At 32.5% G+C, this 144,179-nt stretch overlaps 10 protein-coding genes across 11 annotated transcripts; 4 read left to right on the top strand and 6 right to left on the bottom strand.

The window, feature by feature from the left end:
* Positions 1 to 42,499: 42,499 nt before the first annotated feature.
* On the bottom strand, positions 42,500 to 43,390 carry LOC123691937. The gene is made up of 2 exons (XM_045636531.1): positions 42,608 to 43,390; positions 42,500 to 42,509 (listed from the first exon to the last, which is right to left on the bottom strand). Exons 1-2 carry the CDS (start codon positions 43,306 to 43,308, stop codon positions 42,500 to 42,502), a joined length of 711 nt encoding a protein of 236 aa, XP_045492487.1. The 5' UTR covers positions 43,309 to 43,390.
* Positions 43,391 to 45,199: 1,809 nt separating this feature from the next.
* Positions 45,200 to 46,449, bottom strand: LOC123691991. Its single transcript, XM_045636591.1, has one exon. It carries the CDS (start codon positions 46,269 to 46,271, stop codon positions 45,348 to 45,350), a length of 924 nt encoding a protein of 307 aa, XP_045492547.1. The 5' UTR covers positions 46,272 to 46,449; the 3' UTR covers positions 45,200 to 45,347.
* A 732-nt stretch (positions 46,450 to 47,181) lies between these two features.
* Positions 47,182 to 52,118, bottom strand: LOC123691751 (bombyxin A-1 homolog). Of its 2 annotated transcripts, XM_045636295.1 has the most exons (3): positions 51,996 to 52,118; positions 50,403 to 50,598; positions 47,182 to 47,558 (listed from the first exon to the last, which is right to left on the bottom strand). In XM_045636295.1, exons 2-3 carry the CDS (start codon positions 50,596 to 50,598, stop codon positions 47,380 to 47,382), a joined length of 375 nt encoding a protein of 124 aa, XP_045492251.1. In that variant the 5' UTR covers positions 51,996 to 52,118; the 3' UTR covers positions 47,182 to 47,379. The 2 variants fall into 2 exon arrangements, with proteins under 2 accessions (XP_045492251.1, XP_045492250.1); XM_045636294.1 differs by lacking the exon at positions 51,996 to 52,118 and having other exon boundaries at positions 50,403 to 50,722.
* Positions 52,119 to 57,599: 5,481 nt separating this feature from the next.
* Positions 57,600 to 60,394, top strand: LOC123691777 (polyprenol reductase). Its single transcript, XM_045636332.1, has 4 exons — positions 57,600 to 58,067; positions 58,507 to 58,695; positions 59,004 to 59,308; positions 59,843 to 60,394. The coding sequence occupies exons 1-4, from the start codon at positions 57,740 to 57,742 to the stop codon at positions 59,933 to 59,935; spliced, it is 915 nt and encodes a 304-aa protein (XP_045492288.1). The 5' UTR covers positions 57,600 to 57,739; the 3' UTR covers positions 59,936 to 60,394.
* LOC123691776 (tumor suppressor candidate 3) lies at positions 60,386 to 63,144 on the bottom strand. The gene is made up of 6 exons (XM_045636331.1): positions 62,981 to 63,144; positions 62,632 to 62,913; positions 62,310 to 62,450; positions 61,422 to 61,710; positions 60,896 to 61,085; positions 60,386 to 60,513 (listed from the first exon to the last, which is right to left on the bottom strand). The coding sequence occupies exons 1-6, from the start codon at positions 63,053 to 63,055 to the stop codon at positions 60,498 to 60,500; spliced, it is 993 nt and encodes a 330-aa protein (XP_045492287.1). The 5' UTR covers positions 63,056 to 63,144; the 3' UTR covers positions 60,386 to 60,497.
* Positions 63,145 to 69,850: 6,706 nt separating this feature from the next.
* Positions 69,851 to 71,279, top strand: LOC123691936. Its single transcript, XM_045636530.1, has 2 exons — positions 69,851 to 69,866; positions 70,353 to 71,279. The coding sequence occupies exons 1-2, from the start codon at positions 69,851 to 69,853 to the stop codon at positions 71,141 to 71,143; spliced, it is 807 nt and encodes a 268-aa protein (XP_045492486.1). The 3' UTR covers positions 71,144 to 71,279.
* A 3,389-nt stretch (positions 71,280 to 74,668) lies between these two features.
* Positions 74,669 to 79,932, bottom strand: LOC123691779 (V-type proton ATPase 16 kDa proteolipid subunit). The gene is made up of 3 exons (XM_045636334.1): positions 79,700 to 79,932; positions 77,306 to 77,495; positions 74,669 to 76,016 (listed from the first exon to the last, which is right to left on the bottom strand). Exons 1-3 carry the CDS (start codon positions 79,770 to 79,772, stop codon positions 75,809 to 75,811), a joined length of 471 nt encoding a protein of 156 aa, XP_045492290.1. The 5' UTR covers positions 79,773 to 79,932; the 3' UTR covers positions 74,669 to 75,808.
* A 1,183-nt stretch (positions 79,933 to 81,115) lies between these two features.
* LOC123691774 (periodic tryptophan protein 2 homolog) lies at positions 81,116 to 96,578 on the top strand. The gene is made up of 17 exons (XM_045636328.1): positions 81,116 to 81,165; positions 81,235 to 81,347; positions 81,797 to 81,891; positions 82,409 to 82,537; positions 82,977 to 83,410; positions 83,790 to 83,961; positions 84,305 to 84,472; positions 84,878 to 85,130; positions 85,536 to 85,683; positions 86,303 to 86,494; positions 87,066 to 87,211; positions 87,726 to 87,873; positions 88,271 to 88,414; positions 89,015 to 89,124; positions 91,101 to 91,249; positions 91,607 to 91,811; positions 96,435 to 96,578. The coding sequence occupies exons 1-17, from the start codon at positions 81,148 to 81,150 to the stop codon at positions 96,562 to 96,564; spliced, it is 2,754 nt and encodes a 917-aa protein (XP_045492284.1). The 5' UTR covers positions 81,116 to 81,147; the 3' UTR covers positions 96,565 to 96,578.
* Positions 96,579 to 97,827: 1,249 nt separating this feature from the next.
* Positions 97,828 to 128,373, bottom strand: LOC123691775 (sensory neuron membrane protein 2-like). Its single transcript, XM_045636329.1, has 10 exons — positions 128,080 to 128,373; positions 115,689 to 115,846; positions 113,757 to 113,901; positions 109,262 to 109,430; positions 105,799 to 105,890; positions 104,428 to 104,645; positions 102,691 to 102,816; positions 100,363 to 100,549; positions 99,557 to 99,682; positions 97,828 to 98,040 (listed from the first exon to the last, which is right to left on the bottom strand). Exons 1-10 carry the CDS (start codon positions 128,191 to 128,193, stop codon positions 97,834 to 97,836), a joined length of 1,542 nt encoding a protein of 513 aa, XP_045492285.1. The 5' UTR covers positions 128,194 to 128,373; the 3' UTR covers positions 97,828 to 97,833.
* Positions 128,374 to 140,995: 12,622 nt separating this feature from the next.
* LOC123691778 (trypsin-2-like) lies at positions 140,996 to 143,234 on the top strand. The gene is made up of 5 exons (XM_045636333.1): positions 140,996 to 141,117; positions 141,341 to 141,542; positions 141,777 to 142,026; positions 142,288 to 142,437; positions 142,643 to 143,234. The coding sequence occupies exons 1-5, from the start codon at positions 141,066 to 141,068 to the stop codon at positions 142,793 to 142,795; spliced, it is 807 nt and encodes a 268-aa protein (XP_045492289.1). The 5' UTR covers positions 140,996 to 141,065; the 3' UTR covers positions 142,796 to 143,234.
* Positions 143,235 to 144,179: the final 945 nt, after the last annotated feature.

Here is a 144,179-nt window from a genome sequence, read left to right as displayed (position 1 = left end):
ATATTTTATTCAAAATGCTCTTACATTTGATTTTTGATGGCATTTTCTTGTTCCCCTTAAGCGGTGCTAGTTTTGCGGTATTATGTGTGTGTGTGTGTTGATGCTATTTATTATGTTGTGTTTGTTTTTGTTATATATTTCGAAATTTTATATTATACACAAACGATAAATATGTATAAACAAATTTAGGTATTATAAGGGAATAATTTTGATTTCAATTCAATATACAAGCAATAGGTATGTTTGTAAATAACTATTATCAAATATGACTGGTTTTCCATATTATAAATACATCAATAAAATTCCTTTCTTCTACGAAAACATTCTCTTAATTCGCGATTTCCTCCAGATTAAGTCTAAAGTATCAATAAACAATAATTAGCAAATCAAAATTAGGTAATGCGTTAAATTAATTAATGCCAACATCGCTCGTGTGTCACTAATTCATGGCTAGAATGCACTAAATAATTCAAATTAATCACACTCCAATATGTATTGTGTTCAGCCTGTGATCTTAAGTAGTAATAATCATGTGAACTATGTTTGCCCTAATTATATATATACTTAGTGTTTGAAATACATATAATGTATAAATGTGTCTGCTTGTGATGACAAAGCATATCTGCATTCGTACAATATATAAAACTTTTTGAGACAACATTTTATAAATTACCTACCTATAGAGTAAAATGTATTAAATATCTTAGGGCTGATTTTTCAATCCTTATTAAAGTACCATATAAAAAATATATTCTAATTGCCCGCAGTTTACTGTTGACATTTTAATATTATCGTGTAATACTTTACTTTATTGGAAGAGGTTTTAACTTTTAACCAAGAATTGAAGAATCAGCCCTTAAAAGGATAAAACATACTGAATTGTTATTTTATTATTTAATCTAAAACACCACACTTAAATAAAATTGGTCTTTCCAGGTCCATTTCATAATAAATAAGCCAATGTTCAGCACGTACCTACTAAAAATATACAAAATTACTTTGTACATAAAACGTACATTTCAAAAGGCATGAATCAACCTCCTTTCGTAACAAGTTAAAGACTGTTTCTGTAACAAGTTTAAAAGCAAAGCGCATAGAATGCACTCTAAAAACAATTTTCGAATTGTTAAAGAATCAAGAAATTCGAGTTGCCTTTTTGTTGTTTAAAAACACAGCGGTGTGCTTTTGATTCTGTAAAAATGACCAAGTCTGTTTGTAACAAATCCTATAAAATATTAGCGAGCTTCAAGGGTTTCTAATTATTAACCTTTTGTTTAATTGAAATTATCAATTAGCTTATATGAAGAAATGCATATGCATTATGTAATATTGTCTTTGTTGCCTCGATATTCATTCATAAATGTAATACAAAGACAAAGATTCGACAAATAAGTAATTGAAGCTTGATAGAAAATAATCTTTTACATACCTAGGTACTCAAGAAGATAAGCACTACATGAGCATAGTAAAAATCTTCTAAATTGTAAAGACAACTTAAGGAATCACGCAAATGAATGTCTTCTTAATATAATGTAGCATTTGAGGTGTTCAGAATTCCAACCTAGGTACAGTTTTGATCGGCTGACCGCCTACTAGCCCGTAAAAATCGATGAATATAACAGATGGGAAATGCTTCCGCCTTCACAGGAGACTATTCTTTAAGCGGGCTTTTATGTGGCTTTCTAAGTGTAACTATAAAACTATGTGATCAAATTTATGAAGCATTTCTTTCACACTCTTCTAATTCTTTTATTACTAACAAGCTGGTTTTACACGCATTGCTCCGCTCCTGTTGGTTTTAGCGTGATGATATATTATAGCCTTCCTCGATAAATGGGCTATCTAACACTGAAATATTTTTTTTAATCGGGCCAGTAGTTCCTGATATTAGCGCGTTCAAATAAACAAATTCTTGAATGAATGAATGAATGAAAGACATTCATCTTATATTCTTGTTTCCTACTACAATTCAGATAAACTGAAACTAATCAATAACCAATATTTAACATATTATGTGAAAATGTGAGGTCGCATGTACAGAGATCTCAATATTCAGGACTGAATTTGAAAATTATTTTGCCATTAGGCAGCCACATTATTATTATGAGTCTCTTAGACTATCTCTATTCACCAACAAAAGCTAGTAGTCTATTAGGTATAAGTATAGCATTGAATTACCTTTCAACCGATAATACCCACAATGCGCGTGCTTCCCGCTTCGTCACCGTCTATCATCGTCCGGTGTAATAGCTGTAAATATTTTAACGCAAATCGAGCCGATCGGTCAATAACTCAGCAACGCAACACCGGCAGCTCATTTGTCGTGCGTTTGCCAAATTGATACACTTATACTGTACTTGATTGCAGTCAATTTTGCTTCGGGTTATGGTTTGGTAGACTGGTTACGAAGTCATCAGTTTAATGTGATTTTCTTTGTAACTAGCTTAAAGAACGAAACAACTCCCTTGGTTATTCTATAATATTATAAACGCGAAAATTTGTAAGTATTTATGGATGGATGTTTGTTACTCTTTCACGCAAATACTACTGAACTAATCACAATTAAATTTGGTATATAGGTAGTAGGATAAGACAAAGGTTACTTTTTATCCCGGAAATCTAACGTAAAAAATGTAAAATAATACTTATTTTATATGACGAATCACACACCACATCACATTTGAAAGTACCTTCATGAGTAAAAATATGCAAATATACGAGCCGGATATCGATTCACAAGTATGGCGAAGCCGAACGCAAAGAGATATCTACTTTTCATAATTTAATAAATGAGGTATTGTTTATATTTATATACGTGTTACTGCACTGAGTTCAAAATGGCGGATTGAGAATATATTTTTCATTATATATTTGTACTTATTCTCGATTTCTAAATACTTGTACCGCAATTAATAATATTATATAACGCTGAACAACACGTAAAAACTAAGTATTCAACCCACTTACAGTTAAAATATATAAAGAGTGCATAATATAATGTACGTAGCGCTAAAATGGTCATACGCCTCCAAGCTTAAGTACAAAGCATTACTTCTAATTTTCTTTTAATAAGACTGAACTGCGAACACGAGTTTAAATTATGTTTTAGAGTTCCGCAGTTTAGATTGGAGTGATTAAGAAAGATCGTTTTGTTACTTGCGGGTTAGTTTAATTGATCAAATAGTTTCAGTTTCTGGTTGCATTGAATAATTTCGGTTTACGTTACTTCGGAGTTGGATTGCCTTTAATCAGTATTGTTTTATCTGGAATTCTCTAAAACAATTAACATAATATTGAAGCTGGGTTATTTGTCATTGGATTATAAAATATAATGATAATGCATAATATCAATATTTCAAACATGTGTTTGTATATTATGGATTTCATTCCTTTCCATTTACCGGACAGTAACAATAAAAAACATGATGTCAAAGACTTTTTTAATTTCCACTCTTATGATTTATGCCCATGCCCATGCCCATGCTCATGCCCATGCCCATGCCCATGCCCATGCCCATGCCCATGCCCATGCCCATGCCCATGCCCATGCCATTCTCATTTTCGCGAACTTACTAGATACACATATTTTGAATTTCAAATAATTCATTTGTACCAATTTATTCATTTATATTATTACAAGAACAATTAAACAGTTAAGTATTGTATATAACTACACTTGATCTAAAACTTAAAGTAGGTATACTGAACCCCGAAACCGCGCTACCTCTTCGCTCCTGCCCTTATTTTTTATCAAAACCTTTCTTTAAAGTTGTGGCAGGTAATGAGAACTTAATGTTGTTCCAGTGAGGAAATATTCCCAGCGGAAGCTTACCAACTTCTCTTATATTGAAAACTATTATGATATGCTCCGTAAGAAGTTTGCCTGGTCATGAAGTGTTTAGGGATCTTGAGGCGATCTTACCGTATCAGAGTGTGTTATATTAAAGTGGTTATACTTTGTGTTATTATAAGGGTAACATGAATCAGACAGTTTCTTGGTAAACTTTAAAGTGTATGGAAATCCATACTAATATTATAAATGCGAAAGTAACTCTGTCTGTCTGTCTGTTACTCAATCACGCCTAAACTACTGAACCAATTTTCATGAAATTTGGTATGGAGATATTTTGATACCCGAGAAAGGATAAAGGATAGGTTTTATCCCGGAAATCCCACGGGAACGGGAACTATGCTGGTTTTATTTTGACTGCGCGGGTGATGCCCCGGGTGGAAAGCTAGTAAGACATAATATGTAAAAGGAAAATCTACTACGCTCAGGAACTGTGTCTGATCGACCCAATTTTTATAACAATAAGTGAAGCATGTAGGATCTTTACGTATTTTTTCATAAAAATTAACACGTTACTAATAATTGTGATATATAGAGAGATGGATGGATTCAATTGGTATACTGATATTAATATAATTTCAAATTAATAAAGTAATCTAGAGTATTCTACGGAATTTTCCAAAGATCCGTAGATTTTTGTAACATTCAAATGACACTTGAATTTTCCAAAAATCTACGAAAAATATAAAACAATTAAATTTGATTTAAAAGAGAATTGCAGTATATCTTATATTATGTGATGAAGAAAGTGTTTTTGTTGTTATATGATAATAAACAGCAACATTTCTCGCCAGAATAATTTCAACTAAAACTACTAAAACGTATCATCGTCAGACGACGTGGTATCAACGGCAGATCGATAATGTAAACAGTTCCCACTGCAAATTAATAGCATCGATCTTTCTAGAATAATAACGTCGTAGGATGCAATACGTCATCGACATTTAATAAATCACGAAAATCGTCCGTCGGTCTGTCAGCATGCGTGACAAATTGTAGTCCACGGATTGATGAATAACCCCAATTATAATTGTATTGTTTTAGATTTTTAATTCGATTCGCATACATTTATCTTCGTCCGAAATAATGTCATCAATCAAACTTTATATCGTTTTATGTGCGGTGTGGCGGGGGGCGTTTGATTGGCGAATAAAAGTTGTATTTTCTTTTGTTTGAATGTATTGTAGTTTATATATTATAAATGAGTAGATTGTTGTTTGCAATGCTACAAATTTTGTAAAATTTGGGATGACGTACAAAATGGTGCTTATTTGACCATTGTTTTTTCTTGATTTTTTTGTGGCAGATATTTAATAGGAATGCTTATTTAACAGATTATGAATCGTTTGGTATGGTTCGATGCATCTTGCATTAATTTTTATAATTGAAATTTAGAATTTGTAAATACTACGGATAATCATGTATATATTATTTTAAATTTTGAAATTGGTAATCATTATGAATCATCATCATCATCATCAGCACATATGTGTATTTCCTCTGCTAGGACACGAGGCTCCTATGAGATGAGGTATGAGGATACAGGCCATAATCCACCACGATGGCCAAGTGCAGATTGGCAGATGTCACAATATGTCGTCGAACTCTTTTATTCTTCGACATTCGGTTTTCTCACGATGTTTTCCTTCACCGTTCGAGCAGTGTTAACAACGTGCGCAGATACATTTAAAAATTAATTTATTTGCTGCACGCTCGCCAGGTCTCGAACCTCCGACTTATCGATTTGAAATCAGAGGTCCTCACCACTGAGCCACCACTGCTTAATAAGTCATGTTTATTAATCGTCTTCATTTAAAATTACATTATGATAATTTAAATATATTATGATAAACAGCGCTAGGCTAAAAGCAGACGACCTAAGTAAAGTCTAGTCTAGGTTAATTAATTATAAAATTCGATTAGCGAAGTGCTTAGGAAAGTTAGAGGATGTTAGTGCGAAATATTAAGTGACAAACATAGTGCTTTTATGTCTGGAAAATAAACTTATCTTACTAAGATAAGTTTATTTTCTAAGGTTTATATTATAATATTATAGTAGTAATAGCTGATGAGTATGTTTGTTTGAACGCGCTAATCTCAGGAACTACTGGTCCGATTAGAAAAATTATTTCGGTGTTAGATAGCCCATTTATCGAGGAAGGCTAAAGGCTACCTATATATCATCACGCCAACAGGAGCGGAAAATGCGGGTAAAACCGCGGGGCACAGATAGTATAATACGTAGGTATACGTATAGTTACCGATATAGAGTGTTATTATTTACTTGCATATAATATGTTGCTTGAAAAAAAAGTTGAACTGTTGCACTGTATGTATGTTTGGGTGAAATCTTAAGAGAAAAATTTTAAAGCAGATGTTACTTATTACCTTATTAGTTAAGTCCTATGTGTTTAGAGATAGGTAATAATTGTATGTAATATTATTTGCTCTTAGATATAATTTTTCTCTACGTCCTTGTTTTTAAAACGGGATCGATTGCTAAAAATAAAAGCGAATAAAAATCTATCTAGACTTTCTTTCATTCTTAAAGCACGTCTAATTCTGCAGACAAGTTAATTTCATCACTTTTATTCGTCCTTACCATATTCGAAATTAATGGAAATTTTTACCCCCTACAAAAACAAGCATGCGGCTCACATCATAATGCTTATATAAACAAAATTCACTTTATTAAGTCTTCGGTAATGTCTCAGTAACCGAGATGTGGCCTTCATAAAATAACCGTCAACTTTATGGGTGCGAACATCGCTTAAAATTACATTAAGTGCTTTTTAACCGACTTCAAAAAAAAGGAGGAGGTTATCAATTCGGCCGGTATTTTTTTTTTTTTTTATGTATGTACACCGATTACTCCGAGGTTTCTGAACCGATTTACGTGATTCTTTTTGTTCGATGCGGGATGGTGTCGAATTGGTCCCATAAAAATTTTATTCGGATAGGCCCAGTAGTTTTTATTTTATGAGCATTTTTGTCTGTAGGTATTTGTAAATTTTGCAAGTGCAAGTTTGAAGTCGGTTGTTTTTAACGCAGTTATCACTTGTAGTATGATTATGTCGATATCGGGAATAGTTTGATTATAAAGATGTTTGCTGTTTTCTCCTTAGGTTGTTCTTCTTGTAATAAGGCATGATCTAGCGTTGTAATCATCCCAATATATTATGTGTGTGTATACCTATTCTAGCGTTAAATGTGGTAAAAATTTGTGGCGTCTGATAACATTTTAGAAGCAAAGTAGAATAGAATAGAATATAAATGAAAGAAAGTAAAGAATCACTATATACTCAGTAGGCATAAAAATATTTAATTAGGGCTTAGGCTGTTTGGTTAAATTCAGCAAGCGATAGGCATAGACTGACCAAATACATTTCAAATCGCTATCCTACTTGCTGTAAGCACATTTGACATTAACATTGAGAACAACCTTATTTTGTTTTGCTGCTTAATTATTGCCGATTCACATCTAGTCGATATATTTTCAGATATCGTTTCTTGTAAATATCAAAGGTACGTGTCTCCACCACTTACCGTAATGAGGCGATATGTAATAAAATAAATAAATCACACCGACTTGGCAACCCTGGCCAAACGTTTTTCATCAGCGGCTGACGTTTGCAAGTTATGCTGGCAACCCTGCGCCATTCGTCATGAAAATGGCCTGTTTTATTGCATCTTGCAATAATAACATTTACTCTTGTGATACAATTTTAATGTTTATTTTCTTGCATATGGGCAAATTTCAAAATTTATGGACGTACACTGAGAAGTTTAGGTATATGTTTTGATGTGCCTTCTACTTGTAGGTAGGTAATAGAGAACTTTGTGCACTTAAGAGAATCACACTATGTGAAAACTCAGAAGTTTAGAATAAGAACGAGTAAATAAGAAGTCTTTGAATGTGGTACACTAAGATATAGAAAAGTTACAGAATAGTTTACTTGTTGTATCTACACATAACTATTCATGTTTTACTATAAAAATAAAGCGAACTTAAACTAAGAAAAACGTATCTATCTAATCACTAATGAATGTTGATAGCCTTAAAATAAAACATTCATATGACATGTCCCAAAATTTTACATACTTTGCAATAAACTTAGTTACACAGTATTATTATTGTTTATTACAAAGTGCGTAAAATAAATTCTCTCTCTAGTTAGAATGTTACGGAACATCATGTCAAGATATCTTTAGAGGCTGTTTAAGACAAGAAGTTGACGGTTGACACAGCGTAAATATTTATTAAGCGTCTTCAAACCAGTGTTTCGTGTCAAACAATTTGATGGCGGGAAATGAAAGTCTCGCGTCAGCAGACAGCTCGCTGATTGCGAATCTTCGTCACTTTACATGAAAAAAAATGTAAATTTTCTATCGACGAATACTCTCTTCCGTCGTGATTTTGTGGCGTTTGATTGTGCGGTGAAATTATGTGATAGTTTGCGTACAATTTTTTATAGAAAGAAAGAGTCTGTTTGCCCGGCTTCAACCGTTGTACATATTTAGCCTTTAGTACTCAAGGATCACGTAACAAGCCAACGCAAAGGTAGAAGAGAACGGGAGAAGAACTTTTGAAATCGGTCCAGTAGTTCCTGAGATTTGCGCATTCAAAGCAAAAGCTTCAAAATCTTCAGCTTTATATTATTAGTATAGATCTAACCGATTAATTTCAGATTATGTATTAAAAGTGGACTCTAATTATGTTTCTAAAAGGCTCGTGTTTCTTTTAAATTTACATTTTGACATTGTTTGCGGATTTCCGATCTAATAGACTTTGATGGATTACAGTGTAGACTTAGGTTTGTGTAAACTAGAGCACTATATATCTTGTGAACACTAGATTAGTCACTGTTGACCGCATTGGCCAAAATTAGTTCCTGAGGACTATATATTATCATTTATCATTGTTATTAGCATACTACTTCTTTTATGTTTTTGTGTATAGAAAAACTTTATGTTAATTTAACATTTTAATTTAACGTAATGTGTACATATATCAGAATAATGATGCAAAAGAACTGTCTTAACATATCTTTATTTGAACAAATAAAAATAGGCAGACTTAAATTGCTAAGCTTAATTATATTCAACACAATAATAAACGAATAAAAATTGCAGTTCAAATATATCCATCATTTCAAATAAGTGAACACGAACTATAAATTCTAAACTACGTGATCCATTTCACGTCGAAATTTGATCGCATATTGACCTTCATAATGAGCTAGACCAGCTTTAAATGAGCCAATTAATACTCCCTTTAAACATCAACCAAATACCAATTACCCTATGACTGCACAGTGTACGGTACCAGGCAGACATAAGTATGCAATAGCACAAACGTTGTCTAATTGAATGCAAACACCAAGCAGGGAACAAAGGCCTGTAGGATCACCCGTGAATTGTTAAACTTGCTACTGTCGTATGATATCCTGGTACCTCGAGCTATCCGTCTCTGTTATTGTTGTATAACTTGCTCGCCCCGCGGCGTGCCTTGCATGCGATTTGAATGATGATGACACAATAACTAAAATGCAAATGTAACTTCGATTTCTTTCGAGTGACTTGTTGGATAAAAATCTAGTAAGATATTGTATTGATTGTATCAAGATAAATCACATCAATTAGAATCGTTCTATTAAGAATTCTTGTTCATAACTTCTAATATATTAAATAAAAAATAATAATATAGATTAATTTATACTCACTATATTAGAATGCGATGATATTTCATTGGTAAATTATTTGCTGTGCAGTTTACAAATATGAAAATGTAGTTCTGTACCCTTTGAAACGGAATATATTTTCGATTGTATATTTCAAAAACAGGTACGCTAGTTCAATATAAATTAATTACCTAACTAATTAATTTTAATCACGTTTTCGATACACTGTTTCCGAGAATTTTATATGTAATTAATTTAACCAAAATTTCAAATAGGCTTTATTCAAAGAATGATATATTAATAAATAGGGAGCCGACTATAAATTAATTAAACTGTTTATTTCATTAAACACACATTACCAATACAATTATAATAAAATTTCAATAACTTTGGTAGAAAATAGGGTTAAACACAACCGTAAAATGACACTATATGCGTTTTATATGGCATAAGCTTTTTCTTTCTTAGATATTCATAATGACTTACGTCATAATAATATATAGTAATTTATATGGAAAATATCACCAATAAATTAAAGTTCAAGAAATCGTGTTTGCATTCGTCTTATTTTAAAATTGTTGTTCCTACCAAAAAATAATATGAATCAAAATTGTTCATGGTGTCCACAAAAAATAGACTTGAACCACCCGAGAAAGTAAATACAACGTACAATAGATGTTTAATATCCAAACAAACCTCTAAGGGTTTGAGAGCTAACAAACAACGACCAAAGAAAAAATATCGCCTTCGACACACTTCATTAGGTAATCCAATTAACAGCCTCATGAGGTTAGGACAGGGAAACAACAATTTAAAACTTAACAATTGAAACAGTCGAAGATATACGGTTGGTCATTAAAGAATCGATCGGAACAAGGAAAGGCTCTAGAGATTAGACGTTTGCTGTAAAAACAGAATTAGCTGCGACGATAAAACGAAACAGTTCGTACATGTGCCAGGCTCTTAATGGAGAACCTTAGGTATTAACGGTCTGGTCTGTACATTTATTTGAGTTGCAAGATGCAGTTACGTATCTTTGGTGATTTTAGAAAGATAATTTATCAAATGATAGATATTTTATCTGGGCTCGCATCATTAACCTTATTATGTATTTATAGTCTTAATTTTTGATTCCAGGATAATAAGGTAGGTAGGACGTACCATTTTACGCAGTATACTATTTCGTATTTTCATATAACGCACATAATACTTTATATTATATAGATATAATTATCTATAATTTTTTAACATTTTAGTACAAAATCCGACATAGCTAGGAAGCATATAAAAACAGAAAAAGTCGTTAAAGTTCCACTCAGAAAAAACCAGACGCGCCGAGGTTTGAAACAAACTGGATGAAGAAGACAATCTTAACTTATTGGGTAGAAAAACTGTTTTCTACATTTATCGAACTCGAACCACCGAACTCCGGTCAGGCAGTTTTTGTATACATAATAATTATAAAAAAGCCAACCTTATTTCTTACTAGAGGTCCGCCCCGGCTTCGCCCGTGGTACAATCAAAGGTAGCCTATGTCCTTTCTCGGGTATCAAAATATCTCCATACCAAATTTCATGCAAATTGGTTCAGTAGTTTAGGCGTGATTGAGTAACAGACAGACAGACAGAGTTACTTTCAAAACTCAAACAAACTCAAACATTCATTTATTCAATTAGACTACTATTTAGTAGCACTTTCGAATCGTCATTACATAGGTAAGTATTTTTAACATTTACCACCGATTCGGAAAGCAGTATCTATGGAGAAGAATCGGCAAGAAACTCCATAGTTGCTCTTTTAAAATCATGTCAATATTACATAATATACAGTAACTTATATCTAACTACATATCTAATATATAAAAATCAATGCCACTTTTCGTTGTAATTCCATAACTCGAGAACGGCTGAACCGATTTCGATAATTCTTTTTTTATTATATTCCTTGAAGTACGAGGATGGTTCTTATGTAGAGAAAACGTTAATATGTACCACGGGCGAAGCCGGGGCGGACCGCTAGTTATATCATAATATGCCAAAGAACTGTCCTGTGGTTTTTACGCGACAACCCTCCATGGATTTTTATCGTCCATATATTCCTGAATACTGTAGTACGCTCTCTGAACTAGTACATTTTTTATATAAGTTTTAAATTTAGAACTACTAAACTCTTTAATATTATGAGGAATTCTATTGTCCCCAGCACTTTTTAACATATACGGAGAGTACGTTATAAGAAAAACAATCGAAAACTGGAAGAAAGGTTTTCCCATAGGTGGTAAGAGACTATCGAATCTCAGATATGCCGACGACACCATTCTTCTCGCAACATCCGCAGAAGATATGAGAGAACTGTTCCATAGACTAGAGATAGAAAGTCAAAATATAGGGCTTACAGTAAATCGAGCGAAAACCAAGGTGATGATAGTCGATCGAGCCGGAAAGCTATCAAATGTTACTCTCAACATTCCTGGCGTTGACACCGTCGATCGCTACATTTACCTGGGAGCCCAAATTTGCAATGACGGCAGCTGTGTCCCCGAAATAAAAAGGCGTATTGGGATGGCAAAAGATGCTATGACACGTCTGAACAACATTTGGAAGAAAAGAGGAATTGGTATCAGAACCAAGATAAGACTGGTACGAGCCCTAGTTTTCCCTATCTTCCTATATGGAGTTGAGACATGGACAATTCTGGCCCGAGAAAGACAAAGGATTGATGCATTCGAAATGTGGTGCTGGAGGCGAATGCTGAGAATACCTTGGACTGCGAGACGCACAAATGCATCAATCCTGACCCAGCTCCATATAAAAACCAGGTTATCCACCATATGCCAACAACGCATCTTGTCATACTTCGGCCACACGATACGCAGAGGCGATGAAAATCTAGAGAGATTGATAGTAGTTGGGAACACGGAGGGAAAAAGATCGCGTGGTCGTTCACCAACACGATGGACAGACCAAGTCAAGAACTCATCTGCCACTACTTTTTACACGGTCGTAAGAGACGCCATGGACAGAGACCGGTGGAGGCAAATCATCCGCTCCAGATGCAACCCTAATGCTGACCACGATCCTCAGACATGAGGGACCGACAAGAGAGAGAGATTGTAAAAGCGTATACCTTGACCCATAAATGAATTTTTAACTTTAGCTAATCGGAAAAATGGCATTTCAATTCTATTCCTGTTCCTTGTGCCATAATCGTGTCTATCTCCTACTCTTGTGTGTAAGTCGGAGCTTTTGTGTACATGCAAAATATTATTAAATATATACTGTGATGGTACAGTAAGGATACCAGTATTCTTAAAATGATCTCTTAGTGAGTCCCGAGCACGTAAATTATATATAGAGCAAATGGCTCTTTTCTGTAAGATAAATATAGTTTCTATATCTGCAGCCCTGCCCCACAGTAGAATTCCATAGGACATAATGCTATGAAAGTAGCTGAAATAAACCAATCTAGCCGTATCTTCATCGGTGAGATGCCTTATTTTTCGGACTGCATATGCAGCTGAACTGAGCTTTTTTCGCATTTATAATATTAGTATGGATTATTTAAATGTGTCACATTTTATAACGTCTTCAAAATTCGATTATTACAGGTTAGTGGAAAGTTTTAATTAAGTTAGGTATAGATTATTGGAACATGTTTCTTCTATAAGAAACTGTTATTGGAAAATATAATAAGTAACTGGCTGCCTCCTACTGAACTCTTGGCAATATAATTGCCATCATTATTTTCCAAACATGTTTACTTACCCAAAGGAGGTAATCAGGCATAAAATAATTCCACTGTGCAAACACATCTCGACTTTAAATTACTATCAAATGTAGCTGAGTAAATATTAAATAAGAGAAGATGACTAATCCTCGAAACATATCTTGAGGCAAGAGTGTATGGAAATCCGTGGAGTGTATAATCTCAAGACGTTTATATTGATGTAACATTGATAAGAGTAATGGGAAACAGGATTAACTTTAAATCTATATCCACAAGGAACTACCAATTTTATTTGAACTGATTTCTGATTTTAAAGTGAAACTTTTATTACATCGTCTCAAACTTTTTGGTCTGTGTAGCGCATGTCGCGTGACGATACGTACGATAATTATCGTACAAATACGATAATTTTTAGTTAAATGTCTATAGTGTGAAAAAACCACACATTTTTTTTCTATCTTTATACCGATCTAGATATCGATTTTCTACAAAATTAAGATTTGTCATATTAATTACTACCTGTTCCGCGCGGTTTCACCCGCATTGTTCTCCTGTTGGTCTTAGCGTGATGATATATAGCCTATAGCCTTCCTCGATAAATGGACTATCTAACACCGAAATAATTTTTCAAATCGGACCAGTTGTTCCTGAGATTAGCGCGTTCAAACAAACAAACAAACTCTTCAGCTTTATATAATTAGTATAGATTATTTGATAGACTGAAAAACTAATCATCTCCTTGCCACAAAGTTAAATCGATAAAGTGTAACAGGTATGAAATGCATCATACCCCTCGAGACTTGATTAAAGCATAGCATAATATTTCTATAAAAATAAAGTTATTTCAACTTTAAAACGCCTTTCATAATAAAACTAGCGGTCCGCCCCGGCTTCGCCCGTGGTACATATTAACGTTTTCTCTACATAAGAACCATCCTCGTACTTCAAGGAATATAATAAAAAAAGAATTATCGAAATCGGTTCAGCCGTTCTCGAGTTATGGAATTACAACGAAAAGTGGCATTGATTTTTATATATTAGAAGATTCCTGCTCACTGAATGAGCATCGAAGCCTTCGGAAAATTTTTCTTTAGTTAAATTTTTAAACTGGCATAAAATGAGTTTTTATCATATCTAGAGGTGTAATTGATTTGCAAATTGCAATTTTATAATAATTTTACCTTTTGATCTTCAATTTATATAAATGTTAAATATATATGCGAACCATTGAAAAAGAGAATACTTATTGCTTATGGTAATGGAACCAAAAATTAACTGTTGCTAGACTATCACGTCTAGTTTGTTTATAGAATACTAGAGGTCCGCCGCGGCTTCGCCCGTGGTACATATTTCGCAATAAAAAGTAGCCTATGTCCTTTCTCGGGTATCAAAATATCTCCATACCAAATTTCATGCAAATTGGTTCAGTAGTTTAGGCGTGATTGAGTAACAGACAGACAGACAGAGTTAATTTCGCATGTATAATATTAGTATGGATTACAAATAAAATCATTTAATTCGAAAACAGAATCAAGCAGACAAGGCATACATTTGTGCATTTATCCATCTACTATGTGAATCATTTTATTCGTTAAGCTACTTATCACATTGAGGCAAATGGTACCATCAGTTTCTGAGAAATCGCATTAATTCAAAACAACTCTTCGAATGATATTATAGATTTCCAAGATTATTCTGAATCTTCTCCTAAGAATATACTAATAGTTATCTTCCAGATCTCATATATATGTTCCGGAAATCGATTCATAGTAAATATAGACGCATTAGAAGATTAGTTCTAGCGCGGCGCGTGCACGAAGAAAATATCTGCAAGAGATTTAAAGTTACTGAATAAGACGCTGATGTTACGTAAGATTGGATGCATTGAAAAATACTGAAATAAAATTAGTTACAATGGAGATCTTGAAAAGATGAATGTGGAATTTGATTCGAATTTCACATGTGGACTGCTTTTAATATAATAACTATAAATTTAATAATTCTAGAAAAGTTTAGTAGAAATAGAGGATAAGTGGTTATTTTATACGTTCTTCTATAAAAATGTGTATCTTAGAAAATGTAGAGTAAACGGTACCAATTTTTTTTTCTACTAAACCTAAATAAAGCACTAATAGAATTTAAACAAAAAAAACACTACTTAACGATATAAATAATGTTTTTCCAATGTATATCGATGTTAGAATTCTTGTTTCAATACCCATGTTAGTTTATCAAAACAGTTTCTATATTTGTGTTATACCTACACTCCACCTACTTTTAGAAATCTTAGATGACTGATAAACATAAGAAATAAGACGTGTATAAGTATTCTGGAAGATATCGTTTTTTTATCATTTATTATTACTGAATAATACCGCGATTATTTTGTTAAAATAAGCTTGAGATTTAAAAATTTCTGTATGTAACTTTTTGCAAGAAATAAAAGGCTTTTTTATTTTTTATTTTATTTATTTTAATACCGCGATTCTCTACGTACTCTCTCTGCTGAGTCTCTGCTTCTCGCTGCTACGAGATTATGATTTTTGTACGTGTTTATTATGTATGCAATAAAATGTGCCGATTTTTATCACACATTGACAACTTAACTGAAATTTTCATAAATTAATCTTTTAATTATATTACAACACTCTATCCAGCAATTAATTAATCTATATAATACGCTATCTAGTAGATAAACATCAATGTAGCACTCTTGTTACTTACAAAGGGACATTGAGCAGCGCGGCGGGCGTATCATTTGCATTTTAGATTTAACGCTATTTAAACTGAGCGTATTGGTGCATTTTCCTCTGAATTGCATTTTTCCCTCATATAACCTACTGTACTCCGTAATTACAAGGAGTTAAACCCTGGGTAGAACAATTACGAGAGTTATGGCCGGATATATCTTCTGTGAAGAAATTGCTGTTCGTGTCTAATTTTAATGTATATTCTTATACATATTTAATCAATAGTAAACACTTTACATTTTGCTTTTATGCATATCTTGATGAAACAATATAACAAGTCCATACTCGCATTCGCTTCGTAGACTAGACAATTTAGATATGCCCAATTTTATCTTCACCATTAGGCAAGTTTGAAAAATGTTGTGTGGTTTTATGAAACCACGGTAAAAGTGAAACTTTTTTTCAGACTATAGACATTTAACTAAAAATTATCGTATTTGTACGATAATTATCGTACGTACCGTGCGTCACGCGACATGCGCTGTGCTGACCAAAAAGTTTGAGACGATGTAATAAAAGTTTCACTTTAAAAGTTTAACTTTAATAAAATTTTATTACCAAGATTGTTATGATCCTAGTAGTAGTATGTAATTTTACTTTTCCTAATAAAAGTATTCCAAAAAACCAATTCAATTATGCCTTTAGTGAACACTATCGACGCTTTATGAAATTAACAGGATGTGTTTTTTTCTTCTTACACAGCTGTTCAAACGTTTAATTATTAGCTTCCTATAAGAATTTTAACTCACGCAACACGGAGCCTTTTTAATTAAAACACTCTTACATGGAAACACAAGTGTTGCCAATTAAATTTTGTGAATCTCGCAGTTGGTAATAAGCTTCTGATACAAAAGATGATATAATAGAGCATAATTAAGGAACTGTTTGCCTCCTTAGTGCTATTAACTCGTAAGCATATAGCCGAAGAATCCTGGGTTCAATCCCTAGTGGGAACTAACAAAAAATTTCCCGATCTGGCGAGAGGGGACTTGTCTGTAAAGAAAATCGATCACTGATACAGGTAGAAAGAATTAAAAAATGGAATTGTAAAGAGCACAAACTCACAATAATGATAATATAAACATAAGTGGTAAATTATAAAGAGTATAATTTTTATGGCCTTATACACTATGATATATAAAAAAGCTAGATACGTTACCCGCTCTCAATTTTGGCAAGAAAAAACTCAGCTAAGTGCCCGAGTTTCACTCGTGGCTGGACGTTCTTTTTACATTTTAATCGGCAGTTGTTATTACGAAGTACATGAGTGAGACATGTATTATGTCTCGTGCGTGAGAGTGAAAGAGAGAACAACTGTATTGGTGATAATGCGTTAGTAAGTAGGTATGTATTAATTACGCTGTTTTTTAGTGCAATGATGTTGGCGTATGCCGCGTCTACTAGTATAATAGGTCATTGTTTATACATAACATGCAGATATATTGTATCTAACACAAAGAGACATATTTAAACCCATTTGGGACGAAAATGAGTAAGAATCTAAAAAATAATATTGTATAACGTCAAAACCTAATTGAGTTACGGCTCCCTAGATTCATCTTAAGCCCTAGGTGGTTTCCCTAAAAGCTTGTTTTTATGTGTTTTATTAATCCAATACATCAATTCTATAAATACTGTTGTAATTGAGACTGTATTCGAGTTTTGGGTTGTTGCTAATAAAGTATATAGGTATAAATATGACAATTTATATATTTTATATGTTAGTTAATAAGATTATGAAACAATAGTCAAGTCAGGAAAAACAATAGTTCCACAAATTATCCTACGAATATTATAAATGCGAAAGTTTGTGAGGATGTGTGTGTGCGTGTGTTTGTTACCATTTCACGCAAATACTACTGAACCGATTACAATGAAATTTAGCACACATATAGAGGTTAACTTGGATTAACACATAGGATAGGTTTCATCCCGGAAATCCCACGGGAACGGGAACTACGCGGGTTTTTCTTTCAAAACGCGGGCGAAGCCGCGGGCGGAAAGCTATTATAATATAATACAAGTTCAAATATTTTTGAGGATTGAAGTACCTGAGTGATAGTAGTAATAACAAAAAATACTTGTTACTATAAATACCGAATGAGTCTTAATGAAATTAGGGTTTTTAGTCTTCAAATCTATATGCAGATTTTAAGGACAATATCTCTTTATTGATATCTAAATGAAACATTGAAATATTTTCCAGATAAAATAGTGAACTAGGTGTGATTTAATAGTTGCTTGCAAAACTGCAATATTAATCGTACCATTTTCACATTCCTCATTCTCGTAGTATTAAATTTTTAGATATAAATTTTAAATTATTTTAATAACCCGGCCGTAACACTATTAAATTTTCGGCATACTGCAGGAAAATGTATTATTATGTGTTATGAACTTCTTCATCATTTTTGTATCTGATTGTTACAATATTATAAAAGAAGGCATATTTTTATATTGAATAAGAATAAGTATGTAATATGTATCTATGAATTAGTTTTTTAAACTCCAATCTTTAATCTGTCTACAAAATTCATTCCTAATTCCATTTCATATTGCTTTATTTCTTTCAAATCTTATTATAAGTCAGTTTCACTCATATATATTATTGGAACTACATTTATCAAAGAAAAAACAACCTCGATTCCATTGAGTTAATATGTACTACGTACTAGTACATATTAACTCATATAACATCAACGATTCTAAGAAAAAGCACACGTGTACGTCAGTTCAGAACCGTAGCAGTAAGAAGCTTTGAAAAGGTACAATAATTGTTATTTTAGTAAATAAATCGACTACTTTTCAATACTAACTCGCTTGCCTCTTCATGCTGATGTTTATGACAAAGATGGAAAAATAATTAAAGATGTGCTGAATCTATGCAGGGCTCTCGTAGTTTGTGTAGACTAGACAAAGCATCTTTAAAATATTTATTAATTAATTTCTGCATATTCCATTAAGTGCATTTCATCTTTAAACGCCAGTACCAATACATTTTCCATACCAGATTTTTTTACAAAAAGTATCTATCCTATATCCTTCCTTAAGTTCCAATCCTTTGAATATTACATACTTTGTGTCCATCGAGCAAACAATACTGTAATGAGGAATTCGTTTGTAAAATATTCATGGCATACTTTCTTATGTTGTTTTCTAATAAAGTTATTTTTTTACAGTGGTAGCTGAAAAGATTTCTTTTATTTCCACTAACTTACAGTAAACAAAACATTTAAATTAGTACTTTATTAATAACCACTCGTCATAAGCCGGTAATTAAAACGATATACATTACGTTTCCCTACGGAGGGTGATTAGGGAACAAATTTGATGCATCCATGAATGCGTCGAATTGAGCTGGATCTCAAGGGTGTAGTTAGTTACACACGCGATAAGCACGTCGACACTATAATATGGTAATGTGGTTAATAATTGTGTGAAAAGGATGTATTCGATTTCCTTGATGAAAAATAGAACAAAAAATTTTTTTTAAAGGAGGGTAGAGCACTATGTAGATGAAAGAGAAAATCCATGGGCAAACCTCTATTTCATATCTAGAGATTCGACCTCTAGCCCATTTTTAGGATTTCAATCATGGCACAGTTATGGCTGTGTATGTGACTGTGTCATTTGCCCGTTTTTTAAATCTCTTTTACATTAGGACTAATAATATGCCATAGAAATTTATTACAAAAAAAAAAAGATTTTTACAAACACTATTATAGATCGATTAACTATCTTAGTTGCTAACTTATACCTGTTAGGACGTTTCATTTAAGGCTAGTATATACCCTAAAATACGATATTCAATATACCTTATACCTACCTAGATATTATAAATTAATATGCATAATGTAATAGTATAGTAGGTATAGTATTACATTATAATATTTTTTTTTTATTTTTTTTTTTATTTATTTATTTCACCTTACCACCACCAATATAATATTACAATGTAACAATTTTAGTCTTTGAAATCACAGTATTATCAACATAGATTCGTAGATATAAAAGGCACGAGATAAACTTTGTGACATACAAAATATGCTTGTTCTTAGTGTATAAATACTGGAATTACATACAAAAATATTATGTGGATATAGTATATAGATACTCTAGTTCCAATTAAAAGATTATACACAAGACCTATTTCCCTTGAAACACACCAATATTAGTGATATATTTAATATTTATATTCCCAGACGGTGTCATTAGGGCAAGGGGCATAAATTGGAGGTCCAATTGCGCTGTCGTTCCTGATCCCAAAGGTATACTTAATTCACTAAGATATGTATCGAAGTTAGTGATATAATGTTGCTACTTGTAATATACATTGAAAGATTCTATATATAAAAACACATGCAAAGAGATTCGGTACTTTAAATATGCTTCAAAAGTTTAGTAGCAAAATAAGGTTTTCTTTATTTTATATTGTCGGTATTTCATTCAAGAAACAGAGCTTATTCTCGCCCAAATTTTGGACTAGAAACAGTTTAATATAAACGAATACAGAAAAATGTACAGTGAATGAAATGTTTTTATAAAATATTATAGAAAAGTTGTTATTTTAAATATCTAGATTGTAGGCTTAAATAAAATCGTTCTTGAAGAAGAAATAATTGTTCCACCGACGTTTAACTGAATTTTATTCCGGCATTTTTAAATGCAAAAATATTTGAATTCCGAAGTAGTACTTATCAGTCTTATTTTCCCTGAAACCATTTGTCGCAAAATTTTGATTATCTTCGTTTAATTCTCAATGAATTATGATGATTTTGTTATTGTTATCTTATTTTAAATTCAAATTCTGTTAAAATTCGAAGTTCAATTTGTAAATTGTTATCACATTTTATGCAAATTGGATGCAAATGGCGCGAAAGGTCCTTTATTGGTGGCGTCACAGGAATTTAATATTTTCCTTTCATTTTTGACATTACTTTTTTCGAGTTGTAAGCTTATTTATTTTTAATGAAAAGATTACCTTCTTCAGCTTAATCAAATTCAAAGGTATAGAACTAATTCATTTATACTAAATGTATATATTTTATAAAATTTTAAAAATACATTTATACAGACAATTTATTATAAATCTCCAACCTAGACTTATATGCAATATGCAAGTTTATTATCGCAATATACTCTCCCAAACTAATCATGGATAATAATCCTTCAAGATTTTATTCGCGGTAAAACGTAAATTCTTCAGGATGATATTCTTTAAGGCTAAATTCAATAGATTCAATTCTCTCTTTTTTATTTTTTTATTTAAGGCGTTAATAGGGGCTAGCGACCTTGGCGACGATTTACTAGGCGGAATCGGGGGACCGGCGCGAATCTATCGTAGTAAAAGTACGTATAAAAATTATTTAAAAAGATATTTGGATATTGAATCAAAATTTAAAACAACCATGCCCTGTGTTTCAATTTCATAAACACACTGTAAAAACACTACAATAATTGACATTATATTGACTTAGCGTTTTGGTTTAAAGTACAAAAATCGACCTCAGTTCATGATTTTTTTTCAAAAAACCTGATTGTAAAATAAACAAATTAAAACAACCATTCCCTTTATCATATTCGAAACTATAATATACATTTTTTTTAGATATGTACATAAAGAATCTAAGAAGAAAAACGGTTATAACTAGAGTTAATTTTCGGTATCAAAAGGGGATTCTACCCGATTCAGGCCTTAAAGGACAGCCTGAATATAAAAGATAAGTCTCAGTAAAGTCGAACAAAATTAAATAAATAACATAGTGTTAGGAGCAAAGGCATCAATTTAAACTATATTATCATGCCGATCGGATGGTCTGATATAGAGCCACATTTGTGTCCGTGCTATCCGTTAGACACGGTACATTGCCGCGTGATCGATGTCCCAGATACATCTATGTACGTGTGTAATATAATCGTATTGAAAACTGCCTTATTCATTTATACTTAATATATTATTTATTTTTAAAGTTCTCAAGATTACAGGCTGGCTAGTGACATTGAAAAAAAAATGCACACGTTCCAAATTCAAACTGAGCGAATGCGCTTATTTTTAACATCACCATTTTTACAAAAGAAAAAAAGCTACCTACTGGCCACGAAGAAAAAAATAGTTTAAAAATAGAATTTTCATGTTGTTCTTAGAGTATATATTACAATAGTATAGAGCGAGTGTATTGCACAAATTGCATAGTGCGCATCGTAGGCAGATGAGCTATAGATACTATATAGATGTGTGTGTGACAAATAGGGATGGGTAGATATCAATTGCGTGTTGAACTATCGATAAGTTATGTAAATAAATATGTATCATAAGTAAATTTTATGTTCAATAAGTTATTAAAGGAAAAATATATGAATAAAGTATAAATATGTAATTTTAAATTTGTTTACCAACTGAATAAAGTTTGTTTATTCCATTTGAATATTAAATATTATATAAGAAATTTTCTTGTATTAATTATAAGTACTTTAAAAAATATGTTTGATTGGAATATCAGAAAAACGTGAGTACTTGTTAAATAATAAAGTTAATAAAATAAAAGTTCGGGTTTAGTGCTATTTATTTAATAATAAATCAAACAATAATAATAATGTTTTAAAAATGGTAAAAAATATTAAGGAATAATTAATAATTTAAAATGATAATATAATAAATAATATTAATAATTTTTTTATTCAATTTTATCCATTCTACTATCAAAATCTTCAAAATCAATTTAGCGGTTCAGAAAATATATCGTAACATTACATATTTTACATTTACACTATAATACATTCGCATTCATAATTTAGAAAGTGTATCATACAAAACACACCACAAATTTATTTATAATACATTTTTAAAAGAGTTTTAATTTTAAAGTTAAATAAATAATTTGTTAAAATATAGTTCTTCTAGTAAACTTTATATCGAGTACAGCGTTGGTCAGGTCACATCACTACGATCACGTGGCGGCAGTGAGGCGCGCGAGCGAGCCTGCGCGTGTCCGCCTCCCACCTACTCTTCACCCCCGCGATGCTAGATTTATTTTCATCAAATTATGTAAAACAATCGACTTACTGATGAAATTTGATAGTGGATTTCAATTTTGTTTATTTTCTAGTATCGTTTTTGCAAGATAGAACTGCACATTTCACCACGTTTATTCGTAAATATGAAAAAAATCTAGAGCAATGCACTTCGTGAGCACTCAACCACGACTGCGAGCGCTCGCGGCGGGAGCGTCGTGTTGTTCCCACCTGTGCCTACTGTTCCCACTTGGTTGTTCGCACTCTATAGATAGTATATATACTCTAAGATGTTGTTAGTAATATAATTGGTTACCTGTGCTCAAATATATATAGATACTAGATTTCCGCCCGCGGCTTCGCCCGCGTTTGCAAAGGAAAACCCGCATAGTTCCCGTTCCCCTGGGATTTCCGGGATAAAAACTATCCTATGTGTTAATCCAAGTTACCCTCTATATGTGTGCTAAATTTCATTGTAATCGGTTCAGTAGTTTTTACGTGAAAGAGTAACAAACATCCATACATCCATACATCCATACTTACAAACTTTCGCCTTTATAATATATACATATTAAGATATTAAGATATCATAGACAACAAATGGTCATAAATAAAAACAGAAACACTTACCCACTAGATGCCCAGCAATACGAGTACTATTTCATTTAACGTGACTCGTTTAAAAATCATTTAATTCCAATTAAAAATCTCATTTTACACAAAAGGCACTTTACTTTAATGTTTCCGGCTGAATGACATCAAATGATGAAAAATAAACACATTCCATTGAGTTATGGACTCTGGACGGCTTTACTGTTGGTACATTTAAAATAATTAGGTAATTATTGTAGTAAATCGAGTCTTTATTATTTTCCCTTAAGGTTTATTCTTTGAATATATGAACTAGCTTTCCACCCGCGGCATCACTCACGCAGTCAAAGAAAAACCCGCATAGTTCCCGTTCCCGTGGGATTTCCGGGATAAAACCTATCCTATGTCCTTTCTCGGGTATCAAAATATCTCTATACCAAATTTCATGCAAATTGGTTCAGCAGTTAAGGCGTGATTGAGTAACAGACAGACAAACAGAGTTACTTTCGCATTTATAATATTAGTAGGGATTGAAGTATGGATTTTGAATTCGTATGTATTCTTTATATGCTGGTACATACAATTTTCAAATATTTTTTTTTTTTTATAATATAGCGCTGAAAACAATATACTTACCGAAAATTATAACTTGCTTTCTGTCACGTACACGATCCTATGTATTGGAGAGGTCTGTTTGTTTACACAATAGTATTTAATCCCAAGCTGACAAAAACAATTTCGACAAAGGAGAATGCCCATGAAAGTATGGACCACAGTATAGTGTTGCGTCAATGCCAGAGTGGTTTTGGAGGGTTCTTCGATATTCAACAGATTTTTACCAATTGATTTTTTTGTGATAAAAACAGGGATTTTCAAGATATTGAGAAAAATGTGAATTAACCTCAAAACTTAAATAAACCCCATTTAGTTAGGTTTATGTGTGATTTAGGTAGTATTTTATCGTCTGAAGGTTATTTTTCGTTTAACATATTTAATCTATGCGTAGAGCTTATGCTTTCAGACAAAGTCTATTTGTTCATCGGCTAGTGTAGGTAGGCACCAGAAATCTTCCGGGACGGATTTCAAGAAAACCTAAATATATGTTATTTAAAAAATGCCAATAGAGTTTTTATTCGGTTTACATATTGTTGTTGTTGTTTAAATCATTTTTTCACTACATATTCGATGAAAGAAACAAATAAAAAATAACTGGTTACCTACCAAGCTATGTCATAATAATATTTTTTTATATATATTTAATATTTTAATTATTTTACTTCACTATCTATGTTAAAACAACCTACAGTGTATAAACAATACCTTACAGAGTGATTTCATGTAAACTGATTTTTTTGTAATTCAATGAAAACAATAATCGATATAAATACATGTGGGGATGGTGTAAATGAAAAAGCCAAATTCGCCCAATCGATTTATTTCCCAGACACCGGTTACATATCAAAAATCATTTCAACAACCCTCTATTACATCGTACCAAAAATCACAAAATCAAGTCATAGACAACCAAAAATCTACAGTCTACAGATAACATGTCCACAGATTAAATAATAGAAAAACACAGACTAAAAATAAAACTAGTAATCATGAAATACATCTTAATATTTTATCCTATTCCCACATACATTTTGCTATTTACCCTTATTTACCATAGTAAATGTCATAATAGTTGCTCGGTTACCGTGGTAACCGGTAATGGATACTAAATCTATGGTAACGGATCTAAACAATTACATGTCTTATTAGATTTTAAAAAACATTCCCTGATCAAAATATAATATTTTCCGATAGTAAGAAGGCCTCTAAATTGCCGAGATTTTTTTAAATAGTATTGTTATCTTGATGCATGAGAAAAGCCTGTACCAAAAATGTAAACGGTAATGGACACTAAATCTATAATAACGGATCTAAACAATTACATGTCTTATTAGATTTTACAAAACATTCCCTGTTCAAAATATATTTTCCGATGGTAAGAAGTCCTCTAAATTGCCGAGATTTTTTTAATAGTATTGTTGTCTTGATGCATGAGAAAAACCAGTACCAAAAATGGGCATTCTCCTTTTATTTATACTTAAGTACATTCAAATGAATAATAAATGTATTTTCTGTCTTTCTTTCCTAAATTGTATGATGTTAAATAATAGCAGTTTTTATTTGTTAAAGCTTAAATCAGAAAGAAGAAGACAGGAAAGATTAAGTTGTTTACGGTTTAACTCAAAACTGCTCTATCCATTTTAAAAATACTTTTACCATCATAAAGCTACATCTTTACTGAGTACCATAAACTATATTTCTTTTATTCCCGTTAAATCCATATTAATGTTATAAATGCGAAAGTAACTCTGTCTGTCTGTTACTCAATCACGCCTAAACTACTGAACCAATTTTCATGAAATTTGGTATGGAGATATTTTGATATCCGAGAAAGGACATAGGATATTTTTTATCCCGGAAATCCTACGGGAACGGGTTTTTCTTTGAAAACGCGGGCGAAGCCGCGGGCGGTAAGCTAGTACTGTATAAAAATAACATACGTACACCTCTACCAAAGGTCCAATAACTTTTACTTCATGTTTTTAATTAATTCCACAAATTAAAAAAACACTTCCAGTGCACTACATCCATGGCGGGAAATATCAACGACAAGAGGCTTTGTTACAAAACGTACTTGAAAATGAAACGCATTTCATAATTGCTCTCGTTACAGACTTTATTTTGCTTCGTCAAATTTTAAACGGCTCACAATGACCCGTTTGTTTTGTTTGTTTCAACTAGCCCTCTGAGCTTTACACTATTTAGATAGTTTTTTATAAGTTTAAGTGTGAAATTTTGAATGTGTTTAAGCGTTTTTGGCAATCTTACGTGTTGATAAACATTTACCTATAGGTTATTGATGATAAAAACTGCGAAAATGTTTACTTGCTGTAAAAGATATAAAATTAAGCCGAATGTAGTTTTATTGAATTAACTAGCTTAAAATTAACTAAACCTACAAATGTATTGATCTATTATTTATATTCATAATGAAACTTCAATTTTTTTTCATTAGAAAATTATAGATACTTCTCAAAAATACTTATTTCTTCTATACGGTAAATCCGAAATCGCAATTCCCGATCAAAATTAAAACTCAATGACCTTAGTTTGCGACATTTTTTTTTTCTTTACGGCATGTATCAATCTAGTCTATGACGTCAAAATACAGATGCCATAGAAAAATATTCTCATCGTATTACTACATCATCGTCTGACAAGGAAGAGGCGTGGTAGGATGTGATGAATGTCCTACGTAACACAACTAAATGCTTCCATGGAAGTAACTAGAACATTGGTGAACTATTACCACGTGATTTGTGGATTTATGACGTGTCCACAAAAATGTCGTGATACCTTTTGATTCTCGTACGAGTATCCGATTGAAAAGGTAACGCGGAGACTAATCCTTAATCTAAGATGGAAGCATTAAAACAAACAGACTAGCTGTTTTTATTTATTTATTAATGCCTTATTTTTTTAAACAGAATATTTTATTGATTCTAGTATATAAATAAGGTTTAGAAATAAACCTTTTAAAAGCTCGACGCTAAATCCATTTCTATCAACCTTAACTGAACTAATAAGTTAATTTTTATTTTACTTTTAGACATTAAATAATAAGAGAAGGCATAAAATTTACGAGGAGGATAAAAACGATGGCGGAACAATAAACATGCAAATTGCAAGTGTCATTTTGACAACTCCGGGATAGAGTTTTCACAAAATCGTGCCAAAATGTCGCTTATTTCTTGAGGCAATTTTTAACTCGAATTACAATTTTAAATAATTATGGCAATGTGGTAGAAAATTTACATTTTATAATTAGGTATTTACTTCATAGACTTAGGTATTTATTTCTTACAATGCCTAACATGAAAATGAAAATTGATAAAAAAAACAATTGGGCTCATCTAATTAGATTAGGTACATAATTCAATTTAAGGCAAAGACTGCATGTGGATATTTTCAACTGTCCATTAGAAATTAAAACCAGCTTCAAGTTTCGTCCTTAATAAACACTGCACTGATCCAGATATTAATCAAATTAGATTCACCAAAGTGGGCTATTTAAATGAAACATCACAATAGCAATCACCAGAGAAAATGTCCGAAGGAGCCGCGCATCAATCAAGCTGCGTGATAACTCCGCTATTTGATTAATTCATGGCGGATAAGGGTGGGATACAGTGGGAGCTATAATATATCTATACTTAATATTATAAAGCTGAAGAGTTTGTTTGAACGCGTTAATCTCAGGAACTACTGGTCGAATTTGAAAAATTCTTTCGGTGTCAGATAGCCCATTTATCGAGGAAGGCTCATCTATCATTATGCTAAGACCATCCGCGAAGCGCAGCGCAGTCATAATGCTGTAATTAGGTTTCTGAAGTGGCAGAGTTTGCTTACAAGTGTTTGAAACATACAATCTTAGATGAATCTAGAGATGGTGTGCAGGAAAGTGTAGAAGTAGCAGTAGTAGTTATAGTGGTAGTATTAATTTGTAAATTGTAGGTATTTTTGTTTGGTTTGACTAATAAATTTGTGAGAGCAAATTTTCATTTCATTTCAAACCTACTTCTTATATACTTACCTTTTATTTTAAGTAACATAAATATTGTCCAAGTTTTAACTTTTACTCTACTTAACGATATGTTGCGATAAGACAGGGCATTTTCCTGTTAAGATAGTAATCTTTTATCTTTTATTCTTTTACTCCTTATTTTGATTCATCTTTTCTGTCTCGTAAAATCCGTATATAAAGATATTAGGCAATAATCCATAACCAAACAATACTTTTGACCGTTCATTAATAAACAATAAACAGATGAAACACGAATTATCTCCAAACTTGCACTGGCTCACAATCTCGCAGGGCAACTAAATTCGCCGTATTGTTTCCTCGAAGTTGATTTATCATTTGTTGTTGTTGACAAGCCGGGATCAGCTGATCCTGGTTAACTAGCCCGTGATAATCCAACTTCTACGCAGCCAATTTTGGGCGAACTGTTGCTCCAATTTATACACAATTTACATACAACCCTTTACATTGCAACCATTAATATGTAAATGGGCTGGAAGATATTGTTTTTTCTCTTTTGGTGCTTAAGATAGTTTGAGTGTTTCTTTATTGATTGGTATAAACAATGGAAATGGTTCGGTTAAATGTTCAGATGTATTAATGGATTGGTTAATTAATGAAGTGCTTAATTTAATAAATGAATGTCTGACTGGTCCAATTAATCAATTAATTATAATGATGGAGTATAACACTATCTGGTTATGCTTTATTTTGCAGTGAAACTTCTTGAGTGTAAAATTTAATAAAGGGCGCGTCATGGCTATACCGTCACGTCATAGAGTAAGAGTATCTTTGAAACTTGCCAAAGAAGTTTTACTTCGGACACGTGTGCTTGGAACATACGTTCTTTTTTTAGTTTCGATGGATCTTGTACCGTTTCTCCTACATGCTACATAATAAACCTATGTTGAATAAATTTAAACTGATCCAGGCATTTCTTTTTAGACACACTTTATAATACCTACCTACTCATTTTTAATCACAATTATGTACTAATTTAGAATAACAATACCTAGTACAAATACAATACAAAAGACTTTAGCATGTAATAAAATATGTTTAATATCAAATACATTTAATTGTAACAGACAACTAAATGAAATAAGTTAAAGTTATAAGTATATACCATTGATTTAATGAAGCTCTCTTGAGTAGACGATAGGTAACAAGTTTACACTAGGAAATTGCTTCTAAATTAACGTAGAATAATAAAACGGGACTGTTATTTGAAGTGTTTTAAACATGTATTTCTTTATTAACGTTATAAAGAGGAAATATTTGTTTTTTAGTGTCTAATAGGTTCTGAAACTACTTTACTTATTTGTGTGATGAATATAGATATTTGCTCAAAACACTATTAATACCCATTGTGATTTGTGTAAAGTTTTATATCTCAAAGGTAAACGATGATAAACTTAATAACTGAATACATTGCATCTGTTGCTAAATTTCTGCATTTCTCGTATTTAAGTTAACAATTACACAAATATACACAACTTGGAAATAAGGCGGTTCACATACAAGGCGTATAATTTGATTGATTTAAACCTATCCCTCATAAGTCATACCATAATATTTTTACTTATCAGTAATAACTAATTGATTTAAGTTTGCGTTTGTGTTTTGAATTTCAATAGCTTGGTCCAAACAGAACAAACATCCACGGAAAGAAATTACTGCGTGAAGCAACTCAGCAAAAACGCGTGTCTTCATTTTCGAATACGTATTTATCATTTATATTTCACAAAAAGAAAATAGATAATGGAATTATTTTAATGTATTCACCAATAATAAATGTAGGTACTATATATCGATAACATCTGTCAGAACTGTTATGTCATATAGCACACATTCATGTACCTATAATTCACATAAAAACACAATAACTTAGGAAAGTAAAACAAAAAAAAAGTAAAATTATTATAGCTTGTATTATGTGATTGTTATAGTGCACATAATGATTAAATTATTTGGAAATTCACTAAAATTAATAAAAAATGTCGCGATCAAAACGCCGCTCGTGTATAACTAGCCTTCATATAGGGTCCCGTAGGAATTGTTCACTTATTTAACTTTAACGCAAACCACAGCGGATGTGAAAGCATAGAACAGTGGAATTCCAGAATATTCCAAAGTTCCAATGGTCGACCGCAAGCTCGGCGGGAGTGGAAACTTTTCTTTTGGCAACTTCAAAAAACTATACCGAGTTAGAATTGTTTACGGGTCTATGAAATTATGTGAAAGCGGTAAGTAAATATTTAGTTTAGTTTATTGTATGAATGTTAAGGTATCTTCGATTCTGCGCCAGTGTGTATTTAGCCACAGAGCAAGTAATATTTAGCCTTATATTTTTAAATTCATTACATATAAAAGTACATAGTTTCTTTGATCTACACACATCACAGGCAACTGTATAGTATAAAACTTAAATAAGAGTATAAAATAGCATTTTCAAATACAACTTTTATTTTAATATTACTAGATAAATAATAATTATATTACCTTCTAGATAAATAACCACTGTTTTATAGTTCTTATCCCCATAATATATAATAAGCCCAAAAATAATACAAAAAATGAATTCCACTATCAGCCATCACACTAGGCTAGCGAAAAAGCTGACTCTTCGAGCTCACATGGACCGTAACTATAAGCTACTATTTATGTCAAACAAGGGTCCATTGTAAGGTTTCTAAATTGGAAATTTATACAGGCACAGCGAGGGTAGGATGGAAATCAGCCCGCAGGTGTTACGATATTGTTTTGGGAATATTGAATTTTGCCAAACTTATTTTACTGACAGAATTAGATACGTATTCGGATAACCGCTTACCGGTTGCATATATTTAAATAATGTTACGTTTTATGGGGAATTGATGCGATCTATAGATAAACGGAGATTCCGAGTTAATATGTTTTTAATGGTTCGATGCTTGTAGCATGTTTATAGGAAATATACTCTTTGCATGCAGAGCATATACCTAGTTAGATACATAATAATATTATGTTAAATATGTAAGCAGTTCAAAGACATTTACAAAAAGTGTACCATATAAACCTTAAATCTACTATCTTCGATACTAGCACGGAGGTAATTTACGTAACACGTAATTTTCTATACACTTATCCTATCTCATAATAATTTAATAAAAACTATTATCAAAAATCATTTATAGATATAGAATCCTCATCCAAACCGATAAGAATATAACGTTATTTTTATAATCATAAGTCCCTGCTAAAATCTCTAGGTAATATCAATTACGCTAGTCCTCCTCCTCCTCAGTTGTTAAAGAACAGAGCATCAAATTAAAACCACAAATACATTCAAAACGCCTCATTCACCGGTCATTCCATCCTCAATCTATTTATCCCAACATCCCTAAACACGGGGAAAAACCTCCTTTAAACTTATGCTCCAATTAATTTCTTCATTATCAGCACAAAGCAGGTTTAAACTAATTAAAACGTCCTCACGAGGTAAGATGAATTGCGTTAAATAGGTACGTGTTTTTGAAACGAATTAATTAAGTTGGGTCGAGAAAAAAGGGTTGACGGGCAGACGCTGCAACTGAGACTCTCGACAATGATTAATGACGGTCCGCACCGCTAACTATTATGATCTTTTTTTCATTTTTCCCTACGTGAGCGCACTGTGTGATGAACATTGAACATGTGTCAATCTGAGGCTATCGTTTAGTTGATTTTTTGGTCAGTAAATGTTTTTTTTGGCAGAATTAAGAGGTTAGGCTTTATATTTATGTATGTTTTTTGGTATATTCATAGGGTAAATTGTATATTTTTTTAATCTTGTCATCTAATATTAGGCTAGAATGGTATACCATATATGTATATTTTATAATACTTTAACTGTTTTTATTCGTTGAATCGTTTATCCCTTTTCGTTGTAATTGTGGCATGGACAAATTCTTTAAAATTAAGATTTTTCAGAACATTTATACGAAGATATTTTGTACGTTATAACTAGAGATTAAAATGTTTTGATTTTTGGTTCTAGAAAATAAAGAATGAGCGAAATTAGAGGTATTTTCTATATGTTTCATTTCATTTAAGCTAGACCCAAGTCAACTCATTTGTTTCTCTACCGTGAAATTGAAGGCAAAAAATGTAAAGGTTCCTATTTTTAACCGATATTCCTAAAAACCTTTGCTTTCTCAATTTGTAGCGTTTTATTTTTTATGCCCCCAGGCGTCTACAATACTTCCAATTCGACATTGTTTTTTACAAATCAAACAGCTCAAAATCTGTTACAAATAATAAATTTTCGAAATAAAATTTATTTTCATATGTTCATTTATTTATGACGTTTCCAATTTCCTGTCAATAACATGCTTTGTGATTGAAAAAGGCCAATTTGTATAATACCTGCGTTCAAATCTGATAATAAATTTTTATAGTGACACTTTTGATGCTTATCCAAAACATCATATTGTATCCTATTGAAGATGTCTAGTGCTCTTTCATTCAAAACATACTGAATAGATTTGCCTGAAATTTTATATGTTTTTAAAAAAGGAATATTTTATAACGGAATTTCAAATAATATAAAAAAGACGTGTGGCACTAGGGGACTGCCGCGGTAAAGCTATTGCATAGCCACACCTCCGAGCCCGTCGCGTCGGAGTGGAGAGCGTGAGGTTATTTCGTTACGGAATTTCTCGATTCGGTCCCCGCGCTCAAGGCCCGCGATAGAAGCTATGCAATAGCTTAAAAATTATCATGTTAAGGGAATGGACCCCCGTTTTGTTTTTAACATAGATATTTTTATATAATGAAAATAGTAACTCAGGCCCCGGAACCACAGACACAATAGAAAATCTATTGTGTCTGGGACCGATCGGGCCGCTTGGGGCTCAATGGGTTAAATTCATCAAAATTCATATAAAATTAAGAATAGAATATTCAGACAAATTTCTACAGACAAATTTCAGTTGACTTTAGTCAAAACCTATAAAATTTACATTTTAAGAAAAATGCAGATCCTTTTTTCCGAACCTTACATCTGTTAATTAAAATTCCCTTACAGAACAATAAGAATGTAGTGTTGTTTAACACGTTCGCGGACAGTGCAATCTTACAGGTTGAAGCTAATGAGACACTACTTTTTTTCATACATTGCCCAGGGGCGTAGTGTAACAACCACAGACATATTATATTAAGTAGACAACGCAAGTACCGCGATCTGTATGAAAACCAAGCGTGTCATATTTTTTGTACTGACCTTGACGCGTTATGACGTCACGAGCGCTTTTTAGTGATGGAAATTTCATTTTAAGCTAAATCGATTAGGGACGCCACTCGCGCGGCGATTCTAGTATAGGAGTACGATGATAGACTTTTCAATGAGAGGTTGTGTGCACGAGCGCAAAAACGAATTGGAGGAAATTTGGGTGCTGATCTTCGCGTGATCTTCATAAATTCTCTATATTTTCAAGTAAGTTTACCTACGCTATTATAATTCGTACACTAATATTAAAACACCTTACGTATTCCGTGGTTTTCCTTGTTAGTAGGTAGTTCACAAACCAGATCTATGTCTAAGAGGTAGTCAAATAAATGAATCGTAATCGATTACAAAATCGATTCAAGACTAGAATTTATTAAATATTATATTATAATTAGATAATATTTCCACAGACATCCAAATATAAGCAGACGAGACATATTTTTTGTATGTGTTAACTCAATATTTTATCTCTTTTACTCGTTCAATGTTCTCATATGCACTATCCTTGTTTTTCGCTTGTAACAACACTAACACACACAGTGACAGTTGTCAAGCGCGTGGCATTTTTTCGATCTGTCGCCATCTTGACATACACAAAACCAAAGTCTTGAAGTCGAGTGTTTTATTGAAAATATTTAAAAATATTTTATAAAAACGTTAAAAAGAAACAATATCAATATGGTAAAATGCTGTGCAAGTAATTGTGAAAGTTCCAGTCATAAGAAAATACAAGGAATATCATTTCACAGGTAATTTATCTAAGGTTCAATATAAACAGTATTTCTGTCGGGCTAATACTACCAAAATCAACTCTTTTTTTGAAAGTCTTTAAGGCACAATCGCTAATTACTATGCGTATTATCTGTTCCATCCAATATTGGCTTGTTCCAATGAACTGGGCTTAAATTTCTTGCAAATTTACAAATTTGTTTACATTTGTTATGACAGCTTCTGTACTTCAAAAGTAGGTTAGTATTGAACAGGGCCGAATTCAGTTAAGTATTGATATATATTTGCTGTATACATTTCTTTGTTCAATAGGCACATACTTTCATAAGGTAACTCCTCATAGTTTCACGTTGTTTTAGGTTTCCTAAGGATATCGCTCTGCGACAACTTTGGATAGTAAATATGAATCGTCAAACGTGGAAACCGAAACCCAATAGCTTGTTATGTTCGAAGCACTTTGTAAATTAATACTTAGATACTAGTAAATCTTGTACAAATCTACGACCTGGTGCATTGCCAACTATATTTGAACAAGTTTCTGAGGTAAGCTTAACATCTAACATCTTACTTCCTTATTATATTACATTTTCTTCATCCACCTCAATTTTCCACCAGTACCAGACCCAGCACTTTACTTTTTCCAACATGCTTTCCAATTACAAGTGCAGGATGCGCTATACATGTTAGTTATGAGTATTGTCATTTATGGTGTACAATGTACATTGTACAATAAGTTAGCAACAATATAGCATATTCATAACTGTCAATGTAGCCATTGTTGCAATTCTTATGTACATATTTTGATCAACAACTAAGTAATTAAAGCTTACAAAGTCCGCAGTATAAGAGGGTCATCAAATCATGGTCCACCTGTCTTAATAATAGATTAACTAGATTGAATGGGTTCCTACTAACACAGGAAGTAATGTGTTATTGTAATGTAACCCTGCTGAGATGTGAATGCTGAATTTGCCATGTTAATAAGCTGTTTCTTGATATCTTGCTTTATTTTTTAATTGTAATTAGTGTTAGATATTAGTTACACAATATGCAAGTTTTTTTTTTGCAGGAAGAAGAATTATGTTCACCTCCAATAAAAACAGGTTAAAACTTTGCTTCCAGTGCTTCGTGAGATTCAAAATGTAAGGAATTTATTATTTTATTTATATTAAGCATTCTGAATATTAAAATTATCCTGAAATACTCCTTGTGGTTAAGTTGTTGTTATTTTTTAAGATGCTTTATACATTCTATAAATTTATACCAAAACCACTATTTTATAGAAATGTGTTCTGTTTTTTTGCCACAAGGATTTTTAAAAATATATTAATTTTTAGGTTACAGAAAATTTGCCAGGACCTTCAAATGTTAATGTCTTGAAACCACAAACAGTCGAAAAGCTAGTGGAATCACTGAAGAAGAAGATTTTAACAAAAAATAAACAGATCAAAGCATTGCGTCAACAACGCATCCGTTTGAAACGTAAAGTTGCAAAGTTTTCTAATATTATTGCTGAACTGAAAGATAAATTAAATCAAGAAGATAATATACATATTTTAAACAATATACCGGGAAATAATAAAGATTTTCTGGTGAGGTATTTAAAAAAATCCCGTGGTAGTACTTTAGACAAATCATATTCAGCCGAACTACGGTCATTTGCCCTCCAATTAAATTTTAACTCCCCCAGGACATATAATTTTGTACGAAGTACATTCAATACTACGTTTAGGTTTATGACAGTAGCTTAAGCAAATATAAAGGCTTTCAAGAAAAGAGCGTATTTGTTTATTAAAGGCCGACAAAGCACCTGTAAGTGATTTTATATTAATTTACGATGTAAACACAAATGTAAAGACACTAATTTGTCCAATAGAAATTATTTAAAAAAGTTGTGTTGTTTCAAAATAAATAATTGTTAAAAATCTGGTTTTTATTGTTTTATTTACACATTGGTACATACATCGTAGAAGCCGTACGCTACGAGAATTTTTGGGAAGTAATTGATGCAACATGCGATGGTGCACATCATGTTCCCGCTCCGCCCTTGGTAATCTGCTGTCTGCAAAGTTATGACTACCTATACTGTGATAAAAAAAAATGACAATTCGCTATAAAATTACTACCAAAATTAAATCCAAATATGGTACGTATCTCTCAGATAAAAACTCTACTTCCACCCAAACTACTGATACCAATTGTGATAAAATTTGAATGAAACTAATTAGAAAGCTATTATTCTCTGAGTTATTGCGAAAATACATACAAAAATAAACATAATATTTAGAAACCGATGAATTGAAAACCTCCTTCATTTTTGAAGTCGTTTAATAAAGATAAAATTAATCGTTCTCGACATTACAGTATTATATTAGATTTGTAATTATTTTAGTATGTATATGGTATGGGAATAATCCATTCATATTCACAATAAAACAAAGCGATCGCAACAGGACAATGTACAAGTGTTGCAGGCGTCCATAGTGCTACAGTAACCGCTTCCCATCAGGTGGATATGGCCCACCTGCTTGTTTGCCACATATAATAATATAATATTAATAAGAAAAAACAATGTTAAACGTCACGAAGGTGATTATATTTTTTCTGACACAGGTACTGAATTCGGCCCTGTTTATGAATTTTGTATTGGTGTGCGTAATTGGCCACGCGTTTTGTAGGAAAAGTTACATCTGCTTCAAGTAATGTTTATATATCTGTGAATATTTCCCATATTATTTATTATAAGTAGGTACTTATCTTTTTTGTTGTAGAATATGGACGAGTCTAACTCAAACAAAAAGAACAATTTTTAGAAACTAAACGAAAAGTTCGATGTTCGTGTTCGATTACAAAATCGATTAGAATCGAGAACTGTTGCATCGAATGAACATCACTAAACACAAAATTGGACAGAAAAATGAGAACAGAAAAATGAGAAGACGCTATTCATTGCATATTATCATACGACGCCATCTTTACCGTGCCAAGTAAAAGCCGCAATGTATTCCGAATCATTCCGTATGATTTCGTATCCATGTTTGTCACGATCGTTTTCCACAAATATTCTTTAATTGATTTTAAAATAAATAGTGCATATTCTGATTAGAAAATTACTTACCGGTGGAAGGAAACATCTCCGACAACTCGGCCACTCATAACTGTGGAGTTTCTACAGTTTATTACTGCGCTATTCGGCATTTTACTCTATTCCGTTTCACGTCTTTCCTTGGCGAACTGCAAGCGCGGACTGAGTGTAGGTAAGCGTCAAGCAAGCGTTTTATGCTTAGTTTGGACACGGGAAGTACATACACTCGCGTAGTCTATCTTAATGTATGTCTGTGGTAACAACACATGGTTAAAAAACCATATGATATGACAGAACGGATATAGGCGTAAACGTCGTAAGCACTCAGCATCAGATTCATAGTCACCCAAATGGGTCTTGACTCGATTCAGGGGTAGACGCTGCATCAAACAGGTCTTGAGAAGTTTTTGTTATTTTTCGAACGAGTCTCGAGACGCCATCTGCAAAAATATTCGTTACAAATTTAGTTAAAGAAAATCGTGTTCACAACATAAATATGTTGTTTACAAAAGCAACTAGACTTGAATTAGTATATCCAGTATGAGTAAAACAATTAAATTACGTTGGAAACAAAATACTCACTTTCTAAATAACAATTGTGCGCGTAAACATGCAGCGACACGCGGGATCACCGCAGCGGCGCAGTACTCGACTAACCGTATGCAAACATGGCGCCCACGGGCGTAGTGTGCGCGGGAGAGGGGTATAAAAATATGAATGTGTGCGTGGAAGTACCTTCCTTTGACGAATTTTTGTAAATAATACAGTGACAGTACAAAAGTCGTAATTATACCTGTCAAGACAGTACAACATGCCGTTCTTTATGATAGTATGAAAAATCGCACGGCGTGTGGCGTACTGATTTTATGCAAGTAAAAACTGATACGTCGACAGACGTACTGTCGTAACACTTTTAGCTGTATAGACGCCTGTGTTCGTTACTGTCCGCGAACGTGTTAAAAAAGACACTCATGTACGAAATAAGAGAATTTGCATACAAATAGATTTTGATACAATCGCAATGCAATGAAGCGCTTTGAATTCAAATCTAGATTTTAGATTAGCTAGTCGAAATTTCTAGATATTAAGATTTAACTAGATGTCTGCTGATTTGCTTGTAATCAATGTTTCCATTTCAGTGATAATTACTTTGTATAAATTGTATTTGAATTCAAACACTTGAGGAAATTTGTTAAAAATATATTTTAATTCATTTGTTTTTTTGTGTAGGAAGTATTGATGCATTTTATATTACGATATACACAAATTACTTTTTCAAAATAGTCTTGAAATAAATCTGGACATGTTGAGGAGCACTACATACCTAATATGTGAGAAAGCGAATAAAAAACAAACAAAATTTATTTGTAAGTAATAAACTTTTTAATTACTCTAATGTTTCAAAATACTGAGTAAACCAAAAATAACAACTTAACATATAATTTAGAAACTGCTAAAAATCGCCCTAAAATAGCGCAAAAAATACCTTTATTTACAGTGTAATGGGGTTTCCATCGAATATACAAATAATTAATGATGCCCGTAGCGAGCAAATTGGTCGGCGAGTGACTGAAGCACCTTTGTCAGGGCATGCCTCTTGGTAGCATCTTCATAACATCCAAGAGAAGTCATAATATTATGTGGATGTGGTACTTTATATAAAAAAAGGTTTTGGTATTGATTACAAAAACGTTAATATACAGATCATGTGGAATTATATGTGATCGAAGGTTTTTATTAACATTTATTGTGCTTTTATTAACATCTAATAAATAATATAAAAATTATTATTACCAACAAATCTGACAATAGTCAAATGATGCTCATTATTTAATTACTTGAGAGTAGAGTATAATTAATAAATATTTCATTACCTAAAGTATCTTGAACATAATTGTAAACATTGTGTTTTTAATTACATACGTTAACAAAAAGTTATACATGCCTGTCAGTTTAGAGTTTATACCAAATGAGACCCTCATATTTCGTCTTAATTGAACCTATCGAATATGGGCTGAATAGCTTTAAAAAGTTTCCAGAAATTATTCAAAAATCCCTACTAAAATTGTGAAAGTAACTCTTGTCTGTCAGTCTATCTGTATACCTCTTGTTCATGCCTAAATCACTGAACAGATTTCGATGAAATTTGATACGAACATAGTTTGTAACCTGAGAAAGGATATAGAATAGGTTTTATCAATGACATTCCACGGCAACTACTACGCGGGCGAAGCCGCAAAACGAAAAGCTAATAAAAAATAATACCGTATCCTATCTTCGTAGTTCCGTAGCAGGTAAGTGCAGTGTTGTGCCGAACTCAAGTGCTTCGTGCCTTATCAGAGCCGGCTCTGAGTTGAAATTCGGCTTGTTTATTTAAATGTGTAATTATACCTTAAAGCTGTTTCACGCGTTGCGCTATTGCTGCTTTGTAAACAATTTTTGTTGCGTGTTTATGGTGAAATTATAATTGCTCGTGTGCTTTTATATTAATATGTTTGTTAACTCATTATCCACACTCATGTTATATAGAAGTTAATTTGTTGTACAGGGGAAAATAACTTGAGCTGTTTTTATATTTTTAACCGACTTCAAAAAAGGAGGAGGTTATCAATGCGGCCGGTATGTTCTTTTTTTATGTATGTACACCGATTACTTCGAGGTTTCTGAACCGATTTACGTTATTCTTTTTTTGTTCAATGCGGGATGGTGTCGAATTGGTCCCATAAAAATTTTATTCGGATAGGCCTAGAAGTTTTTATTTTATGAGCATTTTTGTCTGTATTTGTAAATATTGCAAGTGCAAGTTTGAAGTCGGTTGTTTTTAACGCAGTTATCACTTGTAATGGAAGAGTAACCATTGAGCCACATTATATTATACTGTATACTTTATACCCACACAAACATACTCTTCTTTTACCTTCTAAAGATATTAAATATACCTGAAAATATAATTTCTTTCATGTAAATTCTGTACGAAACATCATAAAGGAAACGTGATATTTAATTTTTAAGTAGCTAATTTGTTTGAAGATAAAATCTCGTGGTTATTGAGAGAATATAATAAAATTCAATAAAGAAAAGTTATGAAATATCGCAATGCTTCTGATGTTGTTACAATAGCTATGACGGTGTTATGAGGAAAGTTCGTAGCTAGGCGGAATTCACACTATTTCATAGTTACCAATACGATACTTCTAGAGGGTTCTAGAAACAAGTGAAACGAATAAAAACCACCTAAAAATAAAGTATAAAGTTAAAAGTAAGACCTTTTCTCGTATAGGAGCTACCAACGTTGACAAGAGAGAATTTTAGTATAGTTGGTTCTTTGATATAATGTTCCTCTTCCTATTTCGGTTAGAGTCCGGGCTGTCTGGCTGGCCGGAGTGGTTGCGTTTATTAGTGCGCATCTTATCTGCACAGGAAAATATCCGTAATTTAAAGTCATTTATTAACGCGTAATTTTTAATCTTTTGCCTTTAGATAGATCCATCAGACATAATTTTTTTATTGCAAGACGTTTTTTTCGTTGTTAAATAGGTGCCAGACGCAATTTTTATTTCAAAATAATTAAAATATCATCGAAATAAGTGAAATTCCATCAACATGAGTCCCCGTGAAGGATAAGTAATCACTGTGTTACTTATACTATATATAATATTCATTTTACTTTTGACAATTTTTTTGCAACAATCTACCATGGTGCCTCCTTTTCCCAACAAACCTCAAATAGGACGTTAAATGTAAACTTGATAAAAACCAAATACATATCATCAAATTCATATTAATACCCAAAAGTGTAATAAATATGAAAGCATCTATTAAAAATATTAGTTTACTAATTATTTAATATAAGTATTAAAAAAGAATAATATAATATAAGTAATAAAGTCATTAGTTACTTATCTTTTAAGCGGACTCATGTTGATGTAATTTCACTTATTTCGATGACATTTTAATTATTTTAAGTAAAAAATTGCGTATGGCACCCATTTAACAACGAATAAAACGTCTTGCAATAAAAAAATTATGTCTGATGGATCTATCTAAAGGCAAAAGATTAAAAATTACGCGTTAAAAAATGACTACAGTTAAGTATATCTTCCTGTGCAGATAAGATGCGCACTAATAAACGCAACCACTACCGCCAGCCAGACTGCCCGGACTCTACCCGAAATAGCAAGAGAAACAGCATATCAAAAACCCAACTATACTAAAATGACTTTTTTTAAAACGTTGGTAGCTCCCGTACAATTTAAAAGTTATTTTGTAACTACTACTTACTACGTTCGTAACAGATACTTATATTCATCTTATCAAATAATAGCTATCCGCCCGCGGTTTTGCCCACTTTGGGTAACTTGGATTAACACATAGGATAGGTGTTATCCCGGAAATAACACGGGAACGGGAATATGCGGGGTTTACTTTGAAAACGCGGGTGAAACCGCGGGCTAGTTCATTTATACCTAAATTAAAGATTTTATAAATAAATTCTAATTCTTGTTCAAAAAGCTGAAAATGATTACGAATCAGTGTCGTTAAACTTTTACACCCCAAATTTAAAATATTTTTTTTTCTCTTTTCATGTGATAGGTACCAAATATATTCGCGCGAGGCGCTACGACTACTCGTAGCAAGTTTTAGTAAAGACGAAGAGTAAGTAGTATAGTTAGTGTGTTTTAAATTGTTACGAGTTCACATCACTATTATTTATTATTTATTGAAATTATTATTACAAATTATTACTAACAATAACTTAAGTCTAAGTCCCACAAAACTGCACATGCAGTTTGTCTGTGGGATCAAGTAATATATTATATCTTATCTATAACTAAATATATTATATAAATATATTATTATCTGTTATAAAATATGGTATTATGTATATATTTTTATTTGAGTGAGTAGGTATATCTATTTAGGAGCTTGTGCTTTAGCATTCTAATGACTGAAGAAGGTGTTTTCTTAATAATCTTTTAAATTTGTGGATATTTGCTTCTGTTCGTATGTATTCTGGTAAACTATTGAGAAAATATGGTAAACGTTTATCTAAGGTTCGATCTCCAAAATAATTATTGACTCTAGGTACTTCATATTTTCCTGAGGTCACTGACCTTGTTGTATGATTGGTATTTAAAAGAATTAGAGAAGAAATAGAGCTATGGTTGTTTACAGCAAGAAGATATTTGTGCTTAAGGCTGACTGGAAGAATATTACAAAATTTAAATAGCATTCTATAGTTATGTTTATATTTATGTTTTATCTTTTTACTGACTAAGAGTTTTAAAAATCTAATTTGCATATTTTCTAATTTGTTTAAGTTAGTTTTAGTAGTAAGTCCATAACAATCCAGAGAATAACTAAGAATAGAATCAACAAGGGCCATGTACAGACATTTTAAAGTCTTTATAGGAACTTTGTAACTTAGGTGATAGAATTTACCTAACAATACTTTTAATTTATCATATATATAGTCTATATGTGTAGTCCAAGAAAAATGTTCATCCACCCTCATGCCCAGATATGTAACAGTTTTCACGCGTTCAATCGGTTTACAAATACAAGTTTTAAATTGATTATGGATGCATTCAAAAGTGTGGGTGAACATGGAATATGTTTGACTGAGAGGTAGGTATGGTGAGTGTACGATTAAAAGCTTAGTTTTATCAGTATTTAAGACTATTCCATTGTCATGTGACCATTTGACTACTGCATCTATATCAGTCTGTACGAGCCGGCAGGTCTCCGCGAGGTCCGTACCCGCGCGCATGGCACACAGGTCGTCTGCGAACATGTGTGCTGAGCAATGTTTCAGTACACCACATAGACTGTTTACGTGCATAAGATAGCACACAGGCCCGCAGCCAGAACCTTGAGGGACTCCGCACAGAACCGCTTTCCCATCACTGAAAGTGTCTTCTATTCGGACTTTAAAAGAGCGTGATGTAAGGTAGTCATGGGACCAATTGTTAAGGGGTTCTACGACCCCGCACTCCTCCATTGCGTTTAAAAGGGTGTTAGTTTCTAAAGTGTCAAACGCCTTTTTAAAATCGAATAACACTGTTACAACAAAGTTTTTATTATTAAGGTGTGAATTTATTTCGTTTGTAAAGTTAGATAATAATGTATTTGTACTTTTTCCTTTTTGAAATCCGTGTTGACATGAATTTAATATACTGTTTTTTTTAAGATAATTACTGAGTTGATTAATAATACATTTTTCTATAATTTTGTCTACACTAGATAAAATAGCAATGGGTCTGTAATTAGAATAATTATTACGGGTTCCTTTTTTGAAAACTGGTCTAACTATTGCTTCTTTTAACTTGTTTGGAAATATATGTTGTTTTACTGACATATTAATTAATCTCGCAATGACTGGGCTTATTTGGTTCACTACAATCTTAAGATCAGACATGCGCACTAAATCACTACCTGGTGCCTTATTGATGTTCATATTACTTATAACTTTTTTAACTTGCGTATCGCTAACAGGTTGCAATCTCATGCAAACGTCTGCTTTTTTTACATAGTCCTTCCTATCGAGCCAGACATCATTACATAAGTGTTTTATTTGCGAAATTTCGTCTGTAAAAGTATTTGAAAAGTTATTACATATTTCTTTGGTGCTACCCTGTTTACTCATATTATTAAGTATAATACTATCTAGACTAGATCTCTCTTTCCCCATTAACATATTTATTTTTTCCCATAGTTTTTTTATATTTCTATTACAGTCTAAAATACTCTGTCTGTCATATTCATTTCTACATCTATTTATAATTTTTGTACATTTATTTCTATATTTAGTGTATTCAAGTCTTTTTAACATATTTTTTGGTTCGTTACTCCATATTTTAAATAGTCTATCTCTTTCTAATAGCATTTTCTTCAAATTACAATTTATCCAAGTTTTATTATTTCTATTGCTAGGCCTAATTATTTTAGTCTTATAAGAGTCGTTATATATATTATTAAATAACTTAGAAAATTCGTTATACAATTTTAAAGGACACGAAATAGTCATTAAGTAACTAAAATCAGTAGACAAGAGTTTATCCCTTACTAGACGGTTGTCAAGAACGCGCCGGCGCACAGGTGCGAGGGGCCTCGGCGGGGTGGAGGCCTCGGATCGCGCGGCGGAGGCGCGTTTCCACTGTATCGATGCAGCTACATAATAATGATCCGATATTTTATGTTCAATAACAGCAGAGTTGATAGTACTCGTAATAGGTACTCGTGTGTAAATGTGATCTAAGCAGGATTCGACAATTTTTTCTGATACAATTTCTTTACGCGTTACTTTATCGATGCACTTAGTGAAACCAAACTCTGATATTATAGTCTCGTATTCAATGACATGATTATTTTCTTTGTTTAACAAATTAATATTTATATCCCCGCAGATTATTACGTTCTCTTTGCTCGGATAAGATTCAAATAATGTATGTAAGTCTTCAAGAAAATGAACAATTTTATCCTGTCTTTTAATTTTTGGCGGCCTATAAATACCTATTACGTGCAATATCTCGTCGTTAAAGTGCAGTACAATGGGAACGCACTCCGCCGCTCGCATGGTAACAGCGCGCGCTCGGTTGTCAACCTGTGCGCGGAGCCCCTCCCGCGAGTACACCAGCACGCCCCCCCCGCTACGTCCCTCACGAGTATAACTATTTATATTAAAACCTTTTATATTATAAAAACTTAACATGGAAAAATTTATATTTGGTTCGGTTACAATCAGTATATCGATATGGTTTATGTAACTATCCAGCGTTAGTAGAAGTTCACTAAAGTTTTTCTTCATTGAGCGAATATTAACATGCAACAAACATATTTTATCTTTGCTATTGTAGGTATTTTGTATGGTAGATATCCATGTATCAAAACTATTTACTTTAACGGCGTTTATTGAATCCTCAGATATGGATTCGATATTATTTAGAAGGGTCATTATAATGGTGATTTTATACAATATAAATCAGAATAATTAGTAATTTGTGATTAGGTAATTAGATGCCTACATAATAACGCGTTAACCTATTTATTTTTGAGTAAATCACGTATGTCAGATTCGGATCTCAACCATAAGGACTTGTCGCCTTCCGCCTTTTTTACGAGTACTTTCCCGTTGACCACCCATATGTATTTGTAGGACCCGATGAGCTGCTTCTTCGTATTCCATAGTAGAGATCGTGTGGCTTTAGTTAGATCTTCGTTTATGTAAACTTTATTCAGTTTTGTTCCTCCTGTTACCATGCTGCTGTTAACCTCGGAGAGTTTGCGGCGCTGAGCCAGCCAGTTGTCACGGGTGCCAGTTCCAGAGGTCCTGAAGCCCACGGTGATGGGGGCTGGTTTATCATCCTGCTGCTTTCGCTGCGGGCCTCGCCTCACCCATTCGATATCGTCACAACTCACGTCTAATAATTTACCTACTTTATTTACGACTTCCTTCACGTTCTCACCTGGCACCTGCTCAATACCTACAATTTCTATATTGTGTTTTCGCGTATTTTGTTCAAATTCGTGAACTTTTTGTTCTAAGGCAATGTTACACTTTTCTAGATATACGCATTTATTGGAAATTGAAGTTACTGTTTTTTCAAGTTTAGTAATTTTTTCATTTGACATTTCCTGCTCCGCTAATAAGGTATCATATTTCTCCGACAGCACACTCATGCTTTGTTTTATATCATCCAAATGCTTCTTCAATCCGGGTATAACACTAACTTTTTTCTGTATGTCCTTTAGAATTTGCTGAAAGCCCTGGTTTACATCTTCTCCCTCATCATCTTCGGATTCGTCTTCTTCGCAATTATTGCAAAATATGCGGTTTTTGCCGGCTTTTAGATCGGCTGCTAAACCCTTTACGCATCCTTTGTGAAAAGTACCTTGACATAGGCCTTGGCACACGAAATGAGCTCCTTTTTTTGATAGAGTTTTCTTACACTTTTGACACTCCATAGTTAATAATTTTAAACACGATAAACACTCACTCGTGACGATTTTTATACACTAGACTGAACGATCGTCGCAATAGTCCTTCACGAATTTTTATTTGAAAACTTTACATACTTTCGTAAAACAATTTCGAAGTTAATTGCGGTAACAGGCGCGACGTGCGACACGACCACCCAGCGCAACGAACGACGACGAATTGAAGACTGCATCATAATTATTTAATAAATTTTACAAAATCAACGCACAAACCAAACCAAGTGATATAGGACTTGAAATTGAATGGATTTCCATTAAAAATGGAAATTTATAGGTAATTGACAATCCCATAGTGTGTGTACCGCACGATAAGATCGGTATAAAGTTACAAATAAACAAGTGATCTATTATCTCAGTTGGAGCCTTTGTCCAACAAGTTTCTACGAAGCTGTTGCTATCGAACGAGATTAAACGTTATTGAAAATTTTCAAACTTTTATCCTCACTATGCTTGAGATAAAATATTTGTGAGATGAAGTTTTAAAATACGTCTTTAGCCAATAATGTGAAGCTGGACTTTTTGTTTGGTCGCCAAGAATGAAGACTGATCGCCGACATTATTTTCAACATAAGCCACTGTTTTAAAAGTTGGGATTTGCAGTCGATGCGCTATTGTTAACGAATTTCAAAAGGGTATACACAGCACATGTATTCAGTATTCCTGTAATTGTTATTTCGCTATTATATAAACTTTTGGAGGTATTATGCAAGTTGTACTACCTTTTATAGAACTGACGTATTTATTACGCTCTAATAAAAATATCAAAGGAACCACATAGCTCAATCAATTAAAAACTAGAGTCGATTGCTTAATAGGGTTGTTTTCTGAATGAAACTCAAATTCAGTGCAACATTAAAAGTTATATTTAACGCGTCATTCCAACAACAATAACATAGTAAATAATCTCAACCAATATAAATTAAATATCACAAATCAACCCGTATTATAAACATTACAATACAATAACATAAAACAAAAAGAAAACGAACGTCCTCTTAAAAAATACTGCAAAGTATATCGAAACTTAATCCTTTTTACTTGTATTCTGGTATGAAAACTCGATCGAAGGTTTATCTTAATTCTGGCAATAGGACATAAGTTCGTTAATACTGCAGGCTTTGTAGCAGCATTCGTTTACAATGTGTTCGCGCTTTCCTCTGGAGGGGAGGGTCATGCTACGGGCCCTCTGTGACGTCATCCATGGCCATCCGAGTTGGTTGTCCCTCTCTTTGTAGTATGGGGACAGGATCGAGTCTACGGAATGAAATTTTGTTAAAGTATGGTAATTAATGCTAATTATCGATTAAGGTAAAGGCTCCTAATACGGCGGTAGTCAAAATCGCTTCCTAATACGGTGGTATTTCTTTTTTCGAGTTTTATTCCTGTTTTATAAATTTTAAGTACACCAAAACGTAAGCTATTTATTCCAAATTTATTACTCCATGACTTAACTAACGTTTGCAAGTATAGCACATAGACAACACAACAAGATCAATCAATCTGTGTAACGGCATCGACATGAGAGGTGTTTCCATACAAACGCGAAACAACAAAAGTAAGTACACTAATATTTATAAACTAAGTTTTTCGTATTAAAAAGCCGTTCAAGTTTGTATATGTATTGTTTATTGCATTTTCCTACTATTACACTCACTATTTAAATAGCTTGTTTCATATTTGTAAGTCATTTTCTACCCAAAAAATAAGAAATAAAATACCGCCGTAATACGATACAAATTTTATAGATTAATCCTAATACGGTGGCATAACTCCGAAATAGGAAAAATACTGGGCATGTTTAATTGTTTATAACTTTAATTTTATTTACTTATTGAATTAATTCCAAGATTAGTTGGAATAATTGAAGCATTGGGTGCAACAAGGGCGTATGTTGTAAAATAGAGTTTCGAGAAAAATGATAATGAAAGTTGTAATGCCTTACATTATTTTAATACTTAAAATTTGACTTACATTTACTGTATAATTTCTTAGACCCATGATTTAGCAAAAAGATGAAGGTATTATGATTATTTTGAAAAAATCAGAAATATCATAAAATCAATTTTTTTTAACTTGTGTTATCCGCCCTTGTTGCACCCAACTGGTAAAACAGATAGGACGTTAATTTTGCTATTGATTTTGCGTTGAAAATAAAATAAGAAATGTAAGTTAATGTGTATTTATTACAACCACCGTTCAAATATTCAACTTAATCATTTTTTCTGACTTTCGTGGTTTTAATCAGATTCATCAAAATCGACTTTGGACTATTCTTAACCGTTTTTTCTAGATTTTTAGTAGCGACAGTAATTTACTTTCTGCCAATGTTTATCTTTAATCCGTCTACTGTTAAAAAGTATTTCCATTATCTCGTTTCAACTTATCAGGCCCAACATTTTCTCTCAACTTTAACACTTTTTCTAAACACGACATTATGAGGGTATCTTGCTGCGCATTGTCACCTATGTTTCAAAAGTTACAAAAAAATCTTCTCTGTGCATTTTTTTGGAACAACACGTGGTAATATGTTTACAAACTTTTCTAGGCTTCCTTCCTTGAGCTGATGTATATTCTTCACCAAAACTTCTCTAACTTTCGGCACGTTTTTTTTTCACATGTTTTCATTCTTCACCTTCTTTCTTCCCCTTTTTTTGAGGGGCTCATGTTCGCTCTGGTCAGCATCTGATCTTAAGTCACTTGAATCACTCGTTTCAATCATTTTTTACACAATAAGTTTTTACAAACTGCAGACAGGTCGTAAAGGATTCGAATTTAAACGCACTTTTGATATCTATGCAATAAGGGCGTAGTGCTACCTTTGACATTATTGATTCTCACGCCATCAAAAAGCGGCTGATCTAAACAAGTTTTCGGGATACGAAACTAGATGGCTCTGTGCATGTTTTGATGTAATAACATCAAAACGGACTTTGGGTACCGAACGCCCTTGTTGCTCCCAATGCTTCAATTATTAATCTGATAAATTAGAAACCATATTCTGCGGTATGTTTTCTTAATTAGAAATCCAGTTAAATATGAAAATGGTTGAGTACAAAATGTTTGTTTCTTAGAAGGGGTAAAAATAGGAAGGTGTATTTTAATGTATCACAAATCATTTATTTTGTATAACTGTTGATTTGAGTTTTACACATCTGAGCCAAAAAACTGTTATCATTTGATTAATCATTTACATTCTCTTGTTTATCGAATTTTTGATGGGTCAGAATTAGGATTATTAAAAACACGAGTAGTTTTCCTATTACGGTGGTAGATATTTCCAGGTAACTCTGTATTAGGTTATATATGATCTCCTATTACGGCCCTATTTCATAGAACTTAAAATTACCAGATTTAGGGTTGCGTAAATAAATAAGAAGTTTTGTGTCTTTTTTTGTGGATTCTTATTTGATATGCGTGTTTTTTTTCCGATAAAACTAAAAGCATAAATGAAACACATTAAAAGTGAATCAACGTAATCAAACCAATGGTTAATGAATAAAAAACTTACAATTTACTTTACTAACACATTCCTATTATTTAACAAATATTATTTGTACGGAACTTCAATGTATATAATATCTGACCCTCCGTATTAGGAGCCGCCTACCGCAGTATTAGGCTCTGACCAAAATCATACCTCCGTATTAGGGAAAATCGACATGACTATTTAAATATTTTTTTAAAATAAGAAATATTATGAAAATAAACATAGACTCAACAGCAATACAAAATTTAAGTTCCACTTTTAACGATAAAGTGGTTTGGCACCTTTAGAAATACTTACAAATGCTTATTTTTGATACTTACTTTCAAATGTTGCGAAATACCTCCGTATTAGGTGCTTTTACCTTATGTGTTAAGTTTATTCTTATTCGAAGAAATGATCGTTAAGAGAAGAATCACTAGAAATGTTATTATTGGAAACTATTTATCCATTTCTGGGTTAATTCCTGGTAATTATAAGCACTATAAGTTCTGAATTCCTCGCAAAGCCCACGTATTGAACTCTATAATCTAGTTCAATAATTCCTCTGGATCTCTACAATATTCTTTAAAATCCAATAAATTAATTCTGTAAATTACTTAGGTAATACTAACTATACACGCTGCCGGATTCCGAACGCTTGTAATCATCATTTCCATTATAACAGAACAGAGCAATAGCGTTAGCCAGCGACTTCCCGCAGTACACCTGAGGGCTGACGTCAGGCATCTGCAGGGATACTTCACCGCCGATGTGGCCAGTGCACACGGAGATCAGCATGGCGAAGAGGGAAAGGCTTTGGGAGAACATCTGTGGAGAAGATGTCATCTATACGACTCTATGGAAACACAATGGCTGGATTGGCTAACTGAAATTTCTATGTTTAAAAAGATTTTTCAATTTTAAATTAGATTATTTGAACTGTATTTACGTCTGTTTTGATAAAATAATAGCACTCAATATAGGGTTTTGCTATTTTTATCAATCTTATTAATATGAGTGACAATTTTCTTTTAATCAGATGTAAATAAAATATAAGATACCTACGAATATTGTCTATGATGTTTACAAGGAAATTGTATGATTCGATGAACAGTACTTTAAAATTATACATTTATGAAAATAAGGTTAGGAAGAAACCAAACTGTATTCATGTGAACTGTATCATTTTTTGGAGTTATCCATGAGTTATTATAAAGATAATAAACTTCAATATAAAAGTTTAATAACGTCAAGTGGGAGTCACATCTCTCGTCAAATAATTACATCCAGATTTCTCATTTAAGATTACAATTTACACAAGCTACTTATAAATAGACATGAAAACGCTGTAAAATAGATTTTGTCTGTCTATTAACGTAACAAATAACGGCACTTGTAACGAAGCTGAGATACGATTTCTGCCTTATTCATTAAAATACTTATCGACAGAAATAATCGCTTCTTAGAAAACTACCTGAAATTTATTTCAATATTGTATTAACGTAGAATGAATTATTTATAGGTATCTTACTATTTTCCGTGAACACATTTTCCTAACTGGCTCTAATTACTTAACTGTTAAGATCACTTGAAAGGTGAGAATCAGCTTCTAAGAAGTAAATTATTATAACACCTTTAAGGCTGTTCATTAACGTGACGTATAAACGCGGTAACAATTACCTAATAAATAAAAATTCAAATTGATCAAATATGTTTCTTTGTGTCCTTTACTTTTTCTCTTAAGTTTCTATCAGTCTCTACCTTAATAATTACACATTATAATACAAATAACTATTAAATTTAACAAAAATATTTAAATTATACAAATTATATAACTACTATATAATATGGCGCACACTACCGTATATTCCATACTATCGTGATCGGTGTTGCAACGTACCTACATTAAATTAGGATCAGAGACTACTACCACTTGTGTGCAATTTTTAAATACATATGAGTAAAAAATGCGTGCCTACGTAACAAGTTATTGGGGATCTAATACATTTCCCTTCATCAACTAAAGAACGTATTTTGCCGCAAGCTTCATCAGTAAGTATAAATGTAATTTGTACCAAAATGTTATATATAATATGTATCTTCGATGCAAACACATCGAACACTCATTAGACCCGTTTTGTCTCAAGGTGGACTAGAGCTTCACAACCCTCCACGTTTGTCGATAAACCTATCACAGCAAGATGATTTAAACCCTAAATACTCACATTGCCTTTGAAGTATCTTAGACGAGCGAGCGCTTTCAAATGTGAGGTAACGTGTGATATTATCCCGTTTTATACGCTTTGGCAAAGGGGCGATATTAATATTCACCTTCTCTGGATCACCGGGTAATTGCCTAATGAGAATGAAAATCGACCTTGATACCTTAATGTCAGAGGAACGTGTGATAATTGTTCAATTATTCACCACGGGGACTTTAATGAGAGGAATATTTTTACTGGGATACAGTAGGTGTTAAATAAATCGTTTTACATTAGGTGTATTTTTAAATTTTTGGTTCTGGAACTGAACAAATGTCACTTTGAGTAGTCCACCAATACCTTTTCTTTAGCTTTGTATGCGACACATTTTAACTTTGGCCAGACGTTGCAAAAATCGATAAGTAAAGTGAAGGTAGGCCTCTCCATTGTATCGTAAAAAGTAACGCATAAAATATAACCCGTTACAGAACCTAACCCTGAGTCTATTCAGGTACGCAATATATACAGGGTGTAATCGTTAAGTGTGCACAAGCAATTATTCCGTAACTATTGCAGATACTAAAATACTTTAAACTGATATCGAAAGTACTTAACCTAATGAGTAAAATGGCTATAATAATTTTTTAAAAATAAAACGAGAAATATCCAAAAATGTTACATTAAACGCTCCCATACATTTTATTTCCCATACATTTTGTATTCATAGCAGATTTTCGAAGTGATGTCCTCATTGTGCAATACAATGAGGAGCTCTATTTACAGTTTCTAAATGAACTTCCCTTCAAATTTGCGAAGTAATTAAAGCAGAAAACCAAAAAAAGAAAGAAAAAGCTAAAATCTTTCATATTAAATGTACTTAGTTGATCCAAAAGTAATGATAATTGGGTATTTCCTGTGCACATAAAAATATAAAATAAATGTTTTTTGCTTGCTCATGTATTCACTAAGTAATCACAAAAAAATCATATCAACAGGCCACGTTTCCAATTATTTACATTAATTTGAATGTGAACCGTGCGTGCCAGAATGTTTCCCGACGAAAAGAAGAAACAACGATTCGACATGTAGAGGGTAAATTTCTAAATTTTTAATGATATCAGGATAATTTTTTGTCACGTTTTGTAATCATGGACGTTACCCGAGTTCACCATGTTTATGCTGAACCAAAAAACAATCAATGTCCTGGATGCGAGCTTCCAAAGTGACGATGAAGAAATTCAAAGTGAAAATCAGTAGGTTAGATTAAAGCGGTAGTTTTTTGGGACGCTGAAGGAATAATTATGGTGGAATATTTTAAAAAGGTAGCCACTTTATTAGGCTCTTACTAAACAGACCAAATTAAAAGATTGCGGTAGGTTAGTAAGGAAAAGAGACATGGCAAACTGCGGACCTGAACGCTGTTTCACCAAGACAACGCACCAGATCACAAAGCGTCAGTTGCGATGGCTGCCATTCAAAAAACGGCATTCCAAATGCTTGAACACCTACCCTATTTTTTAGATCTAGCTCCTATTTACTTTTATCTCATTCCTCGGCACAAGAAACACTTTCTTAGCAATAAATTATTTTAAGACGACAGCGAAGTGATGGCCGCGTGGAGGGGTTTTTGTGGGTGAAGTCAAAGTTTTTTTTTTTTAAGTTTAGGAAAAAAATATTGAAGTATATTTTCTAGTTAGAAGACTATCTAGAGAACTACATAATTATTATAACTGTAATGACCTTGTTTAAAATTGATTGTCATTACTTTTGGATCAACCCATGTACATGGGATATTCGTATCTCATACGAAATGTATGGGAGGGTTTCAAGTTAATTTTTTAGATATTTCTCGTTTTATTTTTAAAAATTTATTATGGCCATTTTACTCATTAGGTTAAATACTTTCGATATCAGTTTAAAGTTTTTTGATATCTGTAATAGTTACGGAATAATCGCCTGTGCACACTTAACGATTACACCCTGTATAAGACTATTAATTTTAGGTTTCACTTTCGCTTTACGCTTTGATATTTGACGTAATCCAATACCGGACAAAGAAATGCTCTTATTTTTTAAACAAATGTAGATATTTCTTTCTACACATTTTTGTTTATCATCATATTATACAAACACGGTTTTTCTTATATCAAATCCGGCCTAATTAGCGTAAACGCCAGGGTTATAAAACCAGTGTCTAATCGGGTCATCAATCGATTGGATAAACTTTTCTACTTATCCAACATGTATCAATAAATCTTATTCGCAATGTACAATAAAAAAGATAGTCCCTATCGAAGTTAATAGCTGTGGGTTTATAGTAAGGGCCATGTTACCACTTACTGATAATTTCACGGATAGCCTTAGCACTTTTTGTCGTAAATTTTCATACATTATTTATCAATTTAACTAATAAATAAGGAGAATAGAACTTTTCCAGTAGTTAAGAGGCTATAAAAGTAGTAGATTAAATTTCTAGTTCCTACCGTTAAACAGAGTTAAGAATAGCCAAGTAAAGAACAAAACTTGTATGAAATTAAGTCATCCAAGTTAGCGAAGCAAGTTTGGAAGCCGTAAACAAATGCTACAAGTACATCTCGAGTTGAACAGCTTCCCAAGTGGAGTCTTTGTGATCGGCGCAAGTTTATCTCTACACGCGATACATCTTAATTAGGAATAGGGTGGGAGTTCAAATCTTGGAGACATGACTCGAATTACTAGGTTACCGTTTCCATGATGACGTATAGACTACAAAAAGAGAGGGGATTGCAACTCTCGATTTTTTCTCCTAGTCCCCATGATTTTTGTACGGCGTTGCGGAATAATGGATTAAAAGCAGTATAGGCATAGTATGACACAGATGCCGTACATGGTCAAATGACCAAATTTACCCCCGGTAACTCTCGGAAATTAAATGAAAATTCCGACTTTGTGGACCACCATTTTTGTACGGCACTGAGCGGTTTCTTATTATTTTTAATGGATCTATCGATGGTTAAGAATGCCGTACATGGTCAAATGACCAAAATTTACCGAGTCTACCTGTACTTTTCAATTCTCATCTGCACTCAGTTGGACAGCTTACAAGTGACGGCATAGTGATGAATCTTATTATTTTTTGCTCTGCTATCGTTCTAGATATGTCCCCTGGTGGTTCATTTGACCCATATTTTTTTCCTATGCGGGCTTGTAGTCTAGTATATATATAGGTACCTACCTTTGTAAAGAGATGAGAATTTGCAATATTACGGAATTTTTTACTAGCTTATTGGGCTTATTGGAATCTGGTATTTATATGGAATCAGACTTGTCAAAGATTTTCAAAAAATCAGGACATATTGGAGAACTGCGGTTCCTTTTCTCTTTTTAATTATTTTTGAACATCGTAAAGCTTTCATTTGCAAACAAAAATCATAATGTAGAAACTACAAATTGTTAATCTTTAAATAATAATTACGTTATGACGATTATGATCTAATGTAATCTTGTCACAAAATCTTTTCCATCAGGAGATATTATATTTTCCAAAGCTGCAAAAATTAAGCTCTGAAATTCATCAGGTGTATTTTAAGGCGACATCGTGTCGAAGCAATGTGGGGCGCCATTAAACCGTCAAGCAAGATGAAGTGACGCGGAATATCGGCACAGACACTGACATACCCCGCCAAGCGATTTGATTTTTAGTTAGATAAGCGTGGTTCATTTGCAAGTCTATTTTCCATTTTATCGACTATCGAACGTTTATTACTGCGGACGTGTTTAATGGAATGGGGAAATTAATTGACAGGGCGCCGTGTGGCCGATTGTCAATTGATTTTTTAGTTTCAAGGAATCGCTGTTTATTCGTGGTATTTCTACGAAATCATATGTTGTGAACAAAGATAAGTTACCACAATGGTTTTCTTTGTTAACGATATTGAGGAAGGCGTTGTATACTGATTGTTATGTTGATTTTATTTAATCGGCGTCTGCTTTTATAAACGACAAATGAAAATATTAAATGTAACGATCAATAAAAATATGTCTAAATAACTTAAGATAATGTATTAATAATTACGTATATGCAGGACGTAGGAACTTATTATAATAACTTCTACGTAATATTATTATCATACTTAGCCATCCTAGTTTATCGGCGCGCGATGAGTTATTAGCTCTTGCCTCTTACTCTGTAGGTAGGTAGGCCCTTTCCTTTCTGTTTCTATTTAGGTATTAATTTTTATTAAAAGAGCGCTTCATTCTTATTTATACTTACATGCATAAAATAGGTACATGCATTACGATTAGGTACATATTCATAAAAAATATATTTTTAATTTTTTGATTGCATAATATAAAGTTTTGTTAATGATCTTTGTAGCATATTTTGGATCCGCAAACGATCTGCAACTAATCGTTTGGGTTGCTTAAGAGCGGTGTCTCTTACTGTAGTTTATCCTAAATAAATTATAAATAAAAGTAAAATTAAGCAAAATATAGGAAAATATCCGAAATCATAATAAAGTAGGTAGTAAGTAATATTCTTTCTTATCGCTATTTCATGACACGTTAATTTTTAAGTTGTGTTGAACCTTTTAAACCTAGGTAGGTGCGTACTGCGTACCTAAATACGTAGGCACGTATTTTTGAAGTGAAACTTATTTAGGCGCGTTGAGAGTAAAATTTCAAGGTAGCGTCATGGCAATACCGTAACGTCATGGAGAAAGGCGACGATTTTTGTTAATCTTTGAATCTTGTCCAAGAAGTTTCACTTTTGACACGAGTGCTCGTCACACACGCTCTTTTTTTTTAATTACAGCTAAGGCCTGATTTCAGAGCTATGACATTCGGAAAGCTTTCCGATGTGCTTCTTTTCAGATAATATCCATAAACCAGAACATCAAGCATAGCTAGTAAATATACTTATATTATGTACTTGTAATATTTGAGAGCTGAAGAGTTTGTTTTTTTGAACGCGCTAATCTCAAGAACTACTGGTCCGATTTGAAAAATTATTTCGGTGTTGAATAGCTCATTATTTTATCGAGGAAGGCTTTATGCTATACATCATCACGCTAATACCAACAGCAGCTGAGCCACGCGGGTGGAACCGGCGCAGCTAGTAATAAATATGTATCTGAAAGAAAACAAGCTCATTGATAGATATTATAATTGAACTAGCTTACCGCCCGCGGCTTCGCCCCCTTTAAACGATTTGAGATTTAAACTATCCTATCTCTCAAGTTGGATCAAACTGCACATGGTGTGCGAATTTTATTATAATCGGTTAAGTGGTTTAGGAGTCCATTGAGGACAAACATTGTGACACGAGATTTATATATTATATTAAGAGAAAGATAATATCGTCAAAACCTTATACCTACAAAATGTGCTACAAAACGAATTAATTAGACTATTTTTGTGTTTCTAAACGTAACTTTTGAATGTCAAAAATTTGACATTGTCAATACCAGCAGGTTAGTGTTGTCACTAGGTTGTCACCATGTTGTCACCATGTTGTCACTTGTCAGGTGCACCGTGCAAGTCTTCGACAGTTCAACTCTAAGTTCAACTACATATTGCAAAAGATACCTTATCTGATAAATCATAGAGCATATATTTCGAAATTTGAGTCATATAATATCAATAAAATGTAAATAACATGCAACAGAAAAGAGGCCAAAAAGTTTTCTCATTTACCGTACATTCTCTCGCCGTTATGCCCCAGTTTCCAGTCAGTACCGTTTCTAATCACCAAGGATTAAGCGTAGCGGCTGTTAAAAACATCGAAAATGTTGAATATATTGGACCTAGGCTTCCTAAGCTTAGCTTTTACGGTTTCCTGTACAGGCTTCCTTATTAATCATTATGAAAAACACGTACCGGCATTTATTATTAAAGGGTTTAAGTATGGTGCTTTTGCCTATCAAGGATCTGGGGCAAATTATGTGCAATTAATAGAAATACCAAAAGCACTGTATAGACATTTCTATGCCTTTTCCTCTATATTTAGTGTTGTAACATTGTTTTACGCAGTGATAGTGTATAACTTTGAACACAGTGTTAGTAAATATGTTGTGTTTATGCTAAAATTAATATTGGAACAAGATGAACCTGCAGGTAAAAAAGTTATCTACATAACTCTATGTGAGAAATTCTCATCTTTTAATCATTTAAGTTACTTGTCTTGTTATATAATGTAAAAAGTCTTGTTAAAAAATATAAAATCTTAATATATATAAATCTCGTGTCACAATGTTTGTCCTCAATGGACTCCTAAACCACTTAACCGATTATAATAAAATTCGCACACCATGTGCAGTTTGATCCAACTTGAGAGATAGGATAGTTTAAATCTCAAATCGTTTAAATCGGGCGAAGCCGCGGGCGGTAAGCTAGTTGTGTATAAAAATATTCATAGCTTTTCACACAAAATCTACTAAAATCAATTTGAATTATTTGTATGAAGATTAAGATCTTTGGAGTTCCATAGCCTAAATTTTTATCTAAGTACATAGTTAATTTTATCTTAATCAGTAAACACAATTATTTATTCCAGTATCAGCCTCTGCAGCGATAATAGCATTGAGTTTGCTTACCATCCAGTGTTTCCGACGTTGCTATGAAACATACTGCCTGCAAGTGTTTGCTAAGAACAGCAAGATGAACCTCAGTCACTATGTTGCTGGGCTAGTTCATTATTTTGCTGTTATTGTAGCTGCTATAGGACAAGCTCCGTTGTTTTGTGGTAAGTTTAAAAAATGAGTTTAAAAGTCAAAAGTCACATATTAGTCAGTACTCAGTAATAAATAATACATATTTAATTTTAATTCCTTTTTCTACTAAGCCTTGCAATATGGGGTAGATACATTTCACTGTTCTCTATGTACACTCATTATTTCAATGAGATAGTTTCTTTTTATTGTGTGATTAGTGGTATTCTTTATTTCCATCCACCAAGCAAAATTACTTTTTTACTTATTGCATTTAGTAACTTTAAATATGTGTTAATTACAAAGTTCAACACTTTACAATCAAAACCCTTTATTTTTACAGGCAGCCAAGATAGAGACAAAATTCTCTGGAATGATACTAGAACGCAACTATTTGCCGTACCATGCATTTCTATATTTTTGTGGGCATTTTACGAACAGTACAAAACAAATATCATATTCGCTAATTTAAGAAAAGATAAATCAGGAAAAGTTGTTACGGAATCACACAAAATACCATATGGGAGATTATTTGAGATTGTATCCAGTCCACACAGATTGTGCGAGATTATTATGTATACAGTGTTGTTGTTATTAATCCCGACGAAGACCTTCTTCTGTATATACTTATGGGTGCTTTGTAATCAGGTATGTATGTTAATTTCATGTTAATGAAGATGTGTCTTGCATTGGACACATTTGATAATTTAATAATTAATGTATAGCAAGTACTGTATCGGAAAATAATTATCATACTAAATCAATGATTGATATTCCTAGTTACAATCTTAATGAAAAAATATAATTTAAAATATATGTTGTATACAATTTAATTTACTCAATATAAATTATTAACTATCTGGAGACAAATCCGTTTCAATTACCTGTTATCTAATGAGGTATTAACTCATTAAAAAAATTTATGTTGGCAAAATAGTGAATGTCATTCACTAATTCCTATAATCTAATCCTAAATCTTATAGGACGTTAAAAGTTATTAGATTACTAGTATAAATACTACGAGTATAAAATAAAAGTACCTATCTGATATTATGAATGAATAATGTTATTGTAGTTTTAAGTGTATCATTTAAAATTTATGACCTGATAATGCCTAGAAAGTACCTAAAACAGCGAAATAAAGTTATCCTTACAAGAACTAACAACTTGCTTTTTTTTCAGATTCAAACAGCAATCCAAGCACATGTTTGGTATAAAAATACTTTTAAGGAATACCCAGTGCAAAGGTATGCAGTTTTTCCTGGAGTGCTGTGAAGTACCTTTTATTTGGACGTAGATTAGAAATAATATTTTATTTCGATGTTAAGACTGCTCTCAATATTGATGTTATTTTAAAGACTGTTTTATTATGTAACAATTTGTTAACATTTAAAACAGAAAAGATTTTCAGATTAAAAAAAATTTACTTATTACACCGTAGTGTCATTAAGAAAAATTTTGTCCTAAAGTATGTAGGATGGTTTGATTTAGGTATGTAATTTAAAATTATATTAATAATTTATGATAATAATAACACTTGAATTGAGGCTATTTAACTTAGATTTTTTTTTCTATGACATGACATGTAATAATATTTATTCAGAAATTAAAGAGATTTGTTCTTACATCAGTACTTTTATATTAAAAACAAAACAAATACGGATTATTACCACAGATGTAATATGTAATCATAACAGGGTTATAAAATATTAAGAATAAATGATATTCTGTTAAAATTAGTTTTATTTTCTAAAAACAAATTTTCAACTCTTACATTGCACACAATATTACGAATAATAAATATTGGAGTGTTCAAAAATACTCCCTATAGTTCACCTTATTTGAACAGGAAGCTGAAAAGAAATTAAATTAAATTATTTTAAGGGAGAAATTTATATTCATATCATAATTAAAGTTTGATAATGCCAAATAAACACGAAAAGGTAAAAAAAAACTCAAATAATAAGTTTCTATATTATTCTGGCAACAATTTTAAAATCTAATCTATCTTATACCACAAAAAACTTAAGACAGGGTTTAACTTTAAGCGCGGTTTCTCTTGAATCTGGTTTTGTCGTATTTCACATAGACAATTACTATTGACTAGTGACAGATCCCTGGTTTAAAGTTAGACTGTTTAAATTGTTTTGTGGGAAGACCAAATATGCCTTATTTTAATTTTTTAAATTATAAAAAAAAGTAATACTAATAAGAATCATATAAGAAAAAACATACCTGTAAGGATACCCTTGCGTCTTCGATCTAAATATAGACAGAAGCAAGGAGAAGAATACACATAACAGCACAAGACCGACTACAGATTGGAATCGCCGTTTCTTTCCCTCTTGTGGACTCTTTATCTCTGTCCCTTTCACTCCTCCCGCTGCTTCAATCATTAATATCATACCGACAACTACGGCCGCATCTGGTTTTATGTTAAGGGAAAATTCAGTAAGGAATTCAAAATTCAGGAATTTGTAACTTAAATTTTATGTCTATAATTTATATATTTAAGATCAATTGAGAAGATTGCTTTAAAAACAGAGTTTATGTTTAGCTATACTTTCAATAATTTCCAAGGTAACAGAAGGTGAAAAAATCACATGCATCTATAATAATATGACTTTCACCTCATAAGGGGATGGTAACTTACTACGGCTCTATTATTTCCGAAAGTCTCCCCTTTCAGAAATAATAGAGCCTTATCTAGACAAGACACACATATCTCGTAAATAAACATATTTTTTGTTAAAAAGGATACTCAAAGCCGCAACAATATAGCTCTCCAAAACGAACTGTCCGTGCGATCCACTGTTTATATAAACCGGGCCAGTTTTGGTCTTGTGGAAGAACGGTGGACCTCTTATCTGGTTCCACATCTGTCCAGATACCATAGCAAAGCAGAAGAACAGAGCGGACACCGCCCACATTTGCTTATTGTATAGAAACTCTAGGTTGTTACGACGGAGGTATAAGAATGCAGCAACGAGCACGAAAAGTAAAGTGAATGCGACTGCACCGGAATAGTTTGGTGGACGGAAGACGCGGATCTGAAAATTTTAGTTATTAATAACATAGAGATTCCATTTAACATAAAAATATTTAATTTAAGATTTAAATGAGAATATTACAAAATTTAATAAACGATTGACAGTGATAGTAGTGCTTATTTTTTAAATTATTTGTCCAAAAATAATCTAAATTACCATAAAATAGGTACCATTCAATTTTACTAAGAATAAGATAGATTTTGCATTGTTTCATGCCATCAAATCATCAAGATAAGTAATCATTTTTTTATTTTTTAGTTAAAAATAAAAGAAACTTGATCATTATGGAAAGGCAAAAAAGTAAATCATATTTTTCAAATAGGATTTCATAAATATTCCTATTCTTAGTTGAATCACATAGCAAATATGGATTATCAAGCCACACACCATAATTCAATCATATAGATTTAGTTTATTATTTGCATAGATTTAATTGTATTAATGTTTCTTTAACAATTACAGAAACCAAACTGTAGCTTACATGTATTCCAAGCATTGAGGCTGTTATTTATTAATTGTACATTGTAATTTAATGAAAAGGCTAGTCTAATAATTAAATAGCTGTTTAAGCTAATTGGTTGTAAAAACAGTAAAAATACCTGAACATCAGTTCTATCATTGATCCATTTGGCAATAGCCTCAGCGTGAATACCAGCTCTCTCAAAGTCCATGGAGTCTGCCGGTTTTGGCTTACCCTTCGCTGGGAAATGCATTATCACAGGGGCAGTGTTTAACCTCAACTGAAAATTAAAACTTAAAATGAGTATTGGTGTATAGATAAATTTAGGTTAGCACTCATTTTGTATGCACTTCTAATTATTGCAAAACAATACAAAATTCTTCTAAATTTTCATTTTGTGTACAATCGTCAACAATCGAATTATTTAATAAAATACATGTAATAAACATATGTATACATACCATTTGGAAAATAGCAGAACCTTCATCAAAGTCTACCATACCAAAGAACAGTTTGTTGGTATAAGCTTGAGAGTATCTAAACGAGTTGGCTACCAACAAATACTCGTCATATACGTGCTGACAAATAGCGCAACGACGAGAGGGTGCCATAGCCGTGAACATGACTATAAACGAATAGTCCCTTGGTGGTGATTTCACATAGTCCTTAAACCTATTCACGTTTAAAGGTATTATTGAAGTCTTCGCCGTAAAATCTGTTAGTTGCTGGACCTTCTCTTCCAACTGAAAAGATAAATTTTAGTTAATCTTGAGCCGGCACAACAAAATCGTTTAAATGTGTAATTATGACCTTTCCACGATTCTGCGCATATGTATTTGAATAAGTAAGAATAACACAGAAGGAAAGTAAGAATTTGAACTTCATTTTATTTTACAATTTCGCCAAATTAGTATGAAAATAAATTAGAGCAGCTTCGAAATTCAACCAATAATCAAACGCCAGCCAAGTCACAATATTCAGCTGTCACGTGTCAATGTCAACTGACAGATGCAGATAAATAAAAAAATTATATCTTACCACAGTCAACATAATAATATCATAATTTAAGGCCATAAACCAAAAATAAACGCCTATTGATATTAATCACAGAACAGTAAGAACATAATAGAAGTGCTATAATGTCATAATTAGTATGAAAACCAGTGTCGCCAAACCCACACATTTAAACCGATAGTTATACAGTACACTACAAGTAAACTATGCCTTTGATTGGACAGCTTAATTTGAGTAAAAACTGACTTAGGTTATAAACATTGCCGTCTTTACCATAGGGGCACAGGGGGCCAGTGCCCAGGGCCCCCCATCGTCTGGGGGCCCCCCTGGAGGAGATTTTTGGAGACAATTTTTCTCACATATATCTCAAAATATTTTATTAAAAGCAATACACTTTTCTCGTTGCCAGAACGTCAGATCATTTTCAGATTTATTCGAATACCATTATAATTAACTTATCAGACATTTACTTGAATTATTTTCGGAATTATGAAAATTAATAACAAGTTTAAGTTTACAGAATAGCTTTTAATATGGGCGTTGTGACAAAACTTTAATCTCTGGGCCTGTAGACAAGTGGCAGAAACGCTAGAGAATAGAATCCGCTATTGATACTAATTGATATCCCACCAAAAACATAAATGTAAAAATTGGAGCCGAGTTCAGTTTTTACATTAATGTTTTTTGTGGGATATCATTACTTTTTGGACAGAAAATTACTCTGCAAAGGAGAATGGCAAACTCCCATAGGACTCTGGGCCTGATCGTTACACTGATGATTTATGGGTGATTAAATAGATAAAAATATACAGACTCTATGAATATAATAATTATAGATCTTTTCTATGGGATAGCAGAGATATTGGGATATTGAATAAGATCAATTTTGAATATAACCTTACTAAGGCCCTTCTGCCATTAGGCACGATACTTCTAGAATACGATACTCGCGTAGAATACTACTTAGATTTGATTATGCGACTGAAAAATGACTAAATTCATCATTATTGTGCCTCGTTTTTGTGGACCGACGTTATAATAATAATAATTCATTTATTTATTGCAACAACCGTTACGTCGTTATGTCGAGCAATCAGCAATTCCAGTGACGAAGAAGCTCTTGCAGTTTTTCTTTTTTATAGAAATAGAAAACGCCAACGTAAGAGTAAGAAGTACTGGATTGATCCATATATTGAAAGAAACATAAATTGTAGAGTTTTTGTAGCCGATCGAGAACTACAACATGATGATTAGATATTTTTATCTTTCTAACGAAGAGATACGCGCGAGAGTCGAGACGCGATGCAAAAGCGACCGACACGGTGAGTAGTGCTATACTAGTCGCGGACGTGTAGGATACCAGTAGCGTAGTGTGCGAGCCTACATAAAAATGTATGTGAGATACTCCGCGGCGACTAGTCGCCGAGACTTGCAGGATACTTGAATCGCCTATGCGTATCGTAATGGGAGAAGGGCCTAAAACTTCACTCAAATGTCAAACAACAAACATAAACAAATCACTCATCACTGACACAATTATGATTAATAATTTGACATTTTATTAATGGCTTTTCTCCCGGTTTCCCGGTTCTCCCGGTTCTCCCGGTTCCGACCAAAATATTAAAATATAAAGTATTATTTGTATTTTTCTGCATTATTTTAACAAATTTATTCTATCTGGCAACGTCAGACTCACGTGCATCGCGAATTTTCATGCCACGCCTCAAACGTGGCTCTGATTGGTTGTCTAACCCTAGATGCTATAAGTTTCCTACGGGTGTATTACCAAAAAAAAAAAAAAATCAGGCTTCGAAAATGACAAAAATTAGGCTACTGAAATATTTTTATTAGATTTGTCGTGAATTTGAAAAGCTGTTGATTTTACTGTTTCATATAATGATCCAGTCATTTTGTAATCTAAGCCAGTCATGTTTTTGTTTTTGGTATCAAGCTGAAATTTATATCGAATACTCAAGTCTTCGGTCTCTTGATGCTGTGAAAAAGTCAAACTCACAAGCCAACGCATCAAAAGATACAGCCGTAAATATTGAAAATTTTCGCAAATTTGGACATTCGCATGGGATATTTGTGGGATACTCAGAGCAATAAACCTATAGAGTACTTGTATCGAGCGTATACAATTTACATATATTTGTTTCTCTCTATCTAAAGAAAACGTCGTATGAAAGAATGAGACAGCTATAGACAACAAGCTACGTTTCAACATAGTCATGGCACCATTTTTACTATAGGTACGTATTTAGATAGATAGAAGGTGATAGTGATGGGATGTGCTTCAATCGATAAAATCGTGAATGTATTTTACATTTACGGATTCGTGAAATAATAAATAAAAAAAACAAAACTTATAATTAATTTCAGTTGAATACATTACTTGTATATAATAAATGCGAAATTATGCGAGAATGGATGTTATTCTTTCACTGCGGAACCGATTGCAATGAAATTTTGTACATACATACATAGGTTAGGTTTTATCCCGGAAATCCCATGTGAACGGGAACTGTGCAGGATTTTCTTTAAAAACGCGGGCGGAAAGCTAGTATATTATAAAAGAAATTTTAAAACTTGAAATGTAATTTAAAATAAAGAAGGAAATGATGATAAAGTTAAAGGAGTGAGGAGAAAGGCACAGTCAGCATGAAGGAATCATGCAGCATTTTTACAAGTTAATAAAAGGACAGTCTTAATGAAAACATTTTCCTAACATCCTACTAATAAAGCGAAAGTTTGTGAGGATGAATGTTTGTTACTCTTTCACGCGAATACTACTAAACCGATTACAATGAAATTTGGAAAAATTACTTTTGATCCCGTAAATCCAACAGGAATGGGAACTATGCGGGTTTTTCTTTGAAAACGCATGTATATTAAGTATGTATTTCAATAGTAGTTTCTCATCTATGAGAACTGTCATTTAATCAACCGTTTAATTTTCACATAGTTACACATTTAAAGTAACTTATGTGTAAAAAATTTCAAAATAAAAATTCACTCTCTTTAATCAAATGTATTTATTATCTAACTACAGGAACAAAAAAAACGTAAGCGTAAGATTGCACAATTCTTCTAGAGTATCCATCTTGATAACACGCAGGCTCGAAATGCAGTGAACACAATATAGCAAATTGTGGCGGCGTCCAATCAACTCATGTCTCATGTTTTATACCCATTTTTTATTTAGCTCTGGAAATCTAAAACAAAATGAATTTATTAATAATCTGAAAGAGAAATTAATAAACAACAAACGAAAACTAAAACACATAAGGCAAATAAAACAACCACGTGGTATGTTTTATTTTCCTGCGGTAAAAAATTTACATCTATTATTTGCAACAACAACTACATAATATAAATCTGATCTATGAAACAAAATAAATAAATCAACGTTAATATGAAATAGATTTTTTGTCATAAATCGATAATATACGCTAGATGTGTTACAACACTACGGTGGTAAACAAAATGCCAAACGTGATATTATTGTGACATTTTTTAAAAATTATTTCATTATTCTATATTCCACAACCCCATAAAGTGGGTAAATGTTACAGTTACAACATAAAATTACAAAAAAGCGCTTGATAAAAACTTCAAATAGGTTTAAAACATAAATATTTATCAATTTGCTGAAAGTCACTTACCGATGGAAAGATATTTGCACATTGTTTTTATCCAAAACTCCCATTCGACTAGTGATAGCGGGTTGATAAACATACAATAGTTATTTTAGCACACTGACAAATAAAAAGAAACACTGTACACTTTATATTTTCTAAATATTTCGTTAAAAACACTTGACGCACTGAGCCCACCAGCTGGTTGAAAAACAAACTGACTGCCGGCGCGCTACGTTTGAAGACAGTGCAGATACTCTATCGCTATCTCAATCTGGCTTATGCTGTTATTGACTAAGAGTAAGTAGATTAGAAAATATGTATTTTGTTCTGTCTCAATATAAGAACTCTATAGGTTTATTGCTCTTAGGTGGGATACTTCTCATGAACACAGAGCCTTTAAATTTGGTAAAAGTAACGTCTTATAACACAGATAAAGGAAAAATTGCTAGAAACATAAATTTTAAAGTTAAACAATATAAAAAATAGGTTTGTTCGGAGCCTTCGCAGCGCGAGTCCGACTCGCACTTGGCCGGTTTTTTGCTTTACAGTTTGCAGTTAATGAATAAGGTTTAAGTTTATATGTGATATTATTATAACAAGGTACTTTTATAAGACTGATAAAGAAAGAGAAGTATTGAAATTTTGTTTTTTATTAATTTAATAAAATAAGACACAAGCCGCGTAAAATAAATGGCCCATCAGGTACTTTTACAGTTACTTTTGTTTAATTTCGTGTTTTTTTCCGAGGTATTATAAAAGAACCGGGTAACCCGGTTCTACCCGGTTCTGAGCTCGATTTGGAACCGGGTTTCAGAAACTTGGAACCGGACTCGGTTCTGCATGCCCTAGCGCGAACGCGAACTCAAACTCCAACACCAATTCGAATTCGAACGCGAACGCGAACGCGAACTAGTACTTGTAGATCATAAAATCATCTATACAAAAGACTCAATACATTATTTTCCTAAGATGTAGGTTCCTACCATTTTAATAAGAAAGAATAATGTGTGCGTGTACTTGTGTACACACGTAAGAAGTGAAACTTCTTTATAATCTTATTTTTCCAAAAATTATATACCTATATGCAACTTTACAGAAACGTCGTTTCGACGACGTTTCTGTAAACATCGAATCACGCGTGGTAGGGATAAGAAAAAAAGGGCGCGTAACGAAAAAATGTTACACTAAATATTTTTCCAACCCCGATAAAGAAGTTTCACTTCAAAAAATCCAGATGCTAATATTAAAAAGATAAATTTGAAAAAGAGAAAGGTAATTTGAAAAAGTAATTCTTAAAATATTTCTTAATTAAAAATTTAAGTCAACTTTGGAGCGCCATTACAGCAGCAGCAAAAAATAAGGAAAAAAAGTTTCATCAAAAGACCATATACCTAATACAAAATTGGTCAGTAGTAACTTTTTTGTAAAATGTATAAAAAAATGGAGCAAAAATTTTACATAGAAATTTTCTCATTTCTTATTAGTTACTTCTATAAGTTTCAATTTAGGGCAAAAACACATATATTTATGGGAAAAAATTTGTATAACTAGTTTGGTTTCAAAGGGCCCCCAATTCTTGTGTGCCCAAAGGCCCCGGCATAGTCTAAGACGGCCCTGGTTATAAATTCAGCATTTCAATATGTACCCTCACGCACCAGGTTACGGTTTATTTTAGTATAACATCCCTAGGTATATTAGCTGTTTTGTTTCTCTTTGCTCAGAAATTCCAAATTCGAAAACATTCAGCTATTCGACAACAGAGGGCGTTGGTTTTAAATACATATAACTTTGAACCTCAACACATAAAGATAAGGTTGAAATTTGTGTCACTCTAAATTAATGACATTAACTTGACATTAACCTGATGCTATGCTCTAAGGGATGTCAGCCTTGTTATCGATAATTCACAAATAAATATATTTTTGTGCATTTTTTTTTTCTTTCTATTATATGAGTATAGGATAATGTGTCACATTTTGGAGTATGTTTATAGTAACTAAGTACGTCTTTTCATATTATTATATTTAAATAAAAAACGGAATAGAATAGTATAAATCTATATTTACAAAACAAACAGAAAATATGCATTATTTTAAATCTTGGAACTGCCGTAGGTTTGATGTATCGGTGGCCTTTGTTAGACTGCTTATTGCTGTTCGGCATCCAGTTAACTCGTCACGTTGCATTTATTATCCATTTCTCTTTTAAATTAGGCTCTTTCGAAAATCTATAAATAAATAGGATAAATGAAAGCTAAGGAAAAATAGAATAAAATTTAATATTTATAATGTTTGTCTTTTCGAAAGTATCGATACTGTCGATATGCGCCATATGCATCACTAATCCGACATTCGTTTGTTTATTGCAATAATATTCCAGAAAGTCTTGTTTGCTGTTCAATCTATATTAGTTCTTATTTCTTATGGATTAAGGTTCATTTTGACTTAATATTTTTATAAATTTTTGACAAATTACCACAAGCGAAGTTGTAACATAAAATATATTTAAAATAAATTAAAATAAGACTTACCGATGGTATGAAATGCCTCGATTGCTGATATTATTTCGTCTGCTATCATTTTTCCACTCTAATACCAAACAACACGCTCTAAATAATGAATAAATATGGAAATAAGGTTTGACAGTTGACAACCGACTCGAATATTTTTCTGCGCACAACTGAGAGCGAGTTAGGTGATCTTACCTTACTAGTGACACGTGGGCCACGCCCACATCGCACTTCTATTATGTTCTTACTGTTCTGTGATATTAATAATTAATATATGATATAACTAGACATCGGATTATATGCACTAACAAAATGCCAAAATATGCATGAAAATATGCACTAAAAAAAGCCGATTAATATGCACTAAAAACGACTGATATGCCTAAAATATGCACGATACAAAATCAAAAATCTTTTATTAAATAAATAAATAAATAAAAATCGTTTATTTAGTACTAAAATTTTTCTTAAAATTAAGTATTAGCACGTATATTAGGTTTTGTGGCAATATTGGCTATGTGCGAAGTGGGAGGTAGGGAACGGCAAATCGACCGTAGCGCACGACGTGGCAGAAATATGACTTAATTCTGGGCTGTCATGTGTCAAATTGCTTTATTTTCATAACTTCCTTTTTATTTTAAGTAAAAACATAAAAATTAGCAATATGGGTCATAGTACATGCTGTGTCGTAAATTGTAAAAACAATGGGAAAAACAGTTCCTGCAAGTTTAATTCGTTTCCAACATCAAAGTGGACATTACAGCAAAGACAAAAATGGATAGCTGCTGTGTAGAGAAAAAAATATTTTTCACCAGGAAGAAAATCGCTAGGTATAATATACACACTCACTTTTTACACTATTTTTTCAATTTCGTTGAAAAACTAGTCGAAAATCAATATCACAAAAATATTTAGAAATTAAAGACTTTTTAACGGATTTTAAACGCGATTTAATCATTATATTATTTTCCCGACGTTTCGAACACTTTACAGCGAGCGTGGTCACGGGGAGACTGAGATGTTGTACGTCTTGACGGTCATTCACAAATCGGTGAATCTCACCACCACCCTTGCCAACTAGCTTCTGTCGGTAAATCTTTGTTTCAGAGAGCCCGCCACCTCTGTGATGCTGCCCACCTCAGCGGGGAACTGCAGCATGTCAAGCGGGTACTACGTAACAACAAGCTGCAGGCGCCTCCACAGCATCACAGGAGTCGAACGAAGCCACACACAGTTGAAAGACAACCGGCCTACCTACCATATGTGAAGGGAGTTACTGACAGAATTGGAAGAATCCTAAGACGAGCTTCAATTAAAACTATATATAAGCCGCACAAGAAGATAAACCAATTCTTGAGACCAATTAAAAGTAATATTCCTCTACAAGAAGCAGGCGTGTACAAGTTAGACTGTGATTGTGGTCTCTCATACATCGGCCAAACAAAAAGAAGCATTGCTAACCGACTGAAGGAGCACATTGCGGATATAAAGCATCGGCGTCACAAGAAGTCTGCGGTATGTGAACACACACTGGACAACAACCACTTCATAAGATTTGACCAACCACAAATCCTTGCCAGAGAAAATAAATTTTTTCCAAGACTTGTACGCGAGGCTATTGAAATTAAAAAACATCCAAATTTCAATAGAGAAGATGGTTTGAAACTCTCTAACACCTGGGATCCTGTTATTAAGAATTTAAAATCCCATGTCAAACATACCAAAAGACTAGAAGACACGATCAGCCAATACTGCCAACATCCGGAAAAATACTCCACATACCAACTACGGAGGAATAGGTGGAGGTAGTTTACAAATAACAATTTGTGAATGACCGTCAAGACGTACAACATCTCAGTCTCCCCGTGACCACGCTCGCTGTAAAGTGTTCGAAACGTCGGGAAAATAATATAATGATTAAATCGCGTTTAAAATCCGTTAAAAAGTCTTTAATTTCTAAATGTATAATACTCGCGTAAAATCAAACCCTAGAAAATACTATCACAAAAATATCTTATCATCTAGTTGACATCAGTTGAAATTATTTTACAGATGACAAGTCCTGAATAGTTGCGGCCACTAGGGGCGCTGTCATCGCGCACACAACGAATACCTACAATTAAGCATTTTTACCAAATTTTCGAGTGCAAATTTGTGACGTTTGTCACCCGCGAGCCCAGTGTTGCCACCATTTCGGGCTAAATCTAGCCCTTTTTTGGAATTCAACCCGTGTTTTAAGTTTTTAGCCCCAAAAGGGTAATCTAGCCCTTTTTTGAATGGCTCAAAATTTACTTAAAATGGAGCCCATTTTGTAATTTTTTGCTATTTTACCATGCCAAAATAGGGTTTGTTTACTTGCTGAGCGTTCTGATTGGCTAATGAAGGTTAGTCAACCAATCAAAACTCCCGCTAGTTACTTAACGAAATATGCACGATTGGGGAAAAAGGCTTAAATATGCACTAACGCCGTAATTAGAGAGTTTTATGCATTTGCATATGCAAACATGCAAATGCATATAATCCGATGTCTAGATATAACTAAAGTTTGGTGTAAGAACTTAAGCTAATTAACAAATCCAAAAACAAAAAGACCCTCTCATCGTCGTGGGCATGTAGTTGCTGATGCTTAAATATTATATAATAATATTATTATCATTTGAAACAAAATATTCGTAGACAGAGAAACTAAAATATTGCACTAAACTTGTCTGGGAACATCTACCGCTCAAAAAAAGTAATGGACCTCTACCATTTCAGATGGTAATTACTGTGGAAATTACTGTTAATTGGCCATCGCGATCGGACTATCGGAGCCCATCGCTAGTATTTCACTGGCAATAAATAAAAATAATACATATAGGTAATACTAAATGAGTCGATACCACGTCGATACATATCAAACTCCGGTAAGTCCATTCTAACAGAAATGTGGGAATCGAGGTATTTTTAATAACTTAAAAAAACAATATGTTTGGAGCTTTATAAGTTATGACGGATATAATATAATAAATTAGAATTATTTTTACGAAGAAAAAGAAATGTATTACTTGATGATTATGCCACAAAATTAGATTTAAATCTGGACATACAGGCGTTTGATAAATACCAGCAAAACTTACCGGGTTTTGAAAAACATCGTCTTGGACTTACAGGAATTTGAAAAATCTCTAATGGACTTACAGGGATTTGATAGAACTCAGTTTTGGGACGTACTGAGGTGGTGGAAATGGGTAGATAGTTTGTCGCGTTGTAAGTATAGGACATTAAAATAAAATATGTAAATTAAAAGATACAAATTATTATTATTATTAACCTTTATCATCCCACTGCTGGGCAAAGAGAGGGGTCAATAAATCAAAACGGTTGAAAAAATCTCAGTACGGCCCTGGGCTTCATGGCTGGAAATAACTACTGTGCGTGTGCTGTGCGTCAGTTTCATTTATCTTTTAGCTGTTTTCTGAGCCTTGTCTGTTTTAGCTTTTGGTATTGTTTTTTTCCTTGCTTTGTCTAGAACCACCACCTCTATAGTAAAACTGTTTTCTTCCATCATTTATCAATTAAAACGATTTCTAAGCATTGGTCACACATGTTAGCTTCAACAAAATTGAGAGAAATGGCAGCCATTTTAGTGCCATACTACGCTGTGATTGGTCGAAATGGACTAACCTGAGTTTGATAAACCACTGTCGATGGACATACCGGAGTTTGAAAAAAAAATATTAACTTTAAACCTTATTTTAATAAAGATACGATTGACTTACCTAACTTTGAAAAGTACAGACTGGTTTAGTTTTACAATTCAAAATTGGCGCCATTGTTATCTCAATTTTGGCGGGGAGTGGACTTACCGGAGTTTGATATGTATCGACTCAAATAATCGTAGCTTGTCTCTTAGTACCTCTGTCTTCATGAATTATTATTTTTTAATGTATATAAATCTCGTGTCACAATGTTTGTCCTCAATGGACTCCTAAACCACTTAACCGATTATAATAAAATTCGCACACCATGTGCAGTTCGATCCAACTTGAGAGATAGGATAGGTTTTATCCCGGAAATCCCAGGGGAAAGGGAACTATGCGGGGTTTTCTCTGAAAACGCGGGCGAAGCCGCGGACGGAAAGCTAGTAGCATCATAATATTAAGTAGAAGCACGACAAAATCAGCAAGTTTTATCTTTACAGCAAGATCCTCTGTAATGTAATACGGGCCAAAAATCCAGAGCATTTTCAACTCTGAGCAATTAATAATTGTTCCGGGATTTTCAAGTACTGTCCATGTTAAATTATAATATAATATTTTTAATATATTAAAACTAGCTTTTCCCCTGTTTGGTAAAGGAAAACCTGAGGTTTCCGTTCCCTTGCGATTTGGGATGAAATTTATCCTTTCCCAGGTCTCTAACTATCTTTGTTCCATTACATCCAAATCGGTTCAGTGACTACAGGCGTGAAAAGAGGCAAAGTTATGGAAGTTACAATGTTGAAGAAATAATCACGTGCAACTCACGTTGCTTGCCATGCTAGATAATTAACAAAAAATCACGTGATACTTGTTTATAATATCCTTTTACAATTTGTGGTTCGCAATTATTGTTAGGTGTTTATATACCACCCACAATACCACCAAAGGCTAAAAATAATAAAACAATTAGTTGCAATTCATAAAAAAACTGTGTCATACATTTAGGTTGTTTACTACCGGTTTGCAATGTTATGCAATTGATTTCCTCAAAGAAACAAAATTATGTTCATAATCATGACCAGATAAGAGTGATTCTATTTAAGAATAGGTAGGTACCTAAAAAAATATAATAGGTAGGTACCTAAAAATTTTTAGCAAAACATAGGTATGTTTTGCTAAAAATTTTTAACAGATGGACTAATTTTGATACTACGTATGTAGGTCTTGAAGTTATAATATGCCAAGAATACAGCATTACGACGAAGTTGCCATTGAATTCGTAAATAACTAGATTTCCGACCGCGTTTTCAAAGGAGAAGAATAGTTCCCGTTTCCGTGGGATTTCCGGGATAAAACCTAGGTATCTTATGTGTTAATCCAAGTTACCCTATATAATATGTGTGCTGAATTTCTGAAAGACTTTAAGGAGAATCAAAATGTATATTGGAAGCATTTCAATTATTTATTGAGTGAACACTTCTAAGCAAATGTTTGCCCATGTTCAATTTCTTAATTTTTCAATGTAATTATTTTTATCTCCTTTATCGGCATCTAATGAGCGAACTACATAGTGTAGTGAGGTTTAATAAATTGGGGGATATTTAATGTGAAAATCATAAGGATAAAAAAATGAGCAAACTAAAACACTCGATTCATAATTTACAGTACTTTTCAAAATATTTTATTAACACAATTCATTCAATAACACCAAAGATTATAACATTCTCTAACATGAAACCTAAAATAAAATACAATTTTACCTATTTGTATTTAGTTTACTTACCAATTTATATTCATTCAAACATCATTTCGACTATGAGGTATACATAAAAATATTTTGAATATATTTCACATAGTAAGTCGTCAGAAATGTTATAATTAGATTAATATAAATATAGTTTTATATAATACGACAGTGCGCTGTCATGAAGCATCTGCATTCTTAACATTAAGTATCTTGTTCGCTCATTTTGAAGATCGTAAGAGGTAAATAAAACACACAAACAATTAAGTAGAAACAAAATAATATGGAATGTACAAATCATGTTTATTAACTGATACCTGGCAATACATTGTTTGTGACTTGCTCTCAATATATTTCGGATAAAACAGCGTTACAAGGATACGCGCATTACAAGTAGTAAGATGGGCACAGCACTATAACACTTAAAGCTGTATAGCATGTACACATAAGCCAGGTTCAACCTTAAACTCTCAAGAAGACGTCGGTACATAGTACCTTGTGGGTTCAACGGTTCATAAATTATTTTAATATAACTCGTTTGGACTTAAATTTCTACTCTAACTGTACATTAGTTTCGCCTTAACGCTAAAATAATCTAAAATTGATATCGTCTGTAACTGTTCGTTCGCGATGGGTGGTCACGCAAATCAACTGATATGTGGCGGATCAGTCGCGAAGATGTGGGAGGGTTCGCAAATAAATTAAGAATAAATAATTTAGTCGTCGCTCGGTAGCGTCATGGTTACGTTGAATCAAATTGTGGATACGAATACATTAATTAATTAAATAATTATTTATGATACAGTCGCGTCTCGGGGCGCGACGCGGCCGCAGCATCGAAGCCGCACCGTGCCGGAGATATGCGATTCGAAATATAGTAAACATTATAATCGATATAATATTGGGATGTAACATTTATACAGACGGAGTGCCTCGAGCGCTATGCGCGACGCTACCGGCGACGATGTGCGCGAGATACTGATACTGAGCATAGATCACGAGTGGGGGCATAGAGCTCGGAGGCGCGCGAGGAGTGTGCGGGCAGATTTACTGTTTCGTGTACAGGTAGATGGCGACAATGAGACCGTATAGACCCAACACTTCAGCGAAAATGAGGATAAGAATCATTCCGACGAATAGCCTGGGCTGTTGAGCCGTACCGCGCACACCGGCATCACCCACGATGCCTATGGCGAACCCGGCGGCCAGACCAGAGAAACCGACGGCCAGACCGGCTCCCAAGTGGATGAAACCTCTGAAATGGACAATTACAAATATAAATACATATGAAAAAAGGCTCTTGTTACACTGTTGTGTCATTTGTGTAGACAACCATTTTGTTTCTTAAAAACATGAACAATATACTGCAACTAAAATTGTATTATAGAAATTTAATTATTCTTATCTATCCTATCTGATGTTTAAACATTAATAAAAAGCAGATTTACTTCAGTTTTTTTGTATCTTATAATATGATATCATCAGATTATTTTTTCAAAGTAACAATAATTCTGTATTCATACTAATTTTGTTCTATATTACTTTTTGTCTACTATATTACAAATTATTCAGTTATGGTAGGTAAGTAAATCTGAAATATATATAAAGCACTATCAGAACAAACATTTCCTATCTATTGATTGATTGTGCCCAGAATCTAATCACCTTGACATATAGATAGACTAGCTTACCGCCCGCGGCTTCGCCCGCTTTCTCTAAAACGGTTTGAGATTTAAACTATCCTATCTCTCAAGTTGGATCGAACTGCACATGGTGTGCGAATTTTATTATAATCGGTTAAGTGGTTTAGGAGTCCATTGAGGACAAACATTGTGACACGAGATTTATATATATTAAGATAGGCAGAGTGGTCCTTATTTTGGTTATTTAACTTTAGGTACATATTACAAAATTTTCGTGCATAACATTGATATTGAAAGAATTTATCTACAATTTCTAGATATTCATGATCTTTGTGATTCACTTTATTATCTTGATTACTAATTAAAAACCACTGCAGATTTTGAAAATAATTTAAAATCAATGACTGAAGTGTAAAATGGCTGACTAAAAAGTATTTTTCTCATAGCATGCACTTTATAACCTTGTACAGAACAATTGTCCTATCAAGGTGAATTATTGTGCAATTTAGTCCGATAGAAGCTGTATAAATTACAATAATTATAATATGATAAATATTTTTTGAATTGGATCTTTGATAGTCAGTTATAATGAATAATACACTAACTAGAAAGTTTTAAGTATGCCCTATATCTAACTTGAGGTTATCAATTCAGCTGGTATATATACCTATATTTTTTTTAAGTAAATTTAATGTAGTGGAATAAGCAAAAAAAAAGTAAGTATTTGACCAATAATTATATTTTCTATCATACAAATCTGTAACTCTGTTATGCTTTTTTTTTTCTAATTAACGAAAGCAAACATGTTTGCATTGTGTATTATGATACAAAAACTTTCTATTTCATTTCACCATTCTCATCAAGCTATATTAATGTTTAAAACATATCGAAATCAACAAACCTGAAGAGGGTGTAAGTCGCTGGCGGTTCCAGGGAACCAGCAATGAGCACAGCCACGACCAGACCGTAGATGGCGATAATACCCGCCATGACGACGGGGATGATCGACTTCATGATCAGCTCGGGTCTCATCACCGACATGGCGGCGATACCCGTGCCAGACTTGGCCGTTCCATAGGCAGCTCCCAGCGCTGAAATGTTATGGTTGTAATAAGTATCAATGTTCTAATAACGTGACGATTTAATTGCTCTTTATAATATGTAAAGATGTTACTATTGAAAAATATTGATAAAAAATTGTGTATTTGAAATTGTCACTACACATAAGTCTGAAGTAAAGTTATCACTCGCACAACAGTTGTTATAGTTTATATTCATACACTAATATTATGATAGACAAATAATCTCTCAGTCTGATCAAATCAGGTGAAGTGTTTATATTATAAAATATAAATATTGTTCTAACAAAAAACTAATTTCCAAGTAATTTTCAATAGGTTAATTCAGACATATTAAATGTTTTAGATATGTGACCATGTTTGATTCTTTCATTTAGTAGATTAGATTTGATATTTATACTATATCATGATGTAAGAAATTGTTGACCCAATTCTTTGAATTTAGGTTAAATCTCTCCACCATTTCCTATATTATGTAAGACTAGTCTAGACCTATATTTTATAAACTTATAGATGTAAGCTTTGCCAGCAAGTATGACTGTTATTTTGCTTAGATATATTAATATTTGAGTATATTATATTATTTTTACTGTTTTTTATGTTCTTTGTGAACATACAAATAGCCCATGATTATAAGCAAACAAGTTTCTCTCAAGGCTACAGTTAATAGAATGATATGTACTAAAACCATGAAGTTAATGTGGAATGTTACAATTTCATTTGTTTGATGATTCTTTTTCATTATTAATATTGTATGAAAGATACAGATTGTATGCTTTTAACTAATGATAAGATAAATGCATATGAACAATGCAATGTAAGATAGATTGCCTAACTTTCACGTACATATTACTAATATGAATAAAGTATGTAGTTTATTACACACTCAATTTCTATTTTTCCCATTTATAATTGCATTGTTATACAGCTTATTTAAAATATTACAAGATGATCATAAAATTAAAAACAAATCTATCATGTGACTGGTGACTCATACTATGTATGGGAATTTCACTGGATTGTCATGTTATTGACCCTTAAATGACATAAGAATTAATACATTGAACTTGGTACGAACAATTAGATTCATGCAATCACATGATTGTGTTCATGTGATAAAGAGAATATTAAGGAGCATTTACATGTTTTACTATGAATTCTAAATCCTAAAGAGATATGCATTATGTAGTATTGTTATACAATATTATTAGAGGGGAAACTTTTGATTCCTATCATGTGATTCAAGTCAAGTGACATAACACCATGTCCTTAGACATAGAAGGCTGTATAATTTGTATGACCTAGAATTAGTACAAAAGTGTTGCCTTTTCAATTTCTTATTGATCAATAGTTTGGATAAGCATTCAAACATGTATAATGTACAACTTGGATGATAGAATAAGCTAGAAAATCCTGACTGAAGTGTCACAAAGGAAAAAGTAAATGTCTTGTGATATAAAATCAAAATTACTAAAATAATCATATTGTTAATGAGATTACAAAGCTTTCTGATTTGATGTACCATTGTGACACTTAAGTTAGGTTAAGTACTAAGTTAAGTACCATGACCAATCACATGATACAAGTTATCAATCATGTGATCTGAATATCCTTTTGCCGGTTGTCCTGTATATCAGTTTTTATATGGATTCCAAGTTATAATCATCAAAAGAACTCATTCAATCGTATAATGCCTATATATTATGATAATGGCAAAGTGAACCTTTTTCACTAGATACTAAAGTTCACTTTTCAAATACAATTATGTAGCTATACAGTTATTTGTTATAGATGTAGGTATATAAAAAACCTCTGAAACTCGCCACTACGGGATTTACGTTACATGCAATGCTACCAACATTAATAAAACAGAATATCAATCACATGACGATCACTTGATCGTGATTCATTTTTTCAGTTTCGTCTTACGCCCCCGATTCCCTTTCATAAGACGTTATAAAAACAGTAGAATTATTTATGTATTGAATGCGGATAGGTCAAGAAAGCGATGATCAAACATAATATGCCACAAGGCGCGGCTGTTCCTATAATTAGGACGCTTAAAATAACCATATCCGTAATTTAGCATATAGATAGATTTAGATCTTTTGATTAAACGAAGGTATGAGGAAACCTTCGATGGAACAAGGGAAAATTGGATAGATCGATAAGATTTTGTGACAGCCATTCTAAAAGACAATTCACACGATACATACCGCTAAAGATAATAGCAGACGCCGCCCCCATAACTCCAAAGAAGGGTCCATACATGGGATTTGTGTCAGTCATCTTGAATATGAAGTGTGGGAGTATTTACAGGTCCCAAAAAATGTGATGACTATCTGCACACACTCACTCCACGAAACTATTTTAGCACAGACAAATATGGCCCAAGCTTTGCCGACTCAATAGAATGGGTCATATGACGATTGATGTTCAAGGCAGAGCTCGATATGCCCTAAGTTCTGATTGGTGTTATTACGCTACTTCCGAAATGCGCAACCAATCCTGAGCTAAAGATTTCGCAGTGATATGACGTATTTCATTGATGTGGATCGCTGGCCAGCAAAATCGTTCTGCGCATGCCTGTTTTTACGTTTCAATACTACCTTTTATTCCAAAATTGGTATTTTCTTAAATTGTTTGTAAAATGACTACGATATAAAAATATATATTATTTTATAATGCTGAAATTATAAACATCGTGAAATATTTCCAGTTTATAGAGATTTAAAGTTAAATTAGTTCTTATATTGTATTTTTTAATGTTACCAGTTCAATAAGGCGCCAATTTCAAATATTTTCAATTTAAATTTCATTTTTTGTTTATTAATAATATCTTAACTACATTAATAATTATTTTTATAGTTAACTTTGGCATAATAATTAGGTATTTATATAATATCTAGCAGCTACCCATAGCGAACCATCAAAATATGGATCCTTATTCCTTCTAATAAGCCACCCACAAGCCGCCGCCGCGCCGGAAAGGTAGGTATTAAATTCATAACTTCGAATATTCAAACAATGGTTTTTAGTAAGTACCAATTATTCAGTAGCTCCAATATAGGAAAATAGATAATATTATTATAGCAAACTAACTTTACCAAATCAAGTTTTTAAAGAAAGCTCCAAAACATACATATAAAATAAACGTTTAGTTGTGTTTAGTAAACTACGCAAGGAATAAAACTCGCAGTAAAAAGTTATTGTATCAATGCTGTAGCTGGTTTTTGAGTTATTTTATATGACTATAATAATATGTGAACAATTAATAAAATTATTTTACTATAACCAATTGGCATACTGTAATTCATCTGAAACTGATTATTTTAATGTATTCTCAGCAAATTAACATTTTTAATAATTTATTTCATTCAAACAACAAAATACTTATTTTTAATTTTTATGTTTTATGAGTTTAATCAAGGATGGCAATATTTTAGTAATGTGTTAATGTCATTATGTTAAATTATATAAAAAAAAAAATGTTAGTGTCATTTGTCAATGTCAAAGTCATAACCACGTGCGATTGACATTTGTAAATTTTAGAACTCACGTTCTGTTTTGTGAATTGTGATCTTATTCTCATAGTTTAGTTTTTTTTAATTCCATTTATGAATAAATGTGGAACAGAGTATCTTTCAAACAATAAATATTCAAGATGAAGTATAATTATAAAGTAAGTTACTCTTTAAACTTATTGTATATTTATTTTTTGGATGGTGTATTTTATTTTGTTATTTTTTAGTTTCAAAATTTACTTGGGACCGTGTACCGACGAGGAGATATATTATTTACAAACGATGGGAACTGTGTTATTAGTCCGGTTGGAAATAAAATAACAGTGTATAATCTGAAACAGTAAGTACCTATATAATATTTAATATTGAGTTAATTATACGATATATAGTTATATATCAATATGTAGTATTAGCCAATGTAAGCTTACCTAGGAGATTTAAAAAAATGTCTTTTAACTTTTCAAATTATAAGCTTGAGAAAAAGACACAACTGTTTTTGCAAATCTGCATCTGTTTTAAATTAAAAGAGGAAATAACATAGTATTGATAATTATTATCCTTTTCTATCTGTTCCCCGCGGTTTCACCCGCATTCCTACGCTCCTGTTGGTCTTAGCGTGATGATATAGATTATAGACCCTATAGCCTTCCTCGATAAATGGGCTATCTAACACCGAAATAATTTTTCAAAGCGGACCAGTAGTTCCCGAGATTAGCGCGTTCAAAGAAACAAACTCTTCAGTTTTATAATATTAGTATAGATAACATTGAAATATTTTAATCTTTTCAGAAATAAAAGTAATACACTGCCAGTTGAGAGTCATTTTAATTATACAGCAATTGATATTTCGCCAAATGGATCTGTTTTATTGGCAATTAATGAGCGTAAGTAATACATGTTCTTTTACATAATTTTTTATATTTTGCAAGATTGTGGCTATGACATTAATTTACAAGTTGAAAGAAGAGGGTTTCAGCTTCTCATTATTATTAGGTAACAAAGATTTTTGATTTTTTTTATTGATATTTTATCTTTTAAGTCTAACTTTAATATCATTTACACAGCCATGACATAATTTGCTACTTATCATGATGTAATTTGACCGCCTCCTTGGTACAGTGAATGACGCGTGAGCGTAGAACCGAGGGGTCCTGGGTTCAATCCCCGGTGGAGACGAAGTCTGTTAGGATACAGAATGCTGATCACCTACTTGTCCCTAAAGAAAATCGATCAGTGAAACAGGTGTATGCATAATGCATCTGCCCCTTACCCCACTACGGGGACACGGGACTTCACATGATGTTATTTCAGTAAATTTTTCATTATTATGAAACATGAAATTAGTTATTATGAAATTATCATACTCATTAATTTTTATATTAAAGTGAATCTTTTTTTTAGAGGGTGAGGCTCAAATGATAAGCCTTATTACATGCACAGTAATTCATAGATACAAGTTCAAGCAGCGAGTGAATGCTGTTAAATTCAGTCCTGATGGTCAGCATTTTGCGGCTTGCTGTGACGATACAGGTAATGTATGGAAATAATTGTGTATAATTTCTACTAGATTTCTGGGATAGAACCTATCCTATGTGTTAATCCAAGTTACCCTCTATATGTGAGCTGAATTTCATTGTAATGTTATTCTTTCACGCAAAGTTAAATATTTGCATGAAAGAATAACAAACATACACATCCATCCTCACAAACTTTCGTATTTATAATATTAGTAGGAAGTAGGAATTTCATGATCATCAGGCCATATATTATGTTGCTGTTGGGACACCAACCTCCTAAATTTTCATATTATATCTGTTGAATTCAATATGTTAGTAATAAGTTAAGTTTCAGTCAAACAAATCTTGTAAGATTTATAACAATTAATTATAATCCTTATTTCCTATTTGCTGTTGTATTTGTATAACAAATTATGTTTATATAAAAGTTCATAAGTTATTCTTTTTTTTAGTATTTATAATGACTGCACCCAGTGTATTCACTGGTGAATATAGATCCTTCATAATGAAGCGGGTCTTCAAGAAAGCTCATGACGAAGTTACATGCTTGGACTGGTCGTCTTGCGGCAAATTACTAGCCGCAGGCTCCAAAGACACAACTACGAAGATCTATACTGTAGAATATTTAGACAACCTAAACATGTATTCGTTAAGTGGACACACAGATAAAATAGTTGGTGTTTTCTTTGAGAAGAAGAGTTTAGATCTTATAACGGTCAGTAGGAACGGTCAGGTGTGCTTGTGGGATGCGAACATTGATCCCGATGATTTGGTGGTTTCGGAGGTTCAGATATCGCATCAGAAAAGACGAAAGATTAAGAAAGAAGAAGAGCTGTTGGACGATGATATTAATGAAAAGGATGACATAGAGAAGGATAAGGAATATGTAAGTTGTTTTTTGTATACATAACATTTTATGCTACACTAATTTTCCGCACGCGGCTTCGCCCGCGTTTTCAAAGAAGTCCCCGTTCCTGTGGGATATCCGGGATAATACCTATCCTATGTGCTATTCCAAGTTACTCTCATAAACATTCTCATTTATTATTCTTATTATTTTCTTTATTATCTTCTTATTACATTCTCATTTATTATCTCATTTATTTATATATATTATTCTCATTAATTATTATTATAGTATAGTATGTTTTCTAATGAAATTTTTAAAATTTAATGGTAGCGAAAAATTTGCACAATATGTTATTTTTTGTTTACCATGCAAATAACTTATTAAGTCATCAATAATATCTTATTTTTAATATCAGGAAAGTGATAAAGACGAAGAAATGGAAGAAACTGAAGTAAAAGAGGAAGCTAAAAGAATGCTATACAAGAAATTAGGCCGACATTATATAGGAGATGATATTCGAAACGCTAATCATAAAGTGAAGTTAACAGCTGCACAATATCATAAGGCTACAAAGATTTTAGTCACTGGTAAGTTGGAATTTGAACCTTATTTGTATGATAGAAAAGCTCTTTTCAATTAATTGTTGTAAATGGCTCTTACGATGATATGTTAGATGGTTTATTTAGTAGTCTAGTGCAGAATATTTTTTTTTTTTGGTTCTGGACAACCTTACTCTAAATATTTATAAATCTACACAACTGATAGATAGAAATCATTTTGTAGCGAAATTCAAACGCTCGTCATTCGCCTTAGTGTTGGTGAATTCCATCTCCTGATCGGTTTATACTCTTTAAAATTTCTCAAAATAATGTTGATAAACTTAATCATATCATATAACATACTTGTATTATACTGAAAATCTATTTGCAGGTTTCTCCAACGGTATTTTCTTCCTGCACGAAATGCCAGATGTGAATCTAATTCACACGCTCAATATATCGGAGCACAGGATCAGTAGTGTGGCGATGTCCACTCAGGGGGATTGGATCGCATTCGGTTGTCCCAATATTGGACAATTGCTTGTTTGGGAGTGGCAGAGTAAGTTCTTTTGCGTTTTGATAACAAAAAATGTTTTCTCAAAGAAGCTTCATTTCTGACACCTGTGCTCAGCACACATGCTCTTTTTTGCTTAACAAAATCTTGCTTTTTCCATGTTTTATGGCAGAGTAAAGAAAGGGGTAGAATGGTTACTTTATTTTTGAGTATCGAATTTCTTTTTTGTCCTTTTTTTGTGATATAGCAAGAAAATGGGTTGGTAAGCTGCATGATGTATCATAAAAATACAAATTAAAAATTGTGTGTAATCAAGAGGGGTATATAATTGGTTTTATGTTGCATAGTATAGAATATTTTATAAGACCTATATAAAGGGCCCCTTATATAGGTCAGTAAAGGGGCCCCTGCTACCTTTTGACCTATTTTCAATTCTTTTTCTACCAATAGGTGAACAATACGTCCTAAAGCAACAAGGCCACTCGTTAGACATGACCTGTGTTACCTATTCCCCTGATGGGCTCCATCTAGTAACAGGCGGCCATGACGGCAAGATCAAAGTGTGGAATACTACAAGTGGCTTCTGTTTTGTGACCTTTAGTGAACACAAGTCGACGGTCACGGATATAGTGTTTAGTGCGAATAAGAAGTTCTTTGTGTCTAGTTCGTTGGATGGTACAGCGAGATGTTATGATTTGACTAGGTAAGTGTTTGTTATTAATTATAAATGAATGCTGACATGTCTACTAACTACTGGTATAAATAAGAGCTCATTATTATTTGTTCTTTAATTACACAGTTGACTCAGGATAAAACAACATTCATTTTTCAATAAAAAAAATTAACTGAAAATAATCATAACAATACACTGTATTTAAGAAACTAAAAACTTAATGGGATTGATTAAATAAGTGGTAAATGTATTAAGATGATTCAAAAGTGCTTCTAGAAGAAGTCTAATTCAATAAATAAATGTTTGAGTTTGATATCATTTTTACGGGCAGACTGCAAGGTGACCATACTGTGATTTGTTCCAAACGTCAGGATAAATAATGTAAAAAAAAAATCGGTTAAAAATTTCTTCTTTAAATTAATTATAATTCTCCAGGTACCGCAATTTCCGAACGTTCACATCGCCCAGTCTGGTGCAGTTCAGTTGCGTGGCGATAGACTCGAGCAGCGAGCTGGTGGCGGCCGGCGGGCAGGATGTGTTCGAGATATTCATCTGGTCCGTCAAGTTTGGGAAGCTTTTGGAGGTGAGTTGTATGGTGGGACTGGATAAGCTGTTTCCGAACGTTTATTGTTCAGTATCGGCTTCAGTTCATCAGTTGCGTCAAGTTTGGGAAGCTTTTGGAGGTATAGTAGGACTTTTGGAGTGGTATAGTGGGACTTTTGGAGTGGTATAGTGGGACTTTTGGAGTGGTATAGTGGGACTTTTGGAGTGGTATAGTGGGACTGGATAAGCCGTTTCCGAACGTTTGCTCAGTATACAGTTCAGTTGCGTGGCGATAAATTGTAGAACAATGAAAGTAGGTAAATTGATGTATTACCATAAATTGTGGAAAATATCACGTTAATATAATTGATAGTGTGCATTAACATTTAATTACTTGCAAGCAAAACTGGTCTTGCGTCATGCGTGCAGGAAAAATAGCTAGGCTCATAGTGTCCTTGACAGTACAGTACAATTCTGTTTCTCAGCTAGATAGCTGTTATACGAACCAATCTGTAGAAAAAGAAAAAAAAAACTATATTTTCCACCCAATATGTGCATACCTGTCTTTATTTATTTACTTAATATAAGTACAAAAATGAAAATTGTATTTATCTATACTTCCTTATACTTTACATAATCCAGTTTTTTCATTATTCCAGGTTCTAGGCGGTCACGAAGCGCCCGTATCAAGTCTAGCCTTTAGCCCCAATCTATCTAGCTCTAAACTAGCTTCAGGATCTTGGGATAAAACTGTGAAGCTATGGAACTCGATTGAAAGCAGTTCGGAATGTGAAACTGTTAGGATGACTAGTGATGTGCTGCAAGTTGCTTTTAGACCGGATGGGGAAGAGGTTAGTTATTTTAGGCTATTTATATATTAATAGAAATAGAAATAGAAATCGTTTTATTTGCCACCATGTAACTCTTAGTAATTAATACACAACACAGAAAAAAAAAGATAGTAATGGAGGCAAAAAGGACGTCAATATTAATCTAATATTAATCTAAAGAAGTATATTGTAGTAGTTCATACTAGTATTATAAAGTATTATTTGATAATTTTTACGTAACTTAGCAAGAGTCATTACGTGCGCACAAAATAATAGCTAACCGAATTGCACTTTTTCTTTAACTTAAAGAAACATGATTAAAATTAAATAATGGCAATAGGCGTAGAATAATATTGAGTATTAAAAATGACAGTTATTAGATCCATTAAATTTGGTGCGATTACTTACCCAAATAATGCAAAATCCTTGCAAGGTTATAGCGAGCAAACTTTTCACTGGAATGTAGTGTATTTCGCATCTGCATCAGAATATCTGTTTGCAGTATTCTCGAAACGGATGAACCTTTTTCAATGCAGTTTTTCACCCTTACCTATTTAATTTTTTAAGATATTTCCGAAATAATCTATTTCAGATAGCAGTATCCACACTAGATGGGTGTATAACATTCTTCAACGTGACGACATGTGATCAAACCGGCAGTATTGAAGGCAGGAACGATCTGGGGTCCGGAAGGGCGGATACTGACCTTATTACAGCGGAGAAAATGTTGAAAACTAAGTTAGTTTTATATTGCTTAAATATAGTTCTGTATAAAATATAATGTGACACATATTGAATACACAGTTTTTAAATGGCAAGCATACTCTTATGAGTTTATGATCGCAGGAAAAGTTCTTGTGGTTTCAGCTTGCAGGTTTTTTTTTATTTGACAGCTCTATTTATCAGAAAAACTGTGGTCTGAATTAATTTGGTGATCTCATCCTAACTTATTCTTAACAATGGGTGTTTTCATTGACTTCGACTTTATAAGTTACTAGCGGTCCGCCCCGGCTTCGCCCGTGGTACATATTTACGTGTTCTCTACATAAGAACCATCCTCGTACTTCAAGGAATATTATAAAAAAAGAATAATCGAAATTGGTCCACCCGTTACGCGCGATGCCGTGACCAAGGAAAACGGGTTTCATTTTTATAATTATATATTAAAGAATAATATTAATTGACCAAATAAAGCATAGAGTTATAGCCAGTTTTTGCATTTTTTGTTAATTATCTATTATTTTTATTACAGAGCGTTCACAACAATATGTTATTCAGCGGACGGTTCGTGCATACTAGGGGCCGGTAATTCTAAACACATTTGCCTATACAGTGTGAACGAATCGGTTCTGATCAAGAAGTTTGTCATCACGCAGAATCGATCCTTGGACGCTATTAGTGTGAGTTTGTGTGTTTGTTTTAGTTGATCTGCGGAATGGAAAAAATGCCAAAATTAAAGTTTTAATGTATGATGAAAGAATTTTTTTTTGCATTCTAATGCTTTGTGAAAGTTTAACGTATTCTTGTATAAATCGATTGGTGCTCATTAGTACTTACTTCACTAATATACAGAATTGATATATATGATTTTTTGTTAATATTTCTCGGATATTGTTCTCTTATAAAATCTGGAATTTGTTCCATAAAATATAAATAAAATCCTATTTTGAAGAAAATATCCATAAATACAAATTAAAATTCCATAGTACACAATTAAACGACTTTCTAAAAAATGCATTTTTCGTACTTTTTTAACTACGAAAAATGTAAGAATTAATATAAACTGTATTTTTTCAGGACGTAATAAACCGTCGTTTTCTTACCGAATTCGGTAACATGGCGCTAGTAGAAGACCGCAGTTATTTAGAAGGTGGGGATGTTAATATTCGCTTACCTGGTGTGCAAGCGGGCGATATGGCGGAACGGAGGGTTAAACCTGAGGTATGTTATTAAATTATTTATTTGAAGGAATTATATGTATGGAGAAAAAAAAAAACATTGTGATGGAAAGTACAATAAAAAAAATGTAAACTGTTACTTCGTGAAAGCATGTAATGTTGGTAACTTGGTAAGCTGCTTACGAAATTTAATGCGTGTTGTTTACCTCCATATCTCTCTCTATACACGAGTAAAAAATATATAGAACTAAGTTTCGCCCGCGGCTTCGCCCGCGCAGTCAAAGAAAAACCCGCATAGTTCCCGTTCCCGTGGGATTTCCGGGATTGCGTCATTTTCCCGGGATAAAAGGTAGCTTATGTCCTTTCTCGGGTATCAAAATATCTCCATACCAAATTCCATGCAAATTGGTTCAGTAGTTTAGGCGTGATTGAGTAACAGATAGACAAAGTTACTTTCGCATTTATAATATTATAGTTTGGATTATAAAAATTGTGTTTAGGTAATAAAATTTAATTTTGGATTAATTGTTTTGCTTATTAGTATTAACTTTACGATAGAATTAACTTCATCTTTTGGTATAAAAAATCCATTATTTAGCTAATAAATATAATTAAAATAATAAAATAATCTATTTCCCCGCAGGTTCGTGTACACTGTGTGCGTTTTTCCCCAACCGGTGAGAGTTTCGCCGCATGTGCTACTGAAGGGCTATTATTGTATAGTCAAACTGCGGGCATGGATGGCACTTTTAGGTGATTTCAATAATATTTCTAACGTTAGGGCTCTTTCAATTTATGCGTTTCGTATCGGACCGCTACAGTGCCGAAGCGGTGCGTTTGTCGTACGGCGCACGGCCGGTCGTTTGTTTTCATACAAAATGCACGGTGCGGCAACAGCGCGGCGTCCGCACCGCGAACGGTCGACAGCAGGACGGCAACGTCATAAATCCCACGTGTTCAGTTTAGGGATGTCGAAAGTGAAAAAAAATATCGATATATCGATACATCGATATTTAAAAAAAATCAATATTGGCATTGATATATCACGGAAAAATCATCGATATGTCGATATATCGGAAAAATTTAAAAAAAATATTGTGGTTTTAAAATAACAGTGTATTTAGCTAGCCTAGCGCATTAATATCAATTGTAATTTTTATACAAAATGTAAATTATTTATTAGACAAAACAACATACTTAGTTACATATCAGACACAAAAAAGCGATCTTCTAACTTTTAATAAATCAGGCAAACCAGTATTTGTCTAAGAGTCCATGGCTTAACTGGTGTCAAATAAATTTAAAACAGCACTAGCATACAAACGCACGGCAGTCAGATACGCTTTCAATTTAAGCGTTTGGTAACGGACTGCTACCGTACTGCAACGGCACGGCAGCGGGTTATAACTAGCGGCACGGAAAACGTGCGGCAGCGGTCCGGTACTAAACGCATAAATTGAAAGAGCCCTTAGACGTAACTTTTGATTTAATGTTTTTGTGGATGATGAATGTCTATATAGTTGTCACTGTTACCTGTCAGAACATGCTTTTATTCCAAGAAGCTTATATCTAATACACTGGAGACCTCAGTATGAACACTAACCTGTCACAAGAAAATATGACCTTGAATGACGCCTGTATGTTCCTTCATCCCTTTCACACCAACTTGCCAAGTTAGGTGTGAAAGGGACAAAAAAACATACAGGCGTCATTCAAGGTCATACCTTCCCGTGACAAGTCAACGTTCATAGTGCAATCTCCAGTGTATTAGATATAAGCTTCTTGTTGTATTCTGTCGAATACGATAAATTTCCGCTTTCCTTTGACTCGTGGCGCATTCGTACGAATGGTGTCTAGGGGCTCGGACGTTGTTTATACGACGTTCGACCCAACTACCCACACTTTACTAATAGTCGTTGACTCGCTGCGATTTGTTATCAACTACCTGGATAAATTAGGTAGTTATGTAGAATCGCAGTACATTCTTATTACATTCAAACTAATATTTAACCCGGCCTCGCGTGTTATTTCTTATACTACTACTAGCTTACCGCCCGCGGCTTCGCCCGCTTTCCACGATTTGAGATTTAAACTATCCTATCTCTCAAGTTGGATTGAACTGCACATGGTGTGCGAATTTTATTATAATCGGTTAAGTGGTTTAGGAGTCCATTGAGGACAAACATTGTGACACGAGATTTATATATATTAAGATAATTATTAATTATTATTTAATTAATTGCTCTAAATACTATAAAAGATTCGTCAAAAATTAAAATTGTTAGTTTATGATTCATACACATAGAATTCACAAAGCAGCTGGTTTAGTGCTTACAGACGATTTGTAAACGTTTCGTTTTAAGGGATGTTTGAGCTTTGGGCGTGTGTGCTCGTGTGTACGTGTGTGTGGGTGTATATTGTTCTCTACAGTAAACATATTATCTCTTTGTGGTTTTTGGTATGTCCATTGATGTTAAATGTATTTTTTTATTGATAAATAAATAAATAAAAAAAATATACACGACATATACACTTTACATTCCGAAATACAAAAACAGTAATACAATCAGGCGAACAATATTAATAAATAGTAATAATTTTTATTTCATTTTATACAATATTCTTAACACACGCAACATAAAAAGCAAAATAAATGTGATAAGCCTAACCTACTATTTACAAAATAAAATATTTAACTAAAATGACTTTAACCAACATTTCTCTCACAGGCCATACCGTCTAGAAACAGGGTCAACTCCGCTAGCAGTGAAATCTCTCCTCGAGAAGAAATCCTGGGGTCCGGCATTAGTATGTGCGTTGCAGCTAAACGAACATACAATCATACAGGAGTGCGTGGAGTCCGTGCCCCCTGGAGATAGTGAGTGTCTTATATATTATAATAAAAATTGAAAAACGAGGAAATAAATTAATTTTATTTTACCCGTGAAACCGTGCTGCATGTCTAGTTAAAAATTTTATAGAAAGCAACTTTCCGCACGCGGCTTCGCCCGTAGTTAAAGGAAATTCCCATAGGAATAATGTTTCGCCGAATTTAAATTTGCTTAAATGTAACTAGCCTAACTTATTCTGAATAAAAATCATATCAGAAAGTCGCTTCGTTGCTACGTTAAAAAAAAACAATCTACTTTTATAATATAAGTAAGGATATATAATTTTTTAGTAAGGACAATTTACAATTATGTATTTTTACAATTTTACAATTACTTTTTTTCAGTCGACCTTACAGTAGCCAGCTTAGATGAAGACTATGCACACAGACTCCTATCTACAATATCGAAATTATTAGAAGACACAAAACACATAGAACACTCACTAATATGGATCCGGGCGCTCATACAAAAAGGGAAAAAGATCCCAATACCAACGTTATTGGGCTTAGAGAAAGTTCTTACTGTGAAGTATGGACAGTTGAGTAAAATGTAAGTATTTTACTTTAATATCTTCAATTTATTGTGTACTAGGTTTCCGGCTTTCCGCCCGCGGCTTCGCCCGCGCAGTCAAAGAAAAACCCGCATAGTTCCCGTTCCCGTGGGATTTCCGGGATTAAAAGGGATAAAAAGTAGCCTATGTCCTTTCTCGGATATCAAAATATCTCCATACAAAATTTCATGGAAATTGGTTCAGTAGTTTAGGCGTGATTGAGTAACCGACAGACAGACAGAGTTACTTTCGCATTTATAATATTATTAAGTATAATAAGTATGGATTTTGACACAGGTACTAGAAATAACAACAACACAATTACGATTAAAAAAACGTCCGAAGCAAAATTCTGCTTACGCAAGTATTGGGCAGTGTTTACAAATGTCATTTACTTTGCCTTTAATCATATTCCAACAAATAAGTATCATCGGAATGTCGTTTAATATACGGTGTACATATTATAATATTTTTTTGTACGTTTTATCTTGTATAGTTTGGAGTGATTAACAAAGAAGTCGTTTAAATATAGCTTGTGTGCTGAGCACACGTGTCAGGAGTGAAACTTCTTTGATGAGATTCAAGTATCATAATTCAAAACCGTCACCTTACTCCGCGACGTGACGGTATTGCCATGATCCGACCTTGAAATTTTAATCTCAACGCGCCTAAAGAAGTTTAACTTCAAAAATGTTTATTTGTACTACCGCTTCCATCTTTTTTATCGTTACAACTATTTTTTTCTCTAACGTTCAATATAATACGTCATACTGTATTATATTGAAACAGTTTTTCAGTTTCACTAACCCATAGAAAAAATTAAATACCAAGCCTAATCTAAAAATAGATATTCATCTTAGCACCCTTTATCTGTATCAAACACTTGACCTTATCGCGAGATAGTGTCATAAGGCAAGTTATGTAATCTTGATGTATGGGTTAGTGATTTGTATGGAATCTCTCGTGTCAAATATACGGTAATTCTTGACTAGTTGGTTAGCGTGATTTTGGTTGTTTTGTGTGGGATATTTTACTTTTGTCTCGTATTTTTTTATTCGATTATTAACAAGAAAATAATTATTGTACATTCGAAAAAGTTTTAGATTTTTTCTCGTTTTGAGTATAGATTTTTCTTTATCTACACTTCTACACTAATATTATAACGAGGAGAGATATGAATGTTTGTATGTTTAATTGAATAGACTCCGAAACTGGATCGATTTAAAAAAAAACTTTTACCATTAGAATCCTACATTATCCCTGATGAACTTTTTTTTAACGCTATATTTTATGATGTGTTTATCCCGGATCAGCCCGAACGGAGCCGGGACGAGCGGCTAGTAATTATATAAATCCCTTAAATCTATACTAATATTATAAAGCTGAAGTTTGTTAGTTTGTTTGAACGCGCTTAACTCGGGAACTACTGGTCCGATTTGAAAAATTATTTCGGTCATAGATAGCCTATTTATCGAGGAAGGCTATCACCACGCGAATAAGACGAACAGGAGCGGAGCACTGCGTGTAAAACCGCGGGGCACAGCTAGTAAATAATATATTAAATGTATTTACACCACTCAGGTTTCTTTTGATACGAAAAAGGTTTTATCAATAAGACAAATGGCAGCACAGCTGACTTCCGAGGTCACAATTTAGTTAGAAAAACGATTCCATCGAATCGTGCAAATATACAACCTTGAAAATAGTTAGGCTTTTTGTTACACGGTGATAATTGCTCAGTCGTTACATTTCTATTCATAACTTGGCTTAGAAAATTATATTTGATGTAATGCTTGAAACGTCATCCAGCACACAATCTATACTAATACTAGCTTACCGCCCGCGGCTTCGCCCGCTTTGTCTAAAACCTAATAAATTATATACTGAAACCTTCCTCTTGAATCACTCTATCTATTAAAAAAAACCGCATCAAAATCCGTTGCGTAGTTTTAAAGATTTAAGCATACAAAGGGACATAGGGACAGAGAAAGCGACTTTGTTTTATACTATGTAGGTAGTGATTATAAGGCTGAAGTGTTTGTTTACACAGGCACAATTTTATTTTAATTACACACATGTATAAGTAAATAAGATGGCAAAGATTTTTTTATATTGAAAAATTGGTTTGATATTAGTAATACCGAAACAACTCATACAGCCGAAAATATTTATGAGAATTACATACCTACATTTCCTTAAAATTGAGTTGACTAACGTGTTAGATATCCTACTAATATAATAAATGCGAAAGTTAGGGAGGATGGATTGATGGTTGTTTGTTACTTTTTCACGCAAATACTACTGAACCGATTACAATTAAATTCGGTATGTAGGTAGCTGAAGACCCAGAATAAGATATTGGCTCCTTTTTATCCCAGAAATCCCAAAGAAACGGGGACTATTCGGGTTTTTCTTTTAAAATACGGGCGACTGCGCGGGCGGAAATCTACTAAAACTAAAAATATCTAAGTGAAATTAAGCCGTTGAGAAGAATTACAATCGGTCTTAGGTTTATAAAAATAACGTTCGCTTTTGGGAACAAATACTTAACAGTAACTAACACTAAGGATCAAATTCAAATTTTAAAGTGCCCAAAATACTTTTGGATATCCTTCCTCTTTCGTATAAAACTAAAAAATATTATTCCAATTTAAAGGATACTCTGTTATTTCTTTGTTTCCTATTTCTAAGTGCACAAGTCGAAAAATATTTTAAAGGTCAAGATAACGTTATCGTAAACATATGACTTGAGGAAGATTAAATCTTATTTTATGTTGGTACTTGGTAACTTCGATACCTAATATACTACGGAAATGGAAGTTTATTACTAATGTAGGTAAACGTATTAGGTTATCTGTATTTGAAGTTAAGTTAACCATAGATTATATTTTGAAATAGGTACAAAGAATGTAAAAAATTTGATTATTTCGCCTAAATTTTAGTGTAAAACTATCAAAACCTCAACACAATTAAACTTTACGATACACAAATACTTACAACCACAGACATGTATATTAAGTAGACAACGCAAGTACCGCGATCTGTATGAAAACCAAGCGTGTCATATTTTTTGTACTGACCTTGACGCGTTATGACGTCACGAGTGCTTTTTAGTGATGGGAATTTCATTTTACGCTAAATCGATTAGGGACGACACTCGCGCGGCGATTCTAGTATATATCGTTTTCAGTATATCAATTGTCGGATAGGCTGTTTTTGTCAATAGTCGAAGCTTTTTTCCTTCAACAAAGCTGGCTTCATTAAAATGTTTAGAGCAAATTGTGCTATATTTTGTTGGAAACCAATCTTTATGTCCCGTTGCATCGATCCATTTTTCTTTTATGTTCGGGTTACTTGGAAAACTGAAAAAACAAACATAGTCTAAGCAATAAGGAGTTTTCTTAAAAAACTCCCAAGATGACACTTTAACTAATGGCGTCCATGTCCATATTTATTTTTAGTACCTTTGTATTAAAATACTTAAAAGTTCTAGGTCAAGTCGTATTAAATGACAAAAAAAATCTATGCCTTTTTTTCTGAAAAATTGCTCCTTCAAATTATCATTTTTCTGTCCGATTATAAAATCGATTAGAATCGAGAACTGTTGCATCAAAATGAACATCACTAACCACAAAATTGGACAGAAAAATGAGAACAGAAAAATGAGAAAACGCTATTCATTGCTTGTTATCATACGACGCGATCTTTACCGTGCCAAGTAAAAGCCGCAATGTATTCCGAATCATTTCGTATGATTTGGTATCCGTGTTTGTCACGATCGTTTTCCACAGATATTCTTTATTTGATTTTAAAATAAATAGTGCATATTCTGATTAGAAAATTACTTACCGGTGGAAGGAAACATCTCTGCTAACTCGGCAACTCACAGCTGTGGAGTTTCTACAGTTTATAACGGCGCAATTCGGCATTTTACTTTATTCAGCTTCACGTCTTTCCTTGGCGAACTGCAAGCGCGGACTGAGTGTAGGCCAGCGTCAAGTAAGATTCATAAGCTTAGTTTGGACACGGGAAGTACATACACTCGCTTAGTCTATCTTGATACATGTCTGTGCTTACAACATAAAGTACAAATTTCGTTTATATTGTTATTTGGTTGTATTTGGAAAATAAACATATGGAAAGAGATAAAATAAACATATTGTTTTAATTATTCGAGTTTTTTTCAGTGTACATTACAATTGTAGGCTGTGTAGGTATTTGTTACATTTTTCATAACCGAGTTACATAAACAAAAAAATCTATGTACTTTTTCTAAACAACCTAATCATCATTAATTATTTGATACAATTTTAATTTCCTTGTTCAACCTGAATGCAAAGTGTTAACTTATATCACTAGCTGTAATGTTCGGTTCAGATTACTTTTCAGTTTTCATAAATTAATAAAATATTTTAACGTTAAATCGCTGCTATTCTAATGATAAAATCTACCTCTGTACGTCCGCGTCCCTTTTAAAAATTGCAACTGCATTTCTTATTCCCTAACAAAATTTTGTTTATGTAATTGTTTTACGGTGTCACAAGCACAAGGTTTATAAGTAGGTAGTCTGAATCCATATGTTTCTATGAATTACATATTAATACGAATGTTTCTATTTTCAGATGTGACTTCAACAAATACACGATTCGTTGTATCAAGACAGTGGCAGAGATATTGCCAAAGGAAGATGTTGAAATGGACAGTGAGAGTGACCAGTCGAGTGGAAGAGGGACTTTTTCGGATTCTGAATAAAGTTTTTAATTATATGTGTTTTTTTCATTTTATCCTGCCTGTCGAAAATACTATAATAGCATGCCATAAAGTTTTTTTTGTATTCACTTGCTGAGAAGGCATTATATTGAAGTTTGAAGTTAAATTATTGTTCTATGGCAATATTAATTAAAAAAAATAGATTAATGTGTGTGTCGATATAACAATAATATGCAAAATACCTAATAAACACCTAGATAGATATATTAAGATTATGGAGAACTATTGCAGTAGGATAGCAATGAATTAGATAACAATTCAACATTCTTATATGAAGAATCACGATTAATTGCAGTCGGAAACGTATTTCGTAATCAGTCTATGTCACTTATCGTCACAGACTATATAAACATTGCGTCACTGACGCAGGAAAATCGGTATGATTCATTTATCATTTTACAATGGCACTAAATCTGTTACTCCAACCACATCTTAAACGTAGCACGTGACAAAATTTATGGCTGGTGTTGTCAATATTAATTTAGTTCAAGCAAGACATCGGAAAAGTTATGTATTGTCTAGTGTTATTGGAAATTATAATAAAATATTATGATTTTTATTTCTGTTTCATATTTAATGTAAAAGTAAATAAAATAGGTACTTTTTGACGAATTTAAAGGAACGTGATTAATTTATTCATTACTTGCTTACCGCCCGCGGCTTTGCCCGCTTTGACTTAAACCTAATAAATTATATACTAAAACCTTTCTCTTGAATCACTCTATCTCTTAAAAAAACCGCATCAAAATACGTTGCGTAGTTTGAAAGATTTAAGCATACAAAGGGACATAGGGACAGAGAAAGTGACTTTATTTTATACTACCTACTACTTATATGTAGTGATGTCGCCCGCGAACTCTATAATTAGAACATGTTAAAAACTTATCTATAATAACTGTACGTCTACTCAGATAAATGTAGAGAAGTTCTTAAAATATAATAATATATATTTTTTAATTAAAAATATCAGTAACGTATTGCGAATTGTAAGACACATAATAATAGCAGTTGAGATAACTGTTGTAATGCTGACGAAAAAAATTTAAATTCTTCGACAGTAAATTATAAAAGTGTTTGTTTATGAAATCTATGATCTCAAAATATGTAAGCAGGTTTGGTATTTTGTTTACTTAGTGCTTGCTGTTACTGATAGGATATGAAGATATAAAAATCTCTATAAAACGCAAAAATCAAAACTAATCAATTGTATGTAAAGTATTATACTTTTAAAATAAAACACAAAAAAACAATTCAACGTTTATTAACATTAGTGGGATTGAGCACAAAATGGTTGTTCCTCGGCCACACACGCACACCAGACCGCACTACACACACAGCAGCGAACACACACGCGAACGCACAAGCGACCAATAGCAGCCATCGCGCGCCTTCCACGTAGTCGAGGAGTGAATGGACCCGCTGCAGTTCCCCGCGTAGTTCCTCGGGAACGCTGGCACCCTGGAATTCGAAATTTGAAATGGTCATTATTGTTTTTTTTCTTTTGTGGCCAGCTCAGATTATAAATGAATTAAAATAATCTGAGGTGGCAAGAATGTTGCATCCGAGGTTGCATCTAATGTCATGTGTATTTTTTTTAATGTTTTAAATTATAAAGGCAATGATCTGTGGCAATGATCGTGTTGATATTTTGACTTAAGATATAATTGAACAGTAGAAATTAAAATTAAAATTAACTTATTTTTCAATTTTCAATTTTTCAATTATACATGAAGATCAATTTACTTAAGAGTTTTCAATTTCATAAACTATGAAATACGAATAATACCTACCTATTAGTTTCAATCATGAATTCTTGAATATACAAGAAGAATTTTCGGTAAAGAATTGTTTGAACAGAATTATTCAAAACAGGTTAGGTAAAAGTGTGCTCGTTAAAAAGCGATATTTTATAAAGATTGATTATACTGTTAGCGCAGGATTTGTCTGCGCTGAAGTAGGTACTATTTACCTAGATTAACATTTTATCTATGATCTATGTTCCTATTAAATTTTCGCTTACAGTAAAATCCATTTTGTTTTCTTGGGGATCTTTTAAAAAAGTTTAAATAGGTACATAATACGTTTTTATTACAAACCACCAACACGCATAACAATTGCTCTTAATAGTGCATCAAAATAGTATTATCAAAAAATAGATCATCGTTTGCTTTTCAAATTTTTATATAAGCTAATCAGATAATAATATGTTCTACGGTCTACGACTCTACTGAATGCTTTATCTCATGTCACGATTCAGCAGTCTTCCACTGCCACTTTTCAAGCGCACACCTGCTATCAACTATCTACAGTAGTCAATCTATTACAATTAGGTAGGTACCTACAATAAATCAATTCAGTTACAAATCTATTGAAGAAGTAAGTAAGTAAGTATAGTTAATCAAGTAGTAAATCTAATATACATATATAAAAATCGAGTCTTTCAAACTTTTCAAGCGCTCAGTCAATCTACCTATTACAATTATTAGTAGTAAATCACTCGCAGCTGCAAATCTATTGCGGAAGTAAATCTAATACAGTAGCTAATCTAGTAGTAAATCTATTACCGCACTTTCTAATACATCTGCAAACCTATTGCACTAGTACTTCCAATAGTTAATAGTAAATGAATGTAGAGAGCAGTGGTGGCTCAGTGGTGAGACCTTAGACTTCGAATCGATAAGTCCGTGGTTCGAGACCAGGCGAGCGCGTAGGAAATAAATTGATTTTTCAATTTATCTGCGTATGTTGTAACATCACCACTGCTCGAACGGTGAAGGAAAACATCGTGAGGAAACCGACATGTCGAAGAATTAAAAAGTTCGACGACATGTGTCATCCGCCAACACGCACTTGGCCAGCGCGGTGGATTATGGCCTGTACCCTCATAGGAGGCCCGTGTCCCAGCAGTGGGAACGTATATGGGCTGATGATGATGATGATGATGATGATGATGATGAAATGAATGTATAATTACCTCTTCAATCCACAAGAGTGGAAACAGTCCAGTTTGTACGGTCTGCAGCTGCGGCACGTCAGGAATGTTCCGTAATTCTATGTTGAACTGTATTCTTTGAGATCCTTTTAATACTACACCGGTTTTCTGGAATGTGTTTAATGTATTAGTTTGTTTTGCTTTTGAGATTTTTTGCCTCTCGCCCAACGTTGCCGAATGTACAGATAGCATTTTGTCAAGAATTAGTACTAAATAGACTACCTACTTAGTTCTGTATATTATTACATATTAATATCTGTGTCTAATACCTAAGTTCCTTTCTCGGTGTATTTTTGTATTTCCCTGAATAATTTATTAATAAATATTATGAAGAATGAAGATGATTTATCGAACTCACGGACAGGAAGTTTACGCTACGTCGAAATAATGAATACCTACTGATAGAAAAATTGCACAGATGTTTTCTTTATTCAATCTTAATATTGCTCTAGAAATTTCTAAAGTTATTTGCCTATTAATTCTTGCATTTTTATAATCGTGTTTCAAAATATTAGGTGCTAGTATCTACTCGATTAAACTCGAAATATATCGCAGTTATTTTATCATATCCTCTAGTAGTTCCACTCGGTAGTTTTTTTTTTCACAGACACATTTTCATTTTCATAAATTGTTTTTTCTTCAATATCAATAAATAATAATGCACATATATCGTCTTGCTACCTTCCCATTGTACTTATTTCTTAATATTTTTTTTTATCTTTATTTAAGGAGCTTAGTCGAGAGTCGATTATGTCGCTCCGTATGTCCTCAAAAACATTAATACTTACAGGGTCCATATAAACAAAACTTGTATGTTTATCCTGATCTGGTTTGATGCCGCCATCAAAATAGTCCAATAGTTCTTCAGACGCAAGATAAAAGTGGGGCAAAGACAATATAGCTGGTGCTCCCTTACACGGCATGAGGTTCATAACACCCATGATAAGGCACCCGTCGTGTTGACTGCTCCAATTCCTGTAAAAATAATCAAATTTTAATATTATTTATAGGAATTGTAATGCTAGAGCTTAGAATTTAAATCCAATAAAGTTCGCGCTCAATGGATTGTAATTTGTACCTAATCACTGAAATTATTTTATGTTGGTTAATACTTCATCATTTATCGCCGGTTATATTCTAAAATTAATATGATCACTGTGCGTTGACAACAAAATGCATTGCCGAGATTATAAACTACATATTTTAGTCTGTTCAAAAATAACACATTGTAATCCATTATCCGTGTTTATCCAATTACATTTACAAAGCTATCCATTTCTCTAATTAAAAAAGAAACCCAAACTTGTTCACAAGCTTTCGTTCAAATAATTGAACAGATGCTGTATTGCATGGAAACGATGAACAATCACATTACCCATGTAAATATTTAAAGTTTCATTTATTCATTGCATAAAATAGGCAGGTACTTAGGTACCTAGTAATTTTTATTTTTGGAGTATGTGTTTAATATTTTTAAACAGCTTTTATTACAACATGTTTTTGAGTGCTCTATATCTTATTATTATATTATTATGTACCTACCTATCATCAATGTAAAAAGTTGTAGGGTATAGGGAAAACGAACTGGGGCATATCATAATAATTATTATTATCTGTTTCACGAGAGTATTCGCACCCAGAATATCAGCAATGATATTCTATTGTCTATTCATATCTTTGTGTGAAAATGTAGTGTTACTACACATATAGATTTTTTTTGCTAGACATTACGTACACGTCTTTGTGTGTTAGATAGGGAGGCGAGGTAGCTAAATGGCGTAATTCAACGGCGTCGTCGAGACTTATCAAAATCGAAAGAGAAAATAATTTCGAAAAGAAAAGCTTCTATGGTAAAAAGTAAAAACCATTTTAGCGGTGGGTTTGGCGTGTACGGATTTTCAAAAATGTAAAAAAAAAACAGTTACTTGGGCATTCTCGAGCGCGTCAGATATTCATACTACGTATGCCCCAAGTGCCTCTGATAACAACGGTATACTAATCTGCCGGTTTGCGTGGTGGGGCTAGGCATATAAATTCGTCAAAAATGCACAAAAAAAAAAATTTACTCGAGCGCGTCAGATTTTCGGAAGGGGTGTTAATTAGGCCCCAAGAAAGCACCCCTTAAAAAAACTGACGATTACGGCATGACGATAAGTTACGATGAATTTTTGAAAATGCAGAAAAAAAACAGTCCTTTTGAAATACTCGAGCGCGTCAGATTTTCATAGGGGAGGTTTATCTAGGTATCCTGAAAGCATATTTTCTTAATCTGATAAAAATGTTGGTGGGTTCTCTTAATCTGACCGAAAAAGGTTTGTGGGTTTCTTTTTTTTAATTATCGTTATTTCATATCAATTTTTCTTACCAATTCAGTTTTCGAGATATACTCAAAAAACCGGGAGTTTGAGTTTTTATGATGCTTCAAGTAAAAAAAAAAATTAAACATTGGACAAAAATGAAAAGAGACCTTTTTTTGTAAAATAAAATTACCTTTTTTGTTTATTTAAACTTTTTTTTTTTTAAAGTAAAGTTAGCGACTTATATGCTGCAACGCGTTTTTCGGAAGACGAAATGGCTCCTCCAGACTTCCGGTCAAGCGGAAACCGGCAGATTTTGTGTTTTTAGTAAGTTTTAGATTATATTCTTCAAAATAAAAAATAAAAAATCGCGCTCGAGAATGCCGGGTTAACGTATTTTTTTTACAAGTTCGCGACCCTATAACTCGGCGGCGTCAAGGACTTATGGTCAGATTAGTTAAATTTAGTCTTAAAACACTAAAATCAACCCCCAATATCTTAATCTGACGCGCTCGAGTATTTCAGACTATCGATTTTTTTTTACTAATCTGATCGTCTATCCTAGGCGCGCGTCACTACATATAGAGCTAAATAGTTAACAAGGTTGGTCTATTAGGTCTAAGGTATCTCTCATATCTTAAACTGCCACGCTTGAGTATTGCAGAAAATTCCCCTCTTCGCCTCCCTATCTATGTGTTTTTTCTATTTATCTGTTAGTACCGTGCGAAAAAAGTCCACCTATTGTAGGTATTATTTTAAACTAAAATTGCCTTGTCTATGAGATAATATAAAATTTTATTTATGACCAATTACACTAACTTTTGACAGAAGCACTTGTTGGCGGGGTTAGCGCTTTTGGCGGCAAACGCCATCTTGTCTATTTCGTAGTACAGCGCGCTCATGTTGAACACTTCTCGGCGACCAACATACGCTGCGTAAACTGATCTGAAAATTAAAGATTTAGAAATGGTTAATAAATTACATGAGATAGGTAATATACAAATTTACAAAATGTTTATAACGGTAGATATGTATGAAGTATAAATAATTATTTTAATATACGCGGCCAATTTCTAAAATTAGAAAGGATGAGATAAATTAAAATAATGGCAACCATTATTTTCAATTATTTTGTGAAGATAAAATCTATTTTATGGACAATTTTCTTGATAACGATGAAAATAAATTATTTACGCCTACACGGTACACCAGCAGATAACTGTAAACTGACTAAAAGTAAAAAATAAAGCGTTGTTCTTAGATTATGGACCAATCCTTAATCTAAGGCGTTGTTCTTGTAAATATTCAAGGTTGAAATTGTTTGAAACATTTCAGTATATTGTATACTTTATAGATTAAGAAATATTTTAAATCACGTCTCCCTTTAAATGCTCTAGAGTCTAGATACACCTACTATAGATTCATTAATCGATAGAATTCGATAAAAAATAATTAACGCAACGACGCGCCAATTCTAATTAAAATAGCCCGAAGGCTCTTGCCGATTTGTTAATAGCTAGTCATTCCATTCCACAGAACATAATATTAAGTCCATTCTGTGTGACATAATTGTTCTATTCAGTTTAATTCTTTCAGTTTTAATTCAAAATTCATATTTATTTTAGCGTTTTCGGTAGTCGGAAAGTCGCATTTGAATTTGAAACAATATTTTTTTTTAGATTTAGCTATAAAGCTACCGGAGTTTCATACAAAATTTTCATGTTAGGAGCCAACAAAATCTTTTTCAGTAGTTACTAAACTACGTTATACAAGAAAGTGTTCTGTAAAATTTTAAGTTTATGTTCTATCAAATTTATGTATTTTGGGCTTGGTCTGATATTATATTAGTCCATAATTTAGTCAGTTTTCTTTTTATATATTAAATGTACCTGTAAGTATAAACAGATAGATATTTTCAAATCAAGTTCAATTTATGCACACGTATTGCTTTTCCCAACATATTTCAACCTAAAATATATGAAATGTAAACTTTAACATGCGAGCGAAATATACCCAAAAAGTTTTGCCTTTAAAACTGAAAGTAATATAAACGTACCACGGAATACGCAAACAATATGCTTTACCTATAACATATAGGCACCGTATTCGTTACTTTGCAAAATAAATATCATCACGATGAAGGAATTTCGTTCTGAAATTATTCCTTTGGGGTGAGGTGGGATTAATCCGGCACTTTGAAGGTAAATGCATGGAATCAAAATGAGGTTTTCTTCCTTGGGTATGTTTTTGCTCAATTTTGAGTACCTAGTCGTTAGATATAAGTAGGTAAACGGAAAGGAAAGTAACGAAAGTAATTTGTATAATGTAAATATAGATGCTTTCAATACAAGTGGAGATTATTTTTAAAACCTAACCTGTATCTATGATGTAAAATCAAGTCTTATTCAATAATAATAATTATCACGGATATATTGTTTACTAATGTTAACTTAATTAATTCACGTATTTTATAATTTATTATACTTATGTACCTATAATATTATAATCCCTTCAAGTTTAAAAACATTTTTCAATCTACCCTACAATTTTATTTACCTGCAAATCTCAGCTTCAAAGGTATACAGCTTGTCGGGAATATCATCGCCATCTACCGGCGGGTAGATGGAACCATCAGAGCCGTTGATCATGCCACAATATGGGTCTTTCCATTCGGCCATGATGGTTTGGTTCTTGTAAGCGACGATTCTTCCGAGATCTCGAATGTTCTCTGTTCCTCGAATCATGCTGTATGGACCGAGGTCTGTGTTGTTTAGCTGGAAGATTTAATATATAAATTAGAGGATAGGACAATCAGTAGGATAGGATAATCAGTAGGAATGTATACAAACTTGGGAGCTACTATAACCGATTGGTATTAGGTAAAATCTCCAATATAAAGGAGGACATGAAATAATCAACTCTTTAAATCATATTTTGATAGTATAGTCACTATTCTCTAATCTGTGGTATAGTGGACAGACGTATCTACCATTAGGTACAATTTTTTTTATTTTGATTTCTTTTAAAACCTCTCTAAAGAAGACACCAGATAACTTCCAATAAAAAATAACAGAACAAAAAGACGAGGGTTGTTTTTATTGAAAAATATCTATCTGGTGTCGTAAAAAGGTAAAATGTAGCACGTCACCATTCCAAGTTATAATTTTATTCAATGACTCAACTTTTTTATTGGATTAGAAAAGGGATTCATTTCGCTACAAATTGAAGAAAAGTTTTATTCGTATTTTATATCATACTAGCTTTCCGCCTGCGGCTTCGCCCGCGTTTTCAAAGAAAAACCCGCATAGTTCCCGTTCCCGTGGGATTTCCGGGATAAAACCTAGCCTATGCTACTCGTGGATAATGTAGCTTTCGAATGGTGAAAGAATTTTTAAAATCGGTCCAGTAGTTTATGAGCCTATTCTTTACAATCAAACAAACAAAGTTTTCCTCTTTATAATATTAGTGTAGATAAAAATCCTGTGAAAATCATGTTACGAAAATATAATATTGCACTTTGGATTTCTAAAACGCACGGCATTGGATTCATTTTCAAGGTTTATTTATATTGTAAACCTCGAAAATAAATACTAGACAGACTATACTCTATCATAAAAAAGAGCGTGTGTGTCGAGGACACGTGTCAGAAGTGAAACTTCTTTGGCAAAATTCAAATACACCAAAATCGTCGCATTATTCCATGACGTGACGGTATTGCCATGACGCGACATTACTCTCAACGCGTCTCAAGAAGTTTTACTTCAAAATAGCAATATGTTGAACAAAACATAATATTATATATTTTTACATATTTAAATTTTAATGGTATTTGTCGTAGAAAGCCCCGTAGATATCGAAAATATACCAGCATTATCAGATGTACATACAGAGAATAAAGTAAACATAATATTACTTATTAATACTTACATGGTTGAACAAAGAGAAATAAAATCCATTTTTGTCTTCGGACGGTCGCATCACGGGAGGTGTGTCTGCTTTTATCTTTCCACAAATTAAAGCTGAAACAAATAGTTGTTATTTTATAAAAAAAATCCTGAAATTGGTATATATAATACGAATATAATACGAATATAATACGAATATAATACGAATAATACGAATATAATACGAATAATACGAATATAATACGAATATAATACGAATTTTTATTATTATTAATTTATAACCCGACTGCTAATTTATCGCCTCGGAATTATAGTCATCTGACTACCTACGACAATTCTGATGATTACAACGACACCGAAGTCAAAATCCTTCCATTCCAGTGGTTTGGTGTATAGAGTAACTACTAACTACACACTCTTAAAACGTAACTTTCCTATTTCTGCAGACGGGTAAAAAGAAAACGTGGCGCAGTTTGTTCATGAATAGAATTTAGGCCATAATCCCCAACAGCAAAGTGGATAGATAAATATGGAAATTGTTAAAACTTTTTAGTGCTATCTATCTATCTTAAAAATACTTGTTTCGTAACATCTAGTCTGGAAACTAATTTTGCAATTGAATTACTTAACTGTAGAGCTACTCTGTCTCTGTCCTAAATAATATTACGAGTAGGTACAATCCCACCAAAAACATAAATGTAAAAATTGGAGCCGAGTTCAATCGTTGACTTAATTTGCCAAAAAAAGAAATGAGATCTAAATGTGTGCCAAGTTCTGCAGACAGTCTAGAAATTTATTTACAAAGATGTATTAAGTTCTTAGGTTGACTGAAAACTCAATTGTTTTATTTTCCCTTAGAGAACAATGTTTATTCCAAAATATAACTTTTTTAATTTGAATAATATAATTATTTTCACAAAGCAAACAACTAATGACCTATTGAACCCCATAATTTGATGAGGCTAGTTCTTAGAACCTCAGAAAATATAAACAGTATGTAATATTAAATATATTAAATATAATATATGTAATTATTTTTGCATGCTTGTATTGGCTTAACATGTTTGTGCTTTATTAATATAATTGTATCACCATTGAATACCATGTTTAAAGCAAAATAAAGATTTTATTTATTTATTTATTTATTTACACTGAAATTAAAACTAAACTAAACACTCATAAATAAAGAATAAATAAATGTGAATATGTAAAATTATATATTATTTTTAACTGTATTAGCAATAAAGGCAATATTTTTATTACAATTTTCTTTTATTTTACGTTTAATAACAGATTTGAATAAAGAAATCATGCAATCGAAGTAATCCGCCCTAGCGATACTAGCGCGAGTGAATGTGATGTCAGAGGCGCTTCGAATCTACAGATGTTTCGTCCTAAAATATGTAAACTTCAATAATCTATATCTCAGTCATTTATTGATGGATTTCAAAATTTTTTTCGGCCACTGATTAGTTTTTATCTATTTTTTAAGACTAGTAAGGTGAATATACTATTTTCTTTTTTTTTAAACTTTTCCATTTTTCCATACAAACAAAATTTATGTCAGTGAAAAAAAAATTAAATACAAATAAATTCAGTATTTTCTGATTTTTTCCTTTGTACACTCACTATTACCTAGTTGATTACAAAATTTGAACTTTCTAGGTCATCTGGAAGTGGGTTAGGTTTTGTATATGTCTATAAGTCAGTCAGTCTTAAAAATTGCGATTTTTGGATATTAATATCTACGCAACTGTATAATCTGTATTTATGAAATTTAAGGTTCTTGTTTATCTTGAGGTCCTCTTGATATGTACCAAATTTGGTTTATATAACTTAAATAGTTTTCGAGTTAGGGTGAAAAGTGGCTCAAAATGGTTCGTGTAAATATACACACGGCTGCTGCTCGCCAGTTCTCTTCGCTTGAACTCGGCTTGACACGCTGCCGCGTGTCTAGATACACAAAACAAAACTAATTTTTAATGTGATTTTCAACATCATCTAGGTACCAATGAATAAACTCAAAAAGTACCTACTCTGATAGTACAGTAGTAGTAGCAGTAGTACTTTTTGAGTAGATTATTAGAAAGGTCTTCGACTTTAGCAAATTTACTACATCTTTAGCGAGTTGGTAGGTACCATGTAGGTACTATATTTAAACTATGGTTTTTAAATTGTATTATCTAGTTCTGACTATTATCTAAAATTCAAAAATGTGTTTGTTTCTCTTTTTTCACGTCTTTTTTTGTCTAGGGATAGGACGCTAATCAATTTAAATAAGTCCACAGAGCAAGAAGCCCCGCGTAGCAATATGGTCAGTGTAGACCATAGAAATCTAAATAATAAGGTTTAGACTTTAGACATAGCATAGGCTATAACTTTTGTACCGTGGCCACAGATAATACTTATAATACTATACTAGTTCAATGAAATATCTCGTTTCCTTTGACTACACGGCCGCGGCCGTAGCCACATGCAGTAAGCTAGCATATAATTTTATTAACATAACATGCATTCTGCGCAGGGAAGCCATATCAAAAGCACATCTCAATCACTCCCACTATTTGATATGCACCACGGGTTTTATCGTCGTGGAGAATATAAACGTTTTACTGCATGTCGTTTATTAAAAATGGTTTTAGCTTTGTTTATGTTAACTTTGGTTCGAATAAAGATATTACTCTTAAAATAACTTATTATTCGTTCATATATTTACTACTTACTACTTAAATAAAGGAGTATTATATAATCTGTATGTCGTTTGCTTTCAGGTTAATAGAATAAAGAAAGAGAGATTATCTGGGATCCGTTCACATTATAAAACGTTCGTGGGAGTTAGCCGGGATACTAATGGGTTTAATTCTGCTTTAGAATAATAGAAGGAAAATGCAGCCCTATTAGCATGAGTACATTAACGTGAGCACCCACACATTCACACATCTACACCCACGCACACACACACATAGACGCATACGCCCACGGATCATTATACGTAATATCAAATATTTAAAACTCTCCTTAATAAAGAGACTTTTCAATTCTGAGAAAAATGAAAAAAAATATTTTAAACCATTGAATATTTTTAATCAAAATTCCATTACTTTTGTAGTGAATTTGCGTAGGCCGCAGCGGAAATTACATGTTCTTTCATTATCGTCAGTATCAATGCACGAGACTGTTTATTTAATGTATTTTTAAATTTCGCCAAAAGAATATCAAAAATTCATATAAATGAATGAGTTATTTTAAAAACATACGCCAGTTAAAGGTTTTCTTTTTGGTTTCGTTTTTTCTTTTATCACATAAGTAGTGGTTAGGAACGTTAAAAAATAGCATTGACTTTGGTAGCCCAATCTATGTCAGTCTACCAAAATTTCTGCATTGAGACCTACGACCGAAGTCACAAAGTCATCAATCACAATATATCAACATACACACATTCACACTTTAAAATTCTTATTAAATAAATATATTAAGGGTCTCACCTAAAGCAGATTGATTCAGAGCACAATTCAGGTAGATTCCATCAAAGAATAGGTCCTTAGCTTTGACCGAGACGAACGGGACCTCCTCACTGGAGAAAAATGCACCCATAGCTGTGTTTAAGAGACCTACGATTCCTGGCATTAAGTCGTGCGCTGTTAGTATTGCATTCTGAAATATATAAAAAACAATTAATTTATAGGAAAATAATAAATTTTTAAAATCAATATTGATTTTAAAAATTTAGTATTTTCCTTGTGTGTGTTCATTGTATTTTATTGTGTAAATAATTGGAGCTATGTGTGGAGCTATGCTATCATTAAACCTGTATGTGTCGTGAAATATGATATAGGTTAGGTTTTATTTGTTCTTTTTTTATGAATTTCATTGAATATCATACAAATTATTGGGAAAGTGTTTTAAAGTTGTGTAAGTGAGCAATACGATATACTTACATATTTATTATTTACATGGTCAAATTTGGATTAAATAGGATAGATAATGAATACATAGGTATATAACATGACTAAATATAGCTTATAGCTAAATAATCTAAAATCTTAATCTAGATAGCTAAGTGAACACTTAATTAATTTGAGCATTAGCGGTTGCCATGACTACGTACGGTTATTAAAAATTATTTGCACATTACAATTACGACATAAGCCGCCATTATGCATCTTAATGTGGGAACTGCGGGTATATTACGAGAATACAATTAAGAATACACATGATAACAATGTTTTAGTTTTTAATTACTGGTAATTTGCCTACTTATAAATAAGTATAAGTATTAATGTTTATTTAATTATTTATCTGAAATATTTTGTAGAGACTGAGATCGATTTAATATACAGGATCTAATAAAATAGTGCTTATTTTGGGTTGACAATAAGAGGGTAAAATAAATAATAGAATAAATTAATCAGTTTGCAGGAACTCGCTAAAACATTTTGTCTCTACGATAATGTGTTCATTATTTACTACTGATTTTGGATTTGGGATTGGATGTGGCAAGTCACATCTGACTACAAGATGCACAAAATATGACAAAATAAACAAAAATAGTAATTTATGGTTTAATTAACTTTTTGGCAAAATCGTTTGGATTAAATAATTACTATAATATTAGTAATTTTGTAGGTAATTAGATAAATACAAAACTGATGGTTGTGTCATGTGTGTATAATATAATTAATGTTTGTTTGTTTTACCGCGCTAATCTCTAAGTTCCTGAGAACTACTGATCCGATTAAAAAATATATTTCGATGTTAGATAGCCCATTTATCGAGGAAGTCTACAGGTATATTATCACGCTAAGTACATCAGAAGTGGAGCAATGCGGGTAAAACCGCGGGGCACAGTTAGTATAATACTAAAATACTTATATATTTACTTCGAAAAAAATATAAGAGGAATTAAGTAGTTTTTTTTTTTATTGAAAACATTCAAGTCCACTGATATTGTGGTTAAAACTGTACCTAGTGTGATAATGTATGAAAAAATCTGGGAACTTGTAGTTTAACATTAAAACAATTTAAGTAGGTATATTAAACATGCAAATTATTCGATATTTTTACATAAATTTGGCAATTAATCAATGGAAAAACTCCGCAATTATGTAAATTTGTATATTCTGCAATATTCAAGCATAGATTAGATAGATAAGATTAGATTAAAAACGTGGGATTTGTATGTACTATGTACTTACGTATTTTTTATTTTCATTCATTCTACTATAGTTACTGACCATCGCTACAAATAAGGAATTACTCACTGTTTTATTTCCTCAATTAATAATACAGTGGAATAAGTAGGGTCATTGCGCTGGTTTTCGTCCAATTATAGGAGTTGCCCTTTGTGATACGAAATAAATATTTTGGAGCACCCTTCCTTAAATATATAATTTTTTTTTTAAGTCCTTATATAGTCTTCTTTGAGATAATATTAAGGGAAAATAAATCATTTTGATGTATCTTTTTATTTAAATTATTTTCTGCAAAAGTAGGGTAAATGCTAGTTTTCGTCCAAAAAAACTGGTTTTCGTCCTAGTGTAAGCTAGTTTTCGACCACCGTGTAGAAAAAGGAGGGTAGGTCAACTATTAAGTTTAAAATCAATTACAGGTAAATATATACGTTTATTTAATTAACATTACAATTTCTCACTACCCAGGTTTAGTTTTACTTGTGGTTTTACTAATAATAATCAATATAACTAGTCAACACTGAGATCTATGTAGCACTTGGCAGTCCTTATAGGCGTTAGTGATGACTGTATAATCATTCGTAATAAAGAAAGGAATGCGTTCCTTACAATGTAAATGAAACAAGTAATAATTACAGGACTAAGAAATAACATCAAAAAACAGAAATATTCATTCTAACAACAAAAATTTTCATTCTAATACTTTGTTTATCAAATGAAACGTACTATAAACACACAGCCATAATAATAAGTTTTAGCTACAGAATCTTCAGTGTACGCAGCGTCTTTTTTTTCTAGATTTCTTAGACTCCTTCGAGGCCATCTAAAAACAATAAGATCTTTCTGAGGATACGTTGAGTAAGTATAATAAAAAAATACTGCATTGGCAAAACAGACCTAGAATAAAAGATGATACTCAAGTGAATGATAATCAAGAAAAATACAGTGTATTATGTCTGACCTACCCCCATTTATGCTACGAATAATTGACTCTACTTCACATAAGGAGAATGATACATGACTGAATGAATGACAATATTAGGTACCTACAACACTCTGGCCCTCACCAATTATTTATAAGGAAGATACTGAATAGAAAACTTTTCAATACGTAAAAATAGACGAAAAGTAATGCAAAAGAATGGCTATATTTAATTTTTGGATACTCCAATACTCATTCATGGACGAAAACTAAAACATTTAAAGCTAAATTTAGTTTTCGTCCACTTCTTTAAATATTTTTTTATTTTGGCAGCACTGACATAGCAGTGGACGGAAACCAAAAAAACTAAACTAATAGCAATAAAGATCACTTCGGGAGAAACTATTCAGTATTTTAAAGGTCCGATAAAGTAAAATGACCCTAACAAATATTCACGTAGCTGTTTGAGTTTCCGTCCACTTGGACGAAAACCAAATATTTTGAGAATTTGGTAACCTAGTATCCGTCCACTTAATATTTCGAAGAGTTTTATAAAAATGTATGATAAACACTTATAATTGCGTTTATTATGCTTATAAATAAACATACGTACCAAAAACATTACGTAAACTAGCTAAAACAGTGATTTACCTTACCATGAACTTTTCTCGCCGGCAAATTTTTCTCTCGCGCGATGACATCTGCAAGGCACGTATGCGAAGCGGCCACATTTACGTTAATTTTTTGAACTCTCTTCTTGTCAAATCAAATTTTAATGTTGATAGTACTGTTGCTTAAACATTATGGACCGTAAAAAGTGCAAACTTGCGCGGGAAGGTAGGTTTGTATTCAAGTTTTACGCACTTGATTGTAGCAGGTCAGTCAAATGGACGAAAACAGAAGCTGGACGGCAAACCAGCGCAATTACCCTATAACTATGTAGATTGTAGACTAATTATTTACATAGATATTTTTAAATATATTACAGTCTACAAATCGAATAAGGAAATAAATGGCGTGTAAGAAATGAAATGAATACGCTTTATTGTACTAGCTGTTGCCCGCAGCTTCGCCTGCGTGGATAAGAAAAATTTTCATTGTAATAATTTTCATCCCCTATTTTATCCCCTTGGGGTAGAATTGATCAAAATCCTTTCTTAGGGGACGCCTACGTTATGACATCTACCTGCATGCCAAATTTCAGCCCGATACGTCCAGTGGTATGGGCTGTGCGTTGATAAATCACTATATCAGTCACCTTTGAGTTTTATATAATATAGACTAGCCCCGTGGTTTACCCGTGGTCGGTCTTAGCGTGATCATATAATATTATAGCCTATAGCCTTCCTCGATAAATGGGCTATCTACACCCAAATAATTTTTCGAATCGGACCAGTAATTCCTGAGATTACGGCGTTCAAACAAACAAACTCTTCATCTCTATAATATTAGTATAGATACATAGAAATATTGTTTGTTAAATGTTACATGGATGAGCTTATCATCTAATATATATAAATCTCGTGTCACAATGTTTGTCCTCAATGGACTCCTAAACCACTTAACCTTTTATTATACGATTATAATAAAATTCACACACCATGTGCAGTTTGATCCAACTTGAGAGATAGGATAGGTTTTATCCCGGAAATCCTACGGGCAAGGGAACTATGCGGGGTTTTCTATGAAAACGCGGGCGAAGCCGCGGGCGGAAAGCTAGTAGAGATGTATAAAGAGCGGCTTTATCACTCGGGGGCGATTTCTTCCAAGCAACTCGATGAAGATAGATATAGTGAAGAGTAGAGTAAGAAAAGAAAAGAAGAAAGAGTAAACATAGAAATAATGTTTTAGTTATGAAAATGTACAAACCATGTAAGGATAATTGACGACGGTAATTTCTTGGTCATCACTGAGACCTCCAGAGGCTTCCTTGTCGTATATAAATGTTTTCTTCATGGTATATATTATTGTATCGTTATCCCCATATCCTAGTATTGTCCGTTCTCGATATTCTCTGAAAATAAGATTTTATTGATATTAATTATCGTAGTACTTATATGCGAATGAATTTTTATCTAAACTGCGTTCAGACGGGAAAATGATTCGAATCGTAGGTATTCAAAATCTTAGACTACAATAGTTTCTACCATTGTAGTCTAAGATTTTTTATATTATTATAAAATGCGAATGATTAGGTACTATTCTTACAAATGAAAACAAAGAGATTCAATTTCTTATCCTACTAATTATTATAAATGCGAAAGTTTGTGAGGATGTGTGTGTGTGTGTGTGTGTTTGTTACTCTTTCACGCAAATTCTACTAAACCGATTACAATTAAATTTAGCACACACTTAGAGGGTAACTTGGATTAACACATAGGATAAGTTTTATCCCGGAAATCCTACGGGAACGGGAACTATGCGGGTTTTCCTTTGAAAACGCGGGCGAAGCCGCGGGCTCAAATCTGGTTTTCAATAAAAATAGAAATGAGTCTTTTAAAATCGGCATAAATGCCACGCAGTATGCGCTAAACTTTATTCTTGCAGCTCTGATTTCCACTAGCCAGAATATTCAGAACTATCCATTCCTTTGACTCAATTTAATTTGGAACCACCTTTGCTTTGACTCACTTAAGAAATTTCTTGGCATTTTGGTTTTACTTCTTCCGGCATATCTATTGATTTGTTATCTATGCCTTCATTAACTCTGTTTACAAAAATGTGAGAAATAATTGAATAGCATTTGAATACAATGGTGTAGTTTTAATGTGTTTCGCAGTTTTTATCCCATTGTCTTATTTCCTTATTTTCCGCTTGTCATGGGACAATTAAATTATAAGAAAAATACGTTAAACAAATTTTGTATAATTCATTAAATAGTGGTAATAGTGTGTAAATTAAATAAATAGTGTGTAATAACTTAATAATATCTAAGAACATAATATTGTTTAAAATTTACTCCTGTATAATTTGTATAAGCAAATGTGCGATAGAATATCAACTCGCAAAGTTCAAATCTAAATAGCAAAAACGATGAACGAAGATATTCATTAGTGGGTGTATAAATAAATAGCTTATAAGTCAGTTAAAATGAAATAATCATTAGTAGGTACTTAGGTACGTATCTAAATTACAGGTAGGTTTTAAAGTTAGGTCTTACCACAAAATAATAATTTAAACAGTCTAACTTTAAACCAGGGATCTGTCACTATAATAGTTGTCTATGTGAAATACGACAAAACCAGATAAAGAGAACCCGCGCGAAGTTAAACCCTGTCCAAAGTTTTTTTGTGGTAAGACAGTATAAGTTTAAGTTTTAGTTACATTGCCTATAATTATAAATGAGCAATACTAGTTTGCCTTAATCCCTTAAATGTTGTCAATCTATATACTTAATTCAGAAAGCGTTCTTAGGTACTTAGGATATCAAATAGTGTAACAGATGTGAATTCAAAATTGCAAAGTTGCAATGCTAATTTTCACGAATAATCTCAAACTCAAAGTTGGAATGCAGGGAAAAGCACTAGAATATTAATTACTAATAACTTAATTCATTCTGTTACTGAGAATAATATAAAGACAACTATACTAAAAAAAATATTGGTGTAAAATCTGTTCTGCTTTACTTTAGTCCTATTTTTTGAATTCAGCGTATTCTTGGAGCTAGGTAAATAAACGCAAATATATTCATTCCATTACTTTTAAAGAAGTTCCTTTGTATATAGAAATTTAAAGAAGTACCTACTTATAAGTCTAAGATGAAATTATAAATCCCTAAAGTTAATAATAATCAGAACATACTTATACACAAAGGGGCCAACTTCATTCAGCACGGGTTTCCTCCCCGCCATGATGTCGTCAATATTTGTAACATTGAAGACATTTACTTTGAAATGTAAAGGCATCGGCAGTTTGCGCCATTTCTCGAACATTTCTGATGAATTGTCTAGTTGTATGCCCTGGAAATAAAATAAAACAGCGAATTAACTATGAGATTTTATAAAACTTTACATAAGCAGCTTCGGACGCGTGATCGATTAAATAGATCCCTATTGGAATAGATGTTTCACTGCGATAAAATGTAGTCTATATCATAAAATCACTGCTTTGCTACCTACGTGTAAGAAATTGTTTAAATTAGTAAGGATATATTAAAATTAATGTGGTGAGCCGCTTAGAATGCAGAGCTTAGTAGAGTCAATTTATATCAGTATTATGTTATACACCGGAGAAATTCTTATTGGTCTCCCTTTTACGCGTATTTATACGATTTAATTTGTGGTGTGTGTGTCTGTTAGCTGTTTGTGCTCAGATAAATATACTTGCTTTCTGTCCAATACCGGATTTTTTATTTTACTCATATATAATACCTTTGTTTTGGAATTAATTCAGGGTCTAAATTTCATGGATATAACATAACATGGTCTTACAAAGGCATATTGCTACGTTTCAGGATATGTGTAATTATAACTGGAATCAAAGTGTCTCTTTGAGTCCAGTTGCTTGTATGGAAAACAGTACAAATTGATTTGAATGGAGATATGAATATCACATATATCCTACTAATATTATAAATGCGAAAGTTCGTGAGGATGTGTGTGTGTGTGTGTGTGTGTTTGTTTGTTACTCTTTCACGCAAATACTACTGAAGAGATTTCAATGAAATTTAGCACACATATAGAGGGTAACTTGGATTAACACATAGGATAGGTTTTATCGCACGGGAACGGGAACTATGCGGGTTTTCCTTTGAAAACGCGGGCGAAACCGCGGGCGCTAATCTAGTCTTCTATATATTACAGAAATAAACACAGTAATAAAGAATCATCATATATTATATTAATTTTAATATTATAAATGCGAAAGTAACTCTGTCTGTCTGTCTGTTACTCAATCACGCCTTAACTACTGAACCAATTTGCATGAAATTTGTTATAAAGATATTTTAATACCCGAGAAAGGACATAGGCTACTTTTTATCCCGGGAAAATGACGCAATCCCGGAAATCCCATGGGAACAGGAACTATGCTGGTTTTTCTTTGACTGCGCGGGCGAAGCCGCGGGCGGAAACCTAGTTTTTAATAAATAAATAATTATTATTTATTGAATAGTCTTCTTTTGATTGTGATATTGTATTGTGTATTTTTAAATATTTCTTTCAGCGACCAGTATCTCTTCCAAGAATGGGCAACCCGTCTCTCAATTTCATGTTCCATTTGGTCGCTGAAAGCTATTATTTGACCTAAATAAATATAAGAATTGACATATTCGATTAACTTATCTTCTATTTTAATTGGGGTTCGCGCTCTATTTGCTATGATTTTGGTTTTTTCATAGTTAATCGATAGTCCCACTTTTTTGCTTTCTTGTGCCAGTTGAAGAAGCATGGTTTGAAGGTTTCCAGGGTTATCTGATATGAGTATTATATCATCAGCAAATCTGAGATGATTCAGATTTGTCCCATTAATGTTTATGCCGAAGTTATCCCAGTCTAATTTTCTAAAGATTCCCTCTAATACTGAGGAAAAAAGTTTTGGTGAGAGTGGGTCTCCCTGTCTCACGCCTCGATTTATAGGGAATACTTCACCTTCGGTTTCCAATTTTACTCTGCCTGTGCTGTTTTTGTATATATTCTTTATGATCCTTATGTATTTATTGTTTATTCCTTGATTCTTCAAAGCTTCCCATATAGATTGGTGTTCCAGTGAATCAAATGAATGAATGAATGAATGAAAAATACTTTATTGTACACCAGACATGATACATTTTATAAACTTAACAACAAATTATCCAATGTACAGTAGGCGGCCTTATCGCTGGCAGCGATCTCTACCAGGCAACCCAAAAAAGACGAGGAAAATAGTTAAATTAATCGAGGTGGTGCATAATAAATAAAAGTGCATGAATCAGAATAATAACTACATAGTAAATACATACATGTATACCAGCATTATAAATATTATATACTTACACAGATAATATAATGTATATATAAATATATATAAGGTCACATACATACATATAAATACATACATATACATATACATACATACATACATATAAGCATTTACAATAAACAAGAGGGTTAACATTTAGCCTGCGACAGTTTATTATAATAGTTTTTAACTTTATTTTTGAAAGTAAAAATCGATTCAGCACGTCTTATTTCTTCGGGTAACGAATTCCAGAGGTTAATGACGGAGACAGTGAAGGAGGAGTGAAAGAAATTAGAACGGTGGGAAGGAATACTTAAGGTTAAAAGGTTAGAGGAACGGAGAGTTAAGGAATGTTCGTTGAGAAACTTGAAATTTTCTTTAAGATAGGAGGGGGTCTTAGGATCGAATAAGATACCGTATAATAAATGCAGCATATGAGTATACCGGCGAAAACGTATAGGAAGCCATTCAAGTTTTTTGCGGAAATTGGAAACGTGATCGTATTTGCGGAGACCAAATACGAATCGGATGCACAGATTTTGAAGGCGCTCTAGAGAATCGAGTTGTTTCTCGGTTAAATCGGGATAACAGGAGTCGGCGTAATCAAGGATGGGGAAGAGTAAGGACTCTGCAAGGGAAATCCTAGTTGGTATGGGCAGGAAATTGCGCAGCCTGCGTATTGAGCCTGCAGCGCCAAACAACTTTTTGCGAACGACTTCGAGGTGAACTTTCCATGTCATGTTTGCGTCAAAGTGAATGCCAAGGTTCTTAACAGATTCACTGAAAGGTATTGACGTTCCATCCAAAGTTAAATTCGGAATAGTGTTCCAGTCAATCTTAGCAGTCAATTTAGAGCTCCCTATGATAATACATTGCGTTTTTGCCGGGTTTACTAAGAGACCGAAGTTTTTAGACCACTGGTTGATATGTTCTAAATCATTATTAACCTGCTCAATAGCTTCAGGAAGTTGAGAAAGTGAAACGTGCGTATAAATCTGCAAATCGTCTGCGTACATATGGTAGGGAGAAGATAAATTGTCTGAGATAGAATTGATGAAGATGGAAAAAAGGATTGGAGACAACACGCTACCTTGAGGAACGCCAACAGTGATATTACACCATGATGACAGGTGATCATCTATTTTGATCCTCTGTCGACGTCCTTGGAGATAGCTCTGAAACCATTCAATTACTTCTGGAGATATGTTAAGAGAACAAAGCAAACTCAATAATATGTCGTGGTCGACGGTATTAAATGCGTTACTGAAATCTAACAGTGTGAGTAGAGTGAGTTGCTTGTTATCCATTGCGTAACGAATGTCATCAGTAATTTTAATAAGAGCAGAGGTCGTGCCATGACCGGGACGGAATCCGGATTGGAAAGGATTAAACAGGTTATGTTTATTTAAAAATAAACATAACTGTTGTTGGACAAGTCGTTCAAGGGTTTTAGAAAGAAAGGGTAGGACACAGATGGGACGAAAATCGGAGAATATGGATGGATTGACTTTTTTTGGTAGAGGAATGACAAAAGCTTCTTTCCAGGCCATGGGAAACTTATGAGAGGATAAGGATTCATTGAGAATATGAGTTAACACAGGAGCAATAATATCTAGGATTGGAATAATCATGTCACGGCCAATGCTGTCATTACCGACGGCTTTCGACGCTATAGACATAATGTTCTTCTTAACATCACAGACAGTAAATTGTTTAAAGGAAAACGGGGGAAAATTTGGAGTTGGTTTAGTAGAAAGATAGTTTAAAGTACGATCCTTAATATTTGCATCAAGAGCAAAGGAAGTTTTTGAAAAATGACAATTTAATAAGTCGACATTAAGGTTAGCGGGCAGAGAACTTTGAGATGTTTTACCAACTCCAAGAGTTTTAAGAAACTTCCATACCTTTGTTGGATCGCCGTTCTCGATCGTTTTATGAATGTAGCGCTGTTGTGCATCCCTACACATAGTATTGCAGCGATTACGAATTGATTTAAACCTCTCCTTGTTAGTATCTGAATTGTCCACTTTCAGTTTCGCCTTTGCTCGATTTTTTCTGTTCAAAGCCGTTTTTAATTCCTGCGTCAGCCATGGTGCAGGTAAATGTTTCAATTTTACTGGCCGTAGTGGAGCATGTTTGTCGTAAAGCTGGATCAAAAAGGAGTTGAATAGGTCAACTTTCTCGTCGACAGAGTGTAGATCGAATCGATCAAATGCCTTGTTGTAGTCTACAAATGCCATGTAAAGTCGATAGTTGTATTCATGGCTTTTCTCAATCAACTGTTTCACCACATGAATATGATCTGATGTAGAGTATCCTGCTCTAAACCCTGCCTGTTCCCTCGGTTGTTCTTCGTCGAGCTTTTTAGTGATACGGTTAAGCAGTATTTTTGAGAAAACTTTATATACGTTCGACATCAGGCTAATTGGGCGATAGTTACCTATTTCGGATCTGTCTCCTTTTTTGTGAATGAGAGTAATGGTAGTTGTTGTCCACTGTATGGGGATGAATTCAGTGTTCAGGATGGTATTGAAGAGCTTAGTCAGTCTTTTTAACGTTTCCGGTAGTGTAGCTTTCATCATTTCGTTAGTGATGTTGTCTAATCCTGGTGCTTTATCATTTTTCTGGGATTTTACTGCTTGTTGGACTTCGCTTTCGAGAATTTGTGGGATATCTTCTGTACAGTCTTCGAGGCTTAAGTTACAATTTAATTGGATCTCTTTGGTAGAGTATAAGTAGAGTGCGATAAAAGTCTGTAGCAATCTTGAGGACTGGTTGTCTCTTTGTGATTTGTTTGTTTAATTTGTTTTTCATTTTTGGAATCCAAACCTTTTCCTCTTTTAGTTCTCGTAATGCCTTGTTTATGCCTCCTGTTTTCGATATGTGGTGTTTTATACGTTCAAATCTTCTGTCAGCTTTGTCTTGTTTAATTTTACGGTTAATTTCTTTGCTCAAGTTATTTATTTCTTTTAATGTGGCTTTGTCTCTTCTGTTTCTAAGTAGTAGTTTCCTTTTCTGAATAAGATCAATGGTCTGCGAGGTAAGTGGGTTGTTCTTAATTATTTCCTTATTTTTTATTTTATTTATTATATAAATCTCATTTATTTCCGAGTTGTAGAGTTCCTGCATCATATCTCTTTCTTTGAGTGGTAATCTAATCCTTGGAAGTGCGAACATTGTTGTTGGGTTATTTTTCAGGTATTTTCGTCGTTTCCTAGGTTGTTTGTTGAATAAACTTGCTCTGACCATGCGGTGGTTGCTGTTAAAGTTAAAGTTATTTATAACGTTGACGTTTTTGAATGATTTAGGTTGATTGGTTATTATAAAATCTATTTCATTTCGATAGGTTCCGTCTGGTGATATCCAGGTCCATTTTTTGGTTGGCTTCTTCATAAAAATACTATTCATAACAGTTAGGTTGTTTTCGAGAGCTAAGGTTACAAGTCTTTTACCGTTCTCACTTCTCTTTCCTGTGCTATATTTTCCAACTACATGCTCTTCGCCTTCATTCTGTTTGCCTATTTTGCCATTAAAATCTCCCATTACAATAGTATTTTTATGAGCCGTCTGTAATGTATCTGAAAGTTGACTATAGAACTCATCTTTAGCTGTTTCTTCTGCTGCTTCTGTTGGTGCGTATATCTGTATTATAGTCCAGTTATTTTTGTATCCCTCAATGCGTATATTAAGAACGGCGATTCTTTCGGATATACCTTTGAACTCTAGGATTTGTTTTTTAAGATGCTTTCTTACCATGAACCCCACTCCATGTAACCCCTTTGTTTCACCTATGTAGTACAGAATATATTTATCGTGTTCTTCAATTTGGTTTCCTAATCGTCTTACTTCGCTCAGACCTAAAATGTCCCATTTAATATCTTCTAGAGCTAGTTCAAGTTCCGTAAGTTTTTCTGGTGTCCTTAAAGAAAGTGTATTAAAAGTAGCTATATAAATATTTTTTAGTTTTTCTTTATTTTTAGTATTCTTAGTGTTCTTCGTTGGAAGGTAGTGGTCGTCTTCCCCCACGGTGACCAACCGGCTTGGGGTGTGTTCTTCAGTAGTTGTTTTGCATAAAGTTGTGTGATATTGGGTTTGATTCCAGGTGCCGGTGGTCGTTACAAGTTTTTTGGGATTTCTGAGAGTGAAGCTGACCTAGGTCGTTCCATGAAGTTAAGGATAGTTGGTTTAATTATGTTTTCCTTCACAGCTCCTTTAGATTTTGTAGCCGTTGTATATGCTGTGTCTTTTGTGTTTAATTTCTTTTGAATCGATTTAGGAGAGCCCGAGGCTTCCCTTTTCCTCTTGTCTCTTGCTTGATCTAATGGTTTCTTCACTATTAATTTATCATATTTTATAAAGGCTATGTTTCCCTTCTTTCTTTCTTCCTCCACCTGTGGTTGTAGTAACTTCCGTTTTTCCAGTGTTTCTTTCGAGAAATCTTCCTTTACATATATGCCTTGCGGAAGTCTAGCTTTATTTTTCAAAATAAGATGTTTCTTCCATGTAGATGTTACTGTAACCACAATGGGGCGATTTTTATTATTAATTCTTTTCCCAATTCTATAAATGTTACTTATCTCCTGGCTGTCTAGATGCGTTCCTGAATCGATAATAGTTTCTTTAATGTAGTCCACAAGCTCTGCTTCCGATTTGCCAATTTCGTCAATTCCAAAAAATACTAAGTTACATTTCCTTTTATCCTTTTCGATTGCATTTAATTTTAACTCCAACTTTGTTATTTTAGATTTAAGTTCAATATTTTCTTCGGTTATGGTTTTGATTCTCTCATCTATAGCAAACATAACGTTTTGCGTTACTGATTCGGTTATGAGCGTGACTTGTTGATTTAATTTCGCGTCTAATCTTGACCAGAGCAACTCCATACTTTTCTCCATTTTTTTTTTTGTTGTGGTAAATATCGAGTACCTTATGTGGAAATTGTAATCTGTTACTGGCAACACTGAGTTGTAAGTTTACTGTCACTTTGGTTGACACCTGACACCTGACAATTGACACTTGACAGGTTTAACGGATTATCCGTTATGTTGGTAGCACCTTTATGATGGTGATAATTAGTTTTTAGGTTATGATATTCGATCGTAAAGTTGAGATTTATTGATGAAATAGATGTAAATTTTGCACTGTTCACTTTCTACAATTATAGTTTGATCACTAATTCGGACGAACTTGTGGTGCAGCACATCTATCTTTCGCAGTGTACAATATTATTAATTAATATTAACGGAGCAAACTTCGCGTACGTGTTTACAATACGATCACCGGAACCGGAAGGATTCAATACCTGCATTTTGCCAATACTCACCTATGGTTGCCAAACTTGGGCTAAAACAAAAAAACATGACACAAAATTGGTAACATGCCAACGAGCTATGGAGAGGAGCATACTAGGTTATACAAAAAAACATAGAAAAAGAGCTTTAGATATAAGAAAAATAACAAAAATAGAAGATGTTGTAAAAAAGACAAGGATTCTTAAATGGAGGTGGGTAGGGCATATGCTCAGAGAAAAGGGAAACCGATGGACAAGGGTCATTACTGAATGGACTCCCAGAGCAGATGCTAAAAGGAAAAGAGGAAGACAAAGAAAAAGGTGGTCAGATGAGATAAGGAGAGTGGCGGGGCCGCTATGGCTACGGAAGGCGAAAGAACGTGGCGAGTGGAAGAAGTTGGAAGAGGCCTTTGTGTCACAAGGACACGCCAGCACCCACATATAAATTTAATTTTAGTTTTAAGTAAAAATGTAACCTGTAATATTGGCAATAAAGGCTATAAATAAATAAATAAATTATTATTTATATTCAGTTGTGCCCGTATTGCTGAATGTGTACATTGAACAGTAATTGAAATAATTTTCCATGGTAATTGATACAGGTGTTTTAAGTTTAACTCAGTCGTCATTGTTTGAATAATTATTGCAACATTTATGTTATTATTCTGGGAATTGAATCGAAATATGCAAAAGTATAAAAAGTTTTTAAGTTACTAGCTATTTTCCCGCGGCTTCACCCGCGTAGTCATGCAACGTGCGTAGTTCCCAATCCCGTGGCATTTTCCGGTTAAAATCCCACTGTCTCAAACTATCACTGGACCAAATTTCATCCAAATCGGTCAGCGGTTGTGGTAGATTATTTTAGTGTAAACAAGCGTAGAGCATTCTTTCGTTGATCTTAGTGTGTTCAAAAAGATCCTATGCAATATTCCAATACTGAATAATACTGAATACGAGATTTCGATTACACTAAACGATCCCGAAAGATCTTGCTCTAGCTCTAGATCTATGTTCGTTTGGTCTAAATGCACCGTTATAGGATCGTGATGAAACAATTACTATTTGTTGTAGCTAAAACGATATTTTTGATGTCTAATAAAAAAGTATTATGGAAAAAGCACATACAGCCTAAACCATAGAAATCTAAATAACAAGGTGTCATGTTATTAATATTTCTATGGCCTATATTTCTTAATATACAGGGTTACTTGTAAAATACCGGCAACCTCGCAGGACAAGATAGCTAACATCATAAGCAACAACGTTTGTTCTACGACTTTTGATAATATGTTAGATTTTATTTTCATACAAAAATAAATATTCATTTTATTTTCCGTTTGAATATTATAAACTCTACGCCTCCCAAAAATTACGTAAACAAGAAGCGAACGAGAGGGGAAAGGGGGTGTCGCGTCGTCCATCCGATAATGAATAGAACATAGACTTACAAATGTTAGGAGAGTACAATAAAAGTTTAAAAAATCATTTAAAAATAATTTATTGCATTATGCCAAAAGTCGTAGAACAAATGTTGTTACTTATGATGTTAGCTATCTTGTCCTGCGAGGTTGCTGGTGTTTTACAAGTAACCCTGTATAAGCTAATCAAATGAAAAATACTTATTTCGTCATATTTATCACTGGCTAAAATACATTATCAATATAATAGGCATATTAGTAATTTGTTATAATCCATAATAAAACTGAAATTTTGCTTCAATATTTTTACATATAAAAGGTTTTCCCCGTTATAATATTTCGTGCTAACACGAAGCTATGTAAATTGACTATGTTATTAATAACGTCATTAGATTTATATCGTAATTAATTTAAAAATTGTGTAGTAGAAAAAAAAAATTCATTGTTTATTTTACGCGAATTTTTATAAATGATATTTTATTCTTATTTAAATATATGCATTTTTTCTCCCTCTTCATCGGCTGATATACTCAATACGAAGTTATCTAAGTACTAGCATTGCTGAAAAGTTTACTAATAATTTTAGGGCTACTTGCTATATGCCAGCGTTAGATTCAAATACAACTCAAACTCTTTAATTTATTTTCTTGTAGAAAACCTTTCACCTACAGTTATAGTTTATAACACAGATTTCCTAACCTCTAGAATCTAGATGCTCTACCTAAAATAAGATTTGTGCTGGAAAGCGTTCAGGGGAAATCTAGATAGATGACAGACCTATTACAGGGAAATGTAGGCAGATAGCAGCCCTAATTTCATGTTTTACGTTATCAGTTACATAGTTATTATACAGATTTTTACACTATCGTAAAAGGAAATAATTGTAAACGCGACAGTTCGCATGACATAATTAGAAACAGTATGTTAAGGTACAATTAGTTTTCGATTGCAAATGCTGATTTACATAATATCCGGTCTGTTATTAGCACATGTTGTAAATTATGCCGTTATTGGTATTTTATAAATGATGAGATCAAAGACTATACAAAAAAATATTTTGATAAACACCAATTTTAAAGTGCATGTTAGTTCCTTCTCACGTTAAAACGATTAGGTAATTTTCATAAAAAAATTGTTAATGATAAAAAATATAAGTAAATAATTATTATTCGTCTTTTATTCACATTGTTTGTTAAAATGATATTTGTTAGCGTTCTTTATGTTTGTAGGTGCTAATTTTATAAACAATCAGACAGTGAATAAAGTTTATACGTATGATTAGCACAATAATATTATTTAATGTACATGTGCTAATCTAAAGATCTTTTTCGTTTATAAAGGTTTATTCCTAAAAAAATATAATAAAGAAAAATATAGAAAATTATACATAATATATAGAAAATTATTGCCATTGAACTTAAATGATAAACAGGTAAGATTGGAGGCATTTAATGCTTGTTTCCTGCTAGATAATAATACATAATTTTCTTGTTCATTAGCATATTAATCAGATAAACAACAACGATGCTTTTTTAATTCCCGGTAATTGATAGAAATTATTATTGATGGCTATGTGTAATAATTTATTGATATTTTTTGTTAAGTTCACTTTACATTGGCCATTAAAATAATAGGTACTATTTCAAAAGCATTGAAGTAAAGAAAACTGTACATAGGTGGCCTTGTTGCTTATAATATATATATGTTTGATTTGTTCCAGGCAACCTACTTTAAGCAGAAAATATTGAGAGTAGAACACAGATGTTGAAATATTTATAAAAAATACTAGCTTTCCGCTCGCGGCTTCGCCTGTTTTGTCTAAAATCATAAAAATAAATTATATACTCAAACCTTCCTCTTGCTTATAAAAAAACAGCATCAAAATTCGTTGCGTAGTTTTAAAAAATAAAGTACACATACCTATGTACGTTTTGTACTATATAGTAATATATTAAAAATATAAAATATTAAAATTAAATATTCTCAATGACTGTAATTAACATTAATTATCTAATGTATTAATAATAAGGTTTCTAATTGTCTACAAAAACTTTTAATATTTATGACTTCAATAACACTTTAATTTATTGTGAATGAATCTTTTTTCTTTCAATAAATAATAAATTGAAAATATATAATATTGCTAAATACAAATTTGTAAATTATGCGGTTATATATTAGGAGTTTTTTTACATGATTACATACGTAATGTATACTTAAAGAAAATGTGTTCTTTATTGTCTGTTTATGATAAAACAAAAACAATTGAATAAACAGAAACGTTATAATAACCTAGAAATAATCTGATTGACCTCCTTCACGACATGTCACGCTACACCGTTTACCATCTCAGCCTTTTACAAGGTAACAAATACTATTACGATTATTAAAGCATAATAATTTATCTATTTCTAAGAAAAACTTGATATATATGTTTATCATATAGATATTTGTTATCTTTACATTATAGAAATAAATAAATAAAAATTAAAAAGTTCATTTAAATCGTTCAATTTTACATTTGAATTACAAGCACAGATAAAAAAGCAATTCACTTTTTCTTTAATTATAATGACTTTTTAAGAAAAACGAATATAGAAGAATACTTTCTTATCTTTGGAGTTATAAGTTTTATAACTACGCGAATATATTGCTTAGCTAAAGCCACGTTTAAACTGCGATTAGTGATTACTATGTTATTATCTCATCTCGAATAACATGCATTCCTGTTTTAATGGTGTAATATTTTGTATCTAATGTTAAAAAATAAATAAAATAAAAACTGTAACATTAGTAACTGTAATAACGATTTTAGGCGTCAAAACAAATGACGTTTATAATTAGAGATAATTTATTGCCTTCATCTGTATCTTTTTGACTGAAACTGTTTGGAAGTATTTGGTAGAGAGTACCTACTGCAAATATATTGAATTTTAGTTCAATTTCCTTACTTTTTTGATTGCATTCTCAATTTATTACAAATTTGTATTTGTTAATGATAAAGAAAATCTCTACTACACAGTAGAGCTCGGAAAAAATTATACTATTGGTTCAAAAAAATTTATTAGTATATTATTATTATTCTGTGGTACTTATTCAAAAAACACCGATTCAATATTGACAGTGATTGATAGAGGATTTCAAATTGTAAATTTTATTTTTTGTTGCATTTTTTATGACTCTATAATATTATCTATATATAGATATTGGTTATTTGCGGTTATAGTAAACGACCTTTAATTTGGATCTTTTAAATATTTTTTGTTGCTTGAATATATAATAATGATAATATATTATTACATAATTTATTAGTATTTCATATTATGAGTATGATACATAATGCATGTATTATTAAATAGCGATCTATGTCTGATAATAAAAAGGTCTTAGTTTCTAGTAATGGTCAATACCTTGAATTATTGTTTATTAATAACATCAATATTTAACTCAAAAATTGAATAATATACCTAACACAGACAAACACATTTTTTTTTTGTTTTTTATATACCTTATATTTTTTTGGACAGTTAAAATAAAAATTTCTTACCTTTTGTATCTGCCGACTGACGATCTTCGGGAATCCCCATGTCGCCAAAACAATAGAAACAATCAAAGCGCACACAGACAGACCGAAGAATAGTTTCGCATTTTTCCCCAACATATCGAATAAATAAATAAACCAATACACTTCACAATATCAAAGTTCTTTTAAGCATTTCCAATTCAAAATTTTGTAACTGTAAAATCTAAACTTTTTAGAGGTTATGTTATGATCGTTTTATTTTATTTTTATTTTTCTTTGTTCATGTCCGCTCGCAGCGGACGTAAACAATATAATAGAGCCTGCGCTCGCGCACGTGTGTAAACTTTTCACGATAAAAACAAAAGTCGATGGACCGGTTTAGGAATCGTTAGGTGACGTCAGGTAGCGGCCTTTGAATCGGCCTGCGGCATTTTTTTGTGTTTGATTGAATGTTACTATTTATTAGTTGTTTTATTGAATTTTATTGGAAATTTCTAATAATAATAACCTAATTGTAGGTACTTTAGATTTAGTAGGTACTTAAATTTTTTGAAATTATTGCTCTACCTTTTTTTATTACCTATTTTCAGTAGTTGGATGGTTCTTAAATCTATTTTTCAAATAAAAAAATTGGCGAAACGTTTGAGATAAATCATAAAACTTATATTGAAATCGGAAACAAAATCCATATTTATCTGAACCTAATATCAAAATACTTATAAATCATCTTTATATTTTATGTTAAGAATTGCTTCGTTTCGACACACATTTTTCTGTTGTTTTGTTTTTAATGTAAAAATTGTTTTTAATGTTTGTGATGTTATGTAAGTAAAGACATTATTTTTATAGTCTGCCTTGACCATAAATATTATATTCGTACAAAGTATGTGGTATGAAACACTACAAACCATTAAATTTTATTTTTATCATTCTTGCAATAGGTAGTCTATATATAGAATTATCCTGTAAAAATTGTGTATTCGTTTTGTCATAAAATATTTATATATTCACTCTAAGATATTCATTATTCACACTCATAATGTTAATTAATCAATTAAAATTCGTTTTTTTTCAAAAACAAAAAAAAAACTTATTGATCCATTGCGGATAAAAAACAAAATAGGTAAACATGTAACTTTCCTTAGTTTATATGTATAATAATTTTAATAATCGACTTTATCACATGCTTTATTTTTCTTGCATTTTTTTTTCTCATAGTAAAAACATTATTAAAAATAAGTGATTTTGAAATGAATTAGTATTTTTAATTTGAAATAATTTTAGGGTAAAATATAGAGCAGAATTTGTAAATCTAAAGGATTTGTAATGCACTTAAATCCAACTGCACTTAATCTTAAGATAACGCCAAGATTATATTTCTAAATCTGGATCAGATAAGTGTTAATTAGTGTAATGGTGCTGTTAATTAATTATCTTAATTTTTATTACTATTTACTCTTATTTTTATGTATCCCAAAATGCAAAGATTTGTCAGTGTTTAATGCTAAACTGCAGCATCCATTTGTATAAAATTGGTCAAACGTAATTTTTCATAAATTGGGGCAATTTTTTTCATAGAAAAAGTTAAAAGTTAAAAAAAGTTCACAGTTTTTTCTGCGGGCAAATTGCAATTCATGATGATCTTTTTATGATTGTTACTTAAATTCCTCGAGAAGTATAATAATTATAGCCTCAGTATTTTTTTTTCGCAGTGCAGATTTAGTGGTAAATAAATAAATCACGTCTAACTGTCGGTCTTGATCATCAGCTGTCACGGACTATGTCGGTTTTCATTCCCATCGGATCATAAATGTGATAGAGTGGAGTGAAGTTTTTGGTCATTTAGATATTTGTGCACAATATATTATCTGAATAGCGCAGTTTGTCTGAATCCAGAGTCGAGTTGCCATAGCCGAAATCACAGAATAGGCATATCACAACTACTTTAGTTTGTTTTTTAAACTAAATAAAAAAAAATATATCCAAACTTCCATTACCAAATACTATTTTAAAATTTAAATAATTACATTTCTTATAGGTAAGTATACCTATTTTGTTAAGGTTTTGAACATTCGCTTATAAAATCATTCAAAATCCAAATTATAGGTTGGCCACGGGGATCGAAGTATCACTATATCACAGTTAGATCGTTGATAAGCCTGCCTAAATTCTATTTTGACATATTTTTAACAAATCACTAGTATATGTATATCTGTCAACTGTGTTAAAACTTCACATTTTAGTGTTTAATTTAAAAACCCTGTGAATTCTATTGGTTTTAAACTCCAATATTTTGTCATATTTAAAATTACAATAGATATAAACAGTTATAATTAGTTATGAACCTAGATTTTAATTTTTATGCCACCTAAGTAGATACTAAGTAGCCAATTGTTAAACTTTTTATATGCATGAGAACATTGCATTGTCAAAACTGCATACAAATAGCTATATTATTAAAAAATGACATTAAAACGTAGAAAGTCATAAAATAATAAGAAAACATAGGAAATATTGACGAGAATCAGGTTTTTCTACAATTAATTGCTTATGGTGTGAATATTTGTTGGCAGAATTAAATACTTTGTAATATGTAATTACCTATTTTGACAAAATTCGTTTTTATAGTTAATTAAGTTTAATATTAACTTATAATTAAAATAATTAATGTTTTTGTTTTAATAATTTTTAAATTTATGTTTTATAGTTGCAAATACATATGCATATCTATCTATCTATCTATATAAAAATAAAACCCGTTTCGCGTTGTCACGGCATCACGCTTGAACGGGTGGACCGATTTCGATAATTATTTTTTTATTATATTTCTTGAAGTAAGAAGATGGTTCTTATGTAGAGAAAACGTAAATATGTACGACGGGCGAAGGATGAATTAAAAGGATGTTTTTTTAGTCAATTGCAATTATTAATGTATTTAGGCAATAAATGAATACCATACAAATTATTATTTATATGTTATATATTTTTGTATAAGTACGAAATTTCCGCAATCACTTCATTAGTATAAACCTAAATATGTAACAAAACAGCATTATTTTACTTTTAGTCTGGGAAAGAGACATTACAGTCTAGACGAATAAACAGTTTTGATACTTTTATACAGTCAATTAATACAATAATATAGGGATATGACAATGCACTTTTGTGGCATAGTAATTTTGCTGTTCACGTAGATTTTCAGTAATAATATGTGATGTTACGGTCTGTTGAATAGTACAATAGAGAATCATTGAACCAAAACAACTGCTATAAAAAAGGAACCATAATATGTTGATGGTATATGTCATTAAACGCAAGTTATAAATATTTGAAAAAAAAAACATAGCAAAATAGAGCGTAAGGCAGGATTTGAATCCACATCCTTAGCTTTACCATAGCCATGCCTTAGACCTCAAGACCATCTATCAATACAATGTTGTACCTAATCATTAGAATATTCATAATATGTTGTAACAAACACTTATCAGACGTTGAATGTCCTTCAAAGAACTTTAAAACATGCATAAAACCGATAGAGTAGAAGGAATTCGATTGGTGAGATGGGATCGTTTTATTCCATGTTACAAAGTTGTAACATGTAACATTGAATGAAATAAAGTGTGTAATATCGTAACAAAAGAGATTCTAAACGTCTGAATAACAGTAAAAACAGAAAGCTCGACTGTGTTTATTGTAGGAAAGATGGTAGCACACAAATAATTTATATACTTATGTGTTTATTTTTCTAGAGAGAATTACATTCCTTTTCAAGGAAAGTGTTATTGCGTGTTTTGAGAATTCCGTGGAATAGAGGAGTTTAAAATGTATATTTAATTTGTACATAATATGTATGAAGGCTCTTTTATTTCATCATTATCGTAATTATGGTATAATTAAAGGAACAATCGCTAAAAAAAAACACACTACTTTTTGCAATTTAGGGTTAGCAGATGACACAGGCCGTCGAATTTTAATCGGTAGACGGTAATTGATAGCTGACTTCTTCAATAAGAACAATCTAATTTTTCTTAGATGTAGATAGTAGCGAGTAATTAATTGAAAGCTATATAAAAGCTTAATGCGAACCGAAGGAAGAAATCCACAAGCGCTAACACTAGGATCCCAGCAGATAAAGCGTGTCCAGCAATTTACTTATTTAGGCAGTGTGGTGTCCAATACAGGAGGAACCGAAGAGGACATCGCTTCACGAATCGCCAAAGCAAGGGCAACCTTCGCGCAGCTACGATCCATATGGCAATCGAAGAAGCTAACACGTGGAGTGAAATTTAAAATATTTCGCTCCAACGTAAAAAGTGTCCTGTTATATGGTAGTGAAACGTGGAGAGTTACTAAAGCTATCACGCAAAGAATCCAGGTCTTCGTCAACCGATGCCTCCGCCAAATATTAAGAATTTACTGGCCCGAGAAAATATCAAACGAACAACTGCTGGAACGCTGCCACGAGACGCTGATTTTGCGCCAAATTTCACGCCGCAAGTGGAAATGGATCGGCCACACTCTTAGAAGAAACACATCGCATATACCCAGGCAAGCCCTGGAGTGGACTCCCCAAGGGAAAAGGAAGCGTGGCCGTCCTAGGCAATCCTGGCGACGTTCGGTGGCGGCGGAAGCTAAGGCGATTGGGTTGACGTGGCCGGAGGTGAAGAGCGTAGCCCAAGATAGAACGCGATGGCGGCGCACTGTGGACGCCCTCTGCCCCACATAGGGGACATAGGACAATAAGTCAAGTATATAAAAGCTTAGGTACATATGCCATTTCAGTCCCTGTTATAAATAGGGATCACATGAAGAAAACGGATGAAGTTACATCAAACCCTAATTTTCATTTGATGAAAATTTTCCATTAGTACTTAGAAAAATCACAAATTTATGCAATAGTCATATATAGTTTTATCTTTAAACAGATTCATTAAGATGTTTTTGAACAGTTTCCTAGACTTGAGTATGCACTAACAACTAATTAAATTAGCGCTTACAGCAGACACAACATTAAAGAATATTTGTATAAAACATTAAAATAAAGTGGATTGTGGTTATCATATCCAAGACAAAAGTATTTATTTGTTACTAAGGACTTATAATATTATTGAAGGTTATTGGCGCAACATCGTCTGCATAATAGCAATAAATATTTTTGATATTATAAGTTTCTAAATATAGGACAAATTAAACTAATATGAAATGTGTTTTAAACAACACAAAAAAAATATGAAAACAGCATTCAGAAGATTTGATGTTAACGTTTTACTTTTTCAGAGAGAGATTATTAAATAAAGTCTCTAAAAATAGATTTTTAAATAAATCTGTCCTGATAAATGACCTAGAGTCTAGGGTCTAGGTCCTAGTCCGTATAAAATTGTATCAATCAAACTGGCTCTAACCACACTCTAACTCAGCCCAGAAGAGGACTATAATTCACTCATAAGACTTAAATTTTTTATAGGCTCAGAAATAGGTAAAATGTCCATGTAAATCAGCGGGTTCACATTATTTAGAGGAAACATTTATGTTTTTGTATTCATGTTTGTAATTTTGTCACATAAAAACTGCTGGACCAATTTCTTTCACCACCAAGTAACAAAAGAGAAAGCCTGTTTACCTGAGTCACATATATTTTATTTCGTATTTATAAGTCGGGGTGACCGGATAGCATAAAATAAATATTATGATCACCATCAAGAGATTTAAAACGGATTTAAAGGTCAAAATGATTTAATATCTTCTTATTAAATGGCCAATTGAAGATTTTGCTTAATAACATTGGGATTACACTATGAACCGGTTATGGCTGGGTTTTTGGTTTTTGTATCATGAGGTTTTCTTATTTATAAATTACATTAGTCTGACCTGGGATTTACGAGTATTGTCGGATTAAAATTGATTTACGCGTGAATGACGGGTTTTTTGTTTAATTTAAAATTGTTTTGAACATATTGTTAATTATTAATTGTGATTCCTTCTTAATTAACAATATCACGACATATTAAGGGCCGATTTTTCAATCCTTGGTTAAAATTTATCCGTCCAATAAAATATTACACGAACATTTAAAAATGTCAGCAGTTTACAACTGTCATATACGGACAATTAGAATACATTTTTGAAATGGTAGTTTAATACGTTATTCGATGAATAAGTTTTAACCAACGATTAAATAATAAACTAATGGAACAAAACTTGAAAAGCGTACACACATGAAAACTGTCAATTCGTTAGCTCAATAGCTCACTACTCACAAACGTTTGATAATACCGCGATTAATCTAAGTACTGAATGACAAACATTTTTCCATACTACTTCATTTCCATCACATAATTGTGCTGGTCACGGAAAAATAATTACAATCATTACGGAACAGTGTGTGTTACAGATAATTTAGGGAATTGAATATCTAGTAAGAGCGCGTAATGACTGGATGTCATGATATATAGAATGTGTTATGGATCACGGTTTTTAGTTATAGAACGTCAACGTGTCTATTCAAAGTGGATATACGTTACCTTGACTGTTTCGTCATCGGTGTATTGTATGGTGAAGGCATAGGACAATAGATATTATTGCTAAAAAATTGCACACACACTACAGACTTTTATAGATATTTTTAAAGTTGCTCTAAGTTTTAATTAACATTATAATAATAAACTTCATAATTCAACTGCATATTTTTTAAATGTAGAATCTTATTATAATTTAAAAATATAAACCACGTTTCTCTGAATATCTTTTAGGGACCTAAATCTTTTAGTACCTAAATCTTTTTCACAGTAATAACCAAAGATTATGACATATTAGCGATTAGAATTTGTCGATTAACCGCTAATACAAATCGAAATCGCATGAGAGGTAACTGCAACTGATTTAACCGGACAGATACGTTATGTAAAGTTTCACCCATTACCAGTAACATATCAACGCAAGTCTGATCAGCTCATGTAACTATTATTAAAAATACATATAAAACATTATTCTATGTATAATCGTTATATGGCCAATGTGCAGGGAAAAACTGTAAGGTTATATCGTGGCTGGAAGGCCACTTTTGTATTAGTTTTTGTAATGTTTTTGTATGAATTTTGCGTATAAACACGCAATGTATTTAATAAATAATTCTCATATTATGTTATGAGATGTAAAGAATGCTTAGCGTGAGTGAATTGGCATATTTTGCTAATGTTTCTATTAATCGTTTACCGAAAACTGATATAAACACATATCTACCTAAATGTAAAAAATAGGTTTCCACTGTACATAGAAGCAATCGAGTAATATAAATAAATAGTTATATTTACAATTATTGGAACATCGTATTTTGTTTACCTATGTAGTAAAAGTATTCGCAAGTCTTCATCTTTGTATTAAGAAAAATAGGGTCGCGATCAGTGAATATTTTATAGACCCCGAATTGTTTAGTTATTAAGATAAACGATAGATATACCTACTTTTAATTATCAGTTGAAACGGTGTCCGTCTAAATAAGGCTTCGAAGAAATAAGATATGAACATAATTATAACGTAATTTTTAAAATCCTATGATTTTCCATGCATTGTTCACAAGTACCTATGCAACAAAAATGTTTATTTTATATTTGTTCCTGTTTTCAAGGAAGTTGTTGCTGCATCAGTCGCTGCTGTTTATTTATTACATTCCCTCTTTTGCAGTGTCCAAGTTAACTTTAATTCATTTTAATTCATATATGTATATCTAATTTTAATGACTTATAGCATAAAGCTATAAATAAATATCGTAATCATAGATATGATCACAGCACAATTGGGAGCAATTTATGTCAATTTTGTTATCGTCATTAAAACAATTATTTTGATCGCCTCTAGAGTTAATCATCGGGGTTTGAAAGATTAGATAATAATGATGGGTTATATAAAAAGATAAATGGAAGGTTAGGTCAGGATATGTATATGTACTAGCTGTGCCCCACGGTTTTATTCGCATTGCCCTGCTCCTGTTGGTCTTAGTGTCATGATATGATAACCGAATTTTCAAAATCAGACCAAGTTCCTGAGATAAGCGCGTTTAAACAAACAAAGAAACAAACTCTTCAGTTTTATAGTATTATAAAGTAATAAATGGTATTGAAAAAAAAATATCGATTGCTGTACAAAATAGGTACAAGTCAAAACTATTTACTTGATTAATTGAAAGAGCAATTGAAATAAACATACCTTCATAATAATTAATAGGTTTAAAACCTTAAAAAATACATAACAATACTTTTAAACCTTACACACTACGGGTTAAGGTTTTAGAATGTCACACAATGTGTGAAATATTTACAAACCAGTAAATAAAGGGGCCTTTACACGACTATTGTTATCTATACTTTCATGGACAGTGACTATTGCATAAATGTGTATAATAGTCCAATGTCACACATTTCTCGCTATTGGATTATAGAAAAAATTCAAAACATTTATTTGTGGAAGGTTAAGCTTTATGACGTATAAAACGAAATTTTAATGTTACGAGGTTATATACCATTTTCGTAAATTTTCTAAAAAATCTTAGAGAAAGTGTAAGAAATGTATATAGTATGCTATATATATTCGTGATCTACTCAATAAGCTCTTTCATTTGATACCCCACAAGGCATGTTTTGGAAATTTTTATTTTTTTCTTTGTATGCCATATTTAATTACCGGGGTGCGGGCAGGGGGACCACAAAACTGGTTGGCAACATCTGTCTATAGGATGTCTGGGATCTATACAATATATATCAGAAGTCAGATTTAGGTCCGCTATTTTTGCAAACGAACATCTCCTTGGAGCCTGCTCTATGTGGTAGAGTCTTAATTAAATCATATACCATTTCAAGAAAATAAAGTGTCAGGGCTTTTGTTAATAATAATAACTAATAAGCTTAAGCGAGATAACAAGTTTTGTCTTTTCTATAAATTAGTTATGTTGACTGCATAAAAGGAAAAATATGCGTAAAAATAAACAGGAAACAACTAGGGTATTATTATGTCTGTATATATTATAATTATATTCTAGTACAAATTACTAGCTGATCTCTGTCCACGGCACTGGGCGTCATACAATATTGTTTACTAGCGGTCCGCCCCGGCTTCGCCTGTGGTTCATATTTTGCAATAAAAAGTAGCCTATGTTCTTTCTCAGGGTCTATAGATTGTCTGTGCCAAATTTCATCAAAATCGGCCCAGTAGTTTATGAGCCTATTCATTACAATCAAACAAACAAAGTTTTCTTCTTTATAATATTAGTGTAGATAAACTATCTTTGAGGTGATAAGAAAAGTAGTGTTCTACTTGTGTTTTACGAAAGCATTTTTGCTTCAACATTTCCAAAATACTACAATACATCACACATATTTTTATATTATGTTTAGAAGTTTGCAATTTGAAATTTTTAACAGTTTGCTCTTTTTTTCAACAGGAGAGCTTAAATAAAAACTTGGATTGGATCTATAATTTTTGGACCAAAAATAATCTTGAAATTCATAAGGAACAATCTTTTAATTATTTCCTTTCTAACAAAATAAATGAAATTCTATAATACTTTAATGAATAACAATAATTTTGACTTACATGAGAATCGTACTCTACATTAAAAATCTTGCGTGAAAATATACACACTTTGCCTTTATACTTCGATGTATGAAGGCAAAGCATGTCTATTTTCAAGGTTTAGAATCTTTGTTAAAAGTTGTAAGATTCGTCTTAATGATCAGAGTGCAGTATAACAAAATAAATGAACCAATATTTATGTTGGGCTTTTAACAACGAATTTGTTTTTTTACATTGGACGTATACAACAAATTTAAACAATTTATTAGTTTGTTTAATACATTGGCGCAATGGTAACTAATTAAACATTGCTCATGACACTGTTATCTAGATAATACCGCGTTTATAAGCGACAATGTAAACGATAGTGCAAATTATCCTTCACATCAATATGACAAATAATATGCAGGTGAATGCCATGCATTCGTGTTTGACAGAAATATGCAATCAATCAGGCATCTTTATCAAAATGATTTTTTAATCTTCTATTAAAGTTGACTTAAATTACAAATAAATAAAATTAATTATGAATAAAATTTTTATGTTCAAAAGTTGCTAGATTTTTAAAGGAATAGGTATATTAGTTTTAGTTAGGACTAGCTGTGCCCCCGCGGTTTTACCCGCATTGATCCGCTCCTGTTGGTCTTAGATGATATAATATAGCCTTCCTGGATAACACCGAAAGATTTTTTTAAATCGGACCAGTAGTTCCCGAGATAAGCGCGTTCAAACAAACAATCAAACTCTTCAGCTTAATAATATTAGTAAAGGTGTATCCTTAAATTTATATATAAAATATGATATTTTCTGTAAGATTTTATTTATTACTTAGTATCTAAGAATTCCCTCTACGTAACAATGATACAAATATCTGCGTGTTCGAATTACAATGCAAATTTATTGAGTGTACATATTTTATTGCAATACACGTAGGGAAAGTCGAAATACAGGAGAGAGTCGTTAGAATTGGATAGAATTTTGACTAACCGAATATTTAGTTATAAAACTCAATTCTAAAACTTAATAAAACATAAAATATTATAATAAAAAATAAAAAAAAAACTATACCGCAACACTTGGTCAGAACTGGACAGTTAATTGACAACCGGAAGGCTTCCAATAAAAAAAATCTTTAAATTTGTTCATCCAATAGAAAGTTCTGACGTATCAAACCGAAAAAAAATATACAATCGAATTGAGAACCTCCTCTTTTTTTGAAGATGGTTAAAAAGGACTAAACTATACTCCCACATTCCATCACATAATATTCCATGTTATTATCTATAGGAATAGAATAAAATAACTATTCATCTATCGAATAAATTATTAATTTGACGAGTTATGACGTTACATAATAATATATTCCTTGGGGAACATTTCCTGTTTAATCGTACGAATATGGCCACATATCCGCAAGTTTTTTGTCTGCGTATGTTTTGCATGCGTCATACATCAATTTATCTAGTGTCCAATCTATGTATTTAAAAACTCTTGAACTGCAATTATGTATTGAGAATAGACATATAGAAGGAAGGAGTATTTTGTTAGTTAAATGCATCTTCAATGCAAATGGATTTGTATTGAAAGCAGGCACTTATCAACTACAGATTTATGTCAATAAATTATGATACATAATTCTATAGAGTATAGGTCGTTTTATACTCATACCTCGTTTATTACCTTATACCTCGTTTTATACTCATCGTAGTAAGTTTACAAGTTTAAAATTGGGATTTAATTGATAGATTATTTTCCTTGGAACCTTATCCAATAAAAGCAGTGTTTGGACATGACAGTAAAGTTTCAGAATAAATTAAAATAGACAATCGCCATCTATGCAACAAGGGTGTAAGTTTCACGTATGCAGTTGCTCGTTATTCTGATATAGCTGTTGCATCGTTAGTTTTGATTGCTGAGGTTAACTTTACCAGTTATACAAGACGACGACGATTATACGAAATAATTTATTATAGCATCTTCAGTTTCTGTTGTAGAATTCCTAATGAAACACTGGGTAAAATTAATTAAACTATGAGTATGATTACGGATCAGTAAATGCAGCTAAATTTGCTAGGAATTACCGATTTTATACTACAAAAAACGTATAAAAGCGCTTTTGAGTACTATTTCACGATTCACTTTTTTGTTATTCATTTCATTTATAATATTTACATTGTTTCGATTAATATACCTGACATTAGACACATATTGTATCGATCTGACCCTTGTCTATTTCTTCAAGAACTATGTCAGTGGTTTTTAAGAGCCTTGTGCCTTGATTGTGATATGAGACCATTAAGGTAAGGTTTTCTTGGAAGCAATTGTATCGTATTTTTCATTTCATAGTAACAAGTCAATAGAGAAAATATTGAAAATATTTTCAACAAGAAAATATCGTATTTTCTCTGGAGTAAAAAATATTTGGCAGTGCTAATAAAGTTTAGCTAATTATGTGGTAGAAGACTAATACAGCATTGACAAAAAGAAAGATAAGCAATTAAGTGGTGTTTAAAATATTTTAGTCACGTAAATTGGCTAAGTGGCAAATGATGTATCACTTAGGAATGAATCATCTAACTTTCCTTAGAATTACATTGTTTTACAAACTTCTTATCCTTAAGGCTCTAAAGGTTCTTAAGGTACTTGGGCCTTAAGGAGCCCTCCTTTTATAACTTGGTCCTTTTGTTGATCAGTTTTTAATGTGTTTCACGTTTAGGTAAAGATAATTAGAAAATCTTAGAGAAAGTAAAGGCAAATAAAAAGGCAGTAGATGAAGTTTAAATTTTAAGTAATAATTATTTATCCATTAAACTTGGAAAGTATCAATTTAGGTAAATTAATAACATGGTTTGAAAAAATTATATTTTTTGTCAAGAAATAAAAAACTTGATAACTTTATTGGATCTACTTTTATAATAATTATAATTTTTGAAGTAATTCTAGGAATTGGATTTAATCCAGAAAAAAGTTCAGAGCTACCAATAAAATAAATGAAAAATCTTTTTAATGGTTTACAATCAAGCTTAGAGAGAGCACGTTTTATGGTACCGTTTATTACCGCATCTACAACGAAACATTTCAGAATGTAGAGGGTGAATTAATATTAAAAATTTCGCAATAGATAAGCGAAACAATTGTATTTTTTTTAGATGTTTCAATAAAACCGGATATAAATATCGAATCTCTCTAAGGAAAAATTAGAAGCTTTCTCAGATTTTTTTTTTTCAGGATTAGGATCGAGCATAGCCTTAATAGTGTTAAAACATTAGAGGAAAAATGACTGTTTTATGGACCCTAACTCATTATAACAATGTAACGTGATACGGGTTATTCAATGCGATATTCAAATGAGCCTGTGTAGGAATATAAAAAGGTAATGAGTCCAATTGAAATTCACAGCTCGTGCGTTTAGAGGGATAGTTCACTTTCTTGTTGACTCTGTTACGATGTGGTTTACCGGGTTTGTTTTGTTTGCGACAGCGGTTTGTGTTAGTTCGGGTAAGATCAATTAGTTCCGTTTGCGTTGTAGTGATCTTTGGATTGTTTATTGAATTACCGAAATTTGTACTTCGCTAAGGTCGCCAAAACGTTTTCATTCAGTTTGTTATTAAAAAGTACAAAGTGATAGATTACTTATATAGAAATCCCGAAGAAGTCAAGGAAGAAGTGATGAAGGAAAAGGATTACAGGAAAGTAGTTTAAAATAAAATTTTCGTTTCAGATATAATTCAATCGGAAAGAGTACCAGTGAATGGCAAAGATTATGAGCCAGGTTATACAGATGATAGAATAGTGAATGGACAAAATGCTAACATTCAAGACCATCCATATCAAGTATCGTTTATTGTGAATAATTCATACTTTTGTGGAGGATTTATTGTGAGTGAAAATTATGTTATGACTGCTGCTCATTGCGCTCAAAAGTAAGTGCTTTTCTCCCTTTTATTTTTGCACTGGTTTCTTTTCAAAATAATACAAAAAATAGTAGTAAAAAATATCCAATGAATTATTTGCTTTTTAATATTTTTAACACACACTACATAACAATGGTGTTTTAGTGTGAATTTTGTCTTGGAATTTTAAATGCAACGAATACCAGGCTAAGACAATTTTTATTGTATATATCGTATTTTTGACTTTGATATTTTTAATTTTAGTGTGGATCCAAAAACAGTAGTAATGCGAGCCGGTAGCTCCTTCCGCAAAAACGGCACTCTAATTGAAATAGCGGAAGTAAAGGCATTCCCAGACTATGACAATCCACCGTTTGACAAAGACATCGCTTACATGAAGACAGCTAAACCAATAGAGTTCACAGATACGATACAACCTATAGCACTACCTCCAAGGAATAGACCGGTTGTTGCTAACTCGAAGATCGTTGTTAGTGGATGGGGAAGGACAAAGGTATGATTATGGTGAAAGTTATCCCAAAACATTTTCTTGTAAAATTTTGCCAAGATGCTCTTGCATTCTGAAATATTTATGAGGTATTTATTGCAATCAATTAGTATCAGAAATTTCATTCAATTTAATCAAACGGTGCCATTTAATAAAGACTAGTCTGTTAATGAAACGGCTGATTAAGCTTAACATTATAACACAAAAAATATTGACAAGAAATATTGTTTATTCGGACCATAAATTATAACATTGTGTCATTTCCAGCAAGGTGCGTCTTCAATCCCTGACAGGCTGATGGAGGTGGAAATGCCTGTAGTGAGCTTCTTGCAATGCTTCCTGTCTTATCCGACAGTGCTTACCCAAAACATGTTCTGTTCTGGAAATTTCTTCTTGGGTGGAAAGAGTACTTGCCAGGTAAGTCAATCTTTCACCTGAGCATTTAATTTAATTAGTTAGTAAACATTTAATTAGTCAGTTGAGTTTTAAATAAAAATAAATAAACATTCATACTTAAACGTAAAGTGTTGTTGATGATGATGATGATGATGACTACGATGATGGTTATATAGGACATTGTTTTTTTTTCTTATATCACTGTATAATTCATTTGTTCTTCTAGGGTGACTCGGGTGGCGCTGCCATACAAGACGGTATGGCCGTTGGTATCGTCTCGTTTGGTCGCGGGTGTGGACAGGCCCTATCGCCTTCTGTTTTTGCCGACATTGCCTCACCACTATTAAGGGACTTCATTACTGAAAACACGGGACTATAAAACTCCTATATGAATTATGAATACTTAGCAATTGAAGGTGTTATGTTATGTTTAATGCATTATGAGAAATACCTATGCTAATTTAGCCTTATTATGTAAAATTATGATTTAATGGTGTATAAACCAGTGGCTTGCTTAAAAGTAGTGTAATATTGATACAAAATTGCGTAGTAGCTTATAATCGTTAGTATTTTTATTTTTAATGGCTGCATGTGTCAGTTTTATAGGGTCAAAGGATAATGAACAAAATCATTTGAATAATATTGTGAGATAAACACGAATAAGGCAGGTTTCTCGGAATTGCTATTAAAGTACGATAATATTTTATTATTATTTATAGCACACTAATTAAATGTATTTATTATCCGATTGCATCAGGATGATTGCTTATTTATAAGAAGTTATAGGTACAAAATAAAAACGATATGCAAAAAGAAAACGTTTTATTAGTTATTGTTTTAAAATCTACGACATAAACTTAATGAATCTAACTATAGATGATAATCTAATTAACTCTGTAAATGTTTGTTCAGCATAAACCAATAAAATACCTTCTTACCCGAATAAGCAGAGATCTGGCGAAAAGATTTGTTATAACTTCAGAAAATCTTTGAAATATCAATTCATTAATTAAATTTTTGTAAGCATTACTTCGGTGCAGTGCTTATTGATCGCAATATTATGGTTGCGATTTCAAGTTACACCTGTAGTTTTATGATGTTGTGGCATAGATTACTTAGTACGCAGTTGCTAACTACGTAAGTTGCGGTCTCATTTTGTTAAATTTATCTTTCTTACATAAGTATGAGATTTATATAAGATATATTATTTTACATGCATAAGACTTCCCTTTTTCTCTTTTATATTGTGGATTATGGTAAACTATCGTTGGGTTAGGTTTTCTGAATAATAAGATTTATCACCAGCAACCTCTCCGACTATATCCCAAAATTATTCCTACTTAAAATATTGGAAACTTGATTTTAGGGAATTACTTATTCAAGATAGAATCATTATCTTTGTTAGATGTTTGAAAGGTGTGGGTGGCACGTAATTTTCACGATGAGAATGACTTAATAATTAGACTACAAGCCCGCATAGGAAAAAAATATGGGTCAAATGAACCACCAGGGGACATATCTAGAACGATAGAAGAGCATAAAATAATAAGATTCATCACTATGCCGTCACTTGTAAGCTGTCCAACTGAGTGCAGATGAGAATTGAAAAGTACAGGTAGACTCGGTAAATTTTGGTCATATATTTTTGTACGGCATTCTTAACCATCGATAGATCCATTAAAAATAATAAGAAACCGCTCAGTGCCGTACAAAAATGGTGGTCCACAAAGTCGGAATTTTTATATAATTTCCGAGAGTTACCG

The sequence above is a fragment of the Colias croceus genome, chromosome 5 (assembly GCF_905220415.1).
Source record: "Colias croceus chromosome 5, ilColCroc2.1".
NCBI classification, from domain to species: domain Eukaryota; kingdom Metazoa; phylum Arthropoda; class Insecta; order Lepidoptera; family Pieridae; genus Colias; species Colias croceus.
This window is presented reverse-complemented; position numbering and strand designations above follow the sequence as displayed.

Bases quoted from the DNA above. Each gene is read 5' to 3' on its own strand.
- LOC123691937 (XM_045636531.1), bottom strand. From the start codon at position 43,308: ATGGAGGAGTGCGGGGTCGTAGAACCCCTTAACAATTGGTCCCATGAC.
- LOC123691991 (XM_045636591.1), bottom strand. From the start codon at position 46,271: ATGGAGTGTCAAAAGTGTAAGAAAACTCTATCAAAAAAAGGAGCTCAT.
- LOC123691751 (XM_045636294.1), bottom strand. From the start codon at position 50,616: ATGACATCTTCTCCACAGATGTTCTCCCAAAGCCTTTCCCTCTTCGCC. The intron at 47,559-50,402 runs GTTAGTATTACC...TTCATTCCGTAG, and splicing joins GGAATCCGGCAGCGTGTATA to ACTCGATCCTGTCCCCATAC.
- LOC123691777 (XM_045636332.1), top strand. From the start codon at position 57,740: ATGTTGAATATATTGGACCTAGGCTTCCTAAGCTTAGCTTTTACGGTT. The intron at 58,068-58,506 runs GTAAAAAAGTTA...TATTTATTCCAG, and splicing joins GGAACAAGATGAACCTGCAG to TATCAGCCTCTGCAGCGATA. The intron at 58,696-59,003 runs GTAAGTTTAAAA...TTATTTTTACAG, and splicing joins ACAAGCTCCGTTGTTTTGTG to GCAGCCAAGATAGAGACAAA.
- LOC123691776 (XM_045636331.1), bottom strand. From the start codon at position 63,055: ATGAAGTTCAAATTCTTACTTTCCTTCTGTGTTATTCTTACTTATTCA. The intron at 61,711-62,309 runs GTATTTTTACTG...TAAAATTTTCAG, and splicing joins ATGATAGAACTGATGTTCAG to ATCCGCGTCTTCCGTCCACC. The intron at 61,086-61,421 runs GTATCCTTTTTA...ACATAAAACCAG, and splicing joins CTATATTGTTGCGGCTTTGA to ATGCGGCCGTAGTTGTCGGT.
- LOC123691779 (XM_045636334.1), bottom strand. From the start codon at position 79,772: ATGACTGACACAAATCCCATGTATGGACCCTTCTTTGGAGTTATGGGG. The intron at 77,496-79,699 runs GTATGTATCGTG...ATAACATTTCAG, and splicing joins GTCTGCTATTATCTTTAGCG to CGCTGGGAGCTGCCTATGGA. The intron at 76,017-77,305 runs GTTTGTTGATTT...TGTCCATTTCAG, and splicing joins GCGACTTACACCCTCTTCAG to AGGTTTCATCCACTTGGGAG.
- LOC123691774 (XM_045636328.1), top strand. The intron at 82,538-82,976 runs GTAATGTATGGA...TCTTTTTTTTAG, and splicing joins GGCTTGCTGTGACGATACAG to TATTTATAATGACTGCACCC. The intron at 88,415-89,014 runs GTATGTTATTAA...ATTTCCCCGCAG, and splicing joins AACGGAGGGTTAAACCTGAG to GTTCGTGTACACTGTGTGCG.
- LOC123691775 (XM_045636329.1), bottom strand. From the start codon at position 128,193: ATGTTGGGGAAAAATGCGAAACTATTCTTCGGTCTGTCTGTGTGCGCT. The intron at 113,902-115,688 runs GTATGTTCTGAT...TCTTATTTTCAG, and splicing joins GTTGGCCCCTTTGTGTATAA to AGAATATCGAGAACGGACAA. The intron at 102,817-104,427 runs GTAAATAAAATT...TTTAATTTTCAG, and splicing joins TTTGAAGCTGAGATTTGCAG to ATCAGTTTACGCAGCGTATG.
- LOC123691778 (XM_045636333.1), top strand. From the start codon at position 141,066: ATGTGGTTTACCGGGTTTGTTTTGTTTGCGACAGCGGTTTGTGTTAGT. The intron at 141,118-141,340 runs GTAAGATCAATT...TTTTCGTTTCAG, and splicing joins AGCGGTTTGTGTTAGTTCGG to ATATAATTCAATCGGAAAGA. The intron at 142,027-142,287 runs GTATGATTATGG...TGTCATTTCCAG, and splicing joins GTGGATGGGGAAGGACAAAG to CAAGGTGCGTCTTCAATCCC.